Source organism: Varroa destructor, unplaced genomic scaffold (genome assembly GCF_002443255.2).
Source record: "Varroa destructor unplaced genomic scaffold, Vdes_3.0 BEIS01000005.1, whole genome shotgun sequence".
Classification (NCBI taxonomy): Eukaryota; Metazoa; Arthropoda; class Arachnida; order Mesostigmata; family Varroidae; genus Varroa; species Varroa destructor.
The window spans coordinates 16,235,546-16,377,670 of NW_019211458.1; the positions used below are offsets into that span (position 1 = coordinate 16,235,546).

Here is a 142,125-nt window from a genome sequence, read left to right on the forward strand (position 1 = left end):
TGTGTGTTATAATTAGGCTCGATATCTATGGATCGCTCGGAAGTTCTTCCGGCGTTCTCACGGTCCGACGCCGATTGTTAAATTTGTCCGGCAAGTTTGGGTTCTACAAGAAGGCTCCCTTATCCCACGACTCCATAGACAATGCACCTGGATGCGTCATATTTGCAGTACCGACCGAAAACGATACTGTTCTGCTGGGATCGACATGAAGAGGGGTGCTCCTTCCGGCCGGTCGATGCTCAGCTAGACTTGATCTTATGGCGCATTAATGGGTTACCCGCAACGCCTGCCGTTGCACTATGTCTTGCATACTGATTGGGTACGAACAACTCTTAGATCGACCGTTTCTGAATCAATGCAGCATCGTTTACTTCCGAGTCATATTGGCTCGGACCAAATTGTTTAGTGGCTTTAATCTAGCGAGCAATCACAAACCTATCCTTTCGTATGCCTTGGATCAGGTTTGCGATACCTTTCTGGCTGTTCTGACGGTCTCATCTCTCTTGATTCCTCGTTGTCGCCAGGCAATTGGCACTCATCTAATATTCAGCATAAAAGCATTTTCGAGGGGGTTTTAAGGACGACGCATCTGTATCGGATAGCGCTTCTTGCCGACCGTGACGAAATTGTTCAACATGTTATTGAAGACAGAGGACTAGTACGTTGTTGTGACCGCTCTGACCCCGCACCTCTCTGTTCGCGTTCTCTCGTTCAGGCGGTCACTCAACGGATATTAGACATTGAGAGCATCCCCGAGCAGAATCCAAAGTCCCGTCACATCTACCGACATCGAAGCTCATCTCGCCTGCCTCATCGCTACAGATCAACATCAGTTAAACTCGACTTACCCTCAACGATACGAACTTTTCTCCATCCAACTACAATAAAGAACGAAGCTGATATCCAATAAGCTTTTCCACTCTACGAGATAAATTTTATTCCGTCCAGGGAAGCGATAGAGTTAGAGGAAGCCAACAACTCTAAAATTTCTACAGATCGGTGAAAATTCGAGCTGTGGTCGGACAAGAGATCTCTGACAGTGCTCATTTTCGTTACCCCACAAAAAACCTCCTCAGTACTTCTAGTCGACTCGTGGCTCTTGCGCGCAGCGACGCTGTAGCCCCAATAGACGATTCCGACTACTACCGCGATTGCCTCGAACGTTGCCACCCAGTCAGTTTCTTTAAACTAGCTTCGACTTGCCCATTTATCTCCGCCGATCCACCTCCTCCCCGTCTCTAAATTCCCTCCTTAATACAGAACTTAAGTGACTTCGAAGAATGTTCTTCTTAGCTGGCATGATGCTGGTAAATTATAAGTCTGTCTCCCTGTATTTCACCTTCAAGAGCAGAATAGCGGAATACGATTTTCGCGATAGAAAAATTAGCCCATTATGACTTGAGGGTCTAACCTCACGGTTTAACCTCGCTTCTGCTCCCTTTATTACGAGAATTTCCCCTGCGTCAGTAATTTGGTAAAGTTTTTGTCTTTGCGTCCCCCGCCAGCCGCGGGATCTTTCTGTTCTGCCTCCGTCATTTACGTTTCGTACCTCAACAAAGCACGATCTGGCATCTGGCATCTTTAGAAGAACAGGGCCTCCTTTGCCGGGCCTTCTGGAACCACATGACACTGACGAAACCACCAACAACGGATAGCTTCATGTCCGCCCATGGCGACACTCCTTAACAAGCGCTTCGCTGACTCACCACGCTAAGCTAACCTTAGCTAGAGGTTAGTGACAGCGTAAGGATAGGCAGTACAACTTCGTCCTGCTCTCCTGTTCCCGAAGCTCCTAGCGGCATGCAAACTATAGCTAAAACCTTTATAGCTGCTAGCGGGCCTAGCTGCAATAGCACATAACAGAACTTAGGGCGGGAACATAGAAGCGAGCAACGCACCCACTAACAGCTAATGTTAAATAGCGTTGTTACTTAGATGCCCTAAGTTGAGGGCTTCGCGTTTATAGTTGTGAGGGAGCCGGGGAGCAACGTAATTGCCGGCGTTGGATTCATTAGTGCGTTGACTGTCGCTGTGTGCGTCTTTGCCGTTTCAGGCGGCGCGTTAGCCCTCGTCGAGGGCAGACACTTAGGATAGAGAGCCGCCGAGCTGTCGCTCCTACCACCAGAGAGCATACTGCACAACGCGGCTGACATAATGAGATGCAGCTGCTGCAAGGAGGATGAAGTTCCAAGCCCATCGCAAGGATGAGCCCTGTAGGGATAGGGTTAGTGGTAGGGGTCTTTTAAGGAGGCAACACAAATCCGGCTATCTTTGAAGCTGTCAAAACTGTCGACGCATATGCAAAACTCATTAACGACCAACTCACGGTATATCATGCGCCGCGTCTCACCATAATAGACCGGAGACGACCGAGCTGACTCATTCGAAAATAATGACCATACTGAAACATTTAATATGCATCTTTTCGCTATCATTCTGGTTACCAATGGCTATGATGCGTGATTAAATACTGGCGTTGATGTTGTGATGAAGAACCTAAGCAAAAAACACTATTTTCCTCAATTACTCCTAAAGGCGCTTACCGTCCTATACTATGTGTGAAATCAAACATTATGAAGCGCCATAAAATCGAATGGGCCGATTTGGGCTTATTGTTCTGGTGCTGCATTGCTGCAAAGTGATTTTACCCTAAACCTCTATAAATGGTGCCAGAGCAATGGCTCCTGGAAAAGAGGTTTCTGTCAACAATTATAAATTGTGTAGCGGGACAATATATATAGTGTTTGCGTTACAGAATAGCCAGCAGGAAATCCGTTGCTTTTCGAAGCGTTCTCTTCTAAGTTAGTGGTGCCTTCACCCTTTGTTCGATCGAGCCTTTATTTCTGGTTCGGAATATTTAAGAAAAAGTAGAAAGTACTACTGTTTCCCTTTGGTTTTCTGAAGCCAGTTACCTACGGCGCATAGATTTCTTCACTTTATTGCGCTATTCATAACAAGATGTTGTTCTCTTATCACTCAAAATATGACTCAAACGATATTAAATATGTCGTTGAAACACGAAGCATAAATGTCTAACCTCTACATCTGCAGCGAGCGCTGCATTTTGGATCGTAGCAAAGTTTCCACTTATTTTCGATAAATATACCCATACAAACATACATATAAACTTCTCATAAAAAAATTAACAGGACAGAGATTTTCGCGCTAGAGATAACCTAGAGTCATTCACAACAGGGAAGACATGTCTTGTTGCAATAGAAAAAACAACGTGGACAAATTTATAAGGGGTATGCTTATTTACTGTAGTTAGAATTTCTATACTATAGGAGCCCACCCTACATAAAAACATTCACATAGCGATCTTCGATGAAGTGAGAGAGGGTAACTTTAGGGAACCCCCGGAAGCCATCTTGCTTAGAAATGAAAAAAGCCCATTGTAATACAAAACTATCTCAATGTGTACACTATATGCAAAATGTTCGCACTTGGTCTGGCCGATCACAGAAATACTCTGCCACAGTTTGACGAACATTCCCGTCTCATGTAAATTCTATTCCATTCAAATCGGGGCTGCAGTCATTGATCGACATATTTACGCGTATATCGAGTTGAAGCTTCCGAAGAATCGCACGCACCTCTGAGCGTTTGTTGTTGAAGTCCCTTCGACATCAAGCATTAACTCTTATACTACCAAGAACGATCATCTAAATGGCTGATCTGTCTACACGACCCAGTGCGAGCTCTCTGCCTACCGCTGGCTCGAAGGAAACCTAACAAAGAGCGTGCATGACAACTCAAAAGATTCGGGTTTGACCTTTTTTGTTAAGTAGCGCATGTTGTCAAATAACAGAAAAGAGATAATGGAAAGTAGTATAATTTGCCGCATTTAATACAGAAATGAGCTGTGTGTCAATCCACCGTCCAAGTCCTGGTTTGGATGTTGTTACTTAGCCTACGGGGCCTACGTGGTGCCTGAAATAATTCCAGCAGCGATACATATAAATTGCATAATGTATTAGTCCCTTCTTACCTGTCAGGCGTCTTTTTCTGCGCTAGGCGCAAAGCGTTTGTTTGAAGATAGTTTGATGGAACAACAATAACGATGCACTAAAACGGTTTGGCGGGCCGATCTACTTAACAAGATTTGAATGATACTGTTGCCGATAGGCCAATCCTGATGATATTGTGGCACATACTTGATTTTAAATTGATTTACTATGTTTTGAAACATTGCATGTAATGCTGTTGGACACCTGATTACAGTTCGGCCCCTATTGCTGGATGACTGGGTAAACATGTGATCGTTTAAACTTTTTTTTAAACATTTAAACCTTACAAGATCAGTACGAACTTTATATATGCATCTATGTCGTGCGACAAATGTATCTGCTCAGACTTTTACGCATTAGTTCTTAGTCCTTTTTCAGGCCTGGCTGTTAGCCAGGACGCGTATCAGTGACTGATGGTACTGAACAGTTTCGTATACAGTTCTGTCTTTTAAAGGCAATCTGTCGCATGAAGCCCAGTTATGTCTTTGAGCATATTTGATGTCGTTGGCGTGTGTTCGAAGGCTCTTGTCTTAAGAGTTCTATAGACAGGTTCCTCTAAAGGTAAAGGACCAGGCAACATCTGTTACGGCCAGTTTGACCTACTTCTTAATCTAATGGGTGAGCAATGAAACCGAAATTTAATAAATCTTCATTAAACCCATTTGTGCGGTAATGTATCCGCGTGCTAGTACTATATTAAAAATTACAGCTGCTACATTGACATGTTTGGCTTTACTCAGAGTTCGGTCATATTTCGATTGTATGGTACAGTAAGTAATATTCGTGCTTTCTTATTTCCAGATTTTCTCGTTGTTAAAAAAGTTCTTCTGTTGCTCTACGAGACTCTGTGATTATTATCTTCCCTAAATCTCTAAGCTCGACCCTCACTTCGGGCTTCGAAGAGTGATTAGAAATAGAGAGAGCTTCCCAATTGTCTATAGTATTTGCCCACAAACAAATAGGAGATCGAAAAAGGATACCATCAAACATTGAGGTTACTTGCGCGTCAGCCGAAGTATAACTCAAGCTTGGTGGAGAGTCCTGCCTTGTAAAATAAGTACTCTTCAGTAACTAATGATTTGGCTTTCGCATTCTAAAATCTGAAGTGAAATAAAAAAAAAGACGTACGTCAAACTCGATCAGTTCAGGCGTCACTATCATTGTCTTCATTTACTTCATCATTTTAGGCCACACAATAGATCCGTTATGACCAGGCTAACTATTTTTTTCAACGAAAAGTTTCCTTATCACAATCAGTGATGATACTTACTTGCGGCCTATGAATTGAGCCCGTTCATGTTGATCAAAGCAACCTCACTCTCGAATTCGCTTATGGCCGTAGTATTTATAGATATATTTTAATAGTATTTTGAAAATTGATTCCTCGCCTGATAAATAGTCGAGCACCTACGCTCACGACTCGTTCGCTATTTAAACCCCTAGCTACCTATCCAACCGTGACAATAATGAAGCTATGTTTACGTTTGAAATTACGCACGTATTTGTAGTTCTTTTTTATTGACCTCTTTCTTTTCTCTCTCTTCTTTACCCCGCTTTAATTTGCTTTCGTTTTCTCTATGCAATCTCTCATTACCCAGAGTATTTACATGACAGTCAGTGATATGATCAATGCTCGTCGATAACGTTCGTGCCATTATTACAGGCAGAATGTCGTTCTTTTGATCACTCATTAGATAATGAAGTGTTTTCACCATTGGCTTTGATCGTTAAATTGCAATAGCTTTTCTTATCGTTTTTTTGCTAATCTATTTATGAATTTCATATACAAACTGTACACACGATGCTGGGAGGGCCTTCGACTTTAGTCCAAATCGAATCCAGCATCGATCAACACATTATTTTATAAAAGCTAACATCAGCAGATTCAACAGATAAAACTCTCTTCTATTTAATTTTTCTTTCACCGCGAGCTCTTTATCTGTTTATCGAACCGCGGGTGAAAGCTGACTAGTTTCGAGTAATAGCTTTAATAATGATTATAGTTTCCATTACGTCATCACGTATTTTTCCTGCTTTAAGTTACGTTACGCATCTGAAAGTAGCTCGGCTGTAACCGTCACCAACTCGCATTCAAACTTCAGACGTCTTTGCTCGTCCGACACCGAACGGCTATTACATTACTAATTTTCTAATGTAGCTTAGTTTTACTGATTTTCCGAATGCTGTGGTTCCGTCTTGAGCCAGGGCGCTGACGCAAAATCGCTCCCGTTCGGTGTCAGCGGCTGTGACGTTGGACTTGTGAGGGTCGCGTGAGAGTAGTCCTTTTCGTCGTCAGACTCAAGGCCAAGCCGATGCCCATTTACTGAGGATTCATCGTCATCGTGAACAATGTCGAGTTCTGGCTCGTCGATCTCGTCGCCGGTCGAGTTCTTCCTCAGAGTGGCTTGTCGCTGCTGCTGCTGCTGTTCAAGATGGGTCTTGCGCCACTTAATACGACGGTTTTGAAACCACACTTTGACTTGAGCCTCGCTCAGGTTCAGGGAGGCAGCTAGGTAGAGGCGTTCGGGTCCAACCATATACTGTTGCCGCTCAAATTCAGCCTCTAACCGTTCCAGTTGTTCGGGTGTGAAGATCGTTCGAATTCGTTTGGCCTTCGAGCCTGAACAGGACGACGAATCGCACGCCTTGCGCTTCAGCGATGCCAGGCCAGTTTGGGGAGCCGACAGCGGCATAGAGACCAACGAATTGCACTCGGAAGGGGAAGATAGCACCCGGCTGGACAGATCTGTGAACAGGGGAAGAACAAGATGGATCGCGTTAATAGCTTGTCGTGTAGTTGTAACTACGTCCTTCGTCCTATACTGTGCAGCGCGTACAAGTAAACAAGCACTCGACGATGCTACATGGTCACCTAACGAATAGGCGCAGAAAAAAGTAGATCGGAATGCAATTGCGATTTCGTCTTTAGAAGAAGCTAAGTAAATGAAATGCAGACTGAAGGGAAAGCAAGATGGACGAGCTTCGATCTGATGCTAGATTAATGGCACTAGTATTAAGGAAACCCTGAACAGGCAAGAGTTGAGCAACGCACAAGAGGCAAAAGATTGTGAATCTAACGCTTACCTTTAACTGACGAGGCTGGCGAAATCGGTGAGGCAGGTCTGCAGGATCGGAATACGTCGTCGCCTGAGTCTCCCTTCGATTCCTTCAGGCCGAGAATGGCCTCAATGGTAAACGAACTCTTTTTTTGGGACACGGACGGTGAAACGAGTCGCGGTGAAGGAATTCCGCCCGATGAACAGGACGGTGACGAAGGCGGGTAAAAGAATACGCCGCCATCCCTGGAGAATGGTGACCGCGGTGTGAGGGGCTCAAGGCCGGCAACCGATTGCAAACCGAAGGGGAATGCACTGGCGGCTACGGCCGCATTTACAAGATTCGGATGGAACATTGTTACCGAGCTGGGGTGCACCTCTGCAGGTACACGTGAGACTGGTTGTCTATCCTTCAACTAAGGCGTGTGACGTGGACCGCGGCGGCTTAGCTACGCCGGCGATAGCACGTCTTTTCGTTATTGAGAGGTTGCTACAACGAACAGCTGGACAGCCGTTTATCAAACAACGAGACAGAACAACACGAAATACTGTAGTAGTCCAATGCGGCGGGAGCAAGCTGTTGATACGGTATTATGTTCTATTTTTGGTCATTTAGGACGCACGAAACTGGCTGCGATAATTTGCGACACGTTACACTTTGTTTCAGACACGAAACGAACACTAGATCAGTCTGAGCACCCAGATGATCAGAGGGGTATAGCAAGTGACTGGCAGACGTTCGAACCGGATTGTTCTGACCTGTTCGGCTGTTCAGTCAGCCTTTTCTATTCAGCCCGCCCTCTCCCAAGCTCCACCCTCCGCTCGATCAGCCGATGAAAAGAGGACTCTTACCGTTTTGATTCGCGAACCGAGTAAGAGAGAGGGGGATACTGGGGTGTGTCTGTCTGCCCGAGGTTGGCTGGGTAGAATGGGAACGGACTGAGCAGGGGTGGCTTTTAGTGGGTACCGCTGCCCCGCGCCAGTTAGCCCAGCCGCTAGATCCAACCAGTCAGCCGCGGTGGCTCGATCGAGGAGGAAGTGCGCAGCGCAAATGCAAAGGCAGAAGCGCTGAAGGCAAAAGAACGCACGGACAGGAAGTGGAGAAAAGAGCCGTATCAGGCATGCCACAGACCTGTAGTGGCAGGGTAATTGGAATATCTTTATAGAGCGGACAAAGCGCAGGCTGGATAGCCATGTAGATAGCTGCGATGAATTGGCGTCGGCGACATTAACCGACAACGACATACTCAACAATGCTAACGATAGTCTATGGGCTACATTCTATCCGTCTCGAACTCAAGAAACCATAATATAGCCATGAACGAACAGGGTTTGGGGCAAAAACTTTGGGGACACAGAGAATTGATATTCTGTCCCTCTATATCCTAACATCGTGACGTAGCCCTCGCAAGCCTGCTGCCGAGGGTCTGCGAATGGGATTATCGTCGTTGGCGATCTACTGTAGCAGCAATAACAGCACTACGGCTGAGTATGGCTTGTGCGCTTCTTTGCAAAATGTGAACGAAAAAACCAAATAAGAGGACCCCGTTGAGGCAGATCAGCTACTGCACGCTTGCTTGTTCGTTGGCTAGCTCTCTCTTTCTCCGTCGATTCGATAGCAGCACACGCGGTACTTTTGGGGCTGTTGAATGGGCCCTGGGCCATCCAATCTTGTTCGGGTGTCTAATTCCTCTCAAACAGGGCTTTTTGGTTGAGTAACGCTACCATGGTGCGTCTACGTCGGTGCACGCCTATCGATGGTCGTTTTGAGATGTAGGACCATCGAGTTGCTTCGCCTAGCTCCCGAGCACCTTTAGCCAGCTCTTAAATTGGCGATAAAAAAAATTGCGACGGAGGTCAGCAGAACTCTTTTCGACTTACAATGGACTGCTAATTGGGATAATCTGCTGAATAAGCGCAAACGACCATGACGCCAAAAAGAGAATAATGGAGGCAAGCGAAAAGGAACTCAGGTCCAGAACAAAAATAATTACGTAAATGGGAAGGGCCATCTGCGACGAGGAAATGAACGTAAAATAAGAAGTGCACGATACGGAAAGATCTTGCCTAAGCCGGTAAAACTTATTTGTACAATCATGCACGCCGATATGGGTGACAGAATGCGAGATAAAAGGGATGAAATTATGCCGAGCAGAATGAACGTAATCTTTGAGGAATATTGCTACCTGAAAGATATGTTCGAAGCATAGAATAACTGCAGTCACATCCACCAGTCATTAAACAGAGTGCAATACCAAGAGAAGTATTATAATAAATGTAGTTAACGCCTTCCATGAAATAAAAGGAAGTACGAGGCAGCGTTACCAACGTGCTCAACACACAGTAACTCCTAATCAATTCTTGAGAAAAGAAGAAAAATATTTTTTTTCTTACAAACAAATGTCAGTGTGATCACGTCTAAATTCTAAAAACTGCTCCTTGCGAGAGCAGATATTACCGGATAGTAATTCAGCAGGATTGGTTTCACCCATACAACTGATATCTACGTATAGTCCTCAGTTTCCACGGGAAATAAGTGGAACCAAAGACACTTTGTTTTCCCTCAAAAACTTTCCAGTAAATGTTAGACAGGTAAAAACGTCTCCCTATACATAATATACTTTGTAAAACGAAATACACAATATAAAACATAATTTGGGTAATAATAATAAATTAACTGAAACATGATTGTGTATCATTGGCATCGAACCCGAACGTCGTGCTCGAAAGAAGTATGGCACTTATTGTAGGGTAATTTAGGTTATGATTATAGCTATTGGTTCGATGCGCTATCAAAGCAAATAATCAGCGACCTTATCAGGAGGTACCCCCAATTTGAAGTTGTCAATTTTAGTCACTCAGTTTCCATGGCATTGATTGACGCTCGTTAGCGCTTGGAGCAAGCATAAACAGTTACTGTTGCATCCAACCTGAAGCGGCTGTTTTTGAGCTAAATCAAAGCGCTATTATATTCAGCGCCACATTAAACCAGCTCATACGGCATCGAACCTCGAGGGAAACAACCTTCTCAAGCTCTAGTTCTTCTCTACCTTTTGATATGCTGCATAACAATTCCAGCCGAAAGAGCAAACGATCCTTTTCTAATCGGTCCACAAACTGTCATCATCGTTCGTTATGTGCTGCCTGTCAAATGGCTTAATCCCGTGACGAGCGAGATGATGACGTGCCGGGGGGTAAGAGGGCTCTTGAGTGGTGGGATTATTATTTAGAAGCCGAATAACTGCTACTGGGTCTACTTCTAGCTTATAGAGCTACCTAATGCAAAATGTTCACGTTCGATAGTCGACGATCGATTGTTGGGCCTTGTCTGTACAAAGCTGCTGGCGCTGTGGTTGTATAAACAAATTAAGTTTCCTTTTCTCTCTCTCTCTCTCGATATATATATATATATATATATAGGCTTGATGTTTGAGGAACACCGAAGCGGTAAGGAAAGGAAGACTCGTATTCCGATGTAGACTGGTCGAAGCGACGCAAGGAACCCACTCGAGAGAAAAAGAAATTCGAAGCATTTTACTATTTCTGCTGATTTCCTCCTCGGCCAACTATATAGGTTCAATGTGGGTAAAAATCAGTTCTAAATTGAGAACGGACTCTACGATGCTCCGTGCACCAATTTTTAGTAAATTGAAAAGAACCTTTTTATTGTTTTCTACCTTTCATTGCTTTGGTAAACCAAGCAAGGAACACAAGTTCTAGTAGACTTCATAAAATACACAAAACGTTTCTCTCTAATGGATACTTTAAGAAAAGTCGATATCATCAGGTAGTCAAGCCTGTCCGCTATCGCGACTCAGGACATTTCAGGACTTACACTAAATGATTCTCGCTCTAGGATGCCAAGCCTGAAATAAATCATCCGATGCTGCTTTGAAAATTATATACAACTTAGTTTTACTACACATTGTAATCAGGAAATTGTCTCCGACGTCTAACAAACCGCGGGTATGGGATCGAGCTCTTGTGTTCTTCCGTTCTGCTCGAGTCAACTGTCGCCTTCCTGGGCGTCGCGAAAACATGCGGTGGGGTACAACAAAGACAGCCATTGTCTTATATAACGCAAGGTGTGATTGTACAACGAGACCCAATTAGCCGAATGGCACCATTCATTATAAAAGCTCTTCAGGCTGAACAGATCTGGACATTAATTAGGCGCATGGCTACGGGAAGCTAGCTAGGGGTCGTTTCTAAGCTTTAAAATAACCTGCTTGCAGGCTCTTACGTAAACCTAACCGAGTTCTAGCTCCGATCCTTCGGCATACTTTAGAACAAGAACAATAACAGCAGATACGACAGTTCAATGGTATAATGACTACAGATTTGAACTTTAGCTTTAGTACAGCACACGAAAGTTGGAACGCAGCGAAACTAGCAAAAACTTAGGCTTCAATGAATGACCATCGTTCTTTTTGCGGTTTGTGGTAGAGGTCTCTGCTCCATCGGCTCTATACTGCTGTCGTTATTTAACTCTTTGGATAGGGCAGCGGTAATTGTCCTCTCGTTGAAAAAGATCATCCGTTTGCCAGGTAACCCTTGCAACATCATCGTTTACTACCCCACAACGGTACGGCGTGGCCGCGTGTTGGGTGTTGCTCGAATTTTGGTGCTAGCGGTGCTTTGAACCTGACCGGGATGGAACAAATACCGCCAATTTCATTGTTAATGAATGGATAAGCTTCGGCTAATGAGGCACGGGCGCAGAGAAAAGACGATGGGGTCGTCTGAGGGGGTTACAGCGTTTAGTTGAACCCTTTCAGCAGTAAACCTTTTAACGAAATTTGTTTCGACGGTTTATATAAGATCGATAAGCAGTCGTATTTACGACGTATATAAGAACCGCCGCGTTTGTGCAGGGATTATTTGGTCACCAGTTTCAGAGGGCTTTTCTATCTGATTGTGAAATTCCGTACTCTTCGCATAATATGCTTTGTAAATCCAAAGTCATTCTATTCGTATCTATGGGACCGCCTGATCACAGCGCTAGTGCAGCTTGACAATGCTTAACACAAATACCCGTACAGGCAAGACCAATCGCGTAGGTTTCATCTGCGTACGGTTATTTGGTCAACGGGGGAATTCTCCCTATACCATATATAGGAAAGGATCTAACCACGAGCGATAGCCGAGCCAGACTGGCAATTATTAAATATAATTATTTATACGGAGGACAAGATATTCGAATTTAAAAATCAGGCTTATGTATACTTTGTGATTTAAGCTAATTCTAAAGATAATAAGCTGTCGAATAGGTTTCTGGGTAACATGTTACAGACATATCATTTCAGCACCACCTACCTCAAGAATAGAATTCCGAGCGGACTGATCATTGTTAAACGATGTTTTTCACCGGTCTGAACCACTCCTGCTGCCAAGGTAACGTATCCGAAATGCCAATTTCAGATCCGTTTGACAGGATACTATGTCTTTGTTTACACCTCGGTCACTATTTAACTTTTAATACATCATCTACTATATTATCTACTATTATTATTATCAAAGCAGATCCATGGGTGTTTCAAATGAAAAACAAGCTAAGCAAAACACGCTTTACCTTAGAACGGTGCGATACCACAACAAAACTACAGGGGGCAGCGCGACGATAATCGAGAAATATAAAAACATAGCGTAATAAACTGAGATCGTACCATGTTTTGCCCTTAGTAAGTGGACGATTTCACTTGACGTTACAAATGCTAGTATGACGATTGGAACTTTTTGGGACAATTATGTAATGAGGCAATGCTTAAAGCAACCCAGATAGTGAAACAGATATTTTGTCAAAAAAGGTTGAAGGAGGTAAGGATTCGCTATTATGAATGAAAAATTTAGGAATTTTAATTCGTATACAGACGTTGTGAAAATTTCGCACAACAAATACGAAGATATAGAGATAAATACCCAGTGAAAATTATATGTACATATATTATATGCCTGTGATGTATTCCAGCAGACAGCTGGCTCCAAGTACGAGGCAAGGTCCGGCTATGCCCGCGTTCAAAAATAGATCATAACGTATCTCTAGGATTAGCTGGCAAATGTTTGCAGCTTGGCCAATTCGGATGTCAAATACGAGAAAGTTACTTGCATTTCTTTATGGTAAATAACCTTCGATAAGCCTAGTAAAGGGAAGACAATCAGGTGTGAGCTTATAAAAATCAATAATTGTTATTATATTAAGTTAATAAATAAATAAAAATAATTTAAGTTACTGTAAACACATGTGAAACACTCAGTACGAGTGCATCTCTATTATACTCGATATTGTTTATTTAGTTAGTTTATCTGATTGTCTAGTCAGACTGTCGATGTATTCGAAACTCAGGTGTGGCATACCCTTACTGAACTGGAAAGATAAGAAGCGAACGATACCAACCATAGCTGAACGCTCTTACTTTTAGCAAAGAGGGTGCGACGACCTCAAGATCTGTATACTGCATACTGTATATATTTTAGTAATATGCTGAATATAATAAACGAATTAAAACAATAAATGTAATGTAGTACGTCCAGTTGTAAGTATCGTTGCTACAAAGAAATGAGTAGCCGTCATCATCACAGATATTAAGCCGCTGCTCGACCGCTTTATTTAGTTCGTATTTATGCATACACCCATATATAGCATCTATCTACCTAGCTCCATTGCGCCGACGCAGTCTCTTCTGTAATGAGGGCTGATAACTCATAATGATAGTAGTAACTTTCTCTGGTGAGCTGAGTACATCCATATGAGGACGCATATGTAGTCAGCAGCTTAAATGGAGGATGATCCACCCTGTACAAGTGAGTGAGGGGGCGTCAACTCAACAACGTTGGTGACTGCTTCGTTGCGACCAAAGTGGTTCTCTCTGAAATTCGCCGCCAGATCGAACTTTGGGTTTGCCGTCCCTAACTATGGGCGTTGCTGAGCCTTCGAGCGGCGTTGTTCCAAAGACGGGGTGATCCGGACAATTTGCTGCTCAGTTCGGCGAACGCTCAGACGTTGAGGCATCAGTCAGTCCGTGATCCTGGCCTCAGCTTTCCCTTGCAGAACGCCATCACCTAAATCTACGACACATGCATATAAAACATAGAGATAAATCAGCAGTCTATATAAATGGCCGACAACAACATCGACTTTTCAACGTACGCAAGTCTATGTACATATGGTTGGGCTAAAACAGCTTCGCCAACAGAAGACAGACACAAGTGATGGAGCAGAGGTGGGTCGATGTTGTTGATCAACGCCCACAATGTCCGTGATTATTGGCCTCCAGTTCAAACCGCGGTATGGCTCACTAACGAGTCGCTGGACGTGGAAAGATAGATTGAAAAATCAATCGGCCCCGTTATTAGCTACGAATAACATTAGGGTTCATACAAGGTACGGAAAAACGTTAATTGTGCATTGCCGGAGCTTCAGTTCACTTTTCTATTTGTCATCCAGTCGTAATCCATTACAGACATGGGTGGTCCGGAATGATATTAAAAACAGAAAGAAATTACCTGATTGAAAAGGTGTTTTCGGTAAGCCTGACAGCGTGCAAGGAAAGTCTTAGAAACGACGAAAGTTGCGTCATACTCGAGTGTCTATTAAATGGCGTATGATGTAAGTTACTCACTCCATGCAAAGGCTTTTATAGGGAAGCATCATGCCAAGCGCAACGAATCAATGAACGAAAAAACTTACCGTTAAAAAGCTATGATCGATTTTTCCCAATACAGACGCTTCAGAATCTCTTGGTAGACCTTAGTTAATCTGTTTCAGTATTACACATCTATTGCTTATAGTTTTATGTCAGATATGTGCGAGCATGCCTTGAACAGCACGGAGTCAAACACCTCTCAGCTCCCTTTGAAGAATCCGAGGAGGCACCAGGTAATTTGACGTAATTTTACGTTTTACGATGCGGCCGAGATGCCCCTAAAGTATTCTTTAGCAACTGACCGAAAAGTTGGGTTGCATTGGGGTACTTATTGACGCTTTTATTGCTTACACAACGACTGCGGTAATATTTTTCTTCTTAGTAGCTGCTGTTTTTCTATAAAAATAGATAATAGCAGGGCAGTTACAATAGCAAAAACGCAGGCTAATTGGAAATACGTTTATAGCTAAGGAAACAGTATAAAGTCGCTAGGATTTTGAACCAGTGGATAGCATTACTAAGGTTGAGAGGCGTTCTAAGTTGTCCGACTAGTAAGCCGTCAACAGTGATTAGCAGTTCAATAGAACCGCCGCCATGCTAAGGCCCGCTGCGCCTTCTATTTGAGGACTGGCTGAGTATTTTTTTGGAAGGTACACTTGGTTTCCCCTATGAGCCGTAATTCTGACTGACTGGAGCAAATCTGATGTCTTTGGCTGATTCGTTGAAATTATCGAGAAGTTTTAGAAAGTCTATATTAAAAACTTGATGCTAAAATTATATCTTTAAATAAAAATAAATCTTCCTTACTTTTTGCATTCAGCGCATGCGCTCTATTTACCAGAATCAGCATCGTAAATATTAGAAGATGGCAATGGAGTTATAGCGTAACTGTGGCTCAAATTAACCTGGGTGTGGCATCAGCGAATCAGATTAGCCAGATCAATGGCAAAATAGGCGCAGAGCGACGCCATAAGGTAAATCTAGTTTAAGCTAGTTTTACGATCCTATTTAATCTTAACAAATACTTCTTTATTTATAGTTATTATTCGAACAAATACTTAAAAAAAACACCGTTTTATGTTTCAAATTAGTGTTCAATGCCTATAAACCGTCACAGTTAAAAACGATCGTCACACTGATGAAAAAGCAGGAAGTGCGGAACCAGGATCCTGATAGCATGTTCTGTGAGATCAAAATCTGTGATAGAGCCTTGAGCCTTCAGTAGTTCCCGTTTTGGTCGGCAACAACGATTTGAATTCAGGTTCTGTCGAAGTTTTTCCGAATGATATTTATTTACGCTAAATTATTGAGACGATACGAATCCGTGGCCGAGAATACTATCGAAGCTGGGGAGATGCCTCCGACTTATTGGCATAGAAGTGAAATGTCTAGGTCGAACACCAACTGTAGGCCGTCAGCAGGCGTCCGCTGACGGGATTTTAGTAGGATTTCTGCAAGTACAAGAGTAATACAACCCTACTTATCAGGCGATTAGTACCGGGAGGGTGCGTCCGACCACCTCCGGAAAGTACAAATAATCCACTCGATGAGTGTGTGTTTCCCGATCTTTCAAGCAATCTGGGAATCTGGCTGCGAAATGTTCAGACGCCTTATGCCGTAAGTCAAGCGGAACTATTCACGGTTATGACGTTTGTCTATGCCACAAAAGAAGCCAAAACAGATCGGACAACACTGTTCGCTGATTGAAAACGGATGACTTTCCGGGGCAACTCAGGCAGTTTACCAATCTTTGCAACGTTCGAAAAGTGACATATATGACCGACAAAATACAAACATTTCTTATTTAATCGTATGCTAAACATTAGCAAAACACTGAATTCGGGTACACCTAGAAAACTTCTTTCGTCAGCGCTAGATTATTGATTTGAACCTGAGAAAGCCTTTCAAGTCGTCCGCATGAGCCTGTTCAGCTCATATCTTATTTGAACACATACGTAAATACTCCTTGATCACTTTCAAAGCAAGGAAATCACTTTAAGCTACCTGACTTGCAATTATCAACAATCTGTCTGAACTGTTTTTATCCATGATGCTTTGTCCTGACTGTCCCGCCGATAACCAACTGGCAGTCGCTATAACAGATCAAACTCAAGTTTCATAAGCTTTCTCCGGAAGAAGCGTTGCAGGCAAGGTACTACAACAATTTACCCGTTAATATTTTTACTGTTCAGCTAAAATTGCCGGATATGACTATCGTTCGTTTGCATCGGACGAGCAAAAAATACATAGCGTGCATGATCATTACTATAATTATCCCTCGTACTAACATTGGCGCTTCCTACGCTAATAAGCAGGGTGTAACATGGTTCAGGACCAGTTGACAGACCAGCTTGCATTCTGATTGTCTGACCACACTGCTATTGTTTCCAACGATTTCCGCTCATTCGGCCACCTTAAGCCTTTGATGACACGAAGCCAATCGGTAACGAAGTAACTAACCTCAAAAGAAATCAACTGAACTTCTGCTTTCCGAGCATTAGTGCATTGAATTGGATCGACGGGCGGATCGCGCCTTGATTGACCGATGTTGCAAGCATTGGAAGCGCCTTATATCTAGATAGGTTTAAAGTCATTAAGCTTTATTATTAGGACCATTTTGCATGGTCATTATAGGGAGCTCAGAGTTCTAAAATCAGGAGCTTTTGTGGAAACGGCAGATAGGACGACTTAGCAAAATTTCTGATACTGTTTCGATTGAACTGAGTAAGGTTCTGACAGGCCAGCGTATTACGCAGATATACGGACGTGCACGAAATGCAGGCTATGAAAAACAATTCCATTGGGTGGACCATACAAAAGCAGCCGAAACGTATTCTGAGAAGCTGAAATTCAAATGTAAATTGATTCTATGTAAATTAAAAGGACAGTATCTGAATTTATTTTTTTTGAAACTACTATTTTAAGTTGTGAACAGACAAATTTGATGATAGACATTATGCGCTAACAACGCCACCGGCGCTTCCAAAAACTATTGTTCGTATTAGAAATTGGAAATTCGAAATAAGAAGGCCGCTTAAGCCCCGCTTTAAACTCAAAAAATAGCTTCGCCATATGTACCTACGAACATTTCTTGCCTATTATTAAAATTTGTTAATTGTATAGCTCTGATCATATGACTGGGAGCGTACAAGCTAAATGCCAGTTATTTTTTTGCAAACGAGATCCGTTGACCTCAAATTTTCAGAACAATTGCTGCTTCCAGAAGCTCGGGTGCGGCAGAAATCCTGTTCTAGCTGGCTGGCGACGCTCTCGCGAAGTTCTCGAAATACAATCGCAACTTGATATTTTCCAGCGACGGGTTCGTCTCCAATTGGTGCGAAACGTTTCGAACAGTACGAACTTGAGACAGTGTCTAAAGGCCGAATAGGTTATGTCTTGGACGTCTAGAAGGCGCGAAAAATACTTTGGCGACTTTTTTAGCGGACCAATTAACTGGCTTAGGACCCGCTAGTCACTGGACAGCCGTGATTTTGTAGGCAAGTTCGGCATTAGAAGTTTGCCTCACAAACGAAACTTTTGAGACTACCCTTGATGAAACCAGAAACCTGTTTTTTTCTTTGTTTTTTTTTTCACCACTTATCAACATGTATTCCTGATCGTAGTGCATTTTGTAAATGGCGCCAAACACAGTGATCGCAATGTATGTGTGCAGACTATGCATAGAGTCAGAGAGCATTACGTAAACGATGTGGGTCCAAGGCTTCTCGAATACTTTTGCTTAATTAAAGTTATAATGCTAAATATTTCGTACAATACATCAGCTGTTGCACAGTTCTGTACATCAGAAGTAAAACTCGGCCTAATAATATACTAAGCTCAATGTATTGTTGTTGTGTGTGTTTTTTTTTTACTTTTTTTTCAATAATCTCGCAAACAGTGCAGTAGTTCCTTTCACTTCCGTAACGGTTGTTTTGTAACGAGCTTGTGTCGTTAGACTCCATCTGGATAGAACTGCATTTACAAGGCTTATATGCGTCAGCTCCATCAATTGCTACAACGTATACATAACTTGGTTTCGTATCACTACTCTGTACTTGCCCATTTTTTGAACTCACTTGTGAACTTGAGTGTAAAGCCTAATCAATATTTAGGGTTGAATTTGCTTCGGCAAGTTACTAGCTCATCGTTTCTTCAGACAGAAATATCAACAAACGAATTTTTGACAAGCACCAGAATAAGAATCGACACTGGTCTAATAACACTTACTGGACAAACTTTGAAGGGCCAAACATTCAATTTTTTCTCTCTCTCTCTCAGTACCCAGAGATTTGTTTATTGCCCAGTTATGGTTACGATGTTTTATCGGTTTTTTTTTAAGAGAACGAAAACAGCTTGAATAGCTCAAAAGTCAAAGGCCCACATTTGATTCATTGCTTTGCATTCATCGAATTACAGAGCTCTACCGTTTAATCCTTTTCGTACCTCGCTGTATGAGCGTACTTCGAGGCCTTGTGAGGCACCTCTCTGAATTTTTCAATAGCTTCCACTCATTAGAATGATTAAGGTAGCCAGATCGGATCAATCTGACAGTGAGCACTTTCTAATCAGGAGTTGTGGCCACTTTCTGTTTCGACTCAACAACAGTTATATGTTTTATGGGTGTACACATTTCCAATTAACCGATATGCAGCACCTGGGTCTACGCTAGCTATCGTTCATTCTCGGAGAGCAGAAATATGATTTACAACTTACTTATTACTTTTGCGCTTGACTATCCCCTGTCCTGATGGCGATCGGCCAATGCAGCTCCTAGGACCTCGGGCGATTCGCTGGTCAGCTTTTTTAACCGCGGCCGTTTCAACAGAAGCTAAAAACTAACCAACAAGGCGCCGCGGAGCACGAGAAAAACCGCTAAAAATATCGGTAGCTACAAATCCGTGGCTAGTGGTCGAACAATCAGAAATAGACGTGCACAGACAGTAGCAGGCTTGCGGCCTTAAGCGAACCGATTGTTCGGACTGATCTGAAATGCAAATTAACACAGAGTAGGTCCTCGATGAAAATAAAAAATAGAAAAAGTTACACCTAGAAGGATAGTATAAGCACAAGCTTTACATGCATGATCTTTTTTGTTGTGGTATGAAAAAGGCATAATTTGAAAACTTTATTATATGGACTACCTAGTAGAAATGAGTAAATTAGTATAGAAATGAGGCTTGCTAAATGTGAACCTAGCTAAATTTATAGCCTTATCGACCACCAAGAATATTTAATGGACCGTTTTTTTGCTAATATAATTGATTATAGTCGTTCATAAGTTGTTGACTAGAACTTGCCATGAATAACGTGTGAACGATAAGACAGCTTAAAGAATTGTTTTGTCTAGACTGCCTTTCAAAGGTGGACATTATCGTCATGTATCTGACCGTCTCAGCTTAAGGTGAGGCAGGGCGTTGGTGATAACGATAGCCTCTGGGAGTCTATCGTCAGCTAGATCTTAATAATTTTTTAAAGAAATTATATTTAACTTGTTAAGTTCACTTCAATGCCCTTCGATTGGTATCAATGCTTTTACGTTCTTCGCGCTCTATGTACTCCATATTAGGCGTGCTAGACATCGTAGCACTACGAAGTTTCAGTTCATGCAATAAAAAGTTATCTACATTCACGCCTCCTACCTCCTATGTACACGAATGGCTACAGCTGTTACCATAACGTAAATGCATCAATAACATTTTGTGTGCTCCGTTGCATGCGCTTTCACGAACTTATTTTCAATATCACTTTCAAGTTGGACAGCTGTCCACAATTTTCGGCAATTGGTCATCAGAATTTTTTCTATCCTATTCTAGGATAATGGTTATTATAGAAGGTGACGTAACCAGACCTAGAAAAACGGGCTTTATATTTTGCTGTTTGCTTTATATATTGCTTACTAAACAAAACTGAAGTTTTGTACAACAGCGAGTACCAGGCGAGTACGTAAAACTCAAAGAAAAAAAAAGCTTAATTTGAAATAATGGCGATGTCTGAATTTATTTTCGTTTATTTACATAATTGTGTAGTGCTTATAAATCATCGGTGACAATGTTGAATTTGACCAGATTCATGATGTCGCTATATCCTAGCAAGCGATTGCCTTCCTGCATAAGTCAGTGAGAATAGTACAGTATATACACTCGTATTGATTGCGTGAAATACAAAAATCCAGTTCTCAATCCAGAGTGGCCGAAAGGCGCTTAGCCGACGCTACGCCTGATGATGACGCTAGGCTTTCCAGTACGATGGCATTTCCGTCCTAATCTTGTTTTCAAATGGTCGCTTACTTGGGACGCTCGGATACTGCTATATCCGTGTACGCCTCTCGAAACAATACCGTGCACGAATCTTTCCTAAACCCACTAAGACGTATTGACTCGTGTACACTACTTGCTGTCTACCGTCAGTATGTATCACGTAGCCTGTTTGATATGGATAAGGCAAATTAATATGCTTACATCAAGTATAGTGGCTTTGAGGCGCAACAAAAAGCGCTAGCAGGCAGGTCTTCAAACCTCAGAGCTTCTATCGTTGACTAAGCAACGCGCACCAGCAAAGGTGCAGAAACTGTAGCTCCACGATGTACTGATACACGATATTTGAAGATTCGAGGCTCATCTTTGGATGAGTCATTTCTACGAAGGTGCTCACAACCTTGAGGAGGGACGAGAGGCGAGCTGAGATTGCGTTTACCCGGAGATAAAGAGGAAGCGCTTTTTGCTTTCCGATTCACCAGCCGAAACAAAACATTGGTACCACACAGCTGCTGGCAGCTACATCGATCGTACGAAGTGAAACACAATAGTCAACTCTAGATAGTGCAGTCCAACATGTAGTCTTTTCCCGATGGCGACCTCTCCCATTGAACGAACCTCCATTACGAAGATCTTCGAGCGCAAACGGATTAAGTTTGACACTGCAGGGGCACCACTAGTACTTCTCTTTCTGACCGATTCTAACTCCATTACAGGATAGCCACGACTAATATCGTCTAACTCCTGGCACTTGATACGTTAATGAATGATTTCTTGTTGTTCACAAGAAAGGTCTTCGTGGAAGACAGTATTGAACATATTTTTTTACCATGACTGTTGGCTACCATTTTGCTGGGCGCAAGTTTTCCATTTCGATCTCTTTAAATCCCTAAATTGATTACATTTCTGACCTCGCAGTTTTGAAGACCATATGAGAGATAACATGTTTAGATTTATTTGACCTAAATTCTACTGCTCGTGCAAAATATTTCGTATTCGAAATTATTCTTTCCACAATTCCCGGAACTGCATATTTCGAAAAACAAGTACGACCAAAGTTTCCCGGATGGTTGGCACGGAGATGTCAGCTTTCCCTCAGAGTATTTCTTTTACATTCACTACCTGGCTACGTAAACGGGCTGAATGATGACTATATTCGAGAATTGTGTCGAGGGATTTCAGAAAAAAATATTTGCCATTTGAAAAATAGGCTACGAAATACCAGATTATAGAAAAATCTTTCTATACAATCTGGATAAGCCGCAAAACTATTAATTACTCCGTTACTGATTGCTGGAAAATTTGTCGAACGATCATTGCCGCGTCCTCTGAGAGAATTCATATAACCGCTTTGTCATTATATATATTTTCTTTCAAATATACAAGTGCTATCGACTCGACGTAAATGACCATAAAGGTTTTTCAAGTTAGCTACGTAATAAATAAAAAGAACTAGTTCAAAACACGCGTGCAGCAAGGATTCGCACCACGAAAATATACGCTTAAATATTATTATGTTTGTAGGAGACAGGTAGTATTAGACAGGTAGACAGTAGGTACGTATTTTTACTTATCATTTGTGAAAGAAGTTGCATGTTTTCCCAAATTTAGTACCAAGGTAGCACTTTTCCATGACAAGTCTGCAGAACATGGCAGCCGGGAGCATTGGGCGCGCGCAGAAGATAGCAGCAAACTACAAATCACAAATTATCGCGCAAAAAAGAACCGCAAAAAAAATTATGCACAATGATAGTTCCAAAACATTAGAATTGGAATAAAAATGTTTACCAGACCAGGAAGAGATGCTCTAAATCATTACCAAATTCGAGAAGCAAAGTGCATCTTACATTGATCGAGCATTATATATATATATATATATATATAGAGAGAGAGAGAGAGAGAGAGAAAGCTTTCAGATCTAAGACTGGAAGAAAAACACGCTTATCACCATTAATTATCATGTTCCACTTATTTGTACCTCTTTACGACATCAGCACTCGACGTGATGCAGCGCTGTTCCACAAACAAAGTTCCACGTTGGGGTGGTCGATCTATCTCACAGACATAAGAGGCCAGCCATCTACTTTCCGCATTTTTCGAAGGCTCCATAAATGGTGCGCGTGATAATTAATAAAGAATCCATTAAATCCCATCTGAAAGGGAGGTGAGAAGTTTGCACATGCAAACTGCATGGAGGGGGAGGGAAAGAGCAACTAGGCTAGATCTTGTTGCTGAACTACGACGAATGAAAACGAGACACAAATTTGATTTTAATTTTATCGCTTCACCCGAAACGAGATTCCCCACCAATTTGGAAGCGATAGCCTCTAGGTGGCTCGGCACCCAGCCGAGCGTTGAGCAGAGATGGGTTAGTAGGCATCACAGAAAACACAGTGTTTACTTTTACCGCAGATAGCTATCGGCCGACCTGGCTTCTGCTTCGATCGATGCTGCTGCCACTCATGGGCAGAATTGGATTGGGTAGCATTGCGGACATCGAGTCTGGGCCAAACTGGGCGAACCACCGATTTTAAAACGATTACGAAGTTTTGACGGCTAAGAGGTAGGAGGCATCGGGTTTGCGATGTGCCCGCGAACTCGATACGAGTAGCATTCTTAACGTAGACAAGATATGGTCTCGAAAGACATTCGAGTAGTTTACATGGCCGGCTCGCGGAGCAAGATTACCAGTGATGCGGCAGGGGCAAAAAGAAACTCGATCGCAGTGCGAGTCGCTTGTGTGGGTGGCACTTGTGATGCGGACGAACCAGTTCGATGAGTCTGCTACCGCCGTCAGCCTGCGTTTCGAACTGTTCGCATGATGGTATCACAATATAGCTCCACATCGACTGAGGAGTTCAGTCGACTTGGCGATGGCATTTGCTGCTATAACAGTGACGACGACAACAACTACTACAAAACCAATAGCAGCAGCAACAGCGTAACACGACGATAAAGACACGATAAGCTTCAAGAGTTTGTGCAAACAATGAAGATGTCGTAGATAGGCGCGAACAATTCGCCTCATTTATCCAGTGCTCGCGGGCATTGGCCGCGGGAAAACATGCATAGATACGTGTGCGTACGTGGGATAGCTTCTGGATGTTCGAAAAACATAAACCTAAGCGCGACGCAGAGGCGGATAAGTAGTTTTGTTCTGACCAACATTTAGCCAACTAATTTAGGTCAAACTAAGTGACTGCCTAATTTTTCAAATTCGTCCTAGTGCGCAAGACCAAACCTAGTAATCAGAACCAGCCTGGAATGCTTTCCACGCACACCCGTACAGAAAAATATGCAAAACAAACAATCAAATCGTATTTGCGCTTTGAAGTGGATACAATTTTTTTTAAAGAAATATGGCTACTTTTCGACATATTCTAACCATATACGGGCATTGTTAACCATTTAGATCTATTTCCGTGAATTAATACCACAGAAAAGTGAAGAATGTCAAACAACGCAGCAGTCTCTGCTGTCTTAAAGTGTTACAAATTTGATCACAGTTGGTTCTTCCTGCAAATTCGGGTTGAAAGTATGAGATTAAAATTGGGTTGCTCAAAATAATATCTTTCTCAAATTCATTTCCATTACTTATATTGTTTCGCCCCCTACCCCCCGCCCAACCCTTACCGACATACTCATTTAGTTCTTCACTTAGCCTATTCTCTGGGTCGTCCTCTAGCCATGATGCACCTTTTTGATAGTGCGAAACCTTTTTTCCCGGAACTTTGGCTTACGCACTTCTCACTAACTTGGCTACGGATCATAGTAGCAATCCTTTGTTTGGCCCGTTGATCCAACGCAATCCAATCAAAGCGCGGTGACGGAGCTTATCCGCCGCGTCAATAGCGGACGAATAGGCCACCATCAGCGCAATCACTCTGGGTCAATCCCATTCGACTATTCATCATTGGGCTTCCGAGCTCGCACGAGCGGGCTCCAAGATGAAGAGTGTACTTCACGCGGCGTTTAGACAACACGCAGCAATAGATATCAGCAGCCAGCCGGTGCAGTATTATCCATTTGATTTGCTTCTCGTGTGCTTAGCAGTAGGCACGTTCCGCATACCCATGCACACATGCTGTTCGCGAAAGATGTCGATGTTGATAGCTACCTGCAAATACCGTTGTATCTGGAAATCTTCTAGAGAATGTAGGGAGAGAGACAAAGTGGCCATTAAGGGAAAAAAGTAGATGCTTACGCAAAAGTCTGCGCTCCTTTTTTCGCAAGTGGACAAGCGACTAACCTCTCTGAACTTATTCATATAAAGCTGGTGTTTTTTTCTTTTGAAATAATTGTTTAGCAATTACCAACGAACACAAGCTCTCAGATTCAATCATATCGCTCAATTGTGCCACGGCCACTGGCTTAGAACAACTTGCCGACGCGCAACGTGCACAAATTGTGGTGAAACATCGTACCAACTTAATGGAAGTATGCCGTCGTGCAGGTTCAACATGTGAAGCGATACCTCTCCGAAAAGCGAGTGACGTTTGTTTATACACATAGCAACTCACAAAACGAACATTTTGACTGGGCCTTACTTGGCAATTTCGTAATAGTAGTTAATCGCTGCAGCAGTAATGGCAGGGATCTTTTGATTCTAGTTACGTACAATCGTCAAGTAGTTCTACATTCTAATCGTTTTTAAGGTCGTTGTGGGCTGGCTCTGTACTCGTGTGGACTATTGCGATTTTATAACTACCATATCCCTTAATGTGGATAACCTAAAGAACTTGGCTAATGTTTCGGCAAGTTTGGAGTAGGTTGGATTTCTGCAGACGCCTGAAAGTGCTCTACCCATTCGACGGAACTTCGAAAATTTGCTCCAGAAAAGTTGAAAACCTTGAGAAAGGAGAAAAAAGATGACTATAAACCAACACGGTCCTCCCATCGCTAATTCTATCAAGTCTTTTTTTCGGGACAGGTTCCGCAAGTTTCAAATAGTGTTCGAACACTCAAAGAAATGCTTCTCTTCTACGCTGCAATCAACTGAGAGGTTACCAGACATCATCAATAGTAATAAGAACGCACTGCCATCAGGCAAAATCAGTGAAACACCTTCAACGACCGACGTACCATCATTTATTTTGACGAGGTATGACAGCTTTCGTGCACGACGCGAGCATTTACAGGAGCCTGTCGCCAACCGAACCGAATCTGTGCCCAGATCTTGCAAGTTAAGACAATTAAAAACACCTAAGGCAGTGAGCATCCAGAATGAACGCGTTGTCTTGCCTAGGCGATGCCTTCTGCCGACTGAACTATGGGACAGTATTGATCTGCATATGACCTTGGTCGAAGCGAGACACAGAAAAGATCTGCGCATCAAACAATGGACGACCCATGAGCGCGAACTAAGGGAACGGCTTGAGATGTTTCGTACAGAGGTAGGCTTTGAAAACACCGCGTGTTATTTTTCCATTGAGATTTGCATAGCAGATATCCTTGTTTATTCTTCCAAAAATGCAGCAGGTATAAGATAGTTACTTTGTAGATATAGGTAACCGTTGTATGTTGCCTTAGCTACCATAAAATTAGGGGTCAAAGAAATGAGCGCAGTGGACCGTTCCCGTGCGCACACATATCCACAAGGTACCAAAAAGTAAGTGTCGCAGGATAAACACGCTAAGTGCATCGAACGTCAAATATCTATTATTTTCGTGTTAAGCTACAATGATCAACTGTAACTTACAGATAGTAAAACTCGTGGCCTTTGCGTGGCTCAAGTACGGCCTGAAGTTATTTGTGCATGACTTCCTTTACGTCGAAGAAGGTCACAATATGAACATCGTCATGCCGCTGGCTACCAACGATTTTAGAAAATGGGCCTATACTCGATGGCAAATGAAAGTCAACACGTTTCGAGAGGGCGTTGAGCAATGCGCCATCAACCATATGCTCAGCAGGACAGACCTACATACAAGCGTCAGGAAAAAAGCTTTGAGAAATCATTGTAATCAGCTTCGTCGTTAATGCCGATATGCGTATCAGGAAACGCGCCTGAATACTCACGCCCATCCGAGATTTCTTCCAGAGGTTGGTTATGTTTTATTTTAGGTTATAGGTTGGGCGTATTTGTTCGCACTTACCCGTACGTCCCACGCATGTCGTTGTTAGATTTATATTGATCATTATATAATGATCAATATATATATATATATATATATATCTATAATTCTTTACATATGAATACATGGAACATAAATTATTCTATACAAAAGAAAGCTTATGAGCGGCAAAGCAAGCTCAAGTACGATTGAATGAAGCACATATATATATGTATGGATATATAAGAGGGCTATCTGCATTTAGTTAAATACACATGAAAAGGTGACTTGCTCTTTATGTCCATTGAAAACACAAAATGAATGAAATACCTACTTTTCAGTATATTTTTTTTGTTAAATTTTGCACGCAAAACGAACGCTGAGTTTATTACTGTCTAAATGAAAAGTAAGGCTCCAACTTGTATGTACATATACTTGGATTGCAAGAAAGCAAGTATTCGATAAGACCTCATTGCAGGACGGCTATACTGATCTCATATGCATGTCTCAGCGCAGAAAATAACTTGTGTGAACCAGTTAAACACAAATTTTTTTCCATATAGTACTGCTCAACACACAAGGCATACGTACGGAAGGAAACCTAATCTGATTTTGATTCGTTGTAATGGAAAGTGTACCTCTATAGCGCAAGCCTTACCATGTTTAAAGTAAATATGCGAAGCACAGTATACTAAGTACAGAGTTGTATTAAAAATGATGTTAACATAACGTGTAGTAAAATTGCTTATATATTTTTATTTTGTTTAACTACTTGTAAGTGTGAATTGCTATTCATTCATTGGGCACTAGATATAGCTCTACTGTTAATAAAGGAGAGTCGCGAACTTTTTATTCAGTATATGTAATAATTTCCGATCTTATTGAGTAGCACTAATAAATCCTTCTTATCAAAGTACAAGAAAAGGCTGAGATAGCTTCCTAGGAATAAGGGGTGACGTAGCGGGTATTTATCGAAATGCGAGTCGTCCTGTTGATCTGACCGTAAAACGTCAGTATACGTTTGTGGGTTCGATCTTAAATATGCTCTAATTATTTTACGTAAGCCAACAACTACAATTTCAATTCGGCACAACTCATTTTCAAAATATTCCTTTTTTAATGCGCAGATAAGTTTTTTTTAATAGTAACCGCGCGTCACGCCACGGTCCTAGGTAGAACTTCGTTTAAGCGGTGAAGAAAAGTGGCAAAATACGCTATATATATATATATATAAAGTCCCAGCGGAATTTAATTGTGGGCTGATAGCAGGCAAAAGGTCCCAAAATAAACAAGTGCCCAACATAGCCCGAAAAAAAATTAGGAAGTGCAAAATAGCGCCATAAGACTCATACAGTTTGTCTGGACAATCTAGATGTTAACCGATGTTCTTGTTTCGAAAACCGGCATCGATTTAGATAGACATGACAAATATCGGTGAATCAAATGGCTCTCAAGCCATCTTGATGAACTTTCGACCCGTTTATATCCTCACCCTGTTGGGAATCCCCCCATCTATTTATGGAAATATTCTTTGGCTTTTTCAGAAACCGTATGAAAACTAGCAATCATGATTTCGGGCTAAAAAGGAAACTTTTGGATTTGGTGAGGGTTCACCGAGTGCGAAAAAACTGGGTAATAGCTGATTTTCACTGAAGTTCCAAAAATAACGTAACTTATTCTGCCGTGACAAGTTTGATGCTGTCGTAGAAAGAAGGAGCTCTTGTTTTGTACCAGATTTAGCAAATAAGCGCATCACTGTTTTTCAAAAAATGACTTGATTTTTGTTCATTTTAATTTTCATTATCGGTTTTATTCTGTGTGTTGCCACTCCCATCTGTATAGACAATGTAACATCTAGGGTAAAAAATTTCAATGTTAGAACCTTTAAGTGACGCATTATTTTCATTAGGGCCTCAGCATCTCACGGCTCAGTTCGCCAAACAAATAAAACAAAATACAATCGAACTGTAATTGCAGCGCAACAGGAGAAATAGGTATTAAATTAGTGAAGGTCTTTCAGTACGAGATCAACTTATACAACCGTGTAGCCCTCAAGACCTGCTGAAATTGATCTTACGAAAGGATGTCATACAAGTGGTTTGCGTCAATTATAGTCAACGTGATCCATCAGTGCAGTTTTTTTAAAATATAGAAGCCAATGTTAGCCAACTATGTTACTAACTTTCTTCGAAATCAAAAGACTACCCATCTTTTTGTCGCAAAAAGATGAAAGTTCAAAAATTATTAGGATGACTCTATAGAGAGTTGATGGTAAGATATCACTGTGGCGACAATTTAATTCAGACGGCGATAGTCCTGAGATGATCCGAGAATAACTCGCGCAGCTGATCCACATCAGATACGGGTAATTTGGCTTAGCTAACCCACCAACATTTTGTTACTACATTTTCAGCCAACGGAATACATATAAATTGTTTTCCCAAAAGTCCGTGAAGTAACGTATCCGACGATTTGGCGATTGGAAAAAAACTATTTGTGGAAAGGCATCATGCTTTTTCCCTAAACAAATACCTAACACTGCTAGCCATTGCCGTAGCCTATTCTCTAAATACTTATCTACTGCAGATCGGCTCCACTCTAGGAAGTCGTTGCATTGATAAATTAGCACTAAGCAAATGAACAAGTTTTTTGGCATATAGACAACAGACGAGACCTATTTGGAAGGAAAACCTAATTGATCGCTATTCTGATAATAATAATAATAAACAGACAAGTGTTTTGCAGACCATAAGAATCCTAAAGTTAATCGCTGTGTATATTTATTTTTCTTCCTCAACTTTCTTGAGCGAGGCCAAAATCGCTCAAAGCTATTTCACTTCGAGTGATGGTAGGAGTACAACTGGTACAAAAGTAACCATTAATAAGTGGACCCACAGCTTTTAAAAGACCTGCTTGTATTTGCGCGACAAATGTCGCAAAGAACACAGTGTCACTTAAATATAGGTCACTTCATAGACTTTTGGGAAAACAATTTATATCTATCCCATTGGCTGAAGGTTCGACTGGTAACTAAGACTCTGTTTAGTGTACATACATTAACACAAATTACTTTCATTTTATGAAAACTGTAACAGTAACTGAGCTACTTTGTACTTCAGAGCATACTAGTATTCAGAAATAAAACAATGCGATTTAGTATTCAGTTGATTGTAGCAGGAAATCTATATTTCAGTCTTCTGTCTTAGAGGAATGTCGCTTAGTGCATCTTTTGCTCATTCTACACGCTCCTCAAGACAACCCTCTATGACGTGGGAAACTTTGCGTTCCAAAAATATGTCAGCTGAAGGCAGATTATGAATCAAGTAATAATATAATTTGAACATAACCCTGGACAAATGCAAAGAAAGATCCTTTCGTGCTTTGTTGACGTTAGAAATTAACGCATTGGGTGTATCAAGGTCGTATTATTACACCCTGCGCCGCGAGAGCGACTGACGCATGTGCGCCCGTTTTTTTTTTATTTCTTCCGTAACGACATACAAATGAAACCAGTCTCATTATAGCATTCAGCGTCCATGATTGCGTCCTGCCTCCTAAATCATACTTAAACGTGGCTCCGTACGCATTTCCATCAACGTAAGGGGAATGTTAATTTTAGCGTCCTCCCTTTCACATACGCCAACAGTTGCACTAAAAAAAAAGCTATCCCGCCAACGATCGAAAGACACTCGCAGGCCAACGCTGTCTCGCAGCTAGAGTTCGCGTGCAGCTACCACGATTGTTATCGCAGTCTTCACCACTTCGCCGCTCTGAAAACTGTCCCAAGGGCTCATTCGCCCGTTTGTCTAACCGACCAACATCAGTCGAAGACTGCGACGGTGGAGGTCCAACTTACTTAGGCCATAGCTGCTCCATTACATCTGTTCATCTTACCGTGTACATTCATTTCCTCGGTAGCTTTGTGTCGGCAAAATTGGCTGACGTCTGCCTCATGCTGCTGTCGATCGTCCGGCGAGACAAATTCTAATTTTAGTAGAGATTACGAATAGAGAAAAGTCAAACAGGCCTATCTATGCCAATACGAAGTTAGCAGATGTGTGATCTGCTAGTTAGGGCTGTCTGCCGCTAACTTAGACACACGAAAACTTACATTACAATTGGTTACTGGTAGGTGGTGGCAATAATGTCCTTGTCCTTGATGGTTTGCTTGCTGAACCTGGAGTTTCATCAGTGTAACTGTTATCATTTAAGTACATATGTCGCGTACATGGGCGTCATAGGTGTATGGGTGCGAAACAGGCGGGGTTACTGGGTAAAGGGGAAATCCCTCCTTCTAGAAGGAGGGGCTAATCCTTGTAGTCGTTCCGGGGTAGCACTCGATAGTAAAAATGCCCCAATAGGTTGTGACAACGCTGCTTAAAGTAGTGCTCATTGCGACTGCATCTCGTTGGCTAAAATTAAATTTTTATAATCAACACTAGTTAGCTAGCAGGCTGACAACGGATTCACTAACTGGAGAAAAACCGCTAGGCATGTGCTTGTTACTTCCTCTCTGTCTATCTAAAATAATGTTTCGTTCCTGTTCCTAATTCCGAAATTCTTGTCTGGTTAAGTTAAGCAAGTAAACACTACAGAACGTAAAGTCAAAGAGGTGGCCTGTCTATCCGTCGGTCTGTCTAGTTACTCCAGAGCCCGCGAAAGCGGACCCGCAGCAAGCTTTTCAAGTGTGCGGTTACGCTATTCGAAGACTAGCAAGCTGAGGCAGCAGTGTTGGCGTTGGACTGGGTCAACAATATTCGGAGCGCAAATACGAAAGACCGAGAAACACGTTGTAATTGTGGCGGAGTCGGACGTACCTCACGCAGACGAGGTGGCGTGGCAAGGATCTTCAGTAATGCCTGCTAGCAGGTGGACTCAATCCCAACGATACCACCGGAACTCTGGGCTTGCTGGGAAGTCTTCATTCACACGCGATTCAAGGAAGCCCCTCCAGTTCGTTTGTTTTACTCCTTTACTAGACACCGTGCTCGCGATAAAGACGCGACATCTAGTCGCTGGCAGGAGGAGCTGTCAGGCGGACTAACCGCCCTTGTGAGCCAGGTGGGCCTTTGACATTCGCAATTTTTATGAACTCGTTGTTTAAGGCGTACGGACAGCTGGCTATGGCGTTCATACTGTCACCTCAAACGCTGACTACAATTGCAGTGAGTCTCAGGATCCTGATTTGTACGTCTTGTTGAAGAAGAGTGACAAAGCATCTAAGATATTTACAAACTAAAATTTTGTGGAGTATGCCTCATGGACGTATGATCATTTTGTGCATAAATCGACGATACTTGAAGCGTGAAATCCTTGTCTGCCAGAAAGACCACCTGAAGCTGTTTCCTCAGACGCTATCAATGGCTGGCCTAATTGCTGGTAATATTTCCTTTAATCACTTTGGCGGTCATTACGGACGAAAGCCAGCGTTTTACCTGGGAATGGTTCCTTACGCAGTTTCATGTTTTGCCGCTACAACGACAAGCAATTTCGCTATTTTCAATACTAGCCGCTTCTTGTCATCTGTGTCGAAAATTGGCATTCAGGCTTCAATCGTTATATTCACGGAAACAATTAAACCCGTTAGTGAAAAACGGGCCATTGATGAGATGTTTGAAGGCAGCATGAAATGTCGACCTGTGTTTGAGAATACTGCATAGATTGTCAAGTCTTTGACACAGAAAGCTCGCTACGTTTGTGAAACGAGGAATATGCCTCATTAACTTAAGTCACTCATATATAAAACTACTAATCAATAAAATATAATAAACTGTTACTACTTATTTGGGATTTAAAACGCCTGCATCACATTAGTTTAAGTTTAAAAAGCTCCTGGGAAAATTTTGAATGACAGAATGCCGAAAAAGTGCTATCTTTTCTGATAATAATGATAGTATTGCATGGCGTCTGTTGTATTCGGTCCTAACTGAAATAAAAAGGACCTCTTTTCTAGTAGGCTCGTTACACAGGAAACAAACGCAGAACTTGCCGTATTGTGAGCTTTTTCTCTTGCTGAATAGAGGATATACTACTTAAGGTGCCACGGAGATCCTAATTGGAACCGTTTTAGCCTATAAGTGCGCTCTTTAGTTAATGTTACGTATGTGCACTTATATTCAAGTGGTAGCTCACCAGAAAGCAGCTATTAAAACTGTGAATCAGTCGGTTGTCTCGAGGCCTATACTATTTATAGAGGCTTTCTTTTTTCTTCTCTTTGAAGAAAGCAACTCGAAACTATTTGACTCGACTTAGGCTTTATGTACCACCGAAGAAAAGAACGATTAGAAGTTTTCATATAGCTATTGAAATAAAAAAACACACATGCGAATAAGTTAGATAATTGTTTCAACAAATCGTGCTCCGGAATGAACGATCACACTTAGCTTGCGTTCGCTACAGAGCAGGTTGATATAGCAAAATCCGATGGAGATCCTTTGGCGATGATGCGTGAATGGAACACGTTGGCGCGCTGAATAAACACATCAGACATCTCAGACAACAGAGTCTTGCTTATTCCAAGGGTCGCGGAACGAACAGATTCGAGCCAAGATTTGTCTTTTTACAGGCGTCTGACGTATAAATCGGCGACTGAAGTCTAGCCATGTAAAACAACCATTAAAATGATATACTGCTACTTGACGTCATTGGCAGATGGAGAAAGAACGTTAATAACAAACAAATCGAGCTTCTGCTTCGCGGTAGCAATTTCGAGCGTGCAGATTAGTCGATTGTGTTCTAGCCATTTTATTTGCGGTTTCTCTCATATCACTTAACTTCGATATGTAGCGTCAATTTGATTCGTTAATTAGTATGACTCATGTTTCATTATATTCTTGATTAACTGTATGAATCTAGAAGTAATAAGTTTGTTTCTTTATCATCAGAGCTGAACTTAGGTACAATATATTTAAAAAGTAAAAAAAAAGTAAAAGAAGCCTCATGAATGAGGCGCTGACTAATATTTGACGTTTCGTTAAGTATTATCCATCTGTAATTTTTGTAGCCATACTTTTGAAAAAAATTTGTAAACAAGCCCTCGTGATCACTAAGGCGGTAGCAAAGCTAGTATCAAAGGTTGGTTCGGCAGACGTTGCTGATTTGAATCTGAAAAAGGTTTTTTCGCATACAAGCTTTAATGGGCGGATATTTGGAAATAAAAAAAACCGTTACCAGCAACGCCGGAAGTATTTACAAAGCGGCTACAAGGCCAAGCGTGCGCACCTTAGGACTGCCTGTACTCGAACGCCAGAAGGCTGCCAGGCATTCCAGGTAAAAAGTCGATCAAGAAAAACCCAAATAAAGAGCATGGTTTTTAGATCCTTCGATATTTTTAAGATAATTAAGATGGATGCTATTCTACGAAAAGAATAGCGGACACTGTGAAATTTGGCCTTTTTTAATACCTACCTAAGTCCTTATCTTCACTTAATTCTCTCACCAAAAAATCTCCACCAATTTAAACAAATCGCAAATGAATCCTTCGTTGCCAAAGAAACATGCATAATAATATATATTTGATAATAATAATACATAGTATGTTCATCGGTTACAACAGTGTCGTTCAAGTATCATCGATGATACGTAAAATCAACAATAAACGTACATAAATCCTATATTATTAGATCGTGGGACCATAGCACTATTTTGTTCTGACTTTTTTGCGTTATCACGCTGCCCTTGCCATTGGTTGTAGTCTTGTTGCTGCTGCTGCCGCTACCTTTAGTGCGACGGCATAATCTCGTCGTGTCTGACAGCAAACAGCGGTACTCGTCAATCTCAATGGCCAGACTGTCATCGTTTCGCTCGCCGATTCTGCACTTACATACATGAGCCTGCCATTAACATAACAAGGAATTAATGTTTCTTATGCCATCCCATTGATATTTATCTAATTGTCAAATGGCTTAAATAGTGACACGTCGTAAATGGCCATGAATCATGCCTGTGAAATCAGAGTAGTGAAAGCGTTCACGATACCGTAATGCTTACGGCTTCTCGTGCTTGTGCCAATTTCGCGTTCAACACAACCGATCGGCGGGGGGTAGAGACAAACGCTCATCTCGGGCAATAAGGCAATTGGCGGTAGACGGTACACAAACAACGCAAAAGCAAACACCGCTGCGATACGATGGCCGCTCTCAGCCATACGTCAGTGATAAGGGAGCAGAACAACAGAACAACGATCAAAACTATGAAACAGGCTTCGCGCATTACTGATTCAAAAAGAAACTGATACCGATGTAATCGACAGACTAGCCTACTCTCGAGCAAGAACAATGCAAAATAGAGAAAGTAACACTGAATAACACAGATTATTCGAGAACATCATAAAAAACGACAGAAAAGATACATTGATGATCGATGAACGTCTTAGAGTTCGGCAAAAACCTAGCTGCGATTAGGCAATTAACAATCACCGATGTATTCTAAGCGCCATATGTTAGAGCACATATTCAGCCCCCACAAGTTTTATGTCGATCGATAAGGTAGTTCACGTTGAACTTCACCAACTATTTCAATGAGTGCTTCACATCTTGTTTACAAAAATGCTTCGATTAGCTATAAAAAAAAAGGGTCCACCATTTATCGACCTACCTGTGCTGTAAGAAGCACTTAAGCGTTAAGGCCTGAATTTCGGGGATATCTACGCACGTAAAAGACCTTGATACGTTAATATACGCGCTTGTTGTCTTCTTTGTGTGACAATATTCACATCTTATTACTAACAGAACATATTACTACAAGTTCATATAAATATTACTCAAGTGGGCAAATATAATAGGCAGCACCATGAATACATGTTTAAACGAGTTGAAAGGTGTAACGTCTGCTTTCCTCAGCGTATTCTAAAAATATTTTCCTTTGGACTTCCCGCACTACACATAAGAATATAAAAAAGAAATCTGAGTGTGAATTTGTTTCAATACTGCATTTCCGTAACGATATTTCTGCAGCAAAATACAGATTTGTACACGGGAACCACGTCTAAGATAAATCAAGCGTTAAGGTTGTTAAAATCAACTATACTTCCTTGGCTCCTATACGAATATGGAAGAAGAACGGAACGATCTAGATTTCCCACAAAAACTAGGAAACCAGGGCTTACCGCCAGTGACCTAGCGCGATCATGTTTAGCGCGGCTCAGTCCATCACTTGGCTATACTGCCTTAAAAAGCTTGTGCCTAAAAATTAAAAACAACGTAGTAGAGGAAATCCGTTCATTTATTTATTACTGAACAAGTCGAAATTTTTATGTTCCTGTCGCCACTTTTCTTTTATCTCTATTTCAGTCCTTACAATAAATAGGTTCTTATCGGCGCGTGCACCATATCCGGTCGCTTTGTATACCCAAATGACAACATGTACTTATCGCTTCTAACTGCCCTCTAAAATTTTTTTAAATAATTTAATAGAGCCAAACCAGTTATTATACCTATGGTTCACGTAACGCATTCTTAAGCAGCTGTCCCATTCTCTGGAGCTCTTTCTAAACGGAATGGCCAATTCAGGTGAGGCATATCATTTTCACAATGAAACACACAGCCTTTTACAATAATGGTTGTTGGCGTGCTGTTGTAAACAGTGGCGCCATCTACTAAATAAGCATTTTGTATTTTTTAAATTAATAACTAACATACGCTATACTAAGTAATTACTAATAGCTTATCGGTAACAATTGGTGTAGAGGCAATTTAATTGGCGGTGGTTTATATGTAGCATAACCTTCGTTTTCTTCGTCTATACAAAAAAATATATTAGCCTTTTCTTTTTCACTGTAATTTTTCTTGCCCTAAATGTCACTTATTAAATAATATAACATCTCTATTTGGTCTCAGCAAACAATTTTTCAAGTACTTGCACTGGTTCGTTATTATGACAGCTAATAAGCAAAAAGTAACGGCAAGGTAAATGTATAATTCTATGAAGAAGGTCCGTCTGTGAACAATACTTCATTATTAACTACACGCTGCTCACTGTGGCCTCGGTAATCATACTGCCATCAACTGGATGCCGCAACACGGCTCCCTAGACACACTGCGCAATCCATCCATTGAACACATTCCATTCCCCCCACTCTCTGCCTCTCAACATGCCTACAATTTTAATTATAGATTTTTCCACTATGTTATTACTCAACGTTTGTTAATAGACGTTATTTAGAAGTCGTTTTCCGAATCGTTCGATTTGTTCTTGTGTAGTCCACTAAATCGCCGCGCGATATCGTCAATGGCGAATTCTCCATGAACTTTGTTATCGCGTGTGCGCACGTTGGCCGTACCAGCCAATTTCTCCCGTTCCCCGACAACGAGAATGAAATTATATTGAGCCAACTGGGCGTTTCGGATTTTCTTGTTCATCGTGTTGCCCTCGCTGAGGTCAACGTCGCAACGGAATCCGGCCTCAAACAGCTGCTTTTTCACCTCTGTAGCATACTCGTCGAACACTGGCCCAACCGGAACAACAACTGCTTGACGAGGGTTTAGCCAAAATGGCCATTTTCCACCAAAGTTTTCAGTTAGAATGGCGATCATTCGCTCGACCGAGCCAAGGACAGCACGGTGAATGATCACAGGGCGCGTCTTTTCACCTGCCTCATTCACATAATTTAGGTTGAATCGAATGGGTAGCTGGAAGTCCAATTGGATAGTGGCACACTGGTGCTGGCGGCGCAGCGCATCCTAAAACCCGAAAACGACACAATCTTTAATAAATAAGCACTATTGCAACTGGAGCATATGCAGCATATTAGCCTTTATATGTGCAGTATTGTAGTTAATTTTGTCCATATACTCACCTGGAATGATAACACGCATTCGTCTTTCTCATAGAGAGGTATGCAAAAGGAAAAAATAACCTGGATAGTTTTAAAATTATGCTGAATGATTTTTACCTGAATGTTGATGTCAATCTTAGGTCCATAGAAGGCTCCGTCACCTGGGTTGAGAGCCCATGCTTGGCCGAATTTGTCGAGCGACTCCGCAAGTTGCTTCTCTGCGCGATTCCATACTTCGAGTTCACCAAGAAATCCTTCAGGCCGAGTGGACAACTTTAGTTGGAACGTAAACCCTAGCACGCCATAAACTGCTCTCAGGAAATCGAGACATGCGTCAATCTCCTGAGCGATCTGCATGTAAAACACATGTTAGAAGTTGGCATCAAACTTGTTTACTATGCGCTTCCGTTACGGCGGCGACTATACGTATTGGTCGCAAATCATCAATATATGGCAGTTTCACTTCAGATGATAATGTTATTACCAGGAGATTCTGGTCACAACATCTTTTAAAGAATAGCAATAATCATTTAAGGTAGTTTGATTTTAATAATTTATAATAATTTAATGATACGAGGAATCACCAAATACACTAACGAATAAATGCTTCCACTGGGCATATGAAGTAGCGGGTCTGAGCGCCTAATGCGCATGCTTTGAGCGAGTTGCCATGATAACCATGAACATGCAGTCACAGCTGTTTCAAGTCTCAGCATTATCTAATAGTTAAAATGCTGTTGCATAGGTATGTTGGAGACACTCCAAATAAATACAGCAAGACCCACTCCGGCTAAATCTTTTATTGGAAGCAAGTCGTCGATTCTATACGGAAGAGCTAACTCTGAGGACTTGTTTACTGAGTAAGAATGGTCGAAAACATTAAGACAAGGACTGAGCATATTTAAATTAGAGCAAAAAAATGTTGAACTCTTTTTTGTATGGAAGGACCCATTTTTAAATACAGACCTGATCAACAGTGCAAAATATGTGGGCATCATCCTGTTGGAACCTACGAACTCTAGTGAGTCCAGTCAGCGCTCCACTAATCTCGTTTCTATGTAAAACCCCGAAATCGGCAAATCTTAAAGGCAGTTCTCGCCATGAACGTGATCGGACGTCGAACATTAGACAATGGCCGGGACAGTTCATTGGCTTCAGAGCATAGGTGTCTTTTTCACACTCGAATGAGAACATATTCTCTTTATAGTGTTGCCAATGGCCGGATGTCTCCCAGAGTTTGACGTTGTAGATATTCGGCGACACAACCTCGGTGAAGCCGCGTTTCCGGTACTCGGAACGAATAAATTTGATCAACGAGTTATAGATGTGTGCCCCGTTCGGCAGGAAAAAGCAGGAGCCCGGTGACAATTCGTGGAAAAAAAACAATTCCTGTTCTCTTCCAAGCTTTCGATGATCTCGGCGAGCCGCCTCCTCCTGGAACTGCTGCCATTCCTTTAGAAGCTTCTTGTCTGGGAACGAAATGCCGTAGATGCGTTGCAGAACCTCGGCATCGGCCTTACCCTCCCAGAATGATGATGAGCATTTCGTCACCTGGAACGATTTAATCTTGCCAGTATGACGAACGTGTGGTCCTCGGCACAGGTCGATCAGGGGTCCACACCGGTACACTGTGGTACTAGGAGTCTTCACTTTCTCGTTGAGAATACGAACCTTGAACGGGTTATAAGCAAACATCTCAAGAAGCTGTTCTTTGGTTAGCTCTAGCCTCTCAAACGGCTGCTTCTCTTTGATAATCTGGTTCATCTGTTTCTCAATAAGGGGAAAATCGTGATGGCTGACGCCGGGTTGACCCTCTCTGAATGCCATATCATAGTAAAATCCATTTTCGATCGGCGGACCATAGCAGAGACATCCGTGGTATTTGTACTCCATCGCCTCGCCCATAATATGAGCCGTTGAATGCCAGTATACTTCCTTGCCTTCATCGTCGTCAAATTTTAGCAATTTCAAAGTAGAATCCGCTTCAAGAGGTCGGTCGAGATCCCATAGAACGCCATTGACCTTTGAAATGACACAGTTGTCAGCGAGACCCTTTGAGATGACGGAGGCCACCTCGTACGGAGTAGTGCGCCAAGATTGTCCATCAACTACTTTGCCATCTGGAAGCGTTACCTGTTTTACAAAAAACCCAAGCATGTTTGACAGAATTTCAATAGTAGAGTAACTGTTTGGGAATGCAAAATTAAACTTCGCGCGTACGTAAAAAGCGGAGCGGTTGACCACTCACTATAAAATGGTCTGAAAGTGTTACATCACAATCTTTCAACTATTTTATCGTCCAGATAATTACACTCACGGAGTGAATAATAGACAGTGTGTAAGCAGTATTTCGTAACGGTGGCTTTGGTTGTAGTGAACAAATTCGCTTTTACATATTTTACATAAATAAAAGGCAGGTATAAGTACTTAATTCAGAGTATGCGTTTTAACGTGATTTAATCTCGTGCAACTGCTTAAATGTTAATACAATAATATAAATTATAAATAGCATTTATACCGTATTTTGCCAGAAGTATTTCATAACGTAAATTGCAGATCGCATTGTCACGGTATAGAATCGTGTAAAATTTCAGTGGTCGCTTCGCTTTAAATGGCATCGCAGTGCTGTATACAACAGTGGCAAAGACAAAAATGAGCTTGCATTTGCTGTCTTTGTTTGTCGTTCTTCACGATGAAAATTCAATTTTAAGTGTAAGAACATCTGTAGCATTCCGACATAGCGCATCGAAAGCTTTCGATTTTAGCTGCTATTCCAAAAACAAAGATTTATCCTACAGTCGGACAGACAGGCTCCACCAGCGGTAAGGAAGGTATTAGAACCATCATAATCAATATTAAAGACATACCTTGATAGGTTCCGGAACTTTGGCCGCCAGCTCGGCCTCCCGCTCAGCCTTAAATTTATCCCAAAGCTTTATGCGAGGCTGGATGTACTCCGGCTCCTTGAGCTCCTGCAAACAATTACAGAATTTACACTAGCACCAGTTGGTCCCTCATGGAACTTGTTCTTACTGTTGAAATCGTGATGGTACGTAACGCGAAAATGCATAACTTATTAGGGAAAAATTGAAAACTCATTGTTTTGATGTTTTCCCTGGAGAAAGTGTAGTCAGTACGCCCACTTTCTAGCTGGCACCCACTTACGAAAATCATTTATAAAACAAAAAATTCCACTTAAAGATGCATCATCGCGTTAACTTTTACCTGCAGGTTACTAGGGCATTCTCGGCTGACAGATTGTTCTGAATGATTTACGTGACAGTTTACAGTTTACTACAATACATGACTAACAATAAAAATAAACAAGCCCTAAAAAGGAGGATCTGCAGAGAATCCGAACTACGACAGTTGCGTTAATCGTCATTGACTTACCGACGACGACTTGACCCATCAAAGATGGGTCGGCTCAGTATCATGTATAAGGCTCTACTCAGCAATTACGAAAGACGTAATTCATATTTTATCAAAATTATTAATACAAGATTGTAGAAGCTAGGCACAGAGATTGTCCGGCTGAGTTAGTGTAGGCAGAAATAGACAGTGGACTAGTTGGATATCAAATCGAGAAATGAGCGTTGTTAGAGCAACTGTTATCATTAGGAGAGTGACTAATCATTCTCATGGGCTTTGAAGGATCGTTGGATGCTGCAAGCTTCAACTACAGCAGCAACTGACCGGAAAATGTGAGAACACCCTGGTTTGAGATTGCAGCACCGCGAGCCCACCCGAATACTGCTGATTGCATGAGCCTAAGACAAGGACTTTGCTCAGTTGCTGATGCGACTCAGCTGACATTAGCCGGTTGGCTACCGCAGTGGTTATACGACCTAGGCAAACGTAGCTCAACATGCCTTTGGTTGTTCCGATAGCGCACACTTCTCTTGTACACTTTCGGCGAGGTCGCCCGACATCGTATTTATTGGTCGGGTCCGGGGGCCCACAATAGAACCGAGTCGTTTCTCTTCTAGCAAAAAGCACACTAGTTAATGAGCTATAACGACAACGTCCAAAAATCACGCAACCATCACACTCTAGAAGAAATTAATTCCGCTTCCTCTTGCTTGCTCACACTGGTCGAACGCACTCGTGGCAAAGAACGACGTTTCCACGTTGCTAGCAACGCCACTGCGATAGTGGAGATCGACAAAGATGCTCGGCAAATAGCCGATATCGAAACTAGGCGGTAGCGCGCCAGCATAATTTCGAAAGACGGCAGCTGTGCGCGTTCCACGTTGCTCAATGTTTTGAATCGTAAACAAGAAACACACCTGATGGTGAGACGTGTGTCGAATTGTGTCAAAAGATGTTCTTGTAACGGTCTTGTTTGTGGCCGAACTGAAGAAGTAGTTGCGGTTATATTGAGCGTTGTTCTATTCGACGAGGCCGTACTAGCGGTAGTGTACAACGAAGATCCTTTGAACCGTAAGTGCACTATCTCTACATTGATAGAGAAGTCTACTATAGAGACTACTATAAGTAACAAGTAATGCTACCAGTGGGCATCCAGTATCTAATACAAATGGACTGTTGGTAAATTTTCGAAATACTATTACTTATACGTAGAATTCGATAACTCTATGTATAAGTAATACACTACATTCATTTGTTAACCTGCTGCGCTGGTAGTCATATAACAGCGGTGTCCTAAACGGGGAAGAGTTCAATGGTCTTTAGGGGGAAAGTGTTGAACCTAAGAAGTTCCTTTGATGATATAGCTTCTGGTACACACCGAAATCACTATAAAATAATCTACTTCACACGAACAGCTTAAGTCACTTATATATGCAACTATGTTTAATTAACACTATAATTTGTTGAAGCATTCACGTTATAAACAAAACAAGAACTATTATGCTCTAGTAGACAATAATAGCTAATAGTCTATTGTCTATGAACTTTACTCACACTTTGTAAGCAAATTTGAATGTATCTAACACGTTAATTTTAAGTAAAGCGCTCTGATCAGAGCACTATATTATAAACATCAGGGAATCGTGGTTTAAGTCCTGGTGGTACATCGATTACATTTTTGGCTATATGATAATACCTACCGTATATCAGTGATCATAAATGCATACTAAAAAAAAAAAGCGAAAACAATTACATGTAATCAAGGGTTAAAAATGAATAATGTCTTTAGTGGACTAAGTGCCCTTTTTGAACTATGACGGTAACAACAATGGGTACAACCACAATAAGGATATTGGATGAAAAAAATGTATACGTTTATATAGGTCAAGTTTCATTGAGTTCTTCACTTGATCTATAGAGATATATGAAATAATTGAAGAAGTTGCTGTCCTTTTTTAATAACGTATTGGTTTGAATCCCACATGCGTCTTACGAGTGATTCGAACCTCGAGCTTGAACGTACAATGCTGCCGAGTTTAACATTTATGGGCTTAATATTAATTAATAGAAGTAATAGTATTGGTAATATTCAAAACTCATCTGTCTGTTACAATATATATTATCCGTTTTGACTGTCATGGAACAACCTTGCAGCTAGCACCAGTATTTGAAATAACTTCTTATATTCAATAAGTAATCCAAGTTGACGATCGGTTTCAAGATATACATATTGTTTGCTGCTAACAGCCTAATGCTCTTTGATGTTAGGCTTGCTGCAATGAATGAAGTCTTAATCGAAGAGCAATACTAGGTTTTTAATATCGCTTCAAACACTTCTACAACATACTGTATTGACCTAGAGTTGACTGTTTTTAAAGGTTCTCAAAACGATTACATTGCAGAACAGTTCTGCATGCTACCCTGGTTAGTTCTAAGGTAGCAATCTGTTTTACCATTTCATCTAATATATGGACCGTCTGATTTATGGTTAACTGGCCATAACAGACAGGGTTGTCTTAGGTATGCTGCACAACTGGCTATCAATAAAATATTTGCAAGCACGCCGTTTTGTCCATCAAACCATCTTATTGCCACATCGCTACTTTCTCACACTTTCTTGATTCGTCAGACTCGAGATGCAGAGCAAAATTCAAGTATGAAATGAAGTCGCAAGAGGAACTGATTGACTGCTTCTTTGGTTATCTCTTCTAGTTGTTTCCCAGGGGCGGCAAAATGAGTGAATGGGATATAACGAACACCAGTATTCCTGCATCATCGCGAACTGTCCCTCTGTTCCGACATTCCTCAGGAAGTTTTTTGGAATTCGACAACCTACAACAGCAGCTGAACTCTATCGAAGGAGAGGATGAAGACGATCCTTACTGGAATAGCTCATACCAAAAGGGATTCAATTTCGAGGAGGACGGGCCGACAATGATAGCACAAACGCCAGTCGTGTCAGAGCGGCCAAAAAAAATTGAATTTCTTCCAAAACTGCAAACGATACCGGAGCCTGAACTGGCGTCTCCACTCAGTATTCGATCGCCCAAAGAAACCGTCGAAGATATCTTTCTCGGTAACACGTATAGCCTCGAGCAATTCCGCTCTCGAGAGGCCAAGCTGCAGCTTCTCGAAGCCGCTCTGGAACTGGGAGATACACCTACAATGCAGGTGGTCGTTCTCTTTCTTCGGAATTCACTAAAGCCCAGCCTATTCCAACAGGAGCTTATTTCCCGGCCAGCAGCTTTGCAGGCATACCTGAACTATTTGCGTGAATGTGGCGAGAACACAGAGCTAATTGAACAGCTGTCACTGTCTGGCCATACGGATGAAGCTGCGCAATGCCGATATAACGTGATTGCAAATATCGAAGATCTAAAGGCCAAGATACGGGCGCTGGCAACCTCGGCCAACACACACTTCTTAGGGAGTACCGATCATGGCGTCATCAAAAACCAGCTCGAACTTCTTCAGCTCCAAGCCAAAATCCAGGAAATTGACGAAGTAACGCTTGAAATTAACGAGAAAATTCTAGGCGCGTCACTCGTCGACACAATTCGCTACTGTGCGAAAAATCACGCCAAAGATCCAGAAACCCATTTTGCCTCACCTGCCTTCCTCAAACAGGCGTTCAAAATATCGGCAGATCAGTTTACTCACGCATGCGTAACGGGCTACGCTGAAGCAATGAATTATCAGGCAATTGAAACCTTTCTGGAATCGAAGAATTGGCTAGGAAAGAAGAAGCTTAGTTCGTCAATTGGCTTCGACAAGATCGTTTTTATTTTGCATCAATACAAGGCTCCGGTTGAACATATTGAAAAATACATCGCCTATATTGATGACGTCGAGAATCGAATAAACGTGGCTAAACGGGTTGGTGCTATGAATGCGTTGGTTAATTGCTACGTGCAAACAAAGAATCGGCTGGATCTCGAGAAGTTGATCGCGAAACTGCCCCGCGAATCGGCCGCAGCTCAGTTGGTGCAGTCATCTTTAAGCGACCCGACCATCAAGTGGAATAACTGACGAAAGCAGTCGATAACTAACATATCCTGATTGTAGATATTTACTTGAGTTGTTGTTGGCTTTATTCTTACCTATGCGCCGTAAAAGCGTTAGTATCGAAGCATTTTACAATTGAATTATGTACAATTACATAGGAATACTGTATATGTTGAGTAATTTTCTCAAATTGTTGTGTTGTGCGAACACGTGTGCAGAATGCAAAAGGCATATATATATATATACAAAAAATGATAGTACAATGTTACTATGTTTATACACATTTATAGGCATTCAGTGGAAGTGGCCATTCACAGTCATTTTGAGAAAATTCGTGTTTGAATTTTGAAGTTTAATCGCAATAGCGTTAGGAGTCTACCTGGTGGCATGTTGCTGTACACTCCTATAAAATGTGACCGGTAAATAAAGGTTAGCTGGTGCATAGTCTATAGGAAGGAAGTGAGAGTAAATAAAAAAAAAAAACTGATTTTGCGGTTAGTTAAGCCAATGTAATAGTTGACTTTATAGTATAAATGTCAATCGTTTGCTATTTCAAAAGTTGGCGCTAGATAGCTTCGCATAAAAACTTTGATGCAATATTATGAATCATTAGAAGGCTAACTTGACGGACGAAGTCAACCCGTCTAAAACGACTTCTTACATCTCAACATTTTAAGATTGCATAAACTATTTGTGGTTATCTTATTTTAACCAAAAACATGGTCATTTACGAAATTTCTATGTTAGGATGGTGAAAAGAATTGCAGCAATGTGTTTAAACATCTTTGAAAGCGATTATCATGATTATTTTAAAACCTTAGTCATGTATATATGTTTTCTTCAAAATTTTGTTACTACGTTTGTTTGATGCGTTTCATCTTTCGGTCTCCCAATCTGAAAAATAGGTTTCATTAGCCGTCATTTTTTTTACAAAAATGTTTTTGGAATATATTTGCCTCTAATGATCCGGCCGCAGTGAAATTAGCCCTTATGTGGCAATTCGCTAAGGTAAGAAACGATATTTTTGTGGAAGTTATTTCTTACTTAGCACTGAGCCATTTGAACTTGTGCAAAACCAACATTACTGTAACTGCTAATTACGAAGGTTCCACAAGTATCTCCCTAGTAATACTATCTCCTCGTGAGAAACTAAGTCACGCAGAGATATAAAAGACATAATTCAGTTTGTCCAGTAATAAGACCCACGGACTACTGTAATTCACCTACTTGTTTCGGTTTAAAGAGATCCTGGGCCGGCACCTGATTGTTTGATTCCTAGTGGCTCTGTTCTAAAGGATGAATAATTAATTTGCATTTAGTTTAGCCTGTATAAGCCAAATGTTTAAAATTGTAGGTCTCTTTGTATAGGATTCACTATGTGCAAGCAAGAACAAAACGAGATCATGAATCAATTAAATCAAAATCAAGCGCAGGAAATCAGTGGGTTCGGAAGTGGTAGCCAAGGCACACTTTAGCAGCCTATGTGGATCCTCAGTGAACATCACGTTGGCGTAAAGTGAAGGAAGAAAGAGTTATTTAACGGCAATGGTAGTACCCAGAGAGAGAAAAAATCAACCGTTGTGCATTACTAGATTGCGGGTTTCTGCGCTGCAAAACTTACACTTCGATTATTATATCGCTCACCTCTACCTCGATTAGGAGGTTTTAGTAGATGAGTCATTGGTAAACCCGTCTATGGCACAAATATACTACTTGTTTTTTTAAGAGATAAATAATAAGAAAAAAATTAACTGCTGCGATAGGCAGAAACGGGCGCAGTGCGATATGCATTTGATCCTCGAATCTGTGCATACGACGTCAAATAGGACTGAAAGCTGCAAACCCAACTGTAGAATCGATCCTTACCTTTCCTAGTTGAAACCCAGTTTACTAGCTGTTTTTTATGAACCCACTTTATATTCAACCTAATATTGTCCGGTGACATTTTTCATTATTATTGACAAGAAGCAAATTCGTGCTTTCCATTCCTTCGTTAGAACTACTCTCTGCATTATCTATGGAGAACGAAAGCGCCCTCTCTTTTTTGGCTGAACCAGGGATAGCTAAGTGGCGAATGAAGCTCCCTAGATCCCTCGAACGGGTCAGGTTGCCTAAGCCTTGCCCTCGCAGCGCCGCCACTGGCATCCACCCTCCAGTATCACAAACGCAGGTGCAGTTAATAGACAGAATCGACATTTAGAGGTAGTGGCAAACACCAGAAAGAAAACAGATTACCGTGTCTCGTACCAGTGAACAAATTGGTGTTAGCTAACCAGTGCCATGACTCAGGTAAATCCAAAGACGGATACAATAGAATTTTATAGGAAAATAAAGGTACAAGTGTAGCTCTGAATGGTACCGTTTATTTGCTTTACCAATCCTAAAGCTTGATAAAGTAGGTGCTGTAGGAAACGGGTCACCTATTGTAGAAATGCAGCTTCCTTCGCTTGTGTTCTCTATGTACAAGCAAATGAATTTTTTTGGTTGAGAAAATATGGCTTCAATCAAAATCTATAAGTAATAACAATAATAAAGTTTATTACTGTTATTAGTATTAGTAGAGGGTATGGACTAACGTGAATCTGCACTCAGCAAATTTGGCTTTACGAATTTAATTGAAATTAAAAAAAATCTCAACTTTGTGATTTTTGAGCGTCAATTGCGAATTGTAAACGAAAACCTGTTGCTCTAAGTTCGACTTAATGCATCTTCTTCTAGAAAATGTCCACTATTCGTTGCTAATGAGGATATGTATTAAGCTGTCAATCGCTGAGACTCTTATGTTTCGTTTAGTCCCGAATGTATATATAATATAATATGTCGGTCTTGGGGACGTTTTTATAAAAATATATCTAATGTATTAAGGTTGCTCAGGGGTACTATATCGGATTTAAGACTTTGACTGCGCGGCAGGAAGTGTAACATAAACTTATGAGGTTATAGATAAGTGGCTACAAAATCAAGAAAGGAATGTAAAAGTATTGTAATTGAAAAGTACTTATCAAAAAGAAAACAATTTAAGCTTTATATACCATACAAATTTTCAATTGATAGCGATGTATGTTTAACACGATTCGAACTCAAGGTCACAGCAAGAACGAGATACCTACGAGATTCCGTAAAAGAGATTATGTTGACTCGTTCTTCGATGTAGTACTCTAAGCATAATGCTCACATAATCTACAATGTTCATAAGGTCATATAATCCTATAGGAGATTAATCAAAGTTTGACCGTTTCAAAGCAACTCTCCAAGGAATTTATTTTTATTATTCTCTTATAAACACATATTCAAATCGTGATGTTTATTTTGAAGCAAAAAATACTTAAATTAGCTTTGTCTAACATATTGAAGATTCGCTACGATTTAACACCTTTTAAAGTGTCTTTGCTCTGACTTTTTATCATATAACATTCTTATAATTTTATTATAATTTATACGACTTATAATTTTATTGAGACCTGGTATTCGAGAACACAGTTTCTATTCGGTCGAAATCTCGCCAACGACACATAAACACTACGAAAGTTCTGTGAATAGTTTAAATTGCTTATTTTTCTTGTCGATAGTTTCTAAATGCAATTAAAAAAAATTAAGTTTTAAAAATGTTGTATACCTTTTGGAAAACTTCGCTTTAAAAGGTAATACTTTACCTTAAACAGAAGCTTCTACTTCCTGATAAATTTTTAAATTTTATTCGTTGATGCATTTTCTCATGACAAAGTTTTAGATTGGCTAATTTATAATTATGTAAAAAAAACTTAACATGTGTGTTACGATTTGAAGTTGTGGCCACATTATTGGTTTAGTAAACGCGTTTTATTCATTATTTTACGTCATTATTTGAGACTACGACGGCAACGGCTTTTTTTGTGCTCACTTTCTATTTCTTCAAATCACGGAAAACTCCTTTCGCTGTTTTAAGAGACAAAATTTGTTATTGTACTTGCAAACAAGTAAGACTCGACAAAAGGCGTGAAGGACCTGTAGATTACTAGGTGCATTGATCAGCTTGATAACAACGGCCAAAAACAAATCTGCCGGGCTAAGACAATGTGGTGTACAGAACGTTCTGTATATATGGGGCGTTTTCTCACATACATTTACGGAAAATTGTCTCGGAACCAGTGATTTGGGTCAATCGGTTCATTTCGTCATTCGCGAAGTCACCGTAAATCACGCTCCAGCAGCGAGTGTTTTGTAGGTACGAACGAACACAACGATAGGAAGAACCTGATTCTCCTCATTATGAGAAGTCTCTTGATAGTTCTAGGGTACAAATTAACAAGCCGTCATAATAACAATGATTCCATGTTTTTCAGTTGTTAAAACGGATAACTTATATCCCCCATAGTTTGTCGATTATCAGCAGTAAGTTTACTATTCCTGCCTCATAGTGAGTTTTACCAAAGAGTTCTATATTTATTGACTAGACGAACTGTAAGCAAAAATCATACATATATGTATGCCGAAACTTCAGCAGCAGAATTACTTGTGTTTTGAAGGCGCAATATTTCAGATGGACAGTATTTTTGTATTTGCGTAGATCACACACTGTCTAACGTATATACTTGTTGCAATTAGAATTCTACTTCCGGAAACCCTAAAGTTCAGCATTTTTAACAATCTTGTTCCATGCCAATTCGCGGGTCTCGTTATATTGCCTTAATCTAGCATATTTGCCTATACCGCCTTATACGGTTTGTCGCATGTGTTTTCCAGTGTTTTGCAACCGGACTGCACGCAGAGGTAGACAATATGCACAATAGACATACTTTATCTGAATGTGTACAACGTATATCCAAAATTTGCGTTTTATTTCTTTCTCTAGAAAATGGCCGGCCGCGTGGTTATTTACGGAGGAAAAGGAGCTCTTGGCTCAGTTTGTACACACATTTTCAAGAGCAAAAACTTCGTAAGTTTCTCAGTTGCTTACCTTTATAGGGTTCCGTTCCAGATGAAGAAATGCATTACCCTTCTGTTCAACAATATTTTCTCGCAATACTTTATTCTACTAATGAATGCGCGTGAAAAATAGTTTTGTACTAGCGTTATATGGTCCAATATATTTTACAGCAGATCTGTTAGAGTAATTCATTTTGGAAGTCACTAATCTAACCATCGTTCGGGTACTTCAGATGCACAAATATTTTCTTTAACACATATCTGTTATTAAGCCATTTATCTTCGGGCGGCTTTATTGAAAAATTTTCAACTTTTACTGTTCAACTTAACCTCTCATTTCTTTTGTTCCCTGTCTCAGTGGGTCTGTTCGATTGATGGCTCGGTCAATGACACGGCTAATGAAAATATTGTGGTCGACTTCACAAAAGATCTTCAGTCTCAGCATGAACAAATTAGCTCAGAGCTCACGACGAAGCTCGGAGGAGAAAAACTCGATGCTGTAATCTGTGTCGCTGGCGGCTGGGCTGGTGGAAATGCCACCAATAAAGGTTTGCATGTTTTCCTGTAACTTCTATGGAAAGAGTATCTACCTCTGTTAGTGAAGAACTTGCCCGTTGGATTAACTTTCGTAATTTCATTTATGCACATCCGAATCTAAAGCGCTCTCTTATACGTTTTTATTTATGAGAAATCTGAAACTCGAAAGACTAATCCAAGTATTTGGCAAATTCAATCAAATGTGCGATTCTATAGTAATAGCTGTCGAGTTTAAGCATCAGTGTCAAAAAGCTTTTATTACGGCTCCTATCTACAGAGTTTATTAAGAACAGTGACCTGATGCTGAAACAGAGTGTATGGACATCGTTGATCGCAGCGTCGCTGTCAGCAAAACATCTCAAACAAGGTGGAGTTTGCGCTCTCACCGGGGCACAAGCCAGTCTTAGTGCTACACCTGGCATGATTGGTAATTATAATTGCGTTTCTATCGGCAATTTTTGGTTCTACAATGCTACACTGCAATTCATTATTATTAAAAGTCGTGGATAACTATCCAGCACTCACTTGAAAATTGAAGTTCGAGGTTACCTATTTTCGGGTAAAACGTTGTTTGCGTTTCTTTCGCATCTACCTTACATGTACTCATCAACTTAGAAGTGATAATTCGTTGAATACAGATTTTATTTCGAATGAAAAATCCGCCAAATTGATAACGGAACATTTGCTCGACTCATCTTTTTTTCTGATCAGGCTATGGAATGGCTAAGGCGGCCGTTCATCATCTCGTATCATCGCTTGCTGCGCCAAAAAGCGGCCTTCCCGATGGAGCGACGTGTGTCGCTATTTTACCTGTGACTTTAGACACTCCAATGAACCGTAAATGGATGCCGAAGGCGGATACCTCTACGTGGACTCCGCTGGAGTTCGTTGCAGATCTGTTTGTCGGCTGGGCCAGCGATACCGCTAAGCGACCAGCTAGCGGCTCGCTCGTGCAACTTGTTACAAAGGAGGGCAAAACCGAACTTGTCATTTAAGCTTATCATAATTCGACAACACTGACCGAGCCCCTACTGCCTTATCCTTTAATGCAAATTCTCTATTTCGGAGGACAGACGCAGAATGTTTGTTAAAAATAACCATTAAGGTGTCATATGTAACGTATATGCTTGCCACGTGCTATAACCTGTTGTTGTCAAAATTATGTTCACAACATTCTCGACTATAATGAACCAATATCTTTGAATGTTATTGCTATGCATTTAAATGATCGATAGTATTATTGCAGCAATTGTCTAAATGGAGCACAGCTATAGAGACAAGAAACACGGCTTTCTCCAATAATTTCAAATAAATGTTATTGGATAAACGTGTATCCATGTGTACTGAATTTCAGCGTCATTACGGAAGTTAACACATAAGAATAGATATTCTTGGCATTTACCCAAATGTATTTATAGGGCCATCGAACTCACGGAACGTTTATTACTATAAATCAAAATGAAAATATTGCTTTTATAAGACAAAATTCGTAAAACGGTGTGGTGGTATTGAAACACCTCAATCACTCTTGTGTAATAGGGAGCCAAATCAAACCTTTTAGATGCATAAATGAACTTTTTATCAATCAATATTTGTCCATATAAACAAAGAAATTATAAAAAGGATAGTGATTCGTTATATGCTTGTCCACCAAACGGTCTCTCCCATCGAGATCCGTCCAATGTATCTTCAAATACTTTCATTGACACCCTAAAATCCAAAACAAAGCATTTTGATCTCCTTATTTTGAACAACAACATGGTAGTATGACAACTGTCTACAAATAAAATTATCTATGATTCTGCAGTGCCTTCTGCACAGTTAACTTGCACAGTTAACTTCAACTGGCATATATGATGCTAGAGATGATGAGTGCCGTCAAGCAACAGAACGTGTCTATCAATTCTTTAAACAAGTGTAAATAGAGTGGTATCGATTGTCATATTAACACTTTTGTGTAAAAGTAGCCAAAAATCTTGAGACAGAGAATAAATCAGACGAAGAAAGACAACTCACTTTCGTTATATACAGGGTCTCTTTATATTCATAAATATCTGCGTACAGCGAACGCATGATTCTTCCCCGCCCACACAGACAACCATTACGGTGTTTGCTTGTGTTACCAGTGTTTAGTAACGAAGCAGTCACTCAGTCGTTTACCCACTTTTTGGCCTCCAAAATTAAATGATAATAGCTATTGTAATTTCTTCTTTGTCGCCTCCTCTTTGCCCCTGCCAGTAGCCTCATCTTTCTTCATGTCCTTCGAGTCTTTTCCGATACCGTCCCCCTTAGCGTCCTTTCCATCTTTCGACTCATCCCGTTTTGGCGATGTAACCTTTTCACCCTCTTTCTCAGCGTCCCGGTTTGTAATCTTGTTGTTAATAAGATTGTGTAGTGCGATGACGGATCGAACCTAAGAAAACAAGAGCAAACAAGATTAAATTAAATTTACAGTCATAAGAATATTATTCTCACAAACGCTGGAGGGCCTTGTGGTTACTTCTAAGAGAGTTGCACCTATACACCTATTTAATTAAGCATAAATTCGTAAAAAGGCATAAAACTTATTTATTGTATGGGTTTAACAATAATGCGAATTTATTTCACTTAAATATCGCTAGCAGCTAAATCCTAACCTATAATAAATATACTTGAATAATTTACTATTGATAGAATATGCACCTATGATATCTGGGTGGGAAAGTAAACTTTTGCAGCATGGCTGTTCACGCGTCTTGCGCGAACTTGATACATACCATAGAGGCGAGGTAGACGACGAGCATCTGGTCGTTAGTTTTGACATACAGGCTTTTAACGAACTCATTTGTCGACACGTCAGGCAGTAGGTTAAAAATGTCCTGAAGCTGGTAAATAATCGTGTGGTTTACGGGCAACTGACCGGATACTACATGGTCGAGATACGAACGAATGTCGTCAATCTGTTGATGTAAACCTTTCAAACCCATCAATTGGCTAGTAATGCGTTGACTGAGGGTACCAACTGTTGTGTCCTTGATATCTCTGAGAAGATGTTCTACCCCAACTTCTTCGGCCTCTTCGGCACCGATCTCGCTCGGCACATGCTCAAACGTCTTCGAGGTCGGCGTTCCATCCTGAAACGAGAAGCGCAGAATGTTTCTTAGGGTAGATACATAAGGGGACACATATATTTGTAGAAACACACACTAAGGTTCAGTAATAAGCATTTGAAGACCATCGTTCGTGAACGAATCTATGTAGCATTTAATTCATAATAACAAATGACGCATATAAGACGCAAAGAGACGAAAAAAAAAAGCATAAATAGACGATGACAATTTGTGACATTGTCAGGAAACACAGTCACTGGAAGTTCAGTGGCGAATTGAGTAGGTTTTAAACTGGGCTAACTCACATCATGGACTTCTTCGACGGAGATGTACGCCTCGGTCGGCAATCCGAGATCTTTTGGTTTCGCTCCAATGATAACTAACACTGATAATGGGCAGTAGCGGCGTACCAGTTCGTTGATCGCCACATCATTCTGATGCAGTTTTGGTCCCGTGTGATACCACCCAACAATACGTTCGCGAGCGTTCACCTTTTTAAACATGGCGAACATGTTTTCGAGGTAGTCGTGATCGAGGAACCATACTGATTTGTCGCGTTCATCCTCATCAAAGGGAACTGAGTTAAATTATAGAAAAATGAAGACAGTATATAATGACTTTAGCATAACAGATTAGTTCAAATGGGTTAACATGTCTATCCAATCCAAATTATTTTTATTGATTGCAAAATGTAATAACACTAGTCCACAAGTTTTTCAATATTTTTATCAAGAAACTTATGTGAAGTTTCCTTTGCCAGACCAATGAAACGGCATGGTAACAATATGCCACGGTAATCATTTTGAGCTAACGATGGCCGCATGTTCATTTTTATCATGGTGAGGTACTCAAGAATACGCGTCTTAACCACTCAGCGGATGTGTTAAAATATTATAATGCGATCATTTTACAGCAAGTTAGCATTGGCAGCGTAGAAAATAGTAGAAAACGTGAATAGACAGTCTCCGGCAATTTGAAATTAACTGCAAGCACAAAAAGTAAGAACGTTTGGTATTGATAATAATAGAGATTATATATATCTTATATAAACATCTTATATAGATCTGAATTCATTTATACCGGCAAAGCTGTTTGAAATATCGAGGATTCCCTTTTCTTTCAGCGAGCCAAGGAGAACTCCGACCACTCTCTTCTGATTTCCAATCTTGCCCATGCGATTAAAGTGATCTACGACCGACAAAAGAACCAATGGGTGGACGATTACTTTTGATACTAGCAGCTCATGAGTAGCCGGCTGACAAACACAGGCAACAATATAAATGACAAAAAGACTCAGTTAGTCAGGTTGAGTATCGCGGCTAAGCGTCTTTTAGGCGCATTAGCCTCAATATTTCATTATACATTCATTAAGGTTATATTCTTTTCATCATACGCACATAACCTAGTCAATAATGCCCGATCTTATAAAGACAAACAGTCTTTAGAGGATCTGCAGTATATTCTGAACCGTTGTTATTCTGCGCCACATAACAATCGTTCTCCGAAGCATTATCCTTAATGGTTTAGCATTAAATTGAGGCAACATTAAATTACACGAATTAACATTACAAAAGGTAACATTAAAAATTACATTTGTTATAATTGCATATTTGCATTATTTTGTTTTTACCAATTTATTTATTTATAGTTTTATAATATTTGTTGCCTCTTAAACATATTCATTAAACAAATAAGCCACATATAGTTATAAGCCGTCGTTAATGTTTCCTTTCTTGATCTATAGATAAAATGAATTTTTAACATCGGTAAAATTTGAGCAATTAACGAATTCATGTTTGAAGCACATGTACTATAAGAATCAAGTTCGACAATAATCAAATTCAATGACTCGATTATATAAGTATGTAATGTATCGAAGGCGTTCATGTAGATATTGCCATGGCTGCTTAGTTCAATACAAATCATTCGTCGACTAGCGGATTTGATTAGTTAAAGGAGAGTGATGCTTTTTTGGACAAATAAATTATCTTTTTTATTATACATATACACAGTGAGATGACGCCTTTGCCGGTAAGACCAACAGCATCCGCTATTTGGTAAAAACTAAATGAATTAGTAAAATAATAATTAATCATTAAATTAATTAATAAAAATATTGAAGCGTTTTGGCATTAAATATTACATCATTTGTAATTGAGCCTTGATAAAACAGTACATAGGTAAAAATAAACAATTTACTGGCGGAAATCTAGACGTTAATAAATGTGTGACTATTTAATTACAACGTAGCACTACTAACACGGCTTTTCACTAGAATCTAAACATCAATGAAACAATGTGACTAATTTTATATTTATATTTTACTTAATACATTTTGTCTGACAACAATCTATATAGATCTTACTGCAAATTGTGGTTTAAGCAGAGGAAAGGTAAAACTGTCATAGCTCATCAAATGCACAACACATCGTTAGCAAAATACGAATAAGATAGCTTTTGTTCCACATAAGACCAGATGGCTAACACAAGTTTAAAACAATCAGGGCTGTAAGTTTCGAACGAATAGAAAATCCGTTTCAGCTATCTATTTAGCAACCCATGAGTAACTATACTGCGATTCTGCCGGTCCGAACAAAATCCTTGTTACTGTTAAAGACTAAATTTTTCACTCGATCAGTGTTTAAATTTAACTGTAGCTCAATGCGTATGTTGCATTATACTACACGATCCCAACGCACATGTTTTAAAAATGAGAAAAAGTTATCTAATTTATGCAAAAAAAAACTCAGAAAAATCATTGATGTCAAAAACAGTTTAAAGTATACATTCCGACCACGGTTGGTGTTCGCAAACATGTTTATTGAACCTTAGTAGGTTTTAATAGGATAAACGACTCTTCCGGAATGAGAACATCAGACAGCCACCAACACACTGAACGTGTGTGATTGAAATGAACTTAAGCAATAGCATTGTAGGACCTAAAGTTTCAGTCCTAGTTACGTTTCCTCACCTTCGGAAGATTTTCCTGAGCGCTCGTAGAGGTTGCGACCGCTGCCATATTTCCAAAGGTTTACAAAACTGTCAAAAATATACACACACACACAACTCTCGTTTTCAGCCGTCGCACACAAAAAACCAAAGCTGCCAGTCACTCCCTGTGCACGGTTAATTACAGAAAAAGACTTGGGATCTCATCAAATGGCAACAAATATTCGGAGCGGGTCCAATCTTGGTCCGCGTCTTAGGTGCGAGTCTGGTAGAAGATGCAAACATTCGGACAACTAAACACAACGTCAGCGTTTCGGGAACGGTATTTTTCCTATATGCGTACTCCTGAAAGAGTATACACATGCGTTTACTAGGTTACATAACTTTAACCCAATAAATTCTTCCTAGCAGTCATGTCATGATAATGCATATAATATATGTCAGATACTTAGGGAGGAGCCGTCATCTAAATCTGTCTGCCGCTGGTCACCTCCAGTGTTTATTTACTCGGTGGAGCGCTGATCGCCTGCTTCATGTCCACCGCTGCTAAATTTTGCCGGCTCTCTCCGAAACATTCGGAAATCGTGATTGATGAACTCCTTCGCTCCAATAACATTCTTTCTGCCCGCTATTTCATGACAGTGAATTGATGCAATCCCACTTTTTCTTGGCCCTTTCACTGGCTGTCAAATTACCGACGGCCATTCTTCTGCAACGATTTGTCTATAGCGAATACGCGGCGGGACAACTATAGAACGCCAAGGTATAAAAACATGCCTATCGATGCACCTATAAAGTGTTTGTGACGAAATGTGCGTAATTATTGATATTTAATGTTTTTCCATGACTGAAAGAAACCAGTGGGATGTTTAAGGTCGCCGTTACTGGATACAAATAAATAGAAAAGTTTATTTGAATTTTTGCACTTGCACGTGACAATATACATGTAGGGAAAACTGCCTATCTGTTGTTAGAAAAGCATCCTATAGAAGATTCGAGTGGAGCGTTTTTCAAATGATGGAAAGAACGCCTTTATATAGAAGCGAGCCTAAGTACATTATTTATAATATTGAAAACTACTTGACTGTAAACATGAAATGCTATACTTTCTGCGGTTGAAGATAAGTTTCAAACACCGACTTCGATCAATACAGTCGCCAGTACTGTCGCAGCATTGGGTCAATGGGTAACTGAAGTTGAAAGTACCGTTTTATATATTTTCTACACTTGACATGGAACAGAGCTTCTTTATCTTAACCGCTTAATATAGCGGCCAATTATATGACCTACAAGTAATTAATTTGCTGGCCCTTTTTTTTGCAATGAGCTGCTGTTTTCTGGTCGTAGCTTAAGACTGCTGTTGAGGAACAGTGTAAGCTCTTCGAAACCCTCGGTGGCGGGAATTCACTTAATTGCATTTGTCTAATGTGCGCTTGGTTCGATGTCTGTTATTTCTTGCGGAATTCAGATGACCACTGCCGCGGGTCAGTACGACGTCAAATTGTCCAGTTCCCTGTTTGCCTTCCATCGCCAAACGCATCCTCCGACCGGGGTGGAGTACTCCGTATACTGTCAGTTCTACGGGCCCCACGAGAAGAATCTGGTCATTGCTGGTGGGTCCGTCCTCAAGGTACATTTATCTTCATTATTGCTGCGGGTGCTCGCTGCCGTCATCCGCATCATAGTTGTCAATCGAGTGTTTCGTAATAATCTTATTAATAAAAAAAATTAGCTTTTCAGTAGTTATATACGAAGAGACGTGAGGTGCAAGAAACAAAAAGCTGGTATCAGCGTACGGCTTTGAAAAAAGTATGCTTCTGTATTTTTCCTATTTAGGTATATCGCTTGGTGTATGACGGCGTAACGTCGGGCAATGCAAGCTCCTGCAAGAAAAAGGCCGTCGATAAAAGCTTTACGGAATCTCTGGCTAAATTGGAACATCTACAAACGTTTAACTGCTTTGGAGTCGTCGCAGGCATGGAGCGTATTAAGTTGTCACAGAACAGGGATTCGCTTCTGCTGGTATTTCGTGAATCAAAAGTCAGTCTCGTTGAATACGACCCCTTCAATCACGAACTGAAAACGCTAGCGTTGCGTAGCCTTGAAAAGGACGAGTACAAAGTGCGTAACTTTAACAAGTGAAAATATTCACCATATATATAGCTTCTACCGTCAGACATGTTTTGAACTTTTTAGCAAGCAGGATGCTTATATATGGTTACAAGTCAGTAGATGTTCATCTCGTTGATTTTATAGAATCTATGGTTCTTTTCCTTTCTTTTTAGGATGGCTTTGAGCAGATGGTGAGTGTTCCTCTCATCAAAGTGGATCCGTTAAATCGGTGCGCTGCGGTGCTCGTATATGGTAAACAGCTCGCGATTATACCCTTTGTCAAACGAGACTCAGGGTTAGCTGATCTTGCCGATGTCCCTCCGTCCTTAGGCAGGCAAGGGTCCCAGTTGGGACACGGCGGCCAGTCTAACACCAACATCAGTGGTCAGCTTGATTTTTACACCATTCGACTTCGTGAACTAGATGAAGAAAAAGGTGTAAACAATGTGCACGATATGGCTTTTCTTGATGGATATTATGAGCCCACACTGTTGCTGCTCTACGAGCCCGTTGCCACCTGGGCAGGGTAAGTAATCGGAGCTATGCTACCTAATCATGTTCTTGAAGCAGAATGCCCAACACTTATCATCAGTAACATTCTAAGCAGAGTAGATGTTTCGTTTCTTAAACGCGTCATAGTTATGCTACAGATCTTTCAGCAAAAAGATCTGTCGTTCATGCTATTTCTTTATGGTCTATCTTGTGTCACAGGCGCGTTGCTATTCGACAGGACACTTGCGCAATTATGGCGCTATCTCTCAACGTTTACCAGCGCGTCCATCCGCCGGTATGGTCCTACTGCAATTTACCTTACAACTCGTTCAAGGTACTCCCTGTTCCCAAACCAATTGGGGGCGTCCTAATCGTATCAGTGAACGCCCTTCTCTATCTCAACCAGTCTGTGCCGCCATACGGCGTGTCGTTGAATTCGTTTACGGAAGTTAGCACAGCGTTTCCGCTAAAACAACAACCTGGAATTCGTATCGTATTAGATGCCTGCCGCTGTGAGTTTCTCGCCGATGACCGCATTGTTTTTAGTCTCAAGAACGGTGACATATTTGTGCTTACCTTATTTACCGATGGCATGAGGTCGATTTGTAAATTCATCTTCAATCAGGCAGCTTCTTCCGTGCTCACCACGTGCCTCACATTGTGTGAACCGGGTTACTTGTTTCTTGGTTCGAGGTTAGGCAATTCGTTGCTTCTCAGGTACACTGAAACCGATAAAGTCGAGGGAGAGGAGCCCGAAAGAGATGAACCTGAGACCTCGAAGGTAGAGATTAGTGAGAGTAGTAACGGTGACGGAGAACAGGGCAATGCTCCCGCTTCTGACGGAATGACTGACGATGGCGTCGCTGAAGAAAGCAGAGGCCGGATGAATCCTACAGAAGATGAGCACAGAGATCGTACGGCGCCAGTCATTGAGAACAGTAATAATGATAAAGCTAATGAGAACGCACGTAATAACGAAGACTATGATGACGAACCGGCTGCAAAGAAGCAAAAAATTGGTTCAGACAATATTGACGAATGGGCTGCATCGAACGTCGACTTTATTGAAGACGCATTTGAACTCAAAGTGTATGGCCAGAGCAGTGATGAGCCTCAAAACACGAAGCTTTACAAATTCGAAATGGCGGATGCCCTTCAGAATATTGGACCGATCATCCGTATGGCAATGGGTGAGCCTGCCTTCCAGAGTGGGCTCTCGAATAAAACAGATACCGATGTGGAGATTGCTACCGTCTCAGGTCATGGCCGAAATGGTGCTCTCTGCGTCCTCCAAAGGACAATAAAGCCGCAGGTAATTACGACCTTCGAGTTGCCTGGCTGCGCCGATCTTTGGACAGTTTGTAGTTCAACCACACGGTCAGCGGACTCAGATGAGGGTGCACATCAATTTCTCATCTTGTCAAGAAGCGATTCTACAATGGTAAGCTAACGCCATCCAAAGTGCTCCTCATTATTATTATCCTCGATATTATTATTACTTAATTTGCTCTGTTAATAATGAGTTAAGAAAATGACAGAGGTTATATTTGATTTCATCTATGCATGATCAGCTAGTTTTTGGTTGTATTTTTAGTGAATCAAATGTAAGTTGTGAAAATAAAAATGGTAAATCCTTATATCGGCATGAAATAACATTGCCATGTCATCCTTTGAATAGATTCTCCAAACAGGCCAAGAAATCAACGAACTTGATCATAGCGGATTCTGCACACAGTCTCCGACAATATTCGCTGGCAATCTAGCGGATGGCCGATATGTGATACAGGTGTGCCCTGGAAGTGTGCGGCTCCTCGAAGGGACACGTCAATTACAGCAGGTCCCCATTGATGTTGGAAGTCCCCTGGTAGCCGCTTCACTCGCGGACCCTCATATACTTGTTATGTCCGCAGATGGACTTGTCATCCACTTGACTCTACGAGGAGATGATTCTCGGGGGTAAAAATAACAATTTCCTTAATAATATTGTATTTAGTTATATTTGGCGAAAATTTTTCAGTCGAAATTCAGCGAAAATTTCAAAGGTCAGTCAGGAGCTTTATCTAAATTATGCGTTCTTTAAACAAGCTGCATTCCTACAACTACCTGTGTATTTTTTTAACTGTTCTGTTGCCGTAAATTTGGCTTCAAGATTGATGTATTTATGGCTTAGTATCCTTTTTATTGGTTCCAACTTTCACATAAACGCAGTTGTGTTTCTTTCCAGTTGAATGATCATCGTTTTTCGGTATTTGTATCCTCTTTAAATTATTGTTCTAGGTACAAGCTATCTGTGTTGAAACCTCAGTTTCCTGGTGCCAAATCAAAGATTACGGCTCACTGTATTTACAAGGACATTTCTGGGTTATTCGTCACAAAAAATCTGAAATTGGAAGACATGCACAAGCCAAAGAAAAATTCACGGAACAAGGTGAAGGTTGCGGAGGAGAAAAAGGTCGAAACAAGTGCCGACTTCGGCGACGAGGATGAACTTCTTTATGGAAGCTCTGTTGACATCAAAGACCTTGTAGCTGGAGGCTTAAGTGGGGCACATATCGTTCCATCTGCTCAAGGGAAAGACGAGCTAGGGGATGACGAAGCTGAAGAGAACATCCGAACGATAGCGCCCGCTGATCCGACGTATTGGGTTTTCCTAGCTAGGGAAAATGGGGCCTTAGAAATATACTCACTACCCGATTATAAGCTCTGTTACTTTGTCAAAAACTTCCCGCTAGCGAACAAAGTCCTCCAGAATGCGTCGCTGCTAGGTCAGGCAACTTCAACTGTTGCCGACGTTCAGCTTCCGAAAGTCATGGAAATTTTCATGTGCGCATTAGGTATGCACAGTTCGCGGCCGTTGTTGTTTGCTCGCATTGACTCTGACCTGCACATTTATGAAGTATATCCGTTCTACGAAAAGCAAAAGGAAGGCCATTTGAAGATCCAATTTCGTCGCTTACCTCATGCTGTAAATATGGAACCTCGTCGGGTGTACAAACAAAAAGAGAATGATCCAACATTGACGCTCCGCTGGATTAGACCTTTTCACGACGTTAGCGGCTATAATGGAGTATTTGTGTGTGGAAGACGGCCCTATTGGGTTTTCATGACAGCTAGGGGGGAGCTGCGAGCTCATCCAATGTTAGGTGACGGGCGAATCTATTCGTTCGCGACGTTCCACAACGTAAACTGTTCAAAAGGGTTCCTGTTCTTTAACAAGTACGGCGAACTGCGCATTTGTACTTTACCTACACATCTGTCGTACGATGCACCCTGGCCGACACGTAAAGTTCCATTAAAATGTACACCGCATTTCATTAACTATCACGTCGACTCAAGAACGTACTGTGTCGTGACAAGTACTCAAAAGAAGGCTACGACGCTTCCCAGATTGGCAGGTGAAGATAAAGAATTTGAACCAATTATACGTGAAGGCGGTCGCTTCATAGCCCCGACAGTAGATCGCTTCACGCTCGAGCTGTGGTCGCCCGTGTCGTGGGAAAGTATTCCAAAAACACGAATGGACATGGATGAATGGGAGAAAGTGATGTGTGTGAAAAATGTTATGATTGCGTCAGAAGGCACGACAAGCGGCGAGAAAGGTCTTCTTGCCGTGGGTACCATCTATAATTACGGTGAGGATTGCACTGCAAAAGGACGAATCATACTCCTTGATATCATTGAGGTTGTGCCTGAACCGGGACAACCGCTCACCCGTAGTAAAGTTAAGACGATACTCTCGAAATCACAAAACGCACCAGTTACGGCGTTGTGCTCTGTTAAAGGTCACCTTATGGCTGCCGTAGGTCAGAAGCTATTTCTATTTCAACTCAAGGACAACGACCTTGTCGGAATGGCTTTTCTTGACACTCAAGTGTACATTCTGACCGCCATCTCACTCAAGAGCTTCATTCTCATTGGTGACGTGTACAAGAGCATCACGTTGTTGCGCTACCAGGAAGAATCGAAGACATTTGCCGTTGTCTCTAAGGACACCAAGCCACTGCAAGTATATGCAGTCGAGTACCTCATCGACAGCTCTCAAATGGCTTTCCTGGTAAGCGATTCATTGAGTAACTTAATGGTGTATATGTACCAGCCAGAAAATCGCGAAACACTTGGTGGGCAGCGATTGGTGCGTAGAGGAGATTTCAATATTGGCTCTAGGGTGAACTCGATGTTTCGGATCCGATGTCGGTTAGCCGATATTCCTCGAAGCGAAAGAAGACTGCTGAGCATGGTGGAGACGCGGCATGTCACTGTTTATGGTTCGTAAATTATATAGATTTTCCTAATAGCACGTTGTACGCTCAGGCGAAACATATGCCATTACAAGAAGCATTCAGATAGGAATTGGCCCAGAAACGGCTGAATGTGTTTATGCTACGAGCAACTAGTAGATCTGTTAGAAAGTGGAAAATATCTACTTTTGTCTTTGTACAAGAGGCTTATGTTAAATATTGCCTATATAACAACCACAGTATTTATAACTTTGCTCCAGATGCTTATAGCTATATCGAAATATCTAACAGGAACACGTTACTTTGTAATGGACTTTGAATGAAAGCGGTCATTGGTAATACTAAATAGAGTAAGTGCTGATTTGACTGATAATCTTTGTTTCTTTTGAATTTCGTTCCTTCTTCAGCATCCCTCGATGGTTCCCTTGGCTACCTGTTACCGATTGCAGAGAAGACATATAGACGTTTATTAATGTTACAGAATGTTCTCAACTCGTATGCAAGTCACGTAGCCGGCCTCAATCCAAGAGGTTTCCGTCTTATGCAAAGTGAATTCAAGGAATTAACGAATCCACAGAAGAATGTGATTGATGGCGATCTAATCAACGACTTTATGGTTTGTAATTATACTACATAATGTAAACGTCAGATAGGCTCCAATTATGCGCTTGAACCCAAACTAAACGAAAGCAGAGGTCCATATATATATCACTTAGAAGGCAAACGGCATTCGGTTTGGTTCACTAAAGTATTAGAGATCTGGTTTGATATTCATTGTTTCTAGTTGCTGGTATTTTGATTATAATAATTCGTCTCATTATTTTTCCTACTTCAGGACTTGAATTTCAACGAGAAGGCAGAAGTCGCACGGAAAATAGGTACTACAGTTCACCAAATCCAACTTGACCTTGCGGAAATCGAAGGACTTACGTGTCACTTTTAGGCATCATTATTCATCGCCATCGTAAACAGCCAGTATTCGAAGAGAATTTTCGTCTGTCGAATGCAATGTATGATTTTCCTAATGTACAGTGGTCATTTTGTCGGGTCGGCGAAGGAATGACCAAGATCCCATCTGTATATATTTTCGTAAATAAATTTCGCATGTGTATATACATATATATACATGTTTGATTACTGATTTAATTCGTACTTACTTATCAAGTATTACAGAATAGCGAAGTTACTGTACGGTCATTTCAAGATGGCCTCATATGGAATGTAAAGTCATCATTGAATAAAAATCGTCCCTCAATATACAACCTATTCACTAAGCACTATTACTGAACCTCGTTTGTAACCAGCTAGAGGACGTCTTTCACTCACTGAGCTGGTCGACAGCGAACTATTTACTTATCGCAGAAACAAGTAAATCAAACAGAATGTAACTGACTGGGCTATCAAAACATGAATGCACAAAATGACTTCGTATAAGGCCAACGCTTGCCTGTTCTGCAAGCTCATACCTGCTATATACGTACATGTCTTTTTCATCAGGCATTCTATGACGGGTATAATTTTTGCTTGCTTAATGTTTAATATATATCGATTGTTCCATCTTATAGAACCAGCATAACGTCTGCTGCATAAATCAAACACACGGAGTATCGTTCAAAGCTGACCATTTATTTTTATTCTATAATAGATTTTATTTACTATGTTTTGAAGTATCATTTAAGCTATATACACATTGAAGTTATCACTTCCTATTCGTTAAAAAATTGTCCTTGCTGCTAAGTGCTGCCAGCATTTTTGACATGAAATCCACCTTATTTTTCTGCACCATAACAGATAATTATTGAAAAAGAGAACCTTATGCTTCTTGACTCATATGACTCGTTGGTCGCTTTTAGCAATAATTGTTAGTTCTGCAGTAGGTTTACCTAGCCAGTTTGAATGTCGAAAAATCAATCTAGGCTGTTAGGTGTTATACTTAAAAAGCTGTTTCGTATCATTACCTTTCCACCAGGAGAATCCGTTTTAGCTTGATAGCCTTAAAAGTTGAATAGAACCGGATAAAACAGCGGTGTTCAAACTTCACGGTATCACTGGCGTTGTATTTAGAAAAGTTTAATAGTACCGGTTTGTCAAAGGCCTGCAGGACTCTCAACACAGTTCTGAAAATACAGGTTTTCTAGAAACAGAGCACTACTGATAGAATTATTTTCAAATTGGTCCCCAAGAACAGCTGCGGATGGAGGCTAGACTACAACAGAACGATTAAACCTTGACGCCCTTCAAATTCCTTCGCGGGGTGACTGACCCCAAATGTTCTAAGCAAGACACTGCTTCGCGTGGAAAAATACGCTAAACTTATAATATCCTACAATGCAGCTGTTCCTAACGAGGTGTCTCAACTCATTTTCCGGGAAGTGCTATAAAGTAGCTTTTTGCCCATTTATGTCTATAATAATTGTTTGGATAATATTTGGTAAATATCGGACGATTTGCGCATTGCACTACGCGCACTTTTAGTGATTAAGGATGATATATATGGAAACATCAATTAACTGAATTGGATATATTGTATTTGCTTTAGCTATTTTTTCAACTGTCTGTTTTCTTCTTCTATCTAACAAGCAAATTTGGAATTTTGCGATATCATAAGCAGTCAGAGCGTCAGCTTAGCTCTGCTAGTGGTGATGGGAAATGTGGAAAGAAAATATATTATCTAATTTGAAAGAAGTGTATATTCATCATACAATATTGCTACAAATGGGGTGGCAAATATAGTTCTAATAGATGGGCGTCTACTTAGGGCTTACCTAAACGACATGTTAAACCTGCCAGCGAAAACGCAGCTCGTACACATTTAGTGCTAAGTTCTATGATACCTGTTGGATTTCTAGACAGTTGCCAAAAGTAAAAACAGTCAACGGCCGTAAAAGGCAATGGAATTATCTACGTCACAAAACATCATATTATTGCAATAATTTTTGTCGAATATTTTTACCACTTTTGGTATCATATAGCTCAGTGTAGGGAATAGTTTCGGACATTATGAGTAATGGAGTACAGATGGCATTAACCTTCGTGTCATATATAATGTGGCCCTACTGAGGCACATAATTCTAGCTTCTTGTCTACTGATAGATTCTATATCGAGCTTTTCACCGGAAGTTATAATTTAAACATTTTAGAATCGACATCAAGACCAAGTGGCTACCACCGCTCGAGCTGTGCGGTGAGGAACAGTATTTGCCTACCCTAACCCATAAATATTTAGGATCACGCGGAAAGTCATTCCTTTTTCGTACCTGATCCTCGCTATGCATATTCATGCCCAACGCTACCGGAAGTCGTGCTGCCCAAAATATTTATAATATTTAACCTATTACTCCATCAATACTACACTATGTTATTTTATGAAATATAACCTAAATAAAGTTCAGAGCTGCCCGGTTTAGCTTGCAGCTTCTTTATCACCCTGTCGCATTATTTCCGTCTTGACGCCGTGGCAGTTAACCTTGTTGTCCAGTTGCAGTTTTTTATTGCATTTTTTTTCCACTCTACCTTTTCACTAATTTAGGCGCATTGTTGGAGTCATTTTGACTTTTTTTACCCAGCTTTAATAATTGGGTCAGATTGCGTTAGCGATTTAGTTTGTTCTTAACTTTCCTATTACCCTTAATCAAATATTGCATATCAAACAGCTACCGTTCCACGCGGTTTTCCACGGTACGCCTGTGAGGCGGCTGAGCAATGACATTGAGGGGAAAAACTAAGCAGAAATGTTTTCGCTGAGAACTGACCAGCTAAGCAAAGGGAAAACGACGTGAGATGCTGATGGTTTAGTAGAATCTAGAACGATTGGACGTGATGGTTTTGGGATGGTCGGGTATATTGGAATCAATTGCGAATAAAGGCCTAAACCTACAAGGTTTAGGGTTCAGTACGTAAGATCCCCTGGTGCCAAGCAAATATCATAGCAACTAAAGTCCGGTTTGCATATTAGCAGCCTTATCAAAGATATGCCATTATAATGTTAAGTCGTGTATGCCATTATAATATAAAGTCGTCTTGTGATCTGTAGCAAGTATTGCAATCCTTTGAAAAAAATAATCTTATGCTCACGATTATGCCGTCAGTATGCTATCGATGATTTGTTATCTACCCGGGGTCATTCCGCTATATTAGGAACTCACTGAACTTCCAAAATACTATCCGATTATATAACCGCTTGAGAAAACAAACGAGTGAAGACATCGATATTTCTTTCCAAATCCTGAATTGCAATCAACTTCGCTAAAGATTTCCTCATCTTGCAGATATAACGGTACCAGTATTTATACTGTTTAACTGCGGGTGGTTCCTACGATGACCATTATGCGCTATTCATTATTTTTTCGATTTACCTGTTGATATTATTTGACGTGCACATCATAACCCAAATTTAATGTGCAAATTATGGTATTATATTTGTGGTGTCCCGAAGCGTATCGTTGGTAATTTGGTACAAAATATGAGAGGTAACACGCCTCTATCAAAACTAATCCTTTATTGACGACGTACTTGACGATATAAGCAATCCTCCACAGTTTCGCTGGATTTGATCACTGCAGCAGATCCATAGTGCTCGTTTTGTCTCGCAAAATGTCGCAGCGAGTAGATTTTCACGGGTCAGCTGAAGAATTTATTTATTTCGAACATTTGGAGTGCTCAGGAACAGGTTGGACCAGTTCGCCAAACCAGCGTATTGACAAAAATAAATCTCGCGCAAGTCTAGTCATTTATCTCAAAACAACAAACTCTAAAAGAATCCAGCTTAGCTCAGTAAGCGTACTTTTTAAGTTGTTGCTAGTACGTAAGTTGCTAGCCTAATAACCAGCTAAATAAAACAGGAGCGAATTGGCTAACCTGCTGAACACGCAAGTTGTGGATAGCTGTTGAACTATCCATCTTGGAACTTAAATCATAGACTTGTTATTTTTGATCCCTGATATTTTTTATCGCGCCTCTATGTCACAGCTGTACAGCGCCTGTTCATCTTCTTTCATGTGTTCAAGCAAGACAGGCAGTATGAAATAGGATCTCGAAATATAATCCTAGCAGAATACGGCTTGATTGCCAGGACAGGGCATTGGAAACGTGTAGCATTCGTGATATGTTGTTGTGATCTCGAGACCGGATATAAAAGACAACTTGGGAAAAGTCCCGTCGTCTGTCCGTGTATTGTTAAATTCAGCTACCTATTACGATACGGTTTAAGCAGTAGATGCGCATTACTGGTTCTCCATTCCGTTGTTTGTTTAGCACACTTAAATACGTTGTTGCAGTGTATGTAGCATGTAGTCTTACCTACATTCATATAATAATTGCTTTATGTTTTTCATCTAAAATCGTTACTCCGTCGATACTGTTACCTCGCAAAAGCGAACATTTCATAGAATTTCAATGGTTCGTGTTTTTATTTAGGAAAAACTATCGGTTCTCTATATATCTCCCTTTCCAATGAACAGCACCATCATCGGCGCAATGGGACACTTCTGTTATCATATAGATATCGTAGTGAGATAAACATGAAAGAGACAACTAACTACAACTAAAGACTCTAAAAACCAACAAATGTTACGCATGTTAAAATGAAAAGAACTAGTATGCTCAGCTAAGTAAATAAGAATAAAAATTTAATTACCTGGTTGCTCTTTTTAGAATCATGTCCCGAACGTTTTGTGTTCTGGCTCTTATTGCAGCTCTGCTCGAGGAATCTCCGGTTATTGTCTAAACTGGTTGTTCTCTTCAGAAGGCTGCACGTTTATTCTACATGACCAGCGAGAAGTTAAATAATACTACAGGCATTTTGTTAGAACGGAGCGCTTAGTAATTATAGTTGTGCCATATTGGTGGGATTAATTTGGTAGAAATTTTTGTGCTAGATGAATCTAAGATTAAGGTGCGTTTGAAAAAAATAAATCGATGGCTACCCATATGCTTCTTTTTGCTAGCATAGAGACTTTTAAACGTGGCCGTATATAATTATTATCAATAATCTCAAATTTCAAATTTAAACTATGCTTGAAAACTCAGATCTCCTACAAAATCTAAAATTAATGAGAAACATATATATCAGTGTCAGATAGCCTTGGTTTCTAAAAAGTCTAACCAAATTTGATTATTCTCGATACGATCGATAATATCTAAAGTATAAAACAAATAGTAGAACCTAATCATCAGCTCATATTTTTATTGTGCTATACGTTATAAGTGTTGGGCAAGACACAGATCGATACGGCATTGCAGTTTTTTTGAAGCAGCAAATAAAATCTGTTGCTGAAAAAGACAACGATTCAGCCAGAATAGCCACAACACACTTTCAATACAGGGGCTGGTCCAGATTTCCTCTATGAACATCTGATATAAAAACACAATAATTGACTTCGCCTATATGCACCTAGCCGATGATAAACCTTACGCGACGTACAAATCACCTACCGCACAATAACAATTCAAATCAATAATCATGTGAGTGTTTCCCTAATACTTAGTATAAAGTTTTAGTTGTTTAATCCAAATCATACCCCTGTGTGTTGAAACATTATTCACAGCAGGCCATGCCTAACTCAATACAGTTACAGATAGCGAGAGAATTCTCACACAGTCGGAATTATTGCGCAGCTATAGAACCCGCTTACATAATGGTAGTTAAAATTTTAAAAATAATTTAGCCCTGGCTTAGAATTCTAAACTATGTTTCGAACATTTAAATTATTTAAGGACATAAACCAAGGAGAAATGATTTTGTTTGCCTCCAGTTAGTGTATATATATTCTAAATTCCAAGTTTATTCCTTCTATTTGGTTCGTTTGGGTTAATTCTGCTATTTAATTCAATTTTGCCTATATTACAAGTTGGCGACTTAGCATTAAAGTAGTAAGACGACTCATCACATTTTCAGAAGGCTGTTATATAAGTAATATGTTTCGGGAAACAGTCGAAACAATTGGTTCTTTTTTTTGGCATTAGATAAATAAGCTCTCTTATCTGATCGGGTTCAGCTCAGACGAAATGTTCATGTGACGCAAGATACAATCGAGCATTGTATAATATATACACACAACCGCTATTTTATAAGCTTTCGTAAGTGAAGTCTCGCTCTCGTAAGTTCATTGAACGCAACTGGAAATGTTTCGCTGGTTTCTAACGAACGTATAAAAATGCACGGTTTCACACATTGAATTGGAGAGACGTAAAAATGACAACGTAATATGAAAATATGAAGCGAACGTAGATGTTTTTCGTAGCTGATTATTTCCTAAAAGTGTAGCGAATGGTTAATTTTATTACTAAACCTTAGTAACTTTCAACAAAAGAAGGGTGTGAACATTTACTGGGCCGTATCTGAGTACTAATGAAATCCGAACAGATTTGTAATTACTTTTTTAAACAAGGTTCAATTTGATGAACTCGTAACTCATTCACTTTTAGCTGGCGTCACCAAGCCCTTTACTGACCGCTAGTTCGATTTTTACGTAGACTTATAACTGTGCTTGCCCTTCAATGAATTAGAAAGCTAGCGTTTGAAAGCCATATTTAACTGCTGTGTACAGAGAATTCATAGATGAGCTTGAAGAAAGCTTTTGCTACATTTTGCCTACCAATTCATTTAGTTGAGTGTGTCAACCTAGATTTGATCAGTGTTTGAAATAAATACTGTATGTTTATGTATAGTTGAAAACTTTATAATAAAGTACTCAACTATTATTGAATAATTTTTCAGGAAAACCTTGTAGAACTCGCGTTTTTCTTGTCTTCATTTTCTTAATGCACCCAGCTATTCGTTCCGTATAAACAGGTCTGCGGAATCATCCTTTCCGTGTAGCGTCAAAGACTGCTCTTTGATTACAAGGTTTAGCGGTTACGGGTCTTGCTGAGATTATTTCGAGTTTGTATATACTTATATATATATATATATATATATATATATATATATATATATATATATATATACTTATGAAATGGCGTGGTATTAATATATCATAACAACTATTCGCTAACGCTTAAATAGGAACCAGGAATGGCTGTATGTTCATGATTACCATGGCCACGCACTTAAGCAGATGCGCATTAGCTATCCAGGTCACGCCACCTTCACATTTGTCTTGTTATGAAAGCGATGATGTTTAACAATACGTAAGGAATAGGCGGCTAATAAGCGACTAATATTGTTGCGACGACTGTCATCATAGATTTTTCTGAATTTCAGATATTCGGGCTACGGATTAAGTACCTGCCTTCAGAGGAAGGTACTTAATCCGTAGGATCAGAGGAAAATTGCAAGTACTAAAAAAAAGAGCAAGTACAGTTAATGCAGAGTAGAAATAGGAATCACAATGACATACGTGAAAAAGGTACATAGCAGCTATATTATTGAACGTGTACCTTAGCTCAGTGATAGTCCATAGCAGCCTTGATACCTTACTACTCGTAACTTAGTAGCGTAGTACTAAATACTTAATTGAATATTTACAGCAAACGCTAAATTGCTTCTGTTTACACGCTTTATTGCTGCACAATCTTCTGTGATCTGCCATGTTAAAAATACAATAATACTAGGAAACTCTACAGAATATTTAGATCGTTGAAAAACATTTTCTGAGTGATGTGACGTTATTTTTGTCAAACTATAGCACAGTGACGGGGAGTAACAGGAGATGGGTTAGGTCGGAACGGGAAACGTAGGGAATGAACCACTCTTGTAATAGATCCAAAGTAGAACATTACGCATGTGAGGATATTGAGCGCAAAAGTCAAGGACACGAACCAAGTGACAAGCACGCCAACAGATTGGATAGTGCAGGCTGCGGAGTAATCTTTGGTCCCCTGCTATAAAATATGGCCTATAACTTTATGCGCTTTATAGGTTTTCTAGCTAGAGACAGCAAAGGATGGTAGAGGCGACGATAGACATCTCAGTCACAGCCTGCAAAGATAAAATCTGATTCGCCAGCGGTGAGTTTACATCTAAGATATACGAATTTTCTTTCCAAAATAACTCAAAGCAGCTTTCTTCATATTCTCACGGGGTTTTGCGTGGAAAATGTTATGTTTGAATGCTGTGAGGTACATTAAATATGCTACATTTAGCTTTAAAGCCTTTGTCATATGCCTCATACGTATCCAGGGTCTGTTCCAAAAGCTTCTTGAACTTCATGCATCACCTATAATGAGGAGTCGAAATGCCGTTTTGCGCTAACACACCCCTCATTGAGGTCCAAACTGAGCGTAAAATTTTGTGACTTGAACAAATGCATGATCGCAGCCTTATGCATAAGAAGAAGAAGCTAAATAACACCTAGTCATCAGCAAACGAATAACTAGAAAAGCATGTTGATTGCCAGAGCGTCAAATGTGGTTACTTGCGATGCTTGGTAGGAATTTATTGAGAAATTGGCAACTATCGCACTATGTTGCTTCACAGGGATCGAGTGGTTGTGAGACAACGATATACATGTAGTATTCGATCGTATAGCGTGTCAAAATTAACATCTGGAGTGAAAACACAATTTCGTAGTGGAAGTGTGTAACAATTGGTTAGGTTAGGTTCCGACCGAATTACCGAAAATTTCCAACCGAAATTAAGTTCGATCGGTTGTAGAAAATAATTTCTGTTCCAATTATAATTCTGCCATTAGTATGGTTAAATCGTATTTTATAATAATTCAATATCAAATAGTTTGATAAGGTATTAATTTTTGACATTGTTATAATAGAATCATGTAGTTTCTTGTTATTTGACAAGTACATAAGATCGGCACTTTCATTCTGACAAGGCAAGTAGGAGTATAGGTCCTCTGGCCATCACGTTTGCCTCGAAGCTTTTTACTGATACTAAACGACGCTGTTGACCTCGCACCAATAGCATCGAACAACAGCCACTTGGAACTCTAAATTACCCTCTAAAGGTTCAGCGCAAAATTTTTCAAGAGAAGGATGAACAAAAATAGTTTTCTAATTTAGTGATTTACTGACAGAGTAAATTCATTCATTTAGAAAATCTCTTTCGAAGAACACAGGGTGTTCTATTAATATAAATTAGTAGATATTTGGTAGTAATTATAACTAAAGTAGCCATCAATGAAGCACGAAATACGTCCTAACAATGCAAAAGCCAGGAACTTTTCCAGCAATATGCTCTTACCAACAGTATTCAATTAATGAAGTAATATGAACTAAATAGCTAGAAGGAATGTTGAATGATTATCTACTAGTTAGTTATAACTTCCTAAGCCTAACATTTTTTCCAGAATCAAGTTACAAGTTTACCGCGTCAAATAATCGTGAAACTGCTACATGATGTCCGTCACTACCTCAGGGCTTGGCTGCACACCAAGAAAGAGAATAATGCCGGTCTTTTGTGACCTGCACAGATTTCAGACTTACTACCCTTTCTGTTAACTTCCTTGTTAAAGAGGTCTTCTTACCACTTTCTAAAATTAATAATCTCTTACACTCATCACGAGCAGTCTTCTCTAACACAGGTCGTCTATTAACGTTAGCTAACTGTGCTGTTTACTCAAGACCCACTGCCGGTGCACGACGAACAATATGTTCTGATGAGTGATGTAACTACATCTTCCACACACTGTGGTTTTATGTCTGATGTATGGCACCGCCTTACATCTTTGTTTCAAATAAACGGTGCGTCCACGGCGTTCGACCGTCGAGTACAGTGAAATAGATTGCAATAGCGCCGGAACTTCGGTAACCAAATTTTAACTTGACACCTGTCATTGAAAGACTTTGATTGATGAGCGGTTTGATAAATAACGCATTAGTGATTTATTGGGAAATCGACAAAATACTAGTCAAAAGAGAAGTAGGCTTCTTTTTTTCTGTCACAGGAATCTCTTTAGTAGGCACAGCGGCAAGCAACTGCCAGCTCCTCAAGCCTGAAACACTTGACGAAGTTCCGAAGACGCCATTACTCTTTTGAGTCAAGCCTAAAATACTAAAACGCTTTAACATATGGTCGTTCGATTATTCGGCATTTCATATAACACTGGATAAGTATACATAAATGCAACAGTGGTTTCCAAAGATGCGAGACTTTCCACAGAATCAAAAGCACGCGGAAGCTCTTTACGTTCTCCAAGCTGAGATTTTTACTACTTACCTTCTAAAGGAAACATTCTAGCGAATATTTAAAAGTGAATGAACTATTATGATAAGAAACTGCATAAACTATTGCACACCTGGAAATAGCAATGCGCTAAAATTACACCGGTCAAAATTCATGATTTTAGAAGAAAGTAAATCTTGAGCTAAAAATAGCTGGCTAAGGTCTGTTACCGTTTAACTAAAGAATTGATCTTAGGAACCCTTATCTATTGTAGGGATTCTACATTTCACTTTGTGGACGTATGCATATCAATTTAGTAACTTGATTGAATGTCTATTTATTTAGTTTTCTTTTGTTTTCATTTGCAAACAACAAATTATACACTTGAAAGAAGGCATGCTATTTTAAAGTATTTATTTTAAAAGACGGCACGTGAAGGAGTAATTTAGCGCGTTGTATAACCGAAAAAGAAACGGCGATTTCACAGAGGAAACAACAGGTCCTCTATTAATGAACAGATCGCCATTCAGAATAGGCTGCATATAATCCTAAATGCGGGGACGCACTTTGATGATTAGCATGAGGTTTAAGTCGATTAAAGAACTATTCTCCTAAGGTTAATCCTATCCATTTTATTTAACTAAAATACAGCTCGTACTACGCCGGCTTTGAAAATAGCAACGGGAAGTTATATTCACATAGATTCTAAACGGCTAAAATCAACGAGATTTATGTTATTCTCATTGATTTTTTCAGCCAAAGGATACCACACAAGTTGTCCAACTTTCTGCAGCAGCCTAAAGACGTATATACATTCTCTTAAAATAATTTGTTTGGAGTACACTTTGCTGTTTTCGGCCATTTTATCACGAATACCTATCTAGTAACATCACACAGTACGCAAAAACACATAAGAAATTTGCATAACGGCTGTTTTGGAATTTAATTAGGGAGAGGTGCTTACTTTGTCACCAGGCATTGATATTAGTCTCCGATAAGAACTGAACTGTTTATTCATTTCGAAAAATGTTTGTTTTTAGCGCTTACAAGCATGCACTGTACTCTAGGCACGACATCCCGAAACCGCCATCGTTTTATATAAGCAAGGTACTATACAGCAAAGTGAACAATTTCTTACAACCATTTCTCTAACTACGAGCATATCTAAGCATGCCTACTATTGGCTCAAGAGAGATTACACTTTCGCAAATACAGTCACGAATATAAATAGACAAATCCGCTGTCTTTTTATTCTTCCCATATTTTACTCACTGCTTATTCTTTATTCGTACGACTTTCTTTATATAATATTTCTGTTTTTGCTTACATTGGAACAAACTTGTTCCCGTTAACCCCTCATCTTTGGGTGATTTTTGTAGCAAATTACCCACAAATATGCATTTGTCTATGTATGCTTATGGTATGTATATATGTAGCTAAGTCGCCTCGTTGCGAGGCGGTCATATGTAGCCAATACATTTACAAAATAAAAGCAATTGCCTTTCGCAGATGTAACAGCAAACGGCTTCTTTACCGCAAACCCGATAAGGCTGATTGTAATACTCGTCCTTTTCTAGTTGCTTTTGTTGTTTACTTGGTTGACGATAAAGACCTCAACCGAATCTATTTCATCAATTTCAAATTTAATATATGGCTATATGTATTTCTGTTTCTTTGCTTGCTTCCTTGTTTCTTTACCGTGTGTGTGCAGGATCAGAAAGAGGGGTGAAACAACACGCACGGGCTGCAAAGGTCGATTAATATACATACATGAACTCTTTTATTATTAATATGTTATTATTTTTAATATTTAATTATTCATACAACAGAATAAAATGTATTATACAATAGACGTATTGCTGGTCGTGCAACACGTTTTCCATATCATCCCGCGCCCAAGTGCCACCAATGACTTTTATACCTATGGTTCAGGGAGCTGCTGATCCGATGACCAATCAGAGGGACAGACGACCTGTAATATTCCTGATTTCTCTGTTAAGGAGATGATCTTAACTCTCATGCGCACAATATCGACTATGGACGTCATATGTCCATTCACTTTTTGTGACGTTTCTTCTCGGGGGAACGACCCTTGCTGTCGTCCCGTGATCTCTTCTTATCCTTATGGGGTGACTTATGCGATGATTTATGCGGACTTTTATGCTTATCCTTGTCACGATGCTTATCCTGTGGGGAGAGAATAAATAATGTATTTCATATGACTAGCGCGTAAAAAGCTTTGACATACGGCAAGTAAATAAGTACCATTAAAAGTGAGAAAATTAGTATTATCAGTCATACCCGACAAGAATTAGAGATTGTATCATCGATCTAGCCGAATACAAACTCGTAGGAATTCTGCTATATCATTAGAGCAACAAACGAACCAAACAACGAACGCCATTCTCACGGTCAATTTGATTATTATAATCACATTATATAATGAGTATATATTGGTTGCAGGCATAGCACATCAGCACAACAACATTCGATCTACACACACACAGTAGTAAAATGTATGTACATTTGTGATGTCCGCCTATACCTTATGAGATGACTTTTTCGACGGCGAATGCTTTGACGAGTGATGCTTGCTACTGCTGCTTGAGTGCCCCTTCGACGAATGCTTCGTGAGCACCTTCTTTTTACCGCTTCCACCACCTCCACCACGTTCCTCTTCTTCATTGTCCCGATCAGCACGGCGAGCCTCCTCCTCGAGTTCAGACCAATCTTTACCTGATTCTTCCGAAGAGCCGAGGGATTCCTCACCTCCCGACTCACTGGCCTCGGTCTCCGACGAATAGTCCTCAGAATCACTTTCATCATCGTCATCTCCACCGTCACCGTCGTCCTCCGATTCCGTAGGATTGAATTCTTCATCCTCATCATCTTCGTCGTCTTCATCACCTTCATCCTCCGAACCTGACTGAGGATCAAGGAACTTCCAGCCGCCCTGATCGAAGAAGCCCTCTGGGTCACTCGTAATCGTCTTCATGATTTTTGTCCAATTGAGCGATTGGATACCCTCGGTATAACGGATATCGCAAGAGTTTAGCCATTCTTTAACATGGTCTAGCAGGTTCATAGGAACGGCATTGACCATCGCTACCTTTCGCTGGTAATCTTTGAACACAAATACCATGTCGAAGTTCTTTAAATGGAATTGTACTCGCTCGAAATGGACCAACTCGAGTTCCTCTAGAGTAATTATGAATGGAGGCCACTCGGTTAGGTGAACCAGCGCACCAGACGTGGGTTGTAATAGTACGGTAGACCGGAATGGGACGCCAGGAAATCCGAGATCTCTAAACGGCGTATCAAATTCGACCTCCTGCTTTGTGACGTTCTCAACCTTCTCACAGAACTGCTTAAACGCATTCTTTAGCTTGTTTCGAAGCTCACGTTCGGCTTGCTCAGCGGCGAGATCATCTCGGTCATGCATGTGTTGGTGTTTTCCGAGGTCAGTAGTGATCTCTCCGACTTCGGTATAGAATTGTACATCCGTTTGCTTCTTCTTGCCAATCACAATAGCATTTTTTAATGTGAAATGTAGTAAAATTATCATTTCGTTATCGCAAGGCTGGAAGAACGCATGCTTGACGTTATTGTACAAAACATCGACGCGGTCACCTCGCACCGATGTAAAACGGAATCCATTTGTATGGGCCTCGAGCGAACCAGTTATTCTTTTCGAATGGATGTTGGGCCGGATGTAGAGGTCTTTCAGCTTAGGATTTCCTTTATTGTTTGATAACACCAAAGCATCCTGTTTGACAATGCCTTCTTGTTCGCGCTTTTCAGCTTCACGTGTTTTCCATTTCTTCTGAACAGCTTTGATTAGCTGAAATGCCGTATTCAAATTACTTGAAGCCGCTGACAGTTCGCCAGGTTCTTTGAGGTTGCTGGCACGGAACGTCACCTCCTTAAGAAAGGTCGCTTCAGGATTAGGGAAATATGAGCCTTCGTTTCGGCCCAAAGCTCCACCGCCTGGGTGGAAGAAATTTATTCGCAAATATGTGTAATCGCCCTCTACTGACTGTGAGATATTTTTGATTGTACTGATGTGATAGGGTACAGGTATGCCGAACACAGGCAATATGACCGTTTCATACTTTTTGTCAACAAACACCTTAAGCTGCTTCATTTCTGGTTCGCGAGGCAGCTGCCCCACGCTCTTGTATGACACGACGGACTTGCCGTGTTTTTGCTCGAGTTTTCTATCGCCCTGCTTCGCTAAACGATTTCTTGCCTCCTCGTTAAGCTTGTCAGCAAGTACCTTTTGGTTCTGTTGTCGTTTCTCTTCGCCAGATGCTTCTGTTCGAAGCTTTGACTCCATAATGGCGTTGTTCCTTCGGGCGCCACGTCCAAGTATCTCATCTGCATCGTCCTTTTTGCCATCCTTATGTTTCTTATCACCGCCCTTATTCTCGGTTTCTTCCTCCTCTTCAGATTCGTCCTCGTCATCCTTCAGGACGATGGCAACGTTTTTAATTTTCTTTTTGCTTTGCGTCAATACGTTGACAGGCTGATCCTTTTCTACAACAACAACTGTATCACCAACGAACAAAGCATACTTTTTGGTGTCGCCCTTCCCTTCTTTATTTTCAAGGCTCGATAAGCCAACGCAAACATTGAAGATCATCCCTTTTTTGGCCACGGCATTTGCTTTCGGTGCTATTGACAGGCTGCTTTCACGGAACTCGATGCCCATCGCGAATCTGCGAAAAAGAACATTGTCGCATAGTTAATGCGAGAATTGTATTGTTATACTACTGTGCAAACACGATTGGGGAAAATCAAACATTTACTCGGTGACAAGCAGAAAAAGCTCTAAAAAACTTTGGAATAATATTATTGATGTGGCCCACGAGTCGGATCGGAGTGATGAGAAGTTAGAGTTCGTTTTTATAACAAAATATCAAGTCATTAGGCAGCAGAATGTTGCTGTTGTCATATACACCACGCAACTTTATCCTAACACTTAATCATCCCCAGACAAATCTTCACATTGCGTACAGACAGAATATATAATAGAGAAATAACTCGCAGTAAACGAAGTCACATTGTAAAACAGATTCCAGTAAGCCTTTGCACTTTTTTGTAGTCAACTCTTGTAAATATTAACCTTTTTGGAAATAATGAATAAAACAAAGATAAGACAGGTATTGTTATAGGAATCAATCTACCATGTCCACTAACCGTGTTCCCCACTTCTCTTTCGATAACACTAACAGAAAATCATCACATTTGCACCAGTATATCATGACACAAAACGTACCCAAAATTTTTTGTGAGATTTTCAAGGAGATCCTTACGATGATCCGTAGCATACTTAACACCTTCGACGTACACATCGCTGAGTTTCTCTCCGTCGCGCAGTTTCTCGATAATATGCTCCTGAAGATCGACCAGAAACGTGTATACCTCTTTTTGTTCTTCCGAAGGATTCACCATCAGCGTTCTTACTATATTTGAACAGTAATATTTGTACCGTGCACCAAGCATGCACACGATCGTGCCAAAGTCTAATGAGTTTTTGTCCGATTGGACGCTAAATTTAAGATTATAATTTCCGCCACTTTGAATAATAGCCGGGTAACAGCTTTCCACCTGGCTTGTGTCGGTGTTCTGGCCAACGAATTTCTTATTCTGAAATGCCTCCTCCACCATCTCAGACAGCTTGTTGTGACGAATTTTACGATCGGAATCGATAATCTCCATAATTTGCTGGCGCAAATACTTTGAGTAAACATCAACCGACATCTGGGAAGCACGCTTTGTCAGGCTGATCTCGTGATCATCCTTCAAAGACATCACATAGGCTAACGCTGGTGAAATATCAACAGTATTCTCAATTTTGGCGGCCCGCAATGCGTCCTTCCAAAGATCGATGAATTCCGATTTGAATTTATCCTTTGAGAAGACGCCTAACGCCTTACCTTCGCGCGACTTGCCGATAGACTCGATAATCTTTTCAAAATTCCCTTTATCTTTGTCACTCTGAAAATATGAACAATACAATATTACTACAACCGATATAACTGAATACGCATTTTTAGTAAAATTACTTTATCATTGATAACCACTACTTCCCATACTATTTACTAACATAGTCTTATTTGGAACCAGCGTATGAATATTTAATATACGAAAGCACGAGGGCTTGAAGTATCCTAAAAGGACTTGAATCATTTAACAATTCTAATTTAACTGTGTATTTCCATGCAAGATTTTCTTAATGAAATGCCTACTACAAATCTTATAACAGCCAGCTTAAATCAAAACGATCATTAATACAAATAAAGCCAATCATTTTGTGCCTAACATACCTTGTCGCGAACAAGTAATGTGACTGGTGGTACGTCACCTTCGTTTTCTTTGCCCTGCTCCAGTTGTTTGAGAAACTCAATTTTCTTCTTCGATGCGAGAAAAATGATCTGCCTATCGCAGAGTACCATTAGCGTGTCGGACAATTCATATCCGAGCAGATAATGTTGTAAGGCTGTGCTCTTTGAGTACACTACGTCTTCATCCTGTCCGACGACAACCACAACGGCGTCAGACTGTGCCAAAGGTACGTACTCGGCTTCGCCATTCTAAACGGAGACCAAGAACACAAATAAAATCCGTGACGATTATTACGAGTAGATCTTCCACTAACTTGCACCCGGGCATAGAAAACCTGTCAAATAATATAAAGCATCGAGCCTTTTTTTTATCAAATTACAATTTATACATAATCTATAGCAATACAATTGTATACTATACATAATTGCATTACGGTTATATTGTGGTATTATTATGTGATATTGCCTAGACACAGAAGTTTTCATATTAAAAATATAAAACACATTTACTGACAGCTCTACTTCTGGGACATTACCTTGTGTTCCGATCTGAGTTCAACAAAATAGCAAAAAATATCAGATGCACACTTTGAATCGTGCTTTTATTAGCTTCAACTTAAAAAAAACAATGTGACCGCAGTATCAATTAAAGCTACATGAAGAGGAAGATTCAATTTTTGAGGAGAGAAAAGTTAGACAGGTAAACTATGTCATTTATAGCGTACTCTTTATGTGCCTGGAAGGATTTCGCTCGAATTGGATGTTTCTGCGGACCCCTGTGACTGCTTCCTATAGCGAAACCTAAATGCTCCCACATAGCAAGGCGGAAAATCCCCTTGCTCCACTTTCAAATTGTTCCCACCATCCCATTGCACGTATGAAAAATATTGCACTACTTCACTTTCTTTTAGCGGGCCTCTAATTAGCCTTTCAGCACATCAGCAATAAATGGGCCCGCTCATCCCAATTTTCGAAATGGCAGGTGTGAGAAGAAGTACGTATATGAAAGACTCACTCAGACTTACACTGCTTCATCCTTGAAGCAGCGTTGTGGAGCCTGAACTGACCGGGCACTGAGGTGCCGTGTAATGAGACGATTAACAACACAGTACACTCGATTGCACACATGGACTGAATCTATCATATATTACAGGCTGCACTAATTCAACACCAATATTTTCATTGAACTCTAGAACGAACTATAATAAATTTCAAAGCCAATATAAGAAAAAGTATTCACCTGCATGCAGGAACTCATCTGCTCGGCAAGTAATACCAAGCGGAAAGATATTTCCGCCCATGGACACTTAGAAAAGGTCACACTACATGTAGCAGTTATAAGCCAAAAATCGCAAACAAGAAAAGCTAAGACAACTTCATTCGGTGATGAATATAATCATAATGGAAAGCTTCAAATTAATGTCATCATCATTATAACTCTAGCACTAGTTTTCCTGCTCACTAAGCGGGTCTGAGGCACGAATAAATGGGAGAAACGCCGTCAGCCTGCAAAGACAACTAGGGGTTAATAATGTGAAAATGCGTTTTCCATGAAAAAGCTAGGTGAAACACAATCTGTCTAGCTATTTGTCATATTTCTACTTCAATTTTTCACCGCCGACATGAGGCAATCCAAATCATGTTTCACCGATCGCGGCCGACGACGGAAAATTAGCGAATAGGTGGCCGGATCAACAACCCAAATTTATAACATCAAGAAAACCAAACGCACCAAACACGATTGGCTGTACTTGTGTAACCACCGTTTCATTGGACGCCCGCGAACCTCTCTGCTTACGATGCAGCAGTGCTACGCCACTGTGGAAATTCGTATCCATTTAAGAAACGTTTCAACGAGACGATGCGGAACGTTCGCTCGACCGGCTATCCATTACTCATGAGTAGAAACAGCGGCTACGAACACGGCACTTGTCTCCTGAACATCTTTCTTTCACTGCACTCACCTTCCAGGCCTGGTAGACGCCTTTCATACGCCGGTAGAACGTCTCCTTGTTCACTGCCGGATTTGACATGATTGTTAGTTTTGAGGTCCGCGGCTATGCAGCCGGGCAATCCGACGGAATAACTTATGAAAGGTATCACCGCACAAGCCACAAACACTTACACGACGAATACAATTTACGCCGCTCTACAAAATGGCGCAACTAATAAACAATACAGGTGGCGCCCCAATCGATGTTTTTGGCGCGCAGGAGAGGAAAACGGCGCCACGATTTGAATTCGGTCGGTGAATCCCGTGCTTCAAATAAGCAACGCTATACAACTAAATGTATAAATAATAACTGCAACTAAGCACAGTCAAGTACCCTCTGTACAAGTCAAGTCAAAACAACGGAAGTGGCTTACATTTTTGATACTTTTTATTGACGAGTTTGGCTAAGGAGAGAGAAAGCTGGAAAGCAGCAATACCATCAAGACACAACTAACTAATTTTGATTGGTTATTAGCTTTGTAGCGCGATACTCTGTGACAGCCTATTCTATTGGAAATGTGTTTGATATTATTAGTTTTCGAATAATTAGAGGCTCAAATATCGATTTGTTTTACATTGAACAATATTTTTGTGCGTTTACTGTGAGATACAGTCAAGCACATATCTAAAAGAAGTTTTGTGCCCTAACAATGTGCTAGAAACTATTCGTTCAATCAATTCAAGCTGCACCATTGGTAGATGTCATGTACTTTCATTGTGATCATTTTAGTCATAATTTTTGTCAGAATCAATACAGTTAATTATATTTTGCATGCGTAAGGTGGGTAAATAATTTATTCTCTAAAAAGTTATTTGAGTTCGATAAATCCCAATGATTAATTCACGTGGAGTGCTATCAGTGTTGAAAGTTCTGCTTTTTTTTTCCAGCAGAATTCTAATCGGGAAGTAGTGTTTTTTTGTTAAAACTGTGCGTATGTAGGCATCACAACAATGGTGGCTGTTGTACTGTTCAAACGGACGGGGACCTGTTTGCGACCTTAGTCTGTTCTTTAGTTTCTGTCATGTTTCTACTTGAACGTATTTCTTTGCAGATGAATGGCTCACCGATATGGCTGGATGATAGAAAAGAAGCAGCTAAATAATCGATAGGTAATTCCAGAACTTCTTTACACTCAGGCTTCCTCCCGGTAGACTTGCTCTGTTTCATGTAATATCTATGTGGTTGACGTTGAGCATTTTGTTGAATATCTTTCTTCTCATTTCATCACGTACCTAGAGCCTACTACCAATATTTTTGCGCTTTCTTGCGAACCGTCAAGTTATGTAATAATTATCCTGCTTCGAACGTCGGCGACCATCAAGGAATTAGAAGGGTTGAGTGGAGTGCGTTTATTAATTCAAAGGCGCCATTATTTAACTTAGTAAGCCATTTCTGAATAGTACCTTCATCTACAAAGTTTTTGTTGTGCACACACACTGCTGCTTTGTTTATCACCCGACGTATTAGATTTAACCGTATTTATGCTTCAACATCTTAGCGAATTGCTTCGATAAAATTAAATTCTCCATATGTGTAATGAAGTAACAAAAAAAGTTAACATTCCATAAAATAAAGAAAAAACCTATTCTTTTCTGTTGTCATATTTTTTTTTTATTTTTATCGTTATGGATAAACCGAACGCAGTTAACGTTATACAAAAAGGGTATACAGAAGTCTCGTAAGAAGATATTCGTTATGCAAGATATACAGATAGTAGAATTTTGGAGCGTCCATCCCGTAATGCTAAAAGTATGATCGATTTAGCTGTGTATTGCAATTCAAGCTTCGCCCGTCTAAATCCTCTCCTCTACAGCAGCTTTTTTGCTCTATCCCATTACTTGACCGGTTAAATATAATATATATTCGATTCAAAGATCGATTTTCCTCATAGCGAGATGAAATTCCCATCGGTTTCTCAAACCAGTCAGTTTGTAATATCAATAATACTGACCCAAATCCTGTTCAAATTTTTTATAGATTTATATTTTTTCTGGACTATACATTAGTCGTGTCTCCCTAGCTAAAGCACATATTAGATTGCAACTCAAGTACCTTACAGTGCTTGCGAACATTTAATAGTCAGAATTGGTGCGAATCATTAATGCTGTTTTATCTTCACTTATCTTGTGATAAGTACTTAAATGACTAGAGGACATTATTGGCTGCGTCAATTATGAAAGACATTGCGTGGGTGTTTTTACTGCTGGGTTATGCACAACATCTGTAACAGTATCAGTTCTCACCGACTGTCAACGTGTGCTCATCAGCTAATATTTATCTCGTCGTATAAGTAAGTATATGCACTACTAAGGTCCGCAAAGTTATTCACTATGATATTTTTGGTTAACTATAGTGATTGTTGAGAAATGTTCTATCCATAAATTCTATCCATACTGTAAGTGGATTTCCTTGCGTGTGAACGTTTTAGACATCTTTTATACATCTTGTAACAACAACCACAATAGATTATGTTTTGCAGCATATTCAGTATGATTAAAGTACGGTTTAATGCTTCATTCCGCATTGTGGATTGGGTATTGATGCACCGCCTCGGCTTTAGTTCGGCGCAGAAGTCAAGCCTCATTTTAAAGTGTCCTCTTTTATGTTTACCTCTTCAATATAGGAAATGAGACTTCGCGAGATGTAGAGCAAAGAGGTCAACATGTGCGAAAACTTTTCCTGTATGGTGACGTTGAAGTAATTTGGGCGTTTCTATATTGAGCAGTCGGAAAAGCACTGACCTTTTGTAAGCCATAACTGAAGCAAGTATTTTCTGTCTTTACAATAATATTACTAATACGTATCAAATGTGGGCCATTTTGACCAATGATCTTCTGCCGTTTTCTGATAACAATGCCAAACCGTCCCACCAATGTAGAACCTCTGTGGTTTCTGAGCAAAAAAGCTATGACAAGTGATTTTTTAAATGACCAAATTAACACCAATAAGAAAGTTCTGCAGAGACTGAAACAGATGACAGTCTGATGGAAACTTTCCGTTGAAGTTCCCTCAACATTTGCTGGGTAGCTAAAGATGCATGTGATCTGACATTGCAATGTAGTTGTCGACTGTAGAGTTCGAATCAACCATTGTGCCACACGCCAGTAACCCATAATATACGATCCCTTTCCAATCCCCATTTTCTTTGGTGTCAGCCTTAACTTTACCACAGATTGTGAAGCACATTTTTTATTACTTTTTATTTGCACATTATTGTACATGATCCGCTTTTCATCATCACCCATGATCAATCCCTTTAGAAATAGCTCGATCTTATTCCGTTTTTGCAGAAGTTTTATAAATAAAAATGCGATGGAGCGAATTCTTTTCCTTGATTTGTCAACTACTACGAAGACATTTCTTTACAGAACAAAGTCACAAACTTAGCTTTAAGCTCTTGCTTTGAATAACGCGTATTAAGTATATTTTTTAAGAATTATGGACTGGATGTACTTTTATCGTAAAAAAAAATAAAAACCTAGCAAATGTTTGCAGAATCACGAGTCTGAGTAAAAACATTCCAACGTATCTAATACTCTCAGCTATCAAATAATACCAACGTCCGACGCGATACTACTTAAGGCGTATAACATTTAGCTAGACAAACAGTCAGTGCTTTTCTCGAGAAGCCAATAGATTCTATTGAATTACTTCACCTAATATACTGCTAATAGTCGTAAAATCAACTCTTAGGAACTGTTAGTTTCCTCAATTACCCTGTTACTGTATAGTATTCATGCAAATTTGTGCTTTCTAAAATGATCAGTCCTAGTGGTAGGTGAAGCAGGATCCGTTCGTTAGACTTTTGATTCCTTAATGTTGCGTTATGCTAATGAGCCTAAAGCCTTTCAGTTAGTAACTTCAATAAAGAAACTTATTTCAGTCGGTGTGATTATTCTGCTGTGTACCAGCGACATCACGTCCATTCATAAACAATAAACTAATCGTTTTGACAGAAACAGAATGCGAGGAAAATGTCATCATTTAATGATGACATTTTCCTCGCATGTAACGAGTCATATAAGACCATGATAGTAATTCAATGGAAGGCTCAATGTACATGTGTAACGCTGAGCCTTTCCACCTCGGTATATACTGGCTGTGAAAACTACTGGTTCTGCTTTTTGATTGTTTTATAGTACATAAACAAATTGAACACCCACTTACATCAGCCCAGAGGCTTAACATAAGTCTATATTCGTACCCTTTCACTGACAGTACATTACTGATTTACAAAAAAAAAAAAACAGATTTTTGAAAAAACAGTTTCGCATTATTCTTGCTTCACGTTCGCTAGGTTTATATTGATGACCAGGCACCGTTTTCTCTTTAATAATCAAAGGATGTCCAATAAAATAATATATATATCGCCAATGTTGGTCGATCGGCGAGATGACTGATTTACAGCAACATGCGAAGATCATATTGCCTCGAAAACCGGGTCATCCTCTTCAACTTGGGCGTTGAGCTCAGATATTAGATCAGTGGCTGTCGAACGATGTCCTCGGTCAGATCGCACGAGTTAAACACGCGGGAATTACTAAGAGCCAAAACTCCCACATGCATAGGCGTGCCTGCACTGGAGTCACCGCCATGCATTTCGTTGAGTCGTTCACAACACGAAGCAGACACACCCGCCGTTTTCGGATCAAGCAAAGTTCCACTCGCTGACCAATTCAGACAAGATGCTGACACCGATGCTGAAGTCATAGGTGAAACGTGGTCACTGTATTCCTATAGAAAACAAATGAAATTGGCACATAATTAAAAAAAGATTAACATCATAATAGAAGCGGTGTAGCAAAGAATAAGAGTATTAATATTAATGAGTAATGAAAAGCTCGACTAGTACAGAAAATTACTTCTTGTCTTAAGTTATGTACACTCTGCGTCAATAGCACTAATGGATATGGTTCTATTTTAAAGAGTACATTGTTCTAACTCAATGATATGATCTCAATAATGATTCCATGTGATGTGATGCGCGAAAAAAAGTAAACCAGAGCCTCGGGCTAAATTTCACTGCCTTTGTTATGCTTATTTGCATCGAGTGACGGGTTAAGCAGTTTTGCTCGGCTTGCGGTAGTTTTCTTTTGTGGGTGGTTATTCGCTGGTATTCGAAGCCTGAGACCGTTTGTCCGATTCCGAATGCCCTAGGCTAGATCAAACGGAGTATAGGGTAATCGTTGGAGTGCTACATTAGTTGTTGGTTTCTTTCCCAAAGAAAGGCTCCGATAGCCACTTTCTGCGTGGATCATGCTCGAATCCGACTCGCCTCATGAGCTACTCTGCATACAAAGAAGTTAAATTCTACGTTTACGTGGCCAGACGCTACCAAAATTGCAACTTTCACTTGCCGCTTTCCTGTCTATACTTTGTGATGGCAGAAAACGAACGCTACGCCGGTTACGAAGCGTTCACGACTATGTTACCTTGAGAGCGACAACCAACTTGGTCCATTGCAGGTCGGTGCCGATGGCGAACGTGCTCAATCGGAAGGATCTAAAGCTCCAAGTACCTGTTTGCAGGATGTTACTATCTATGTTCAGTAGACGTCTACTTTTGTCTACTAAATCGTACTTGTAATCGTTGTATGTGTTAATAAATGTGCGACATTAAGGGGCTAGCAATAGGATATAGACTTGGTCTTTGTTGTACAGGCTACTCTGTGTCTTCTGAAAAGCCAGCCTACTTCTACGCCGAGTACGAGTACTATGCTACAACATACGCACTTCAAATCCCCTTCCCAAAGTGCTGACAAAACGTAGAGCAAATGTGAGCGGCCAGGATCGGTCGGAGGACACGGAGCGACCCAGTCATGCATTTCAAATTGCCATTTTAGACAGACTGCGCTACTGTAAGCAACGACTATCGACGACAGCTTGCAATAGCCGTTTCGGCAGCGAGTTTTGGCTTGCGACCTGGTTCTCCGCCGTAGTTCATGGTATAGTGGGTAGCCAGCTATGGCCAGCTGAGTTTGGCTTTTCTCCTCCACGTGGGCAACACGCCAGGAACGGTGTTAAGTAAAGCCTCGCCTTTCTTTGAAGGAACAACTCATGAGGAGAAAGTGGCTGAGTCTGTACGTTGTGAGGACTATGAGGAAAGGATGCTCCCTATGAGCATAGCTTACCCTAGTCTAGCGTCGAAAACAGCTCAGTCAGCCTAAAGGATGATGAAGGGAGAAAGGGAAAGAAAAATTCAGACCTTCGTTTTTTTTCTTTTGACTTCGTTTACTCAGCGGTTAGTTCGTTCGAATCGGAGTGTCAGAGGGATTCAAGGTGTCTGTCAGCTTTTACCAAGCTAGCCGTAAGTCTGTTGCTACTGCCTTCGCCACCTTGGCCGCCACAACTCGTGGCAGCTGCAGCTTCAGTCAAAGATTCTGTACTCCGCGAGACCGTGAGTCGACAGCGATGGCGGCTCTGTCGGGGGCTTAACACTTCACTCAAGAGTCAGAAGCCTGTCTGATCAGCAGCTCAGGGGACACTGAGTGTTGGGGATAGAATGGACTAGAGGGTTTCGCAGTTAGGGAGAGTATTTCCAGGAGAACATGCGACTTAGAGGCTGCAACAGCGGCAGCAAACTCAGTCTAACGCAATGATTGAACTGAATCAATGCAAGACACTGAGCGTGCTGAGGAACATCTGAGCGAATAGGAACCCAACAAGCGACAACGAAGAAGCCCCCAAGTCTACGCTATCTTAGAAGTCCTAGTTTGGTCCTCCTTCGAAAGACGAATGAACTGTACATAAAAGAAGTTACAGTTCGTAGTAACAAGAGACTCCCCAGCCAAATCATTTCCTTTTCTTTTTCAAAGGGAAAAAAAGAAAATTTAACGGACTAGCTGGTCCAGGGTCTTCTGCTTTTTGAGTCGAACACAGCTTGCTACAGTTATTTTCTCTCCACCGAATAGTCCAAGTGAAGAGTGTTTTTCTTCGAAGCGCAACGGAACGCTGAGGTTTCGAAGCTTTTGCTTATAGTTGCCCAAGATGGCATTCAGGCGCACCTCCTGGGATTCACCTCCCGGTGTCTACGCTCAACACTAGAGACTTTCGCCTATTGGCCGCATTATGGTTGATCGTTTCGCGAATGTATCTTTGCATAAACAGTCTTGTGCATGTACGAACATACATCGAAAATCGCGTAAAAATATGGGAGACTTGCTAACCTTTAACCTTAATTTCCTGGATCAATCAAGGATAGCGATGACTTCAACTTCGATCGAGTATAAAAACGAGTTCAGTTATGTTAGAGAACAATCTATTGGAAATTCCGAGACAAATTTTCCTTTGCTTGCCACCGACTGGTCAGGTTAGTCTTCGTGCACACAGGTAAATATATTATAAGATAACGTTTCATATATTTGCATACAGCTGTAACCTTTATGATTGTATGTTCAAAGTGACATAGTATTTCAAATTTTCTGCTTCTAATGTAAGACTCATTGAAAAATTATTACTATTAAGCGAAAAAGAAACACGCCTTGCGTTGCCCATCGTGTTGATTAAATCTCAACCTGCAAAAAGTCGTTGTAACAACCCAGCATTATTAAGTTAATACAAGCACTCCCTTACGAGCGTGCGCATGCTATGAGGTAACTTTTCTATGTTATATATATTATATAACAGCTAATTAACTTTATTTTCTCGATTGTTAGAGAACTTTAATTTGACGCAGTCTTAGTCATCACTTTCTCTTTTTCTCTTAATATTTTATACATACAAAAAGAGGGTCAACGATAAATAAATGCACTAAAGAATATAAAGAAACAATAAACAGATGCTGTTGGTAAGCAAATCTTGCATAACAGTTTTTGGTTTAGATATACGTGCGCGCTGTATCCATGGAGCAACCACTCATTTACTCTGTACATTGAAAAGTAACTAGTTTCACTCAGGAACGTACCGGCAAGAACCAGTCGACGGACGAAATCATCTGAAGTAGTTTGGCCGGTTCGCGTACGCTTTTTTCGCGAAGAAAATCTCCAACAGAGTTAAGTGCATTGACAAGGCACATGAAGACGCCTAAAATGAAGGCAGCGACTGCCAGAGTTAGATTGTTGAAGTACCAGAGGATGCCCGATGCCATCCACAGCACAACGGTGACCAACAGGTTCCACGGTGTGGCGCCACTAACCAACGAGAATTTGTAGTGCGGATCATTCTTATATTTCAGGATAAGCATCATAACGAAGACGAGGTCGGCAGACGGGGCTTCCGCATGAGTGAACAGCTAATTCGCCAATAAGAAAGTCGGCAAGACAGGTTGCGCAGATGCCAACTATGCACATCGGTAATACAATCGTAACCTACAACTCAGCGGGAGACAGTAAACGAGCGCAGGACTAGTAGCCTTGGTGTCACTCTCTTTACTATATGGTATCATTCAGTCGTTCGTTACCTGAGCGAGAACAGAACTTCTTCTGGCTTTTCCTCTTAGTGACGAGACAATCACTCCGAAGGCGTTGCTCTGTCGGTTGTAACTAAAAATCGGCAACTTTGTACAGGACTGAAATCACCTTGATTTAGTCACTAGTAACATTAAATCAATGTTGCTAGCCTTTCTTTGGTTGCACAGTTATGGCAGAATAATAATTACGCTGTTTTACGACAGTTTTCACCAAACGATAAACTCCGACGACATTTGATATTCAAGTACGTAATAATATACCGGATATCCGTTCCGAGCTATTATAGACGCTTATCCAATCATACTCCGTCAATTAGTCGAAGCTGAGTCTCTATCATCGAGCTCCTGACAACAGCTGGCATGGGACATGCATGTAATATACGATCAACCTCTTCAATCACTCCAATTGATATAAGGATACACTTCTGAGTACGATAGTACAATTCCATGTTGGCCTTCCGTCTTTAGCCGACCACGATTCTATGAATTGCGATGTGAATTTAAGAACCAATGGTCAAAGCACTGTTATTTGATGTGTGCTGTCATCGCTAGGGGCGCAGTTCTCTGTTGTGTGTTAGAGTCGGCCTCAAAGAGTAGGGGATAGTGGGGACACACCCTCTTAACCATAAATGCGCGCCCGTTGTCGGCTTGTCCGTAGCGGTTGTCAGGGTGACGGCGGTAGCTAGCAACTTCGACAGTGATAGCGCACTGTACGTTGTCGACAACAGTAAATACGAGGTAAACTGGAATACTTTACTCGCGGTCACAGTAACATACAGCTATATCCCCTTGATGCTTTAGCTGTACCCGTTGTTCTCGACGGCCGTCCACTGTGTTCCACTTACGAGTCCTTTACCAGCCCTTTTTTCCCTTTCCCTTACTGCGCGCAATCAGCTCTCTCAAAGCCCAACTTTTTCGCCACCACCAAGGAGTATTAGGACAGGTGCGTGTGTGGACTTATTACCAAATCCATGCGTACGACTGTGCGTGTGCCTTAAAGCAAGTCGATCAGGGGTCTGGGTTGGTCAAAGATGGGTAGATATGATTTAGGGGATGGTAACTTATGCCACACCGGGCGCACTCCGTACAGGCTTCGCTGCCATTTGCGTTTCGCTACGAAACTGGGTATGAAATGGAAAAAGAAGAGATCGTTGAACGGTTAATCGGTATCAACGGAGGGCGACCACTGTAGTGGGTGATGACAGTACCTATGGAAATGATATAGTTGCCATATGGTTGCTACTTTGGTGTTGATAAATGACTCTTTTTTATTTGGACAAAGTGCAATTATGTATGCCCAATAAGTGTTCACAAAAACGATACTGAACGACATAATTATTAATTAACGTAACTAAAACTAATAATTTTGTAGCAGAGGATGACGGTTAACCTCAATCTCAAAAGTCGAACATGCCTACTTTCGGCTTGAAAGAGCACGTTTAGTTCTGGTATTAAAGGAATTTTCGTAAATTTTTTGGTAGAGAATTTTCGTTCTTGGTCTCCGCATTCGTATTGGGTTATTAAATACTAACAAAAAACGGCTATTCAGCTATATATTTCCTGTAACATTCACGCATGGCATCATCTACGAAATCATTCGTTACACAGAATCTCTTTTTTTTTTTAATACGGCTTCCACCGGAACAGCAGTTTTGTCGTTGTTATACATTTGTTTGCCCCGCAGACTCACCCGGTTATCAGGCTTTGGCAAAATCCCTCGATCGTGACGCCGCAACATGAATACATCCAATTGAATCTCGGTGCTTTTTACATCACTCATTATATAGGTGGGCTGTCACACAATGAACATACATCATAATAATGCCGGAAGCTACTTTTTTACACGCATTTCCTCCGACAGAAACGATTTTAACTTTAAAGTTAGCCTTCGCCGCTTCTTCACTCGTTGACCTGACTTATTTTGAGAATAGGCCGAATGAACATCTTCCCGCAGATCCGCATAATCGTCTTAACCCCGGCCGGGCACCAGTCATTGTGGGTTGTTTCCACGTATTGTGATACCATGTCGTAACGTTAATGGCACAAAGTACGAGTCTAGTCTGAGCTGACTACCTTGTGCATAAGTAGATGGGGGATGTTTCATAGACAGCCTGGTAGCGTGATGAATGATCAGTGGTGAGTGAAGCTGCAACGTAGACTCACTAGAAAACAAATTGAGTCAAACACAAAAAATGGTACGGGATTGAATCGATACGTAGTGACTATTCTGTGAGATGCTCTTCAAGCAGAAAACGAACAGATGGTGTCAGCAACGAAAGAGATCCAGACTGGTTATGTCCTCTCGCTGAATTTATTATGTAAGCTTACTTAATAACGTAAAGTTCGCAATCCAAAGAGCTCCTTACTAATGTTGAAAGATAATACCTTGATAAATACTACACTGCATTAGCAAAGTAAAAATTTTCCCAGCATTGTCATTTACTAACTCGGCCTCTTTCGACAGAGTCTAAGCAAATAAATTGAAAAATTAAGTACCGACAAAGGCTAATCATCTTGTTATATGTTCGCTCGAAGTTAACACGAGCATGAAATGCGTAGTCCCTAGCGAACTAAAACATTAACCACGTTGATTAGGGATCAATAAATGTCCTTAAAAATGATAATGTACCTGCTACTGACGACTCTCCTAGGAGAACAGTTGCCCAAATGACCGGCTTATCGTACTATCATCATCATTGATGCCACATTCATTTCTTAATCGAAATATTGTTTTACCTTTTAAAATCTGTCTGCACCTTAAATAGAGTCAAGAATTTGTTGGAGGGGTTTTCGTCGGCCCTTTGGCTTCCTCAACTTGCTTGTATCGATCAAGAACGTACGCCTTCGCATGATGGTTATAACAGCAGTGATTTCTGGCGTCCCAGCATCGTAAATATGTTTTGCGTGCCGCTGACCTCCTTTTTTCGTTCTGTTCTAACCAGGCTGATTGTTTACGCCCCTTCTCACAGCGTACCATACCACTACAAGTTATATGGCAAGTTGCAAGCACACCTAACTTTGAGTGCGGTGCAGGTACCCATTGCAGCAGAAAAGATCGAATCATTTTTTTGGGGGGGAGGGGGGTAGGTAAACGCTCCGGCAGCACGGGGCTCCTATGGACTTTCTTTTAGCTCTGGTCTGCCCTCGACAAGCACACGCGTCCGCTGTAGTTCTTGAGAGGTTCATCTTCCGAAAAACGCCATCTCGTTGAAGAAGCCGAATAGCGGGTTTGGTAAGCAAAGAAAAGGTAACGGTCACAAAGCGAACGTTCGTGCTTTCAAAGGCCCGATGTTGGTAGTGTTAGCTAATGCTATACAGATGGTGGCAGAAGTCTGTAGATAACAGCAGCTGGAGCTATTCTTCGCACGGCCATATAATCCTTACCGCTGGTATGTACTACTGAATACAATAGTTTGCAACGCTACACACACTGTGGACGCATCTAGATATAGCTATAGAAATTGAGTTGGAGAGTATTTGTGGCATGTGCGGCGCGCATCGTTCTTAACTCGATTACCTGCTTGGCCTCCCGCGTGACGTTTTCCATGCCACCATGTGCGTCCCCACATAATTTTTTCTGCGATCCGCCAAGTACGCAGCCTCTTGCCACACTGACTCCGATTGGCAAAAGCAACATTTTTCCACTGGTACAATGCTGCTACGAAGCTAAGACGTCGCCGTAGCATACGGCAGAAGGAAGAGGCCGAGTGGGATATCGGAGCGCACCTAGTTTTCTATATGGCGCAACCTCTTCGGGTCATCTTACCAACGATTATCCTAGACACAGCATAGAGCCGTCAATTCACCCGGTAGCGACGGGCGGTAAGTAGACGGGGGTTAGAATGTATCTATCTGTGGCATAAAATCTACTCAGTGTTTCAGTTGCGCTACGAGAGGGTACCTTGCGAAACGCGGGACTTTCTGAACTGTCTAATATATGGCTCACCTATAATAAACCACGCCACCCACATTTATCCCAGCCAACTACACAAATGTATTTCTTTCAAGTGGAGGCCGATAATCGATAATGCTTTAAATAGTTGCATCTATCCAGTCAAATCCAATTTGGTTTGATGGAGCCAGATCTAGAAAAAGTGCTAGTGTTATGTTATCAATAGATTCTTAATCGTTTCAGCATTGTTCTGCTTTTTTTTTTGCTTTCTAACGACAAATTATGACATTTTTCGTAGACACTCTCGTTAGTGTATCCTTACAGCTTTAAATCTATCTGTCTCAAAATGCTTGCTAGCATTTTATGGATTTATCTGAATGTGAAATTAATATGATTCAAACCAAACAGTAATCTGGGAAAAGAGATATGTTTCGGTGGAGAAAGTTACAAGATATAATAGAAAAGGTCACCGTGAAGCCTGGACACGTTACACAACGTCTACAACTTCATTTTGAAATTTCTTTGTCTGCCGCACCACCATAACAAAGACCACAATGATTTAAACTCTACGCTAAGAAACGATGGATATTTTAGCGAATTCAAACATATCCAATTCTATCGAACTTCGACCAACGTTTTCATTTGTATCTATCGAGTAAGCCTCGTTTATCGAGCCGTACTATTGATGATCGACCAGCCTCGTTGCTTAAATCATATATGAAAGACTTAAATTACTTTCGTTGTGGAAAATTATCTTGTATATATATATATATATATACATCTCTACGGCAGTGCGAGAAAGCAGAAATAGTAATTTTCTATAAAACCACACGCTGCGAAAAAAAAAAAACATACCCAAAGTATTGTTTGGCCTAGAATTAAAACTGAAACGAGAGTTCGGTTGTATAGATAAACCTAAACTGAATTTCACATGATTGTACACCGTGTTCGTTAGTGCATATTATTAGTGATACTTATTGTTCTATTTCGGTAGACGTCGTCTAGTTAAACTGTTTTCGTGTGACGACAAATGGCGAAAACAATCTGTGTAATTGCGGGTTCAAATCACGCGGTAAGACATGCCTAGCTTGCCTTCAAACTGGTGGATTTGATATGGATAAGTACAAAAGAGGCTACGCATAAACATCAACAAAGACAAGCGTTAACCACTGCCCCGCGGAAACATCGCTACCAATCGGAACAACTGGATGCTCTCTCAGCATAGCTTTATGGCATACAGCTTCGGTTTCAATTTTTCGTTGGTATTTGGAACTCTGCACAGATGAAATGCCGTGCCCTACCCCATTACTTTATCGATTAACCTGGCACCCTAAATTACGTATATGCACTGGATTCTTTCGCGGATCCATTCGAAGTTGACCATTGCGTTCGCTTCGTGTACGTTAGGCTGTGTACGAATATATGCATGCGTTCGCACATGAATACATGCACCCATATGCTATTATGTTCTTTCGATCTATTGGCTACCGCTGATGTGCCACAGGGGTAGTCGTCCACTTTTTTTTTTGTTATTATTTTAAATTCGGCGGCAGCATCTGTGCTGTTTCCATATAGCTATTGACCTTTGCTTAGTCGTATTATACATTGAACGTGTATGCTTGCGTGGGCGTGTCTATGTACATCTACGGCTCTTTGTTGAAAGTAATAGGATTAGGATAGAGGCAGCATTTTCGTTTTTTATGTTTCGAAAGGGAGAATCCGAGTCGCCGAAAGCAGAGAACGTCGTTACGCTAATAGCGGGAACATATAAGAACAACTGAAGTGACGGGAAATGTGGCGTACCGACTGTTCGCGTTGGCCACAGTCCTCTTTCTGCTTGTCTGTATTTTATTGAGGCTTCGGCCTCACAGTCTGTCCTAGCTTTCGTCCTTAACTGGGTCATATAGAGCCTCAGGGGGGTGAGAAGAAGATGTGTTCTGATATCCAGGCTGTCCGAGAGCAAAATTTCAATGTGATTGAAATTGATCTAAAAAAAAGTATTCATCTCAGGCGAACCATCGAACCTTGTGCGACAACAGGTCTAATCAGAGCTAAGTTAAATTGTCAAAGTTGTACTTTCTATTTAGGCATAAATGATAACGAAAGTAAAAGCGCTGTGGAATCTGACACCAACAATGGTAAAATAGAGGACTTACGTTAAATGCCAAGATAAGAGTGAGTCTATTATTATAAACTATTTCATGGATTGATCATTTGGCTAATAAGTCCTGTGTAATTTTTGTGTTCGGTGAATACTTTTTGAATCGCAAAAATAAAATGTGCTTATAAGCTTCATTTTCAGAACAATCTCTCGTTTTGCACCAGCGTGGGCTTACCTCGTTTGGCAGGTCACTTACCCTTAGCTTAGAAGTCTGATTTGCCCAGTACAAGTTCGGGGGCAGGGGGGGGGGGGGGGTAGTGCTAGAAAACGAATTCCCCGATGCAACAAACCTTCGATTTCCAGCAGCCCAATAATCATTATCATATTTGCACGCTTTGGAAATTGAATTATAAATCGATATATTTAGAAGCTTTTAAATTCGAATCTTCAAAGTGTACGTGGGTAGGTGATTTGGTTGCATTTTTCCTGTGATTATCACTCAGTTATACTTGCTTGTTCAATATAATAGCTTCTCTCCGTTAGACGCCCCATACTTCAGTAGATCTTTCTAATATTAAATTCTAATGACTTTTCGTTTTAACGGAGCCTAAAAATTGGAAAAAGAAGTAAAAAAAAAATTAAAGAAGTTAAAAAAAAATAGTACTGTTTCGCCACACACCCATCGGATATGTCTTCTATGGACGTATTTGGCGTGCGACGATGCCTATTGATTTAGATATTGTTACAAAAAACATCATACGAGCAAAGCTACTTGCGCACACACACACATTCATATATAAATGAAGCGTTATTTCAGAAATCGGCGCTGCTGCAGAGACGCTGGCTTCGATTAATGCAAGTAAAACGGGGTAACATTAGTTGTCCTTTAAGCCTTATTACGACCTGCGCCTAGCATAACTAATTCGACGTGCCGCTTTAAGGACTCGATCGCGCCGCTGCCCTCTCATATTGGGACCTTATCCTAACGAAGGTCGATTACTATATTCGGACGGTGCATAACTTAAGTTCGATTTTTCGATAAGCGTTGGATAGCGGACTTTATGCTCTACATTTAGGGAGGACTTCTTCGCTGAACGCTTGAGGAGTGATATATTAATAAAAAATTATCAGTGTCTCGCTGAAGTTGCAACTGTCTTCGACCTCAAAGAGTTAAACGAAGATTGTTATTGAACATGACGGTTGACAATTTTCCGATTCACAAACTCATCAATATAATATGTACAGTTCAGGACCTTTAATGACCCTCTACGGATGAATAGTCTCACATATGAATAGTTGCTGTAGTACGGATAGTTTGCCTCTCAAGTGCACAGATTCAGGCATTTTAATTGTAAGTGCTTAATTTATGAATTTAGATAAAACTACTACTTTATTTGTATTGTAAGGCAGTAATTGTAGCAGCATTGTAAGGCCATATCAATTGGCAATAAATGTTCCAGTTCACAGTTTGGGATATATATATATATATATACTAAAAAGTAATCAAGAATGTGACAGGTGAACGAAACACGTGTATATATTTGAATGTTATTTCCGTTTGGTAATTTTTTGCGCTCGCGGGGTCTTAGAGATCCCATAAATGAGGTTTGCTACGGCAGGTTGAAAACAAGAAAGACTGAAAATAGCACACAAGCTTATCGCTCGTGTATCAAGGCCCAGTTACAAGACTCCTATTTAATTAGCTTCCAGCTTACTACTGGATATAGTTCCATTACGCGCCCAATTTCGCCCCCGCTGTAGTTATGAGACAGACCAAAGTGGTGCTATTTAGTCTGCGCAAGTCGCCGCCAGTTTTTTACGTCACTGGCGTAATCAGTGTAGATAAAATACCGCTATAAAAGAGACCATACCAACTGCGCATTCCCCTAGAAAGGTTGATAACAAGACAGTTAGCTTTACGGCAACGGTATCCTTCGACCCCAAACAAACTGCAACAGTTCCTGTACGGGACAATTCACACCAGTATATGACATGGCTAAGCGGCGTTGCTGTTATGCACTATGCTGACTGATTGAGTAAATATGAGAAAACACGATAGCCAGCCCGGTATGACTGATGCGAGAGATAGGTATCGGCTGACGTCGTTAAATGCTTTTGGGGTAATCGTTTCATTTTTATCAAACCGTCTTGTCCTCCCCATATCGTATCGATGCTATCTAGCATTATGGTATCGTACCACGATCTTTATTCCACCACATACAAGGAGCCCTTGTCAGGCCTCTGTTCACAGCGGGCAAGGACAGAGTCATCATCATGGATGACGTTTCCTCGTGGTGAAAACTGCCGAGATGACCGGAAAGTAGCGGTTAGCAGTAGGCAAAATTGAATGGTTATCCTCGCAATCTGTTCGTTTCGAACTAATATCTATTATTTTAACTATTAGCTATACATAGGTATTAAAAAAATGTATACATATAAAAAAATATATATATATACATATAAGTAAAATAGCTCGAAATAAGATACATATCATGTCTCGAGTTTTTTATAGAAACGTTGCTGTGCTTCGACTATTGCACAAATACAGATTTGATCAAATAACAAATGAGTCTTTAGATTTTGGTGAACAATATACACAATATATAATAATTAAGTAGAATTCAGAGCACCATTGGTTAAGGCTAAATGCTCTCCAGCAGCGACGATAGAAGACCTCTCGAGTTAAACAATCTGACCGCAAAACAGATAAAAAAAAAAAAGAGGAAATCATATCCACGAACGAGCTGCCTACCGTTAGTCTTTTGCTTGTATATTGCGATGCGTGTTTACTGGTACGCACTGGTCAAAAGTCTGTCCGCGGTATGTCTTTGGCTGTGAGTCCGGTAATAGCGCCGATAGCGCCTTTGTAGCTGCTTTCCTGTTTGGCGCCACGAGTGAACCTTTGTAAGCGACTCCAGGCGACAAGACAGCCAAAAGTGCCGAAAGACTCTGCCAACCACTGTTTGTACAACCACTCGGCTACACGTTTTTAATCAACTCGGAAGAACGGTTTAGCAAGAAACAGCCTTTACTGCTGCTACTCTTTGCACAATAACCTCTCACGCATCTTCCTCTTCATTTGTGGTTTGCTGCAGTCGACGCGGTGCATTTCAGTTACGCTATAATTTTCTCCTACATCGACTACAAATTTGAATCGGTTACGGGGGCAGCGTCGAAGTAATGGTTGTTTTTCGGTTCTTCCGTCGGCCCGCCGTTCCAGCAGCTAAGCATGCCGAAATTGAGAAGCGACTGCGCGCAGCGACCGGTGGCAAGGTCACTGAACTGTTGGACACAGAATCATGTTATTACGTGAACGTGAACGGTGGATTAAACACGGAACAGGAGGATAAGTTGCGCTGGCTTCTAACACCTACACATGACCAGGCGTTAAACGCCAATCAGGGTGAGCTCGTTGTCGAGGTTGGGCCCCGTCTTAATTTCGAAACGCCAAGCTCAACACAGGCGGTTAGTATATGCCACACAATCGGATTGGACCATGTCACCCGAATTGAACGATGCTCTCGTTTCCTCATGGCACATACTGACATCGATGCAGAGATACTGGCCAAGATACACAAAGAGCTACACGATAAAATGACTGAACAGGTCTATGAAAAGCCTTTGACGACGTTCGAACTGGACCAGAATCCGGATCAGTGGACCGAAGTGGCTATTATAGGCCAAGGTAGGCCAGCTCTTGAACAGTGCTCGAAGGAGCTGGGACTTGCGTTCGACGACTGGGATCTTGACTACTATACAAATTTATTTAAAAATAGGCTGAAAAGAAATCCCACTACAGTGGAGTGCTTTGATCTCGCGCAGTCAAACAGTGAACATTCCCGCCACTGGTTTTTCAAAGGCGATCTCGTTATTGATGGCAAAGCCGAAAAAGAGAATCTCTTTCAGATTATCCAGGGTACTCAGAAGACGTCAAATCCTAACAATGTTATAGCATTCAGTGACAATTCGTCGGCGTTAAAGGGTTACAGGACTCAAGTGTGGATACCTGAGAATCCGTGTGGTCCGAGCAGGCTCACGGTACAGACGAAAGAGCGGCACCTGCTCTTTACAGCCGAAACCCACAATTTCCCGACGGGTGTGGCACCCTTCGCTGGAGCCACTACTGGTACGGGCGGCAGGATTCGTGATACACATGCGACGGGACGCGGATCGTACGAAATCGCAGGCACCGCGGGTTATTCGTTTGGAAACTTGCACATTCCCGGTTACGATCTGCCCTGGGAAGAAGAATGGGAGTACCCACCAAATTTTGCCCCTCCTCTTCAGGTAGCTATAGAAGCATCCAACGGAGCCTCTGACTACGGAAATAAATTCGGTGAACCTGTTCTGACTGGTTTTTCACGCTCGTTCGGGATGCGCTTGCCCAATGGCGAGCGCAAGGAATACGTCAAGCCCATTATGTTTTCGGGCGGTTTTGGATGCATTGATGCGGACACCTGTGCAAAAGTAGCGCCAGAAAAGGGTAACATTATCAAGACATCAAACAGTACCTTATTATAAAAACAAAAAAAAAACTACCTATTTTGAGATAGGAGTAAATTATATTGCAAAGCGGAGATATTACCTTAAGGGATGCTTTTAGCTAACGACAGGTGTAGAAGTGCATTTTTAGAAGTAGTGTCTTGCAGTGCAAGTGTCTTTCTTGGGTAAAGGTTTCTAGTGAGTATACTTGACGAGGTAACTATCGCTTGTACGTCTTGACTCTTAGGCATGCTGGTTGTGAAACTCGGTGGGCCGGCGTATCGAATCGGTGTGGGGGGAGGAGCCGCGTCATCAATTGTCGTTCAGGGTGATCAGAGTGCCAAACTTGACTTCGATGCCGTGCAGAGAGGCGACGCTGAAATGGAGCAGAAACTCCATCGTCTTGTTCGCGCTTGTGCTGAACGTGGTGTTGATGCCAATCCTATTCAGAGCATCCATGATCAGGGTGCTGGAGGTAATGGAAACGTGCTCAAAGAAATCTCGGAACCTGCCGGTGCGATTATTCGCACCAAAGAATTCCAGTTAGGTGATCCTACCATCAGCACCATGGAACTGTGGGGTGCTGAATATCAGGAGAATGATGCCATCCTTTGCAAATTAGAAGACAAAGAGCTTCTCGAACTAATCTCACGTAGGGAACGCTGTCCTGTTAATTTCGTCGGCGAGATAACCGGCACAGGGAAAATTGTTCTGGAGGAATATGAGGGTCAAGAACGTCCACCGGTCGACCTCGACCTCGAAAGCGTCTTGGGACATATGCCCCGAAAAACATTCCAGCTTGACAGCTACAAGCCGCCTTTGAAGGCGCTTAGCCTGCCGTCAAACCTCCAAATAATGGATGCTCTTCATCGTGTTCTGCGGCTGCCAAGCGTGGCCTCAAAACGTTTCCTTACGAGTAAAGTTGATCGTTGCGTCACGGGTCTTGTAGCGCAGCAACAATGCGTCGGGCCACTCCACACGCCCTTGGCTGACGTTGCTGTGATAGCACTGACTTATTTTGACACAGTCGGTGGAGCTACATCGATTGGCGAACAGCCTGTCAAGGGAATTCTAAGTCCATCTGCAGGCGCTCGCATGTCAGTGGCTGAGGCCGTAACTAATTTGATGTTCGCTAAAATTTCGTCCCTGAAGGACATCAAATGCAGTGGGAATTGGATGTGGCCCGCTAAACTACCCGGTGAGGGAGGCGCTCTTGTTGATGCGTGCAAAGCGATGTGCTCCAGCATGAAGGCGCTTGGCATAGCAGTTGATGGCGGTAAAGATTCGCTCGGTATGGCGGCACGTGTAGGCGTGGAAACCGTTAAATCGCCTGGTACCATCGTCATCTCTTGTTATGCACCTTGTCCAAATATTACGCTAACTGTTACCCCGGACATCAAGGGGCCCTGGGCTGGCGAGTCTACAAGTCTTATCTACGTCACGTGTACGCCTGGCAAGGCCCGTCTCGGAGGCTCCGCTTTGGCTCAGGTATACAGCCAACTCGGAGACCAAGTTTCAGACCTGGATAGACCGGAGCTGCTAAAAGCGGCATTTGAGGTAACGCAAATGCTTTTGACGGAGAAGAAGATCCTCGCTGGCCATGATATCTCCGATGGTGGTGTTATTACCTGCGTACTTGAGATGCTATTCGCTGGAAACTGTGGAGCTACCATCAATATTCTAAGCAATGGAAACGAACTTTCGGCTCTATTCAACGAAGAGGTAGGTTTCATCCTTGAAGTTGCTAGTATTGATTGTGACTTAATCATCGCCAAGTACAATGCTACGGGAGCCAAATGTGTAAAGATCGGTGAAACGACTATCAGTGGACCCAGAGCGAAGATCAGCATCACTTGTGGGGCATCGCAGGTCGAATCTGAAGTAGCGGAACTACGGGACATTTGGGAGGCGACAAGTTTTGAGCTGGAAAGCTACCAGACTAACTGCGATGCCGCTTCCCAGGAACGTCGAACTCTCCAGAGTCGCACTACTCCCCCGTATAAACTTACGGAAAAAATCACATTACAGATTCCACGCAATATTACCAGTCGGAAAATTAGGGTCGCCATTTTGCGTGAAGAAGGTACCAACAGCGATCGGGAAATGCAAGCCGCAGCATATATGGCTGGGTTCGAGGCCTGGGATGTCACCATGACCGATTTGCTCGATGGAAATATTGCACTAGACCATTTCAATGGCATAATTTTCCCGGGTGGCTTTTCCTACGCCGACGTACTAGGATCTGCTCGAGGATGGGCTGCCGGCTTCAGATACCACGACAAATTGCGCTCACAGCTCGAGGTGTTCAAATCACGCAGTGATACGTTTTCACTTGGTGTGTGCAACGGATGCCAGCTGATGGCACTTCTTAGTTGGGTTGGTCCTAGTAAGCACGGCAATCCGGGCGTGTCGCTTCTACCAAATATTTCCGGTCGCTTCGAGTGCCGCTACAATGCCGTACGAATTGAGAACACAAACAACATCTGGCTTAAAGGTAAGCGATGCAGTTATAGCTAGCTATAGCGTCTAGCTGTTTTCGTAGGTGAGTATGCCAAAGGCATATGCTATGCTAAACAAATTATTATATATCCTCATGTTTTACAAATCAGCTAAATAGAACAAAGAGCATTACATAAGATCGCACATTAGTTGAATCATATTTATTATACATATGGGCATGGTAAAACTTTTGCGTGCCATTTCTGTTAATGTATAGGCATGGAGGGTGCGATACTGGGCGTATGGACAGCTCATGGAGAAGGTCGATTTGATTTTAAGACTTCCGACCTGATGGCTGCATGTGAGAACAAAAACCTCGTCACCGTTCGATACGTCGACGATAGTGGCTCACCCACTCAGGTTAAGGTTCACGTTTTCAAAGCTTTTACTAATAGTAATGTCATATTGTATCATTTATATTATTTCGTATTGGCAGTGGCTTTTAAACTATCTTAGCAGCGCATACATGTTAACAGGCTGAAAAGCTTACTTTTTACTATGAGAATACATTTACATATGAATATATGGCTTCACGATCGAGTCCTGCCGTTTCTTCTTAAAGCTGACAATCTACCCTTGCTTTGAATTATCATTTAGACCTAGAGCTCGGTAAGGGACATTGTGGTGATTTGACTCCATCTAACATCTTCCCCCATTCAATTTTTTCCGTTCTCGTTCAGGTCTACCCCCTGAATCCTAACGGATCCCCGAATGCTATTGCTGGTTTAACATCGGAATGTGGTCGCCATCTTGCGCTTATGCCTCATCCGGAGCGTTGCTTCTTGCCTTGGCAATGCCCTCATTGGCCCAAGGATAAACAGCGTGATGGCGGCCGCTGGGCGTCTGCTACAGCGAGTCCCTGGCTTCAGATTTTTCTCAACGCGAACAAGTGGGCAACCGACAACCAATAATGACTCACAACAATTTAATATGATCATGAGATGGCTACATGACTACTTTTATGCTATTGCTATGAGAGTAAGTATCACATATTCGTTTGTTGGTTAGTTTGTAAAAATTTATTGACGATAGTTAATGCACTTCTTCGAAGCAAGAGCCGAATTTGTTGATTTAGAAATCGCGTTTGAGAAACCACACAAAGTGTGCATGCGATTCAGGGTGTGAGAACGTATGCTTTCTTGATTTAATAATATCATGTCTTCTTAACAGGTTGCAGCTAGTAAAGATGTTCATTGGTACCTTGCATACATAAATTTACACTTGACATTATTACATGTTATTTGCCTATAGCTGCATGGAGCCTATGGAGATAACCATGGCGGATGCTTGAAATAAATGCGATACGTTTTGTTATTCTCGTAACTTCACGGTCTCTTTATTAACTAGCTAACCTTTAAATAGATCTTCATTTAAAGTCGGATTTGGCGCGTCAAGCCTAGGTGGTCGAACGAATATCCCTTTCTTTTTTTGCCACTGTCAGACACTCAATTACTACTCCTAGCTTCGAGTTGCTTTAGGCATGGAGAAATACCTCATGTCCTTTAACTTGCCAGAGGGAAAAATTGGCCCTTTTTTTCTTTCACTAGACTCTACTATGCGCCTTTACTGGTACACTTGTCGTATTTGAACTTCTTCTTTACCCCCGACCAACGGCTAGCAATGTCCATGCTCGATAGAGGCGTGCCATTTTTACCAATTCTGAATGCTGGCAGGCAGCATCGCTTCAGCGGACTTGCAAAAAGCGGTCGCAGCAGCTCGTTGCTTAAACCCTTGACATGAAATAGGGGTGAATCATGTAGGGTGAGCAGCCTCTTTGGCCAGTTGAGAATGGCAAGTGAAGTGTAGTCGAGCAGATCAAGGTCCGTCTTTTTGGCTCGTCTGCCTAGGGCATTATCGATGAGTCACACAAAGGACAGGCAGGCCGACAGGACCACAAAGGCAACGCACACGAGATCAATGTTGTACATGCACTACAAATCAAACTCTAAAAACCACCCAATCTGATCCTTTTTTGCCCACTTTTTCTCTCTCTCCGTTTCGCCCTTGCCGTCTCCGAAGAAAACAGTCTTTTGTCTTTTTTCATGCGTTGGACACTTCGTACTCATATATGTTGAGCCAGATATAGGCTGCCACTTCTAGAGGATAACTCATGAACGTACTTTTTGATTGTCAGTTTGCATATATCAGCATAGTTTCGATTTGCTTAAAGAACGTTTCTTTGCCCTATATGAGCGACCCCGTGCCATTAGCTACCATGTATTTGGCTGGCCAATGGTACTGAGTTCAAGCTCGTAAGCACTGGAAAAAGAAGGCGATCGATATGTATCTGGATAAACCCACTTAGAGTAAGTAGCATTGTATATTTCAAGAGTGCATATAAACGCTGACTCTACCTTAGCACAGTACCATATAAGGGTTACTGTATGTTATAGAAGGGTTCTGACATGCTTAAACACGAGTAGTTCGATCTCTCAATTATATCAATTCTATTTTGCTATACGAACCCAGTCCATGTCAATCAACGAAACGTATAGACCTCTCTGTTTTGCGTAATCCATTTTGCATAATAGACTACACTCCAGTCATTCGTGGTCTGTGTCGATCGTATCAGCAGCCTTTCTGGCCTTTGCTTCACTGAGAACTGTTTGGTTTTCGTAGCTGTGAAGCGGCTACACCAGAAAGCCCAATCTTGACGCGCTGTTTGTTCTAACTCGAGACCCGCGCTTGTCCATATATCCCCAAGGGCCTATAACTTTGATGTATGGCTCACTTGCCGGGTCTGAAGCACGGCCACAAAGACCGATCTAACGTGCCCAGAGCTCGCACACTTTGTCGAGCCGTCCTCATTTTCGACGTTGCGATTCCTCATCTCGCTCCCCATTGTCAGCTAGCTTGTTTGCCTGCTTCGAGAGCACCGCCATGCAATGTGTCTTCTGCTCAGTCTTGAGCCCATTACATTCCCTTGAACAGGTCACTCTGTCCTGTGCTCTGGTTTCTTGTCTGGGCCTCCCCACGATTCCTGCTCTTCATTTATTCTGTAGCTCTTCCAGCATTTTATCCTTATGCTGTGTTCTGTACCAGCAGCGATCTCTACGAGCTTAGGCATGGCCGTAGAGCTAAACCACCTTGTGCGTCTGTGTGTGCTTGTGTCGGATGCATCAGCACTCACGGCGATCTTAGTAGGTGCTAACGTTGCTAGGTCTCCCAGCCTAAGCCCGTGCCCCACTCTAAGGGTTTCCATCGGCGATCCCCAAACGCTTTTCTTCACAGACATCGTGGGCTTTTCTTTCTCTGCTGTCGTACACGGTGTGTGGTAATTGAGCAATCAATGCTGCCACCTTCTCCACTCCGAGCAGTTCCCCTTCGCTATCCGGTAGGGTCCCTGTACCTCGTTTATTCTCCGGCCTCCTCCCCCATCGTTTTGTACTCTTCATATCCCATAGCTAAACCCCATCCCGACATCCTTTACTTTGCAGCGATGTCAAGCACCTGCTAAACTATCTGTGTCTCATTCTCTCTCACTTTTCCTTTTGAAGCCTATTCCTGAGTTGCTTTAGCAATGGGAAGAAGGAAGGAGCCGGCAAACGCCTGACCGTATGGAAGTATCAGTATAGGAGTAAGCTATGACACTGTGGGTTTCCATCCCTCTAATGAGAACCGCAGCATTAAGGGGACGAAAATGAGAATAAGCAGAGGGGCACGTAGTGAGTATGAAGGAAAAGAGTCGACACCGAGGCAGGGAGACTTGGCAGGGCGATCATCTATTTCCCACGCGCGTAGTTAGAGCACGGCGGCGGCACCAGCCCCAACAAGGGCGAGTGGCAAAACCCAAGTAAAGCAAGGGCCGCAAGCACAATGACACTTGGACACCGCAGATCCACCATTTTCATCCCGCGGCCCACTATCAAGGGTTAGACGGAGCAGTGAAGACGAAACGAAGCAGCATAAGATGAAGCAATGAAGTAATGGTGTCGGGAACGGAACTGTACGCGAAATGAAGACCAACGCTCTTATATTGTCAGCCAGGCACCTCGGTGTGCCATCCAGCTACTAGGCGGCAGCGCAGCGAGTGGAGTAACAGACTTAACAATCAAGGAGCTTCGCTTGTCAAACAATAGGAGCTAGGCATTCTGTAAATGGATATCCACATCATGGGGGAATGTCGCTGACGAACTCTGGACACTCATAGTTGGTCCGGTTGATTTCTGCGTAATTATTACATGTAATAACGATAGTTAGAATTTCCGCAACTATAACTTGTGGCGCCATAAGGCAAGCTTTGGTTGCTTATAGATCGAAGTAAAGATCACACTTATTGTAGAATCCTATTTCTTAGTATGCGATTAGCTCTCGAATTTAAGATTTATCACGTATTTCGGAATATTAATTTAAGTTCGTATTATTGGGTGTAAAAATTAGATACATCTCGATCAGCGTCCTGGCTGATCCTGGCTATAAAGTCATCTGTTTTTTCAGGTAACTGGGTGAAAGCAAGTTATGATAGATATATATATACGAGTAGTCGAACGACATCGGTGTTTGGAATGCGATTTGACCTTTATAAGAGATGTTACGACACACCGACCCAATAGATTCCAAAAAGCCACCAGTCAACAGTTTCTGGCAATTTTTTTTTAAATGTGTAGGGTTTCTGCGTTCGTCACTGCCCGTAAGCATTGCTTCAGATGGCCGGCTTCCAGGACGAGTGAAATGCGCCTAGGTCCAATTTCCAACCTAACGTGTCTCAAGGTTTGATACGCAAACACGTCATTATCGCATCTTCATGGAAATAGGTTTAAAGGTATCTGATCTTTTTAACCTTCAATTACTCAGTAAAATGCAGCCACTAACAAACTATCGTCTGTTCCAAATCTAAACCACTCAGGAATGGTTGAAATATCAGTATGAGAATATCTTCTATGCAAACGCACTTGACCAAGAGAGACTAGCAAAATCGCAGAATTTGATCTGTGGTCACCTCTTTAATAAAATATTGTCTTTTACTCTACTTTCATCGATGCAAGATGTCATGAGATGTGAGACAGTAAGAGAACGCGAGTTTGCGAAAGCTAGTGCCTTAACCCACGAACAATGAAATGACTTGAACATTGGACCAAAATAGCATATAACTGCCGTGACTGGCCAAGCTTTCTTGCTCCACCTGATCCTCTTAATCTAGACGAGTTGTGTATCCGATCATATCTCAGACAAACCTAACCTCATACACTCGTACTCGTACCTGTTTTACCTGTGCTCAGCTTTGTCTCCAATCACCGTTACCAAAACAGGAACCGAATTCTATGTATTCTTCCTTACTTCCCGCCCTATACCATGATAGGGTGTTATCTATGCATGTGAGCGTCGAATCTTGACTGGCCTGGATTGCCAGTTTTCTGTCAACACCCTCATAGTTTGGTCACTGACTTGCCCAGATTTTCCTGCGGTCTGCTGACTCACGTATCTGAGGATATTGGGGGGTGAAGGCAAGGGAAAAAACACAGAACACCTATCGTGATGTCTATGAATCGGCGACAGTGGCCACTTCACTATTTTAGCGATTCGTCCGTCCGCGTCATCGTCAGCACCCAATGCTTCAAAGACCTAGTCTCTCACTCTTTTTCACAGTTCTCAACGGACTCTCATTGATATATACTCTCGCGCATAAGGGCGTGAAGGTGCCATTTACGAAGGTGTGGCTTGGTTCCGAGGCAGCGCCTGAGCACGGCTGTTACGGGATTTGTCCGGATCACGCTTTCCTCCAACACTGTCTCAGTTCCTTCCTCCAGGACCTGTTATTGCCCCGATTGCTCGTACCGATATGAATCAGTGAAACGGTGTCGCCCCTGGCCTAAGCATAAGCCTGTTGGTTTTAGACAAAAGGGGTTCTAAATATACGAGATGACTTCAGCCAGCTTTAAGCCCTGTCGATTTGAGGTCTGAGTCGGTAAGTCGGCTATTGTTCTAGACAAAAAAACTTAACCAAAACGGAAGCAAAATTGTCCACAGTAAGAACGATAACAAGGTCCCATGATGAAGAGAATCAAGTTTTAGTGGACCAGTGAAAATGATGAATGAAGGGAAGGATCGTTACACTGACAATGGTCAAAGCCGTAGCTCGACCCAAACGAGTTGGATGACAGAGGGAGAGAAAGGCAGCACTAAATATGTACAATCGATTGTGCAGAAGCCGAACGATACCCGGCAAAATTCTGTTTTTCGAAACTTCATAGTTTACGCTTTAACCAGAGATACACGTGGTTCTGTGGCTATTTATCACTGATGAATGACACACAATCGGCGTATTAATAGTCAACTGGCCACAGCAAAAAGTTTTACTTTTGCTTTTCTCTATTCAAATCTATCATCATCATCATATACTGCAACAATAACAAGAGGAAACAAGTAGATACAAGCATTAAGTTATCATAGCTGTAAGTTTTTGCCTCCCGTGGGAAGCTCTCAAGTTAATAAGGCTTTTGACACTCGGGAGATAGCTTTGCATGGCTTGTTGGCTTTTTTTTTTGACTGGCATGTGCCGTTGGAAGGAAAAATGAACAGGCTAGTACAACTCGGATATAACGAATACAAGATGTTTCACTTTCTGTATGTTTGATAGCGAAACCTAAATGGGTCCCCGCCTTATAAAAGCGTGTTCGTGCTATATTCAACTCTGGGTTTCCCAATAACAATATAAATACTCATCTATACAAACAGACTCCAAAACGGGTGAACCCAAATAGACATAGAAGCTCTGTGAACGCAATAGTAATGGGTCGGAACTTCAACCATCACTACTGAAACCAGGTTTTATATTCACAGGATGCTATGGTCTACCTGCGTTTTTAAAAATTAAGGCTTAAGACTTCTTTAGAGACTTGTAGCCTGATGGCGTTAAAAAAATGCTTTACAATAATAGCTGGTACTGTGGAAATCTCTAGAAGGGGGTGACATCTAGACACATCACGTTGTGGCATATAATCACGCTTACAAAAGGCAATTGTCGATGGAACTACCCATTGAACAACCAGAAATCTTTCAGATTGGCAAATAGGCTACGATCAAATAGGCTAATAGCGAATAGGCTGATCTTCCCCATTGAACAAGCATCTACGAAATGTTATAGGAGTTCGAAGATGAGAAGAGACCCGGATACAGCGGTCAGGTCCACGAATGAGGCCCTATGTCATTGATGGTAGCCAAGTGCCCTGGGCCATTCCGAAAAAAAAATAGACTAAAGTAGAAACGACGGAGCCTCGTTTAGAAGAAGATGGCGCTTCGATAGATATGGAGGTCTGTCGGAAAGCATTGAGAGATGGCTGACCCATTTCCTAACTATTACCGAGGTCCACTTTTCTTTGGCAAGATCAAGAACAGCAGGGAAAGAGAAAGGGGGGCCGAGCGAATAAGACGAGAGGCTGCAGTGGAGAAATGCAATCAAGTTTTCATTAGACACGTTATAATATTGGTTCTGAGCAGGCTATTGCAACTGCCTCTTTTGGCAGCTAGCCCTAGCAGTCCTTGATGCAAGCTTACCGTTATTACCCGATAACTTCTGCTACAAAGTCAATATTTGAGCTGCCCGCGCGCTTTCGACTCTAGCTGCTCCTCTCCACGATAGTCTCGTATTCGCCTTTGCTTGTATAATAACAATTGTCCAGGGACTAATTCAGCTGCCTCGGGCAGCAGAGTCTGCAGCCGGCTTCAAAGTTGAACTTTTACGTTAACTCATATGCGGGCTGACAACCCGTCGGGCTGCCGGTTAGTCTTACGAGTACACCATTCGACGATTTTGCGTGTCGTCCGAAGACTTTCAAAGACGTTCTAGGAATAATTCTTCCCTATAGCCATGCTGATTGTCACATTGTATTCGTAGTTAATCCAGTGTTGAAACAGTAAATTCTCAGCAAACAGTTAACAGGACAAAAGAGTCGCATATAGAAACGTTTTCGACTTGCGTCTTTTGGCTTTTTCGCCATCGTCACGGTACATTATGATGATAAGCAATTTTCTGTAGAACATATTGAAATGAAAAAGAAGTAACGCGGACTTTTGTGAAGCCGAAAGCAAAGTATGTGCTTTGGTAACACCTGATAGCCGGAAGCACCTACTAAACAGTCTACAAATGATCTAGAGTTATCTCAAGCGCCTTATACAGATTTTCGATAACGTTTAGTTTAGGAAAAAACACGGCCTAATAGATCCCTTTCTGACGCAATATATCGTTTTCATAACATGTGCAGCTATATCAAATGAGAATCGATATCACTGGCTATTCCTGACAAATATCCTTTAATGCATGTACAATAATAGATGATATTTACAAATCACCCGTTGCACTTGTTAACGTTTTGTATAAATCTCAGCCATACTGGCAATATTCTAGACCGCTTATGCAAAGTATTATCTGGCTCAGTAGAACGCTAGCCAGCGCAGCTGAAGGGCAATCCGCTAGTTTCGATTGGCCCCCGCCAGAATTTTTGTGTGGAATCTATTCGTCTAGTAGAAGAGGAACACGATTACTGTAGCAATGCCTAAAGCAAGCGCTAAAATAACCTTTTAGTGTCGCATAATGATACCGTCCGAATCTTTCAAATTAAGACACATTTCAGGCTCCCTGACCAGCAAAACCGGCGAGGGTTCATCATCAACCAAAACAACCGCATTCGGCAATTGGATTTGCTGTTTCTAGCTCATTTTTCACCACTCTCGTTAAGGCTAACAAGACCAGGAAAGACTTCGTCGACTTTTTATAAATAGCTACACTTATATAAGGTTGGTCTTTTTTCCTTTTATTTAATTATAGTTGTCGTGTAATATATGTCATAGAAACTTATGATATCCATATTAGAAAGTTATCGTGCATACCTACTGAAGTTCTAAGATGCGAACTGTAATTTGCATGAAAAAAAAAATAGAATTCATTTGCGGATAAAATACGTTTACGATGCGGTGAAAAAGATGATATTATCGGACGATGTTAAGTTTTGTACTTACCAACTAGACAATAAATATACCCAAATAATACAGAAGCCATGTTGTTTCTAATCATTGTTAAATTTTTAATTATTAGGTTTGAGTGAATGAACTGCAAATAATATACGGATTCATTTATTTGTCGTGCATCGTATTATATAATCAAGCTTCCGTATAATGTTTCAGATTAATCCTGTCGCCACGCGCGGGAAGACAAATAATACCAAGCCTGACATTGGTACATTGTAGATAAGGTTCACTGTAGTTTAACGAGAAAACGGATTGCTATTCTCTACAAAAACGGCCACATAAAAATAGGGAACCAGCGTTTTAAAGTCTATTGTAAGTTTATAGACCTATCAAGGTTTATAAATAGAACTGACTTGGTTATTGTCTTGTATATTATCAGATATGTAAATTTGATGCCAAGCACAAACTAAGACGATTCAGTGGTGATATAAAGAAAAGCTATTACACAGCGGAGGTCATATAAGCGCGCAGTCCGTGTGCTCAGTTTAGAGGTTCACAATAAATGAACTGGAAAGTTTCAAACACAATTTCTTACACCCTCAATTCAATGAGAATTGAAAGTTCCTATTGCTCTTAGAATTTGAAAGAGGCTTACGTTAGATTGTGTAAGCGTAGGTTGCAAATGCCAATTAAAATAGCGAAATATTTGAACTAGGAAACGTTTAAAATAGTTATAGCATACAAAAATATAATAGATGATCTTTATCAAACATCACAGTTCCAACGTCTAAATATAAAGAGGCAAAAACGATTATGGATCTCAATGTTTTCGGGAAACGTGTGGGGGGCAAAACAACTAATTGGTACGTAAGCCTATCATTTTCCTTCGAAAAAAAATACCCTCCCACTGATCAATCCTTGCACCTAGAGAGGCAAACTGAATTACATATTCTTCAATCACGTGTACAGTATGTGCTCTCCTTATATTTTGTGAGGTCGCACTTTAACACGAAACCGCTTCAGTACTATCGCTAGGTAACAGTAAGTCATAATTATTAGCTAAGTTTCTCATATTAAGTGGCGAAAAAAGTTTTTGCCTTTACACCAGAAGTTGGAGCGATTAGCGAGCCTTTTTTAGTGTTTCGGGTGCACCACAGTCGGTAGTAAACGAAAAGGAATATGCGAAGAGTTTGAAGCATACAGAATTTTACGACAACAACGGTCGTAAGGTGAGCTGGACGTCAAGAAAAAATAGTGAGGCACGCGGTTGAGGTGAAGACCCGGGTTAAAAGGCTGACAAAGTTAGCTTGGTTAATGTGATGATCATGATGGACGACGTGCCGGCCTGTATAGAGAAAGAAGGGAAGACACTGGTTCTTACGACTAAGTCACAAAATCAGGTGTGAGGCGAACATCCGCACAAGTTTTGTGCCCAAGGAGAAGAAAGGATAGCGAAAAAAAGAAGAGACTGAAAACGCGAAATAAGATGAGTTAGTTGAGAATCAATAAGCATTGAGTAATTGTTTTTAATATTTAATGTCTTTAAAACTTTAGGGAATGCTTAGTAGATGATGATAACATCTGGCAGTAGTAGGAGGGAATTCCGTAAAAACAATTAACCAATTCAAATTCTTGGATCTGGAGGTTTTAATTGCGTGACTTCATAAAACGTATAAAAGCGCGGCCTCGTAAACTATCGCATTCGTTGCTTAACTTTATTCTGCTATAACGGACCATCGAGTGTGGGACTTGGAGTGGGAGAGTGGGGTAGACTCCAACTAAAGGAGATTTTGCATCTAATATATGTGTTCATTGCTCCGTTTTGATGCAGCGTCATCACCATGCAATTGCTGTTAGAAGGTATAAACACCTTTATAAAGCCTGACTGTTCGGTAAGTGATAGAACGAATCCAAATAATTAAAAAAGTACTCGCCTTTGACTCACGACTTAATCCTGAAAGTACTCAATTGTCGCAAAGATTGTATAAATGCATTTTTATTTTCGCTTATTTCTTATGCTTGCTTATTCTATCCGAATCTATCGAATCCGTTTTCTACATTTCTATCTAACATAGGTATTACATTAGAAGCTAAATGAAGCATTAGCTTTCTTTAATGTATTACTTAATTAACTAGCATTGTCTTACAGTTTAATCAACACGATTTCATGTGCTCCGCTTATCTAGTTCTATATTTTGTAGAGGTTAGCCAGGTTCCATAGGCGTTGGCTCTTCAAGCACTGTAATATACCCCTGGATCGAGTTTTGTGCGTCAACATTATACATGTCAAGAGATGAGGTTACTGCCGGCGTTAAGAAGTGTGCTTATTTGTGTCTGTGTGCTTAATGTAATCGGAAAATTACACCGGCTTCTCGAAATAAGGGGCTGCGAACGACATTAGAGACGAGCCCATTTCTGGGTCTTTAACACATGCTATTAGATAAGCTCTTTGCTTCTTTAGCAGCCTGTAAGTGCGGAAGACCGCACAGTGTTCGCGCGAAATTTTTTGCGTGAGGGGTAATAGCAAGCTAGAAAAAATAGCTGTTGGGAGCTCAAGATAATCCCCATTTGATGGAAATAGGCAACGGGAACAAGAATTTCCATGGAGCTGCGGTATAGGAAGGAGACTCGACCAACACAGCATGATACTCTGGAATGAATAATAACGTTATTCTGCCAACCGAATTCACCCCGAAGACCCGAATGAGGGTCTGGAGACCACTATCATTGACGCCACGAATGCAGCACCGGTGACTTTACGCAGAGAAGAGTCAATTGCCATTTCTGACGCCCGAAGCCCACGGAAGCGCCTCCATTCACAAACACTAAATGCGAGAGTGGGCCAAATAAGTCGAAAGGAAATGAGGCCTGTCCACGTGTAGCAAAAAATGCCTGACAGGGCGATAATTAATGCTGACATTATATATAGTGCGTTTTAGGCTCAAACGAATAAATATGGCTTTTTTATAACTTGTTTCCGGTGTTGTATCTAAATATTATATTATTATTATTATATTTCAATACAGATATTTCAACTAAATGTTTAGCATGTGTCAAAAGTGTTTATTCTTATTAAAGTATATGTTATATTAAAGTAAACAATAATGTTTATTCAGTGTAATCTCTGGTTACCTTGACTACATCTTTAGTTCAGGGCCTAAACCACCTGCAAACCATTTTCAAATTCTTTCCTTAACCTATTAATAAATATCTGTAATAGTAATAAATAATTTTGCCTGTAGTAATAATAAATAACTGTGCCTCAAACGATCTTTGTAAGAATAAACTTGTTTAGATGTCGGTCAAGTACGCTTCACACATGAAATCCGCGCGGAATTCAAATTTTATAGCTGATAGCAAGTAAAATAAATGAGCTAAAAAAAGCACTGAAAAGTTAAACAGATGCAAAAAGGAACAAAAAAATTCGAAAAGTTTAATTGATAGAATTCATATAGATTATACAATTGGCTAAAGATATTCTCCTTTTAAAAATGATTGCTAATTTCTGCATAAAAATATAGCCTTATCAGATATAGTGGTTTTAGCTACTTTAATCAATTTTCAGGTCCTTTAGATTTTAGTTTTTCTTATAATCTTTCATTTACATCATGGAAAAGTTGCCTAAATGCCCTGCTGCTGATGACTACTAATTACGTAAATCATCGATTTCAGGCAAAAAAGTAGTTTTAATTATAGTAAGACTTTCTCTAGCATGAAATGATTGAATAGTAGGTGCTCTGTATTCAAATACCGATGTCGACGCACTGCTTTCAGTAATAGCTATTAGTTTTCTTGGACGATGTTTTTCTTAAGTAATAAAAGTTTTGGATGAACGCGATCGTAAAACTGCTGTCACCTTTTCAAAAAAGCCTATTACCATACATATATTCTACATAAACTTCATATGAATGTGTATGTAATCCGTGTTTATAATCTCTGGTTAATGATAATCATTTTAATTTTTTGTTCATATATCCATGTTACGTAATCATTATTTATTTTCGTGTTACTTGTCATTGTACGACCAGCTGACACTAAGTGATAACAAATCATACCTAAAATTTTGATTGATGAGATTTGATTCTCTTATTTTTCCATCAAGCAAGGCTTTGCACGGCAGAAAATTAAAGAATTTAAAAGGTTCAGCTATATGACAATTGTCTTTTTCCTGTCTCCTGATAGAAACTACAGTTGTAATTAAATCATTTGACTTATGTTTCGTTCTTTCATCAATTAGTTACTTTACGTTTTGTTCCGCTGAACCCCCGTTTGAACCAATAAAAAATAATAAAATTCGTTATGATTGTCGAAACAAGTTGATTTTTATTAGCTTACCCACGAATTTCAGACTTGTAATTCTTGATCATATAACCTTATATTGTATAACTAGACTTATATTTCTTGATGATTAGGTACGGACTCACTTAAAAATAATAATAGTATCGCCATCCTTAAACACATTACGCTGCGATGAAAGAAACAATATTTAAAAAAGAAAAAGGTAATTACATTCTTGATCAAAACAAGAGTATAAGAATTCAAAATCCATTATTTCAGCTTTCTCATCTTTTATTTGTAATGGTGACATGACATCCGATGACCTTCTAGCAGGAACGTAACTTCAAACGTATTGAAATATATTTGAAGTAGAAGTATAATTGGATTTAGAAGATTATATCGGTGTCCCTAATCTTTATTCATCATACAATAAAATGAAGATACTAAGATCAACTTTAGTATTTTTAACAGAGGCTTAATAGAAAGACCTCTTGTATAAGAACGTTAGCCGAAGCCATTTGCCGGCTGGGAAAAGAGTAGCTTCACACGTTCTACGCATATGTAAAATATTATTCGTTAATAATTTTTTTAAACTAATTGACAGTTACACCAAAGCAAAAATGTACCTATATATTACTAAAACTATTTCTGTCTGAGCGCTGGCCTTAAATAGTTGCTTTCAGTTACGGTTTCGTGTTGAAGTGGGGTACGTGTGAGGCTGATACGATTGAGTGGCTTTTTTTTACTGAGCGGAAGTTTCTTTCTCCCACTGGGCATAATGCTAGGTTGGGCAAACTGATTTGCAGGTGACTGGTCCAACAATCGTTTAGGATTTGTGCAAGGTTTATACTGAGGGATTGCGTATCTTTTAGGTTGCACAAAATTGGAGAATAACTGGGCACGACAGGATGTCGGCTGGTGGGCTACGGAATTACGGCAGAAATGTTCCACGCCCATCAAAGGCGTCAAAGGTTTATGTCAAGCTGCGTAGGTGTACTGCGGATCAACATCAAGACAAGCATAGAATGAAGCTCTTTGGTCTATCTGTTATTATTCAAATTTCTGTTTCATTCATTTATGCGTTCAGCAAATGTTCCAGTGTAGTTGCTTTTGCTACTATATTGTGCCCTCATGTTAACTGTCAGGTTCGTTTTTAGCAGGATACGTTTTCGAAAGTATTGCATGACAATTGTTACAAAATAAAAAAAACCCATCTAAGGGAAATAGCAGTAAAAAAGAGATCACTTTTATGTGTATAGAAATAGTATAAACGTAAGCAGGATAAAATCTGAGTTTTTTTTGCTTTGATAGAGAAACGAGAGCCTCCCGGCGACTCATGCTCTTTCTTTATACTCTCTTTCCCATATACTTTCAAAACGATTAATGGAGAATAACTACCCCTATTTATAGACAATAAATCTTTTTTTTGCAAAACTCGTTCATCCCGTATTCCCGAATTATATTATCCGAATGTTAGCCACGTTGCCACGAGGCCATACCACGCGAACGCTGCTGCTGCCGCTGCCTTCGGCTAAATGTAGTAGCAGACGTTGCAGGGCAACGCAACGAGAAATTACATTGATCATTTATAATCCCGCAAAACTTATTCTCATTGCAGACGAACCTTTTTTTGCCCTCACGATCTTGTCCAATGATTCTCACACTGCTTTCTTTACCCCGTTCCTTTATTATAGGAGAAGAGCAGGAAGCAGCAGACACACAAACCACCGCTATGGCCGACTTTGAAGGCGTTGTTGTAGCATTTCTTATCAGACTCTTATGTTTATTTCGGTCCACGAAGAGAAACAAGGAGGAAATAGAGAGAGAGAGAGGGAGAGAGAGAGAGAGAGAAAGAGAGAGAGAAAGAAATAGAGAGAGAAGTCGGGGTTAGGCAGGAGTACCACCTCCGGAGACGTTCCGATTGCGTTTCCGGCCGTCTGATGAGAGCCCAGTTCTGATGCAGCGGGGATTCAACCGTCGTTGCCGATTCTTATCTGGCTTGCACTTGCCGAGTGAATGAGGAAAAGTGCAAAAGAGATAAAAAGCTGGTTCTGGTACAAGAGGTATAGTAGTATAACGACTGTCGCCGCTTTACGCGTTTCTTGCGTTTGAGTGTGGCTATTTACCAGGAATCTAATCCTCGGCTTTAACCGCATACCACAATGCTTTTTTTTCGCTCCGCTGTACCCCCCAGAGGCACGCAAATGCTTTCCACCCTCATGGGACTAATAAACGAAGCATAAATAGAATTTGCTGGCGTTGAAAGGTATTGAGGATATCGGTAAGAAGTCCTCGCGTGCTAAGCATATGTTTATTTATTCTCTATATTCTAACATACTTCTTTGCCAGTGCAGTGTTACAAAACGATAACTTGAAAAACCTGTAAGTAATAAACAGATTACTTCACTTGCTAAACAGATAATGCACCCTCAAAAGAGCCTCAAAAATAGATTGAAAAGAAAAACAGTAAAATAAATTATTTGGTATTATGATTTTCATCGGGTTTGCCATTCGACTGACTGTAGTCATTGTAGGCCCTGCCATTTTAAGCTATTCGGACTATTTAGTTGATCCTGTCGCTTTCTAGATTGGCTCCCTACACAGTTACACTGAGTGACTTTACCATTATTCATTCAACCGTGTCCACCTGCGACCCAATTCTGTTGGACAACAGACGCAAATGCTTTGATACTGGATCTTAGCAGCAATTAACATGCCATGACTATTTACGTGCGTAGGTTACTACTCACCGGGAATAAAGCCATCAAATGTTTATAAAAATAATCAGTCAAGTTGTTCTTTTTCGTATGTACATACTCTGCTCCTCCCTTCTACTACTTCCTATAAGTGTATTTCCACATGCCAATGGCTACTAAAGGAAAACAGGTTTTGTGAAGTGGGTTAGATCATCTTCTAACGTCCTCTTCTTCTCAGTGTTCCCTATTACTTGATTCTAAATTTACTGACTACACAGATATGGAAGATAGCAGCAGTATCCATAACAGCAATATGGCCGCAACATAACTGCTCGGCTACCACTCACATACGGGGCCCTTTTTCTACAAGGCTGTGTCACGTGACTCGTACACTACTCCCAGTCTTATTACATAGTGAGAGCGTTTCAGCGGACTTCCTCATGGAGGTCATGATCATCATCATTGCCGTCATCATCACGGTGATTTTGCCACCACTTTGCGCTAAAGGGGTGCTTTGCGTATTTTCAGTTTGTTTCTCTTTTCCAGCCCTTCGATGCTGCCTACTAAGAATTTTTTCCCTGACTGTGACCGCGCACCTTTTCTTTTCTCAAGTCTCCGAATAGATGCGATCTCCACAACACGTTATCTTCTGCCTTCTCCAACCGTATCTGTTCTCTTTGTAATTCGAGAGTGCGACCGGCAGATTTTTCGTGTGATGCTTCTGTGCTAGTTTCGTGTTGTAGGCACGAAATGAAGGAAGACTAGACCAAAGAAAGCCGTACGAGACGCAAACTTTTGCGACGTGACCACTACAGCCGCCATGCAGACCACAGTCAACTGCTGGGCCATGGCAAGCCTTCACGAGAATGGAAAGAACTCGGCAACAACTCGGTTAACGTTGTACCACCTTGACGGTGGCAGGAACAGCCCGTCAGCAATTCGCTAAACAGAATAAACAGAAGTCTGATCTCTGTTCCGAACGTAAGGCGGAGTTTACTTGTTTCTTTTATCCCACTAGCCCCAGCGTAGCCCCTGCCCAGCAGTTAAATGCCTTTAGCGTCGGCGGTCTAGCTCTAACTGAAGAAAGTCTAGTTGACTGAACTAATGAATACCACTCCACTCGAGGATCTCGAAGCTTACTACCGTGCCTATGTCATATAGCAACAAGCAGATTACCTGTGTGTTATCCGGCGGTTTCCAGCGCGGCAATGTTTGGTGATGTAAATATGTCCTTGTTTTTATACCAAAGAGCGTGAACAAGGATTTTCCGTGCTGTAAGGTTATCACGCAATAACTTGCCTTAAGTAGTGCACTATTTCTTTTAAAAGTAACTGTGAAGAAAACAACAACGACCTTATGCTACTACCGCGGTGAGGATGGTTCGGGTTAAATCGTTTGTATAATGTAAATTTTGTCAGCGGTTTTACTTTAAAAAAAAAGACATTGTGGCCATACACATTTTGTTATTTCGCACAGCTGGCTCTCCAATAAGGCTTGAAAAATGATCGCTAACAATTTTCCACACGACCCATACAAAATGAAGATAACCGTTTGCCTTCGCCCTTCTACAGACAACATCGATCGCACGTAGTATTTTTGTTAAGAATTTATGGTCTAAGAAAAAAGGTAACAGGTTTCTGCAATCAGTAATTTTTATCACTTGCAGTTGTTATTTATTTGTGGTTGTTATTATTGTGCAATGATGCGTATGATTTGACAACTAACACATAGCCACACAATCGGCATATCACACGTAGCATCCTCCACAGAAATAAAGCTGAGAAACGTAACATTACAACAGACGATTCCATGAATGCACGTACCTTCACAGACACGCGCACACACATATATACACGTGTGCATATATATATATATATATATATATATATATATATATATGCACACGTGTAGCTTTAATGATTAACCACAATCAAACCATTCAAAGCTAGTGAGGTAGCCCATTGAATAATTGAGAAACACTTTAATTCTATGTGAAATATTTAATTTCATTATTGAAGCACCCGTGGCTCTTACTCCTCTTTTACCTCTCGCATTTTGATTGTCGGCCGCCGTGGGGTGGTTTTTTCAGTGATGTGCCTTCAGCGGGGTTCCAAATTCTTTATTCACTTTATTCAGCCAGTGACCGCACTACATTTCCATCTTTTGGTAATGAGAAAACGATGAAGGAAAAGTGAGATGCGAGCGGTAAGCTTAAACAGTTCTACCGAGTTAAGTTACCTTTACAATGAGAGAAGCACAGGGGTTAGACGAGAACGTGAAGTGAGTCTATACGATAGCTGTCGTACATTGTGAAGAGGTAACATCAACAGCGGCGGTCTGACCGGTTGTACATAGTAACTAACCATCGCAGTCGAAGTAAGCCCAGCGGGCGAAATTACTTCAATAAATTGTTCGGCTTGGGGAGGACCACGGAACCAATGGCCCGCGGGCACGAACTACCTCTCGCGTCGCTGTGTAGTAGAAAAGTCGAGCTTGAGAAACCGGCAGTTACCTCGCAGGTCATCGCGGATTCGCGGGTAATGAAAAGTGATCGAGAGAGAGAGGTTTTCGAATGCTCATGGGAGAGGCGCTATGTTGCTAAAAGTAGCATACCTCCATCACATGACGTAAATGACTATTCCGGTCATAGGCATAAAAGTTCAAGTGTATAATGGTCGGCGCAAGCAGATCGAGATATGCAGACATCTAATACAAACAAATTATTGCACCAACACAGCAACACGGCTACCTGGATTTGATGTATTAATGCCATTACATAACGAGGGCAAGTATGGGGGTGCATTTATACAAGCTTTTTTCCTTTGTCCCTCTTTCCAGTTACCTCACTCTCGTCAACTGAAAACCACTTACCCATAGTCAAGAGCATACAGACAGAGAGGAAGGAATTTTAGAGTGTTACTTCAGAAAGAACAGCCCCACCTTTGCATTTATTTCGTGAAACCACCGCAGACCTTTGCATTCAAGCAAACACCTGCATATTAGCTTAAAGTCCTGCTTCCCAAAAATAAACGGAGGGCCATTCAAACCTTAATATTAAGCGCTAGCGCAATAGGAGAGAAATTGTAACAAAAGGCAGAAAAATAAAGCTTTTTTAGAACATACCAGCACCCAGAAACGGCCCTCTGGATTTCGTTACTTGTACGGTTCACGTCTATTGCGCCGACTGAGGTAGCGTCTGATGTCAATGATGAAGCAACTCTGTTGCAAGATCTTATGCGACTTAAGTCGTGTCACTTCGATACTACTCCCCCCAAATTCACCCATCAAAAAGGTGTTTCGGTTGTAAGCGTTAATGATCAAAACCATTATCCTGTAAGCAACGAGTTTAGAAAAAACATGTTTGTACTAGAGAAAATGAAACAATATTATTCCTAGTTCTTTTAACAAGAGACTATTTTAATTTACTTTTAATCCGTATAACCTCATAATCATCTATTACCTTATCGAAATACCAAAATTCTTTTACTTCAATTGTGTCAACAATACAGTGATTTTTGATGGCGGTCCGAAAAGTTGAGTACGTATCATTGTTTCTTATAATGTTAGCAATTATGGCTTCGCACGAATTGTTCTGAGTTAAGAATCCTGTAATAAGATTCACCAGAGAACTTATAATGTCCCTATCAAAGACGATGTCTGCTCCTACAATGAGAACATTGTCCGAAATATGGCCCCCAACACACCTAAAAAAAGAAGAAAAATGATATTTAATATCTGAAGAGTCACTGTGTCGAAGCCGAACAGAATTATTAGGCGTGTACGAATTTCAAAACAAGTAGTAAACGTTATTATTACACCTCGTATATAAATGTCATTTATTTATTATAGTCTGTTAATTCCTGTACGGTACGCACCAATCTAATAACTGCACTCGCGCACGGGTGTCACCATTGCTTAAATTAATTTGAATATTTTCCCTTAGCGTATCGAGAACAGCCGCGTGGCAGTCGGTAAAAGTGAACGATTCGATTAAAGGCCGCGCTTTTAATACACACAGACCGGTGAGGCCAACCCCTGAGCCTAATTCGAGAATTCGCCTTCCGCTGAAATTGCCAAGGCGGAGCAGTACTTCCAAGAGGATTCTTGACGCTGGCCACGACTTCAGCCCTGTGGTTCCTTATTAAAGTATAACACAATTACCTTGCTATTAACTGTGTCATTGCTGTGCTTCCCTAACATGTTTCTAGTGAAAGCAAACACAATGCATGATACTTTCGTATTTTTCACAAATGTATATTGTTTGTTATGTCGATAACTCGCGGTTTGAAAGCCACGTTTGTATAATAGTTCCTTGACATACAGACGGAATACACTATGTTTGACCTATCAGCTAACCAAAGCATGGGGTGATTAGTTATCGAAAACTTTGTTTGCTGTTATGTTGTAAACTGCGTGTGTACGACGATTAAAAAACAGTATAAAACGTACTATTTGTATCGAAAAATTTACCCTGTGAAGCGAATGCGCGGTTTTCCTTCAGCGTAACATGGAATGGGCCACTTCCGCACTTCTCGTTTATGCTATACGTGACAAAGCCCTCATGACTTTCTGCCGACATTGCGGTGCTCAACTCTGTATACAAGGCGTCGCCAAGGTCCCAGTGGCCATCTAATCTTGAGATGAGTGTTTTCAGCACAGATAATCTGCCTTGTACAAGTGATACATTTGACAATTGAGTGCGCAATTTGATCTACCGTATCTGGTTATAGCGAGGTAAATTAATTACTTTCTCTATAGATTATTACAGTAGTTTAGGACGATTGGCTTCGAACGAAATATGTCCACGGCGTGCAGAGGCTAAATGAATAGAGAGTACTGCTCTGCAATATGGGTAATAATCGGGCATTAACACTGTTATTACCAAAGCAGCCAGTAGACTATAGCAAATACCTTCATACATGCAAAAAAAACAAGACAGGCTTTTCATAAATACACTTGAAATCGTCACGTACAGAAGAACGACAACTAAACGATGATCAAAACCAGACTATGTAAAAAAGATATGGCACTGTATATACAGATATGTAAGCAATTTTTTAAAAGCAATATTGCATTTTTATATTTTTTCAAAATGAAATCAGATCTAAATGAAGCAAGAATTGCAGGAAACACTAGGTTTCGTCTCTTTCAAAAACTAAACATAAATACTAGCTATAATAAATAGCACAAGGGTCAACCTGTAGTCTTTGTGGGGTGGAAAGGCTCTGGCGGTGGGGTTTTGGAACGCAACTTCGACCAGCATAACTTCATCGAGATCTGGTAGCAGAGCTTCCACGGCATCGGCGATTTCCCTCGCGGGTCGACAAGCCAGATACTGTTCACCAATGTTCTTGATTTTCAAGAGTATACCTTCGTTGTCGATGTCATTCTCTCGTTGTATCTTCTGCCTCGTATCCATCAGGCTGATTTTTCTGTACACCCTATTAAAATGCTTCTCTATCCTTCCAGAGAACCTCCGATACTGCACTTAATACATTCGCCTCGAAGCAACCGTTCCGTTTCTCATGTAGTTCCCGTAAGCTTTACCTTCATGTTCACATAATTATACTAGTACCATGTATTATATAGAAGCCGTCAGAATACCTTACAGGTTGTTACCTAATGCAAGAAAAAATGACGCCCCTCAGAAACTTCGAGACGAAGCTGTGTAATCAGCTGTGTAACATATTACCAAGCAACCATGTTTGGGAGAGGGCGGGCGATATGTTTGAATTCTTGGCGCCAGATGGCTCTGTCGGTTAGTGTTCACCCACTTGTTGTTGTAATCGCTACTGTTTCATTATTGGCTTATTCAAGACAAGTTCCAGCATTTAATTTCCTAGCAAAGTTTCCTATTGTAATTTACTTAATACAAACAGGAGTATCCGTTTATTTATTCGATGTAATTCTTATTATATATATATATATATATATATATACATATATATGATAGTTGAGCGATTTTTGAAAATCGGGACGCGTTACCTTGGTATAATCTAAATAATGAAGATGGCCAGATCTCATTAGATCAATTTAGAAAAAGGCCTACGTAAGCTAGATTATTTTATTCAAACTACTGAATATCGATGAAAATTTTCTCAAAGCAAAAAAATGCAGACGGTGTCTAGAGGACTCCACACTATCACCGGTTTGTGCTTTGGTGTCATTGAACATTGATATAATCGGTTAGAAATTTCTTTATTTTGTCTAATAGAAGCATCAAACATTCACTTTTGAAAAGTGTTGACACGTGTGGTAAGAGCTCGTATTATATTTAATTATGAAAGTAGAGCTTCAGCTTTCATTATTTGTTAACTTACTAAGATCATTATTATAGTTAGCATTAAGCTTGTTAGCTAAACGAGGCAAGGCACGATTTATGTATAATAGGGAACCTAACATAAACGATCTGGCTGTGATGCAGTATTCCCATTGTAACCCGAACGGCATTTGTAAACTGTTTGTTCTCAGTTGATTGTTGCAATAGTCATGCCTTTATTGAACGATTAAATTTATTACACTGCCACTACACGCCATTACTAGTAGCTAATAGCGTTGCGTAACTGAGTGTTACTCTAAGTGCCGCGCATGCGTCCCATGCTAAGCTCAAAACCACGCCATTCTGTTTTACAGTAGACAGTGTTGTGTGAGCTGCCGTAAACATTTATTGCTTGGCGAATCGTGATTCACCCCTGTTTTAAGTGACGGGAATGGCTGGCAAACGGTAATTGTCGGCAGTACAAATTAAACATGTTTATTTCTATTATGAAAGCTGTTATCTCCATAAGACTTAGCGGCAAAGGGTAGGATTTCCTCACTGGAGCAGGTATAGCAGCGAGTTGTTCGAGAGTATTTTGCTCGCTATCGGCTACCTTTCATCTTTGATTAGCTGTCTCGCTCTAGGACACCGATTATTACCCAATGTATCCCTTCTAAATTCAGAATTTCATTAGAATGACTACTATTCAAATTGGTTCTCTTCTCTTAACAACATCATCTCCTGATATCGTAATAAAAGTCTCTGTTCCTTTTTAGTACGACGAAGTCAGTTTGAAGGACGACTCTCGACGTAGCATAACATATAGCTGCTTCACATCAAAGGCTTCAAACTCATTGCGAGGAGAAGTCCAACAGGACCACAGCAGCAAAATACAGCCGAGTACCTTTACGCATACAATCCCCCATAGAGCCGTGTACAGCCAAATACAGAGTCACATACACAAACTGTAGATCGACTACAGAAATTTCGACCGCCCTACACGCCCCCAGTGAAATCTGTGTGAATGTAACACTAGCCGTAAATGTACCCGAGCTCGTAGATGCAGTGGAATACGTTGCTCGCAGTGTTCACAAAAGCGTGTCCCCTTTCGCACTCAGTAGTCCCACCGTCCCACGCTAACAGGCGTCAGAAGTCCAATCCCCCACGGACTGATCGGCTGAACAAGACACGAATTTTCAAATAGGATTCTCGCAAAAGCGAGGCGCGACTCCGATTTTCTTCTTCGTTCCTCTCATCCTCTGTCCCGATGGCACAAGCTCTTGTTACATCGTACTTGTACAGGCAGATTCGGCAAACCTCTACACGCAGTTCCATGGTGTCGGTGCCTGCCTCGACCCACCCTTCTCTCGTTTGCCCTCCTTTATAGTCTGACTATGTTGTACTAGTATGCTGAAGCTGGAGTCGCCGCTGCTGGTGCTGCTGAAATAGAACCACCGCATCTTGTGCTGCCGCCGCCGCCGCCGTTGCTGCCACACGCGCAAGATATTCGAAGAGGCCAACTTTTTGTCCATATTCAATTTACATGTTAAACCACCCAGTGGTAGAGACAAGCGCTCAGAGCCGAGAAGTAGAAGGGGGATTTAAGATAGAGCAGTCCACTGGCAATGGGTGAATAGCTTGGGAGAAGGGCTATGAAAAAATTCAGAAAAAAGTTTTTTCTTTCTTTTCTCTGTTATGGTCTTTCTCAGAGTACAGAGTGACCTCATGTTTGGTAATGTGAGCGTGAGGCAAACGGCTTCAATGGGAATTTAAACTCGTTGAGGCCAGAACGCCGAATTGAAGTTAAGATGGATAGGCGGCAAGTTACTCGTCCTTTTGCGTTTGCTCCTCGAGCGGTACAACACCGTAGACGAGACTGAAGCGCCCGAGTGGAAAGAAAACAAAACAGGAAAGGGTTGTGACGAAGTAGAAACTTGGTTGAGCTGAACTATGGTGAACGCGTTGAGTGAAACCCAAATGGAAAGGCGTAACAAAGATACTTCTGGGTTAAGTTGCCGGTAACGCAGCCGCATTCACGGTCAAAAGGAAACAGTGACAAACCCAGGAATATAGTTTGTTTCCGCGAAAAGCCCTTGGTGCATCGTTGGCAATATTAGGCAAGATAAGGATGTTCAAAATATACATGTTGAGTGGGGCAGACATTTTGGGAATTTTGATGGGAAATAGATATTCGACCATATTTGGGTTCTGTGGGTATATCCCGTGGTTTCGTATCTCTATATCAGGCCAGGTACACAAGTTGAGACAACACTGTGGATGCTCGTCTTACGCTTGTTCAGAGAGCAATGGGGCCTGAAACGTAATCTGAGTCGCTTTTTGCAGTGCAAAAATGCCCTATGGCGGAAAGGCAACCAACGAAAATGCAATAAAAAATCAAAGCGTAACTGTTTCTTTCAGGCAATCCTATGTAACAAGCTAAGTAAGTTACGATGCAAAAACCTTATCTACCAGTTTATCGCCATAATATTTTATTTATACTCAGTTATGCGTGCTACGCGTTTTCTGGTGGCTGTGAGATTACCTATTAATCTTTTTTTACCGTGTTGTACCTTCAGATAACTGTTTATAGGTGCAGAGTTCGATAGCTATATATATAGTTCTTGCAGTCGAACTAGCAGTTCATTTAAGGCGTTTTTTTTTCTTGTTGTAAAACGTCGTGAATAACAATGTTAATAATAGGGCAATTTTCTGCTCTTATATTATTTTACACGACAAACACCTAATTGTGAATGATTGCAAATGTCTTCGTTAACTTTCGGACAAAGCTAGTCTTCGAATTTTACAAACCCGAGGTGAGCATTCTTGCGAAATTAGCCCCGGTTTTGGCATCATTTCCTGACCCTATTAGCGATACCCAAGTTGAAATGTGCAGGAAAACAATGGCAACCGTACTATGGACCATAAGTTGTTGTTAACGCAAATGACGCCATAGCCTGTTGGGTCTCTCTGTTTTAGGAACGATTTGTGGCGGGCAATTTTGAAACGCAAATAGTTGGCCCAACAAAATGGGCCGTTTTATTATCGGTTTGCATCTAGATCACCCTAGCCATTCACAGTGAATGAAAATGCATCATGTTACCGTATTACTATAAATATATAACACTTGCTTTTGTGGTATTCTTGTAAATAAATTTTACGTTTTTAGTACGCTTACAGAGCATGTATACGGGGATATCTCTCTTTCTCTACTTTTTATTGGGCTACTTCGCTTCTGATTTCCTTAAGTTGTTTCTCCTGCAACTTGTCCAAGCTACGCTACTGAGTGCAATGGACTTTCATTCAGCCTTTACTTCTCTCCTTGTTTCGTGCCATTGCCTGCTTCACTTGCCTTCGTTTTTCGCTAACGAGTGAAGCCCGTAAGCTTCACTTTGACTTCAGTGCACACGACCTTTTTCAGCGATTCGGCCTTATTTGGCTCCGTAGTATCCTAATCTTTAGCTTCTATATACTCATAGTACAAGTACTGGCTATATGTGCTGTCCTACTTGCTACAGAACAAATAAGCATCCGATCACTGGCCAACTCAGCGTGCCGCTTGGCACAGCAAAGCAGCACGCTCGCTGAGCACACCATTCCCTGCCACGATTTCCAAGGGAAGGCTGGAATTCTAAAGGAGCGGCAGCTCTCGCTAAATCGAATAGCTATCGAGGGACAGGTGAGTGACCCTTCGCAAGTGCCAATGTAGTTTGCAGACAGAGGGGTTAGTTATACAAACATAAAGTAGACTTTTATAAGTGTCTATGTATATATATAGGCGTCTCTGGTGCCAGGCGTCTCTCAGCCTATATGTGCGCGCGTGCGTGTGTATGCATCTGTGTGAATTGGTGTCCAGACCCCTTCATTTCTCCTTTCTTTCCGCTCTTTGCCCATGAGTCGTCATAAGTTTTGCTGACTATCCAGCTCGATAAAGGTAATTAACACTGAGATTCCCTGGTTGCTTTATTGGACCCACGTACCAGATAAGTGAGAGTAATAGGTGCGGAAAGCTGGGGAAAACAGCTGTGCATTAGAGTAGGCGACATTGCATTGAAGCTCGACCAAATAGGAGGCACAGGCAAAACGAGGGCCCCTGGTTTAACGAAAGCGAGGAGAATCGGAGTCGGAGTAGGAAAGGCTGCCGGTATAGCAGCTATACTGTCAATCGATAGGAGAGCTTCGACGATTGATAGAACAATTATTATACGATCAGTAGTATCCCATGCGCACCATAGACGAAAAAGGGCAGAACAGACAGGCCGCTACCCGATTAAAGACGTACCAGGGAGGACATTTGTGCGGAAAGATATTCACTTGTATAGGTCCATGCAGGCATAGGCAGATCAGACGACGAAAGTGGCAAACAACACATAGCGAGAGAACGAAGTTGAAGCAAATCGAACACGTGTCTCTCGCGAGCTCAATGTAGGCCTGTGGGTTTATGCGGCCAAATCTCCATCACTCTTTACATCATCTAGCACATGGAAGGGGGATCGAGCGCGTACCTTAATGGCCGTCTGTGCGCGCCATGTTCGCCCGTTTCCCGCACACAAACTGTTCTATTGATTTACCTACCGGCTACCACTTATTATGCTAGGTAGGGGATCCGGACCCGAACGCAGCCCGGGTGGCGACTGCTAACGGTTGTTGATAGCGTTGTGGGAACCAACCAGGCCAATAAGGCGCCGGCTCTGGTGATGACTAGGAATTTTTATGATGATGATCTATATTCATTCTCTACGAGAAAATAAGTTGGTAAGGGGATAAGGTGAAAGGCAGGCGGGCGTTTGCGCAGCCGACTCCTTTGATCGCGTGTCAGATACAGACCAACAGTAGCAACGCTCAGAAAGGAGAAGCTGTTGCGAAGCTTGCCACGACACGTCAACCCAATGACAGAAGCCAACTGTATTACAGGTAGTAGAGCTTGTATTTTTGCACCTCTCAACCTAAGGCATTGCTTCAGGGCGCCAAGTTCGTCTTGCTGATCTAAACATACTAGCTCAAAATGCACAGCGTGTTCTGATATCCTGTAATAATAATAGTCACAGTGTGCCACCGTCACCGGGTAATCAATCAGAAAAGTCCTGGTAATGAGCTGAGGTTGCAAGCGTACGTAAAAGTGGTGACGATTTGTGTGGTGAAAATTGTGAATCTTTTGTAAGCCAGACTTTAGCCGGTGAAAAGTATCAGTGAGGCTCTGGCAATTGTTGTCTGCGGTTTTTGGAAGCAATTCGTATCAGTGAAGGGAGAGCTAGTTGACATTGTTTATGTCGATTTGTCTTAATGACCATTTTCCTATTTACCGGAGAAGTCCCTAACATACATAGTCAAAGCTCTCTAATCCAGAGTTGTGTCCCCTGCTGGTAGCCAGCGGTGCCATCTTCAAGTTGCAATAGTCTATATAGATTTGCTGACTCATGACTGATACTTTTTAATCACTCGCTTTTTTGAAGTTGAAAATATCTGCATTGTAATCGACATGCCCCATGTAGCCCCTCAGAATGAGAATAGCATTTTAGAAATAATCAAATGTTTTTTTGCCTGCTATTGGCCCAGTCCTTCTTTTGGAAATTGGTATTGGCATTGGAGACGATATCTTGGGATGACTATACATAATAAAAGACATTTCTTTTAGTCAAAGTTTACTTCTTGCCAACAAAGAGGTTTAGAAGTGGAGGTAGTGTTTTTTTTTCAGCCTCCGCTCGAGTTTAGTTGCTTTTCATCAGCGACAAACGGTCGATGATGCTAAATTATATAGTGCAGTCATCTTGTTTTGCTACGGCTTACTTACTATCCGTATATATATATATATATTTCTCGCAATGTCTATGATGATATATTTATCCTTGTTAATGGAACCTTACTTGTTTTATTTCACATTATAACTGGGGCTTATTTGTTCGCTAATAATAACAAGCTAAAAATTACCACTTACTGTTCTTGCGCCACCATCTCCACTTCCAATGTAATATAAAATATCATACAAAACCCAATGCGAACAAAAAGAAAGTAATAAAAACCACAAAGAGCTGGTACATCAGTGCTATTACTATGGCACAAGGAGCATTCTATCGTTCATCATCGGTTATCGTTTTCCCCTCGTATTTACATTTAATTGTATGAGAGTCGTTTTACATATCGCCGCTCTGCTGAAACCTAAGAATCTTCTGCTATTTTTTCCGTTTTGAGCTTCGGCCCGGCCTCAAGACTTGGACGAGCTGTTCACAGCGTGACAGCGTGGACTAGGTCGTTGTTAACCGGGTTCTTCAACATGTTCATCTTTCGAGAAAGGCTGTTTGAAGGTCGATGAAGATGGGTAAGGGCATTTGAAACGATTTTTTTTTGCAATCCGATTCCTCGGATCCAGACAGGCTGGAGCCCGATTGGAGTAGGATGTTACTGTTTCTGTTGATGACAGCTACTTGTGCAGCCGATATCCATTCAATTTAAAGCTGTAGTCCGGTAAGAGAAGTTCCTTTGGAGCAGCGTCGCAACATTAACAGCATCAGTAGCCCACATGGCGAATAGTGGGAAGGGCAGACTTCGAAAGGGTTTTGTTGCCACTTGTTCTTGAGGTCTGTTTGATTCGATATCTGTCGCATATATTCGAATAACTCTGGTGTCAGTCATCGAAAGGTCGATGTAAATCCGACCAATTCGACGGTCGACCTGCAATTTGCTATGGCAGAACCGACCGGACTGATTCTTGTGGCAGCAGGTGACAGAAGCAAAGCGAAGCACGATCGTCGCTTACCATGTCGTTGAACGTAAAACCCTGACTAGCAGAAGGAATTGAAGATTTCTTAACAGACGCAGAGCATAGGAGGCAAGAGGACGCAACTCAACAAGCATGGAACTAAGTATTATCTGCATTTTTGTTGGCAAGATTTTTGTCGACGTTTAGGAAGATGGCCCTGAAGGACACTGTTGAAGATACAACAGGAAATCTTGTCATCTTGGCGTATTCTTCTTTTAGCTTTAGCGTGTTAATTACAATTTTGTCAGACTTTTCGTGTCGTATTTACCCTGCCAGTTCTGAGAAGTGACTTCTATACGCGGCTGTCGGGCGAGCTATAGTTTGTATTGCAGAAAACGAAAAACATGGCGTATCTTTCTGGCATTATCTGGCCCTGCGTCCTTGTTTTCTTATAAAAACGTGGTTTTTTATAGTTTTGTGGGTTCGAGCATGTCTATACTACCACAGCGCAGAATCGGACAAAATTAGCAATACTGTCTACACTGAAGACGCACGCTTATGCGCGTAAACAAAAAGTACGAACCTGCTTCGATTAACACAAGATGTCTATTCGGGATACGTGTACGGCTTTTCACTCTGATACATTAGACTACTCCCTGAAACTAACTAGAAAATACTCGTTCTCCAAATAAGAGCTGTGATGTTGGCCAAAGAGGACGATGCTTCATAATTCATTAGTTTCAAGCTAGTTGTGTCAAAGATCACGCCCGTTTGCGAGGGTCTCTCATGAAGGTGTTCTGGGTAGTATGAAGTTGGGCTTCAAATAGCCAAAATCCCGGCACATCCACGTGTTGTGCCATTTGCGAAAAGCAGAAGGCACCTTAACAACGCACCACGATTTCGTATATGTTCAAAATTCGTATAGCCTAGCTTTTTCATAACCTATATGCACCCCACAGTGTGGCTATGTACTATAGTATAAACTCAGTGTACTTCTCGATGAAACATAATCCACTTTCAATCAGTTCCAATCTACCACAGAAAAAGTTGTCATAGATTTTAAATTAACCAAATATTGATTTAGATATTTTTGTTTCTATAGTCGTTTAGAAAAACGCGAAAGATACTTAGCTGATAGCTCAGGTCACTCTAGCATTCGATGCTCGGCCAAAAAAGGACCTACTAGCTCGAACTTTTCCGGAAAGGCAGACACTTTGATAATTACATTTTTTAGACCAAAGTTTTTTTGCTATAAAACAGCATCTTATATACAGCTCAATATTGACATAATTTTACTACTTTCTACGTTTTGGAACTTGCGCAATGCCTACGCAGGTTGCATTTTAATCATGTGGCTCTTTGATTGGTTCTACTCCCTCGTTCTGGCAAGATGATGGTCTACTCTCAGCGCAAGAGGAAGTTGGCTCCTCAGAATATATGGCTTTGAAGGCGTAGAGACTAACGGTCGTACACCGATTCTCTCCGCTTTTGCGCAGGTCTGTTTCATATCACAGCTCTCCCTCGTACTTCGCTGATTCTAGAATGAAAATTTAATTTGTTGTGTCTGTCAGGCAGCTATGGCATCGAGTTCCTGTGGTCAAGGATAATGCGCTAATCATGATTGTCTCTTGAAGGTGCGACCTTCAGATCTAAAGTGTGCCGCTTTTCTGACACAATTAACCAAATTAGTTAGATTCAATTACGAAATAGCAACTTTGATGAATTTGAATGTTATGGTAGGTAAATGGAGTTATCGTACTGACGCAAACGAAGACGGAGCATCAGACTGACTTTAGATGGCATACAGAAGACCATGATGGCTAGATGTCGCGATAAATTCTTTTCTCTATTGGGCTAGCTTGCGCCCTCTACCAGCTTCTATAGTGTTTACCTGTTGCCATAACATATTTTCTCTTCTAAATACGTTAGCATAACAGGATTGGCGATTTTCTGCAGCAAATGCTTGATCCGACTAATGATCAGATCTCAGATTTTGCCGATGTGCTATAGAGCTTCGGTGCAACTGTTTCGTTCCTCATAGTTAGTGGTGGCATAGAGGTGAATCCAGTTCTGTAGAAGAACTTTTACTTTCAAGGAACAAGTCACATATTGGCGTTCTAGCTAGCTAGATGTATCAAGTTAGCTATAAAGCTTGTAATAAGCACAGATGGTTAAGGAAGCTTGAGCCAACAGAGTCCGTGTCAAACTGAGCATAGCTGGTCAAAGTGGACCGTTTCCATTTATTCAGCCAATGTCAGCAAACAGAAATCTAATATTTTTTTGCCATAAGAAATTATTATCTGAGGCATATTTGTAAGAAAAACACCAATTACGTGTGATAACGAATAGACACTTATAACGAAAGCGTGTAACAAAATATTTTATTTAGACCGTCACGAAAACGGTCTCTAAGGGTATTTGAGGTTGTGGTTGGTAGGAGTTCGAAGCCAGAAAAATAAATTTACAGCCTCATTTTTCATGTAGATCTAATTCGCCTATTTAGAAACAATCTGTTATTGAACTGCGTAAAGTCTGTCAGTCAATGCTGAACTGATATACCCGCCTCATGTCCTCGCACTCTTTAAGCTGTAAGGCAAAGCACTTGTACGTAAAACATATGTCACAGTGGTGCTTTTATCTGCTTGGTAAAAGATAAATAATTTTGAAAATAAGGCTAATCGTATTATCCTGAAGAACTTCAGAAAGCGGTTTTAAGGCACAAACTCGTGGGTTACAGGCCCAGCGTACTCTCAGGTTGCAAGAGACTCTACTAGCATGGTTTTTCGAAGAAGCATTAAAAGACTCGCTCGAGTGTTTACTGACGAATTAGAAAATTTCCACTGGATTGTACTGTCTACTTTATGGATGAGACTACCGTGTTTCATTTTCTTTGCTACACAAATGTTTTCCACTGTAGGCCCCTGATGTGCCCCAGCTAAATATATGTTCCATACTGCCTTAGTAGAGCATCGCTTCAGACGGCTGGCTTCTAGCCTAAGATGTCTACGCCCAGCTGGCCAGTCTGAATAAAGCTTGTACACTATACATAATTCGCATTCGCCATGATAATGTCTAATTCGTTCGAGCACTTTTAATCGATTCCAGGTAATCAAAGGGGCATTTCTACATCTCCAATAGATTGTAAGGCCTGTACTGTTAATTACGGCCTATGTCCATATGCAAGTACACATCTGTATAGCAATAGAATACATCTATGGCAACAAATGGAACATGTTATTGGTAAATTCTGCGTTTAACGCGTGGCAGCGTCTCAGGTCACGAAAGGTCATCGCCCAAAAAAAAGACAGATTCGATTAAATACAACAGGAACTTTGGCGTTAGAGGCCTATGTTCCAGTTACCGCAAGGAGGCGGAACACCTAAAAAAGGTCTTATGGATAGCTGGAAAAATAGATCACAGTCATCATTAAACGAAACATTTTTATTAGCAATGTTTCCTATTATTGTGCCTGATATTGTAGACTGTTATTGACTGCCGTTATTATGTTGTCCGGTGGGAACTACTTTGCGATTATAATAACAGTTGTAATTATGATTGTGTTTTTATGACGATTGGGTGTCGGCCTTAACTATGTAAAAAAAGAAAGAACAATGAAATAGCCAGGAGAAATAATGTCTCTCATATACTAAATACGTAAGACTATACGGTTTTACGTCATCTCGCTTACGCATAAACTAAGCTCAAATAAAACAAAAAAATGCTAAGTATGCATACACAGCAACACAATTAAATCACACCAGTCAAAATCAAGAATGAAACATATGTTTATTTATATAAAATAGGCAATATATTTTATATAGGCTTTGTTAGGGTGTAGTGAACATAACTTCCTGTAGCTAAACATTTTAGAACTCTCGAAATTGACTTTAGAATCCAATAAAAGGGGATTTGATTTACGTGTTTGGCTGTTTTTTAGCCAGTACGAAATTACCACATTCAAAGAACGGATCTAATGGGAATATGGGAATTATCATCAAGATGGACAGCCGCGTGTGTGGTTGCCGTGGCGTTCCATAGGCTTGTTGGCAAAAACCCCCAGATAAACCCAGCAAGACATACTCCAGCTGAACTCTTAGTGCGGGCAGGTCTTCGATGTTCTACATGAAAGAGGTGATTTCAGGTACTTCTTCACATAAAGCAAAAAAGCACTGAGAGTGCCAACGAAAAACAAGACTGTACCAGTAAGGCAAACACAGATCTAAAATGAGGTGCACGAACTATGTTAGCCACAGGAAAAATGGACTCCCAATCTATGGGAAACTACTCGACCGAGTTAAGTTAAAATTCTAACTTATGTTAAATCTTCTTTTACCAGTTGGGAGCCTTCCCGATCAGACAGGCAACAGCAGCTTTCAGGATGAGACAACTTCCCTATTTAAAGCAGTTCATAACTATTGAACACAGCGAAGCAATCGACATTCGTTAAGTTTCGTTGACCGAATGTACTTTCTGCGGACGATTTCTTCTTAACAGGTTCTGAAGTTTCGTGCTGACTGTTTCATAAACTTAGCCGTTGTTTCTCACATTGAATAATGCCTACTTACAGTTTTATTGGATTGAATACTGACACTTTTTTTTTAAAGTCATACACCAAACTGAGAGAACTGATTGATAACTACCATAGATTAATTAACTAATTAATTTCAGATATAATCTCTAAAATTTAGCGGATATATGAGTCTGTTTAGATGGACTTTTGCTGCCAGCAAATCACCTAGAGATTGGATCATGAAGCCATTTATATATTCTCTCGAAGGTTGTGACTCGTCGGTGCAGCCTTGTCATCGTCGGGTTAACAGCATTCAGAAATGTTTATATGGACATCTCGATAAACATGAACAATCCGTATAGGTTTGAACGGGCATCAACTTAGCTTAATCGTAACATTGACTAGTACTATGGCTAGACGAGTTGCCAGCAGCCGGATGTTACTGTTTCCGAAATGCGGTATGAAGAGGTCTGGGGCCGCCGCTGCTACACTACCTGCCGAGCAAACCTATCTCACCGCTCACATCACAGAGCCCACAACGTGATCAGGGAGAGTTCACGATGAAGACTGAGCGTTGTATACACTGTCAGACTCGACCCTTGAGGGGGCAGAGAGGTACTGGCGTTGCTGTGCGGCAAAAAAGACGGCGAGAATCTGCAGAGAGGAAAAGGGAGAGATGGTGGGGGAAACGGTTATTGAGATCGTGAGGCGGAAGCCAAACTTTTGATTAAGTAACGTTTGACGGAGGATGGAAGATGGCTAACGGAGCGGTTCGCTGGGTCTCCCACCAGTGCGAGACAAGACGAAGCGAGAGAAACCGAACGGTCAAAACGAACGAGGAAAGAAGGCAATGGCCATCGAGAATCCAGGAACCACAAACCTCCAGAAGACGTTCGTTGGAAACGGCGTAGTAATATAGGGCGCTCGACCGAATGTGGCGGTCGCTCAAGGTTAACCAACGTCAACAGAAATCCATGGAGAAAGGGTTCGTCAACGCGCGCGACTTACTTCTCCTACTGCTGTATATGTATCTGTATATAAATGTATACATGGATGTATCTATATATATACATCTATGTATATATATATATATATATATATATATATAGAGAAATCCGAGGATTACTTGAAGCCAGGATGATTGTGGAGACAAGCAGGCGTTTCTAAATTGAAAAAACGAGAGTTGCAGCTAAAGGATAGACCTCGGCGGATCAACGTACCGTTGGTAATATATTGTTAGAAAACGATGTAGCGGCTGCTGATGCGTATCTGTTTGAGCGCGTCACCATGCCAGCCATAACTATCGAGCATGTTGCCGCGATGGTTCAAACTTTAGCGTTGAAGAAAATAATCAATACATGTTAATCATCTGGAAAATAAAGAATAAAGAAAAAATACGGGTTTAAAGAAAATGAGATACTATTAATACTGATAGCTATTTGTATGGCTGTCATGCTGTTTCGAAGGTCTGTTGAAGAAAGCCCAGGTGAGTCCAGCAAGACCCACTGCGAGGTTTCTAATGGGAGAAGATCTGGAAACTATACCCAAAAATAGATGATTTTGTAGACTTATTTATACAAACATAATCATATAAACGAAAATATATAAACAATAATGACTGAAGGAGTAAATAATAAAGAAATATATTAACATCAAAAATGTATTAATTTTTGAAGTGCAAGTAGAAGTAATGAGCTACGATTGAAACCTTCCAATTAAGCAATTAGCGATTCTATGTATTTATCATTTGGGAGTTAGCCGTGTGCGCAGTAGAGTGTACTGGCTCCGTACATAACGGTTTGCGGGAAGAAACTGCGAAGTGTTCTTCTAGTCAACGCGATTTCTTTTACCGCTGAATTGGTATTGATAGTGACAATTTCTTGTCTCTGGATTACAGTTCAACTTGTACTTATTTCAAAGCTAGAATTTGCTAGCGTCAATTTATCCGAGGCATAGTTTTTTTTCATTCTACGTATGAGAAGTTCTGCTGTCTTAGAGGTACCTGATGAAGCTGTTCATATCTATACGGTAGGGTTGTACATATGTGATCCACGCAAGCCCTCCTGTTCGTATGGAAAATTTTATAATGATTAATGCAGGTATGGAATTCGTCATCATGGACAATGTTTTCATCCTACAAACATACTGCTACTATACTATGGACCATTTGTATGGTTATACATTGATAATAGCAATGTACGGTTTTGGAAACTAAACACGAAAGCCTTGGCATGAAGCTGATTTGTAAAAGTAAAACATTTAAAAGAAAAATCATAATCTCGTTTTTACAGATCAGGCATATCGAATGTCACAGGTACATATGTTTGGCCTGCCAAAAGCTAGGACAATACGAATAGCAGGGGAATTTCTTTCGGGGAACTTGCATAACAAAGGCTCTGTGGTGACGCAATCTCAAGTTGAAGACTTAGTTTAACGTATAATATCAAGTTTAACGCATGCATCTCTAAATTTTTGCTGTTTTTGTTAATTGACCAGGTGTTCTTTATCCCAATTGTCATGTTTATAAATATAAAGTATCTTTCCTTTTTATTTCTAGCTTTGATCAAGGTGCTCCAGGCAAAGTGGAAATCTGAAAGGCATATCGGACAGGGTAGCTGGTACGGGTGAAAGATCTCAGAGAAAGCTACTCTTGTTTCCTTTCGAATATAAGAACCGTCAAAGACATTTTTTCCTACATTTACGTCGAAAGATTATTGGGCCTCTAAATGCGACTTCGAATTTCTGTTGTTTGAAATCGTTTTGATAAGGAAGCCAGCTCTCCATTCGATTTTACGTAATGATCTTCAAGGCTTCGTTGTTCTGTAGTGTGTTCGTTCGGTCCACGAGTGCACTGTTTCGCATCGTTCAAATAAAAGCTGACTGTCTACTGGTCAGTGGGTTCATGACGACTCTGAGCAGTAAGAAAATAAAAGAAAAAATACATAGTTCACTGACGAATTGTCCAGCTATTATTACCTCGTAAAGCAGTGTATAACTGAAACAATGTAATGTCCATAATTGTGGTGATTTGAGCCTAGCTGGGACACAGAACGGTGCCGAGGGTAGGAAATCGCTTCCTCGCATCACTGAATTCTATCTCGGCTAACTTGATAAATTTGCAGGTTTAGAAGAAGAACTTGAGGGAAGACACGTAACAGGAATCAGAATGAGATTGGGTGGGGTGGCTTGGGATATGCCAACTGGCTGCTACCATCTCGGCGGACAGACGGGCTCAACAAAACTAACGATCAATTTGATATAAGTAAGCCGAGTGTGATTGCCAACTGTAGAGAGGCTTTGACGCAATCTAGAACCATTTTATACAGTATTTTGTTCGAAAACCGCTTATAGGGAAAAAAGTTATCCAGATGCAATAACGATGATTAAAAGCGTCACTTTTCGGCTCAGTTACGAAAAATATCCAAAAGAACAATTTCCAATTCGAAATTATTCCAGCTGTACTATGTTACAGTGAGTTAAAGAATTGTTTGTTAAAACACAGTGACAATGTGTATACCAATTAGTATTAGGAATATATGAGCGTAGATTCGAATCGAGCAACAGCAAGCTGGCGTCAACGTATCTAAATAATAAGTTTTGAGCATTCGAAGAAGCGGTAGATATTATACCTTTTCCTGCTTACTTACTGCAGATTTCTCCGTAGCGAGTGCTTAGTTCAGTGCCACACGCTAGTTTCGAGGCGTGACGTAACCTGGACAATTGAGAATCAACTATGCACAAAAATTTCTGGTAAGGTTTTTAACTATGTAGAGGACTATGTTTTTTTGAAAGCTTGTTTGAGGAAATCTTCTTTCGAGAAGAAAATCATTTTCTATTTCTGTAAATATATTATGGCTAGAACTGTAGATTCTAAGCAAGCAGGTTCACTTTGAAGAAAGAAAACGTTGCTTCAAGTCCCGCCAGCCATTAACAATATTTTGCGATTTTCTGGACAAGAACTTTTAAAAATATTTAGTTTTGTGGTTAGTCCAAAAATATATCTATAACGTTTTAAATAGGTAGATATTTACGGGTCGACAAAATAGCAATAATTGCACGTGAAGCTCTTCCCAAAATGTCTGAAGGAGCAGATAACGATCTGAATCTTGTAATTTACATTAAGTAGAGAACTGCTTAAACTAGTTACGTTCCTTCTAAACTCCTAAAAAATATCACAGCTGTTGAATAAATATCAATTATTGTCACTTCGTATTGCAAAAGCAACACACAAAGTAACTTACGGTGAGTATAGTCAGTAAGGAATCACTTATTGTATCAACTTCTAGTATTATTATTTACCATTTTCTCAACAACACCGTTTTCACGAAATTTTTTCCGTGTTTTGTGTCGCTCAACCTTATCGCCTTCGCCTCCGTTTGTATCATTCGTGATCCTCATCTTACTTTTCTCTCTTTATCGACTCGTTTATTCCTTCATCAGACTCTCAAGATTGTTCCTTATTTTGTCCCAGCTCGGTGCCACCTCACAATCACCACAAGCAACGAACACCATTGC

General features: G+C 40.9%; 9 protein-coding genes and 3 long non-coding RNA genes across 30 annotated transcripts in view; 6 read left to right on the forward strand and 6 right to left on the reverse strand.

Annotated features, from left to right (window-relative positions):
* Positions 1-3,978: 3,978 nt before the first annotated feature.
* Positions 3,979-5,161, forward strand: LOC147755344 (uncharacterized). The gene is made up of 3 exons (XR_015327772.1): positions 3,979-4,250; positions 4,450-4,628; positions 4,812-5,161. It is a non-coding gene; the product is annotated as an uncharacterized LOC147755344 (long non-coding RNA).
* LOC111251067 (uncharacterized) lies at positions 5,161-25,190 on the reverse strand. Of its 3 annotated transcripts, XM_086989228.1 has the most exons (6): positions 24,597-25,190; positions 22,942-24,084; positions 22,578-22,656; positions 19,423-19,693; positions 7,095-7,569; positions 5,161-6,756 (listed from the first exon to the last, which is right to left on the reverse strand). In XM_086989228.1, exons 5-6 carry the CDS (start codon positions 7,420-7,422, stop codon positions 6,176-6,178), a joined length of 909 nt encoding a protein of 302 aa, XP_086845354.1. In that variant the 5' UTR covers positions 7,423-7,569; positions 19,423-19,693; positions 22,578-22,656; positions 22,942-24,084; positions 24,597-25,190; the 3' UTR covers positions 5,161-6,175. The 3 variants fall into 3 exon arrangements, 2 of the variants coding, with proteins under 2 accessions (XP_086845354.1, XP_022663044.1); XM_022807309.2 differs by having other exon boundaries at positions 19,423-22,656; positions 22,942-23,116; positions 24,708-25,190; XR_015327771.1 differs by lacking the exons at positions 5,161-6,756; positions 7,095-7,569 and adding an exon at positions 13,639-15,105 and having other exon boundaries at positions 19,423-22,656.
* Positions 25,191-26,864: 1,674 nt separating this feature from the next.
* Positions 26,865-51,940, forward strand: Dhpr (dihydropteridine reductase). Of its 4 annotated transcripts, none has more exons than XM_086989229.1 (5): positions 26,865-27,005; positions 49,999-50,082; positions 50,431-50,620; positions 50,887-51,036; positions 51,321-51,940. In XM_086989229.1, the coding sequence occupies exons 2-5, from the start codon at positions 50,002-50,004 to the stop codon at positions 51,602-51,604; spliced, it is 705 nt and encodes a 234-aa protein (XP_086845355.1). In that variant the 5' UTR covers positions 26,865-27,005; positions 49,999-50,001; the 3' UTR covers positions 51,605-51,940. The 4 variants fall into 4 exon arrangements, with proteins under 4 accessions (XP_086845355.1, XP_022664960.1, XP_022664959.1 ...); XM_022809225.2 differs by lacking the exon at positions 26,865-27,005 and adding an exon at positions 42,093-42,233; XM_022809223.2 differs by lacking the exon at positions 26,865-27,005 and adding an exon at positions 47,316-47,456.
* On the forward strand, positions 26,872-45,670 carry Vps16B (Vacuolar protein sorting 16B). Of its 2 annotated transcripts, none has more exons than XM_022809219.2 (2): positions 26,872-27,005; positions 43,875-45,670. In XM_022809219.2, exon 2 carries the CDS (start codon positions 43,896-43,898, stop codon positions 45,189-45,191), a length of 1,296 nt encoding a protein of 431 aa, XP_022664954.1. In that variant the 5' UTR covers positions 26,872-27,005; positions 43,875-43,895; the 3' UTR covers positions 45,192-45,670. The 2 variants fall into 2 exon arrangements, with proteins under 2 accessions (XP_022664954.1, XP_086845353.1); XM_086989227.1 differs by lacking the exon at positions 26,872-27,005 and adding an exon at positions 42,093-42,233.
* On the reverse strand, positions 36,221-41,934 carry ThrRS (threonine--tRNA ligase). 2 transcript variants are annotated; one of them, XM_022809215.2, is made up of 5 exons: positions 41,487-41,934; positions 40,658-40,762; positions 38,757-39,923; positions 37,908-38,141; positions 36,221-37,695 (listed from the first exon to the last, which is right to left on the reverse strand). In XM_022809215.2, exons 1-5 carry the CDS (start codon positions 41,658-41,660, stop codon positions 37,174-37,176), a joined length of 2,202 nt encoding a protein of 733 aa, XP_022664950.1. In that variant the 5' UTR covers positions 41,661-41,934; the 3' UTR covers positions 36,221-37,173. The 2 variants fall into 2 exon arrangements, with proteins under 2 accessions (XP_022664950.1, XP_022664951.1); XM_022809216.2 differs by having other exon boundaries at positions 41,663-41,932.
* A 685-nt stretch (positions 51,941-52,625) lies between the features above and the next one.
* Rpn8 (regulatory particle non-ATPase 8) lies at positions 52,626-57,022 on the reverse strand. Of its 2 annotated transcripts, XM_022809220.2 has the most exons (6): positions 56,670-57,022; positions 54,779-54,953; positions 54,610-54,681; positions 54,004-54,275; positions 53,366-53,722; positions 52,626-53,022 (listed from the first exon to the last, which is right to left on the reverse strand). In XM_022809220.2, the coding sequence occupies exons 1-6, from the start codon at positions 56,715-56,717 to the stop codon at positions 52,804-52,806; spliced, it is 1,143 nt and encodes a 380-aa protein (XP_022664955.1). In that variant the 5' UTR covers positions 56,718-57,022; the 3' UTR covers positions 52,626-52,803. The 2 variants fall into 2 exon arrangements, with proteins under 2 accessions (XP_022664955.1, XP_022664956.1); XM_022809221.2 differs by lacking the exon at positions 54,610-54,681 and having other exon boundaries at positions 56,670-57,010.
* Positions 57,023-57,140: 118 nt separating this feature from the next.
* Cpsf160 (cleavage and polyadenylation specificity factor subunit 1) lies at positions 57,141-64,630 on the forward strand. The gene is made up of 9 exons (XM_022809213.2): positions 57,141-57,410; positions 58,116-58,277; positions 58,484-58,768; positions 58,933-59,285; positions 59,471-60,692; positions 60,930-61,207; positions 61,529-63,516; positions 63,897-64,105; positions 64,325-64,630. The coding sequence occupies exons 2-9, from the start codon at positions 58,116-58,118 to the stop codon at positions 64,430-64,432; spliced, it is 4,605 nt and encodes a 1,534-aa protein (XP_022664948.1). The 5' UTR covers positions 57,141-57,410; the 3' UTR covers positions 64,433-64,630.
* Positions 64,631-72,305: 7,675 nt separating this feature from the next.
* LOC147755345 (uncharacterized) lies at positions 72,306-87,911 on the forward strand. 3 transcript variants are annotated; one of them, XR_015327797.1, is made up of 3 exons: positions 72,306-72,438; positions 80,941-81,122; positions 83,941-87,911. It is a non-coding gene; the product is annotated as an uncharacterized LOC147755345 (long non-coding RNA). The 3 variants fall into 3 exon arrangements; XR_015327798.1 differs by having other exon boundaries at positions 72,333-72,438; positions 73,734-81,122; XR_015327799.1 differs by having other exon boundaries at positions 72,358-72,438; positions 77,012-81,122.
* Positions 75,759-83,001, reverse strand: dre4 (SPT16 homolog, facilitates chromatin remodeling subunit dre4). 2 transcript variants are annotated; one of them, XM_022807036.2, is made up of 5 exons: positions 82,860-83,001; positions 80,878-81,144; positions 79,827-80,548; positions 77,094-79,266; positions 75,759-76,735 (listed from the first exon to the last, which is right to left on the reverse strand). In XM_022807036.2, exons 1-5 carry the CDS (start codon positions 82,926-82,928, stop codon positions 76,604-76,606), a joined length of 3,363 nt encoding a protein of 1,120 aa, XP_022662771.1. In that variant the 5' UTR covers positions 82,929-83,001; the 3' UTR covers positions 75,759-76,603. The 2 variants fall into 2 exon arrangements, with proteins under 2 accessions (XP_022662771.1, XP_086845409.1); XM_086989283.1 differs by lacking the exon at positions 82,860-83,001 and adding an exon at positions 82,628-82,767.
* Positions 87,912-100,217: 12,306 nt separating the features above from the next.
* On the forward strand, positions 100,218-105,592 carry Pfas (phosphoribosylformylglycinamidine synthase). 2 transcript variants are annotated; one of them, XM_086989282.1, is made up of 4 exons: positions 100,218-101,771; positions 102,018-104,264; positions 104,487-104,635; positions 104,950-105,592. In XM_086989282.1, exons 1-4 carry the CDS (start codon positions 100,469-100,471, stop codon positions 105,178-105,180), a joined length of 3,930 nt encoding a protein of 1,309 aa, XP_086845408.1. In that variant the 5' UTR covers positions 100,218-100,468; the 3' UTR covers positions 105,181-105,592. The 2 variants fall into 2 exon arrangements, with proteins under 2 accessions (XP_086845408.1, XP_022663775.1); XM_022808040.2 differs by having other exon boundaries at positions 100,221-101,771; positions 104,487-104,629.
* Positions 105,593-123,533: 17,941 nt separating this feature from the next.
* Positions 123,534-125,843, reverse strand: LOC111251857 (protein-lysine N-methyltransferase EEF2KMT). 5 transcript variants are annotated; one of them, XM_022808920.2, is made up of 4 exons: positions 125,346-125,843; positions 124,618-124,776; positions 124,023-124,284; positions 123,534-123,851 (listed from the first exon to the last, which is right to left on the reverse strand). In XM_022808920.2, the coding sequence occupies exons 1-4, from the start codon at positions 125,446-125,448 to the stop codon at positions 123,560-123,562; spliced, it is 816 nt and encodes a 271-aa protein (XP_022664655.1). In that variant the 5' UTR covers positions 125,449-125,843; the 3' UTR covers positions 123,534-123,559. The 5 variants fall into 5 exon arrangements, with proteins under 5 accessions (XP_022664655.1, XP_022664654.1, XP_022664653.1 ...); XM_022808919.2 differs by having other exon boundaries at positions 124,618-124,815; positions 125,346-125,842; XM_022808918.2 differs by having other exon boundaries at positions 124,023-124,275; positions 124,618-124,811; positions 125,346-125,840.
* An 11,018-nt stretch (positions 125,844-136,861) lies between these two features.
* Positions 136,862-142,125, reverse strand: part of LOC147755346 (uncharacterized) — a 5,700-nt gene continuing 436 nt past the window's right edge. Inside the window, exons 2-5 of one of the 3 annotated variants that reach the window (XR_015329531.1) lie at positions 141,910-142,125; positions 141,258-141,322; positions 138,831-138,979; positions 136,862-138,264 (exon numbers count right to left, since the gene is read on the reverse strand). The exon at positions 141,910-142,125 is cut by the window's right edge and continues 26 nt beyond it. This is a non-coding gene — a long non-coding RNA (uncharacterized LOC147755346). Of the gene's footprint in view, positions 138,265-138,830; positions 138,980-141,257; positions 141,342-141,909 lie in introns of all 3 variants that reach the window. The other 2 variants (XR_015329530.1, XR_015329529.1) reach the window with 2 other exon arrangements.

Coding starts and splice junctions, on each gene's coding strand:
- ThrRS (XM_022809215.2), bottom strand. CDS start 41,660: ATGTTGAGCTACGTTTGCCTAGGTCGTATAACCACTGCGGTAGCCAAC. Junction 40,763..41,486: donor GGGTGTTCTCACATTTTCCG/GTCAGTTGCTGC, acceptor AATTGTTTGCAG/GAGCTCAAGGAGCCGGAGTA. Junction 39,924..40,657: donor AAGTTCCGGAACCTATCAAG/GTATGTCTTTAA, acceptor TTTGTAAAACAG/GTAACGCTTCCAGATGGCAA.
- Dhpr (XM_022809223.2), top strand. Junction 50,083..50,430: donor TTTTCAAGAGCAAAAACTTC/GTAAGTTTCTCA, acceptor TCCCTGTCTCAG/TGGGTCTGTTCGATTGATGG. Junction 50,621..50,886: donor TGGAAATGCCACCAATAAAG/GTTTGCATGTTT, acceptor TCCTATCTACAG/AGTTTATTAAGAACAGTGAC.
- LOC111251857 (XM_022808917.2), bottom strand. CDS start 125,566: ATGGATACGAGGCAGAAGATACAACGAGAGAATGACATCGACAACGAA. Junction 124,812..125,345: donor CCACCCCACAAAGACTACAG/GTTGACCCTTGT, acceptor TGTACAAGGCAG/ATTATCTGTGCTGAAAACAC. Junction 124,285..124,617: donor CCGCGCATTCGCTTCACAGG/GTAAATTTTTCG, acceptor TACTTTAATAAG/GAACCACAGGGCTGAAGTCG.
- dre4 (XM_022807036.2), bottom strand. CDS start 82,928: ATGTCAAATCCGGCAGTGAACAAGGAGACGTTCTACCGGCGTATGAAA. Junction 81,145..82,859: donor GCGTCTACCAGGCCTGGAAG/GTGAGTGCAGTG, acceptor GTCTCCGTTTAG/AATGGCGAAGCCGAGTACGT. Junction 76,736..77,093: donor CGAAAAAGTCATCTCATAAG/GTATAGGCGGAC, acceptor CTCTCCCCACAG/GATAAGCATCGTGACAAGGA.
- Rpn8 (XM_022809220.2), bottom strand. CDS start 56,717: ATGGCAGCGGTCGCAACCTCTACGAGCGCTCAGGAAAATCTTCCGAAG. Junction 54,276..54,609: donor GCTGCCAATGCTAACTTGCT/GTAAAATGATCG, acceptor AATTTAACTCAG/TTCCCTTTGATGAGGATGAA. Junction 53,023..53,365: donor TCGTCTACCTCGCCTCTATG/GTATGTATCAAG, acceptor TTGTTTTCTTAG/GTTCGATCCGTCATCGCACT.
- Vps16B (XM_022809219.2), top strand. CDS start 43,896: ATGAGTGAATGGGATATAACGAACACCAGTATTCCTGCATCATCGCGA.
- Pfas (XM_086989282.1), top strand. CDS start 100,469: ATGGTTGTTTTTCGGTTCTTCCGTCGGCCCGCCGTTCCAGCAGCTAAG. Junction 101,772..102,017: donor AAAAGTAGCGCCAGAAAAGG/GTAACATTATCA, acceptor CTTGACTCTTAG/GCATGCTGGTTGTGAAACTC. Junction 104,636..104,949: donor GCTCACCCACTCAGGTTAAG/GTTCACGTTTTC, acceptor GTTCTCGTTCAG/GTCTACCCCCTGAATCCTAA.
- LOC111251067 (XM_022807309.2), bottom strand. CDS start 7,422: ATGTTCCATCCGAATCTTGTAAATGCGGCCGTAGCCGCCAGTGCATTC. Junction 6,757..7,094: donor GCCAGCCTCGTCAGTTAAAG/GTAAGCGTTAGA, acceptor CCCTGTTCACAG/ATCTGTCCAGCCGGGTGCTA.
- Cpsf160 (XM_022809213.2), top strand. CDS start 58,116: ATGACCACTGCCGCGGGTCAGTACGACGTCAAATTGTCCAGTTCCCTG. Junction 58,278..58,483: donor CTGGTGGGTCCGTCCTCAAG/GTACATTTATCT, acceptor TTTCCTATTTAG/GTATATCGCTTGGTGTATGA. Junction 61,208..61,528: donor CGAGGAGATGATTCTCGGGG/GTAAAAATAACA, acceptor TTATTGTTCTAG/GTACAAGCTATCTGTGTTGA.